The 105,034-nt window shown below is 40.7% G+C and overlaps 2 protein-coding genes across 6 annotated transcripts; one reads left to right on the top strand and one right to left on the bottom strand.

Annotated features, from left to right (window-relative positions):
• The first annotated feature begins 351 nt into the window (after window positions 1-351).
• HELZ (helicase with zinc finger) lies at window positions 352-88,546 on the top strand. 5 transcript variants are annotated; one of them, XM_058038729.1, is made up of 31 exons: window positions 352-393; window positions 17,371-17,598; window positions 19,347-19,383; window positions 22,728-22,852; window positions 24,980-25,036; window positions 25,833-25,881; window positions 26,284-26,359; window positions 29,499-29,697; window positions 30,755-30,862; window positions 31,163-31,460; window positions 35,605-35,872; window positions 40,342-40,675; window positions 44,443-44,573; window positions 46,835-47,014; window positions 48,146-48,247; window positions 54,740-54,918; window positions 56,464-56,582; window positions 57,979-58,124; window positions 60,533-60,680; window positions 62,981-63,164; window positions 64,701-64,929; window positions 68,048-68,252; window positions 72,137-72,188; window positions 73,012-73,205; window positions 75,552-75,759; window positions 76,228-76,304; window positions 76,507-77,080; window positions 77,466-77,706; window positions 78,868-79,372; window positions 82,199-82,451; window positions 85,940-88,546. In XM_058038729.1, exons 2-31 carry the CDS (start codon window positions 17,389-17,391, stop codon window positions 86,269-86,271), a joined length of 5,820 nt encoding a protein of 1,939 aa, XP_057894712.1. In that variant the 5' UTR covers window positions 352-393; window positions 17,371-17,388; the 3' UTR covers window positions 86,272-88,546. The 5 variants fall into 5 exon arrangements, with proteins under 5 accessions (XP_057894712.1, XP_057894710.1, XP_057894711.1 ...); XM_058038727.1 differs by having other exon boundaries at window positions 48,143-48,247; XM_058038728.1 differs by having other exon boundaries at window positions 26,281-26,359.
• Window positions 88,547-94,362: 5,816 nt separating this feature from the next.
• Window positions 94,363-104,738, bottom strand: CACNG1 (calcium voltage-gated channel auxiliary subunit gamma 1). The gene is made up of 4 exons (XM_058038746.1): window positions 104,498-104,738; window positions 98,318-98,392; window positions 96,075-96,212; window positions 94,363-95,352 (listed from the first exon to the last, which is right to left on the bottom strand). The coding sequence occupies exons 1-4, from the start codon at window positions 104,736-104,738 to the stop codon at window positions 95,126-95,128; spliced, it is 681 nt and encodes a 226-aa protein (XP_057894729.1). The 3' UTR covers window positions 94,363-95,125.
• Between the last annotated feature and the right edge of the window lie 296 nt (window positions 104,739-105,034).

Raw genomic sequence — 105,034 nt, 5'->3', positions numbered from 1 at the left:
AAAAAATAAAGAAAACACGGAGACCCCCCCGAAGTTGCCGGTTCTTAGCGCGGGCGGAGCGGAGGTGGCCCTGGACGCTGTTCCGTGAGGGGACCCCAGGCTGCGCTTCAGCGGCCGCCGGGCTGAGGGGACAGCGGGTCCCGGTCCCCATCCTCATCCCCTATGGCGGACCGTGACCCTGTCCCCACCGCCGTTCCGTCCCGGTCCCCATTGCTGTCCCCGTCCCAATCCCCACGCCGCTGCCGTTCCCATCCCCGCTCTCGTCCCCGTCCCGTCCCGTCCCCTCACACCGCCGCCCTCCGCCTTCCGGGCCGCGGGGAGGGCCGGCCTTTCCCACAATGCTTTGTGGGACGTTGACAAGTGGATCCAAGATGGCGTAGAAAGTAATGACAGGTAAGTCGGGACTTCCCCGACCGCCCCCGCGGGCACCGAGCGCGGCCCGCACCGGCCGCCCGCGGCCCCGCCGCGCCCTCGGGGGACCCGCGGGGCTCCGCGGCCGGCGGGGCGGGCGCTGCGGGGCGCGGGGGCCGCGCGGGGCCGGCGGGAGCGGGCCCTGTGTCCGCGGAGGGCCTGCGGCGGCCGCCGCTCGCGGGGTGTTTACGGGGCGCTCGGCCGGACCCCGGCGCCGCCGCGCTCCCCGGGGCCCGCGGGCGGGCGGAGCGGCCCCGAGCCCGGCCGGGCCCGCGGGAAGGGCCGCGGGGCCGGGGATGCCTCGCACCAGCCGGGGGTGCTCCGGGGGGGGATGCAGGGGGGGTGGGAGGCAGCTTTGTTTTTGTACCGGGCGGGGCGGGAGGGGATGGGAGAGACGGCCGGAAAATAACAATGGTGAAATAGAAGTGGAAAAAAAAAATGGGGTAGGTAGGGTTTGTGGAACGATGGAAAAATAAATTGGAAGAATTTAACAGCTGTTGTAAAATTACCCCCTCGGAGCGGTTGAAGGGTGGGCAGATGAGCTTATGTTTTTGTTTTCTGCAGGAGGCTTTGGCAGGGAGAGCGAACTGAAGCTGGGAGGTTTAAGACAGGTCCTAAGAGCAGCTTTTATACCCTGGATCAGCTCTGAAACCGAAAACAGGAGAGTTTCCAGTGCACATTGCAACACAGCCCTTCCAGCAGCCACTCACATGTGTATTTTTAGGGCACATCCCCAGGCAGGAGAAGGATCTGTGTTACCCTTCCTGCGGTGGGACGTGTCCTTTTGATAATTCCTAAAGGAGCGCAGTTGTTTTGGCTTCAGCACTTTGTTAGGCATTTGTTGTTCGATTAGGGTAACACGATTAAAGATATCATTGATGGAAATTAAGGAGTAACTGCGGGGAAACAGTTGCAGGGCTGCTTCCCAGTTAATGACAAAATGAGAAAGAGTTAACAAGATAATAGGATTTTTGCATTATCAAAGGTACAGCGAGCTTGAGAGGAAGTTTTAAAAGAATACATTTCAATTTTCATTGAAAAAACAAAAGAATTTAGTTATGAGACAGAAAAATACTCTGAAAATGGATATCCCCATTGACAGATTGAGTGTATCACCATGGCTAGTCCTGTTGAGATGGTTTGGGTTGTTGACATTGTCTAATGTTGTTGTTCTTAATAATTAGTGGAATTGAAGCAAGGCAAAGGATAAAATACACCACCTGCCATTCTTTATATAAGAAAAGACATGTTCCTTTATAAAAAATAAAAAAAAAATGCAAGTGATACTTGGCAAGTTTGCATTATTTTCCAAGACTGATAGGTAGGTCAGGGAGGATTTAAAATAATGTGTGTTAAATTGGGTTGCTTCAGTACTTTTGAACCATAGCAGATTGTGAATGAAAACTCCCTTTTTATTTTATTTTAATTTTTTTTTAATGGCAAAGCTTTTGTGATGGGGACAGTCTGGGAGTGCTGGGCAGGTCTATAGGGAGGAGCTGATTTTGAACATTCAGTTCAAACTTAAAGGAGGGGAAAGTGAGAGGGGCCACCACATTCCCTCCACCTCCTTGGGGTGCAAACCAGGGAATCAGACTTTGGTAGGATTGGCTTTTACAGTGCAGGATTGTAAGTGGAAGAAGCTGAGTTAAGCTTTTTTTTTGTTGAACTTTAATTAGCAGAGCAGTTTTTCTTTATTGGTAAGTGAAGGAACATTTTATGTGTTATTACTGATAAATTGAGTTCTCTTTGTAATTTGTTCTGAAAGCAGAAATTACTTCTTTATTTTTCCTAGCTGAAATGACATTTCCTTTATCACTCTTCACCTCTGTGATTTTTTTGGACTTATGTACAGTGTGTATTTTCCTTCTTTTAATTCATAGAGGCACTGTGCCTTTTTAGGTGAGCCAGATGAATTTTCCTGTGCTAGAGGCTTGTTAAAGTCATGGCTTGAAGACTTGAAAGGTTGTAATTGCTGATTTTGTTGGGGATTTTTGGGTCTATTCTGGGATTTTTTTTGTTTGGTTGTTTGAGGGCTTGTTTTTACCTGTTCCCATCAGACTAAAACTTAAAGGGAGATGTAGAAGCAGCATCTTATTCTCTAATTTATCCCAGTTCTGCTTCTTGATGTGCCATGGAGGATCCTTTTCCTTTGTGAAATCTCAATGGTTTCACAGAAGTTCCTCCTGGGCTTTGGGATCAGTGTGAGTAGATCTGGTTGTAGAAGGGCTGTGGTTTGCAGAGAGCTCCTGCCCAAAGCCTGGATTTGTAGAGGAATTCTCCTCTCAAAAGATGTAAGTCAGAGTGCTGGAAAGCTTCAAGAGGGGACATTCCCAGCTGGGTAAGGTACAGGTCTGGTGCTTGAGAGATGTGGAGAGCCTGATGCAAATCACTTCACCTGTTTGTGCTTCTTGTGCTTCCTTTTGGAGCAATTTAAAGTAGAGATGGTGAATCTCACTGGCTTGTGAGGAGTCCTGATGCCTGTGGATGAAAGAGCCCATGCAGGAGCTGGGCAATAACATTAATGATGTTTCCAGCTCTGTTAATTTAATAGTCTGATGAAATATTTTCTCCATTGTTTGCAATTTTTTAAATAAAATCCCCTTTGCATTTATAGCTGGATATTCTTTCTGAATTTCAGGGTATTGGTTTGTTTCTCTTTTTATTTGTTATTTACTACCATCTTATATTTGCTACTGAGCATTATTCTTGGTGTTTTCATTTTAGTAGTGGCAGAAACAATTGCTGGAGCAGTTCAGGTCATTAAAGCCCTTGAATCTCTCACCTCAGTGGCATCCCCTCCTGAGGTCAGTGGGACCTCACAGGTCTGGCAGCAGGAGTGAAATCTAAATTAACAAAGTTTTGGAATTGATTTAAATGCATCCCCTGTGTAGAGCCTGAGTAGCTGGGGAAGGTTGTGGGAGCTGGAGCAGCAGAAGGAAGGAAGGAGGGATGGTGTGCACTGCTCCAGCCCAGGGAGAGAGTGTTGGACAGCTGGAATTCCCCTGCCTGGGGCATCAGCAGGCCAAGAATCCCAACAGCCTCAGCCCTGTCCTGACGTTCCTCCTGGCACTGCTGGAGTTTCTTCCTGGAAGGAAGCAGATCCCCAGTGCTCCTGTGTGTGCAGCGCTGCCAGTGCTCATCATGGCAGGGAAAATTCCAAATTTTGTAATCCCAGCCCTCCCTCCTGCTTGTGTTTCACTTCTTGAATCTTTTCTCGCTTCTTTTGCTGAGATGCTGTGGCAAAATCTCCTTGTCAGTATGTATTTTCCCCCCATAAATGGAAGGATTGTGAGTTAGATTTTCAGAACAAACAAGACCTTCCTTTTTCATTCTTGTTTGTCTTGCTATCTCTGTGGCCTTTGGCAGCAAGGCAGCATTTGTGTTCATATGTATCAATGACATATATTTAGGGACATGGTACTTTATGTGTTGGAATTCTTCCTCCCCTTAGTGCAAACTTCTGTGGTTGCCATTCTTTTTCAACAAGGAAGAGAGAATGTTGTAAAAGAGTGGTTTTTCCAAAGTTTCCATCAGCATTGGTATGGAATTAAAAAGAAATCTCAAGGAATGTTTGATCTTCTCTTGATCTTTTGGAGATACTGACTAGGAAAATAAACATTTGTTGTCCCCAAATGTTTTGGGGTGGGAGAAAATAACTGAACTTCATAGACAGGGAGATTTGGAGTCTGCAAGGTCAGAGCTGCTCCCCAGGACCAGGCCAGCTTCTGGGGATTTCATGGTGGTGACACTGATATGTGACTCAGGTTCCTCATTCCAGGCTTGCTTACTGAGCTTTTCTCTTCACACCAATGTTTACAACAGAAGCAATCCCTCCTGTCTGAGAAACACAGAAAAATGAATTTTATTGTAGGAAAAGAAGGGATTGGCAATTGAAGCAGGGAGATTGTAATTACCCATGGGTGAGAATTTGTTTTTTTGTTGCATTTCTGTTGCGCTGCCAGTTGAAGTTAAAGGATACTTAATGGGGCTATAACGTCATACCCAAATATTCCTCCATAATTTTATATGCAAATTCATTGTTGTAAATTAGAAATGGACTGGTTATTTATCCAGTCTTTTCTCAGAGTCCTCCATAATCCCAAATTACAGCCTTATTACAGGAAAGCCAGATAAGAAATGGTAAATTTCAATCTTTTTCTCCTTAAATGTAATTTTTCTATACTGAGAGATTCCATTTTGTTACTGCAAAGTTTGAGTGGTGACTGTGGCCCCATCCTATTTCCAAATGAGTACAAACTATCAGATTTTCTGAGTGGGATGGAGTCTTTGTCAGGTGTTAGAAGGCTTGAACCTTAGCAGGAAGGTAATTTAGAATTAATAGCACTGAACTGCACAGGTTTTCCAAGAGGCAGTGGATACACAGTGCTGCTGAGCTGGGAGCAAGAAGTTTTGTAGGTGATGTTATGTGGAGATGTGTTTTGGAGATGTGACTGGGAGCTGTTTTACCATTTCTTGCTTTAGTCCTGGGAAATATCCCTTGCATGAAGAATGATGTGTCTGAGGTGAACTTTTTGAATCTTTGGCTTATGAGTGGTTTGGGGAAATAAGTTTTGTGCTCCTGTTTGTAAGCAGTAGCAAGGCTAGTGATTCTTGGAGCTGTGATGATGAAATATTGGAGGAAAAAGAACAGTAGGTTTGTGTTTGGTATGAAATTTTGAATGTTGCAGCGGCAGGAAGTGAAGGATAGAAATGTGAGCACTGTGTGGACTCTCTGAGCTGGTTTTATGGTAGTTAGGGTAAGTGTTACTTAGAAATGATCTTTCAGTCTGTGAATTTCACGGTCTGGGTTTCTTTCCCCCCATAGTTATATATAGCAAAAATACTGTATTCATCAAAACACTAAAAATTATGGTGCTTAAATATGCTTAAAAGGTCTTTCATAGCCCCTCAGACCCCACTGGCAAGAGGGAAATCTGTAACATGAGCTGTTTTTGAGATTCTTGGTTGTTAGTAATGCGGCACGAGTGTTTAATTTGCTGGAAAATGTTTAGTGGTTCAGCAAACCAAGAAGGTAACAAATCTTTGTGGCCATCATAAATGGAGAATGCCACAAATGAAAAGCGCAGTGGTTTTGGCACCACCTAAAATTAACACTTCTTCCCTGTGTTTCTTTTCACTAAATGTAAGGTAATTTCTATTTTTTTTAAGTGAAAATCTCATTTTATCCTGGGGTAATTTTGGGAGGACAGGGATGGGCAATTGGTCTCTGTTCCCAAATAATGTTCCTTCATGGGTCTCAGCTGGCTGGGATTCCCAAATAGTGTTGGACCAGCCACAATATCTGCCTTGCATCTCCTCCTCTGCTATCTTGGGAGCCAGAATTTGTTGGATTTCTCTCATTATCTACACAGGGAGGTCATTAAGGGGAATATTTTTTGCATACTTGGGAATCTGTGCTAAGGCAGCGCTGTGGGTCTTTTATTCCAGTGATGTTTTTGATTATGGCTGTTTGTGTGAATGGTTTTGAGGTAACTGTGCTCTGGCCATATCTTGAGACACTCACACATTTGGAATGGTGCAGGACATTTGTTTTGTCGTTTGAACTGACTGATATTCCTTGGCTGTAGCTTTGTTTATGTTTGTTTGGCTGGGCCAGACACCGCTCCTCTGCTTCCCAAGTTTTGTCAGGATTATGCCTAAACCACAGCAGGATCATTCCTGCTGATGCAGTTCTTTAAGTGGGGTTTCAGATACGTGACTGAATCACTAATGTTCATTTCAAAAGGGATGAGGAGGGAGAGTTCTGTTGGGAAATGTGTTCTGGATGCACGTCCTGGTGCTGCTCGTAGGGTTTGCTGTGAGGGGAGAGCTTGGGAATCCACATTCGAGTCTTGAAAGGGTCTAAAATTGGAAACTGTTGGGGCTACCATGGTCAGGCATTTGAGGAGAGGAAACAGGGATGTTATAAAAGCATTATCCATATGCAGAAAGGTTAATGTCATTAAAATACAGAGTTACAAGACAACTCCCCAAACTAGGCTTAGCTATATTATGCCAAACTATTTGAAGCATGGTCATGTAAAAATAAATTTCAGAGGTTATTTACAACAAGGATAGCAGTTTTTAGAGGTGGAAGGTTAGTTATTGCTTTGAACTTTCAAAACTGTGCCCAAAAATACCATGTACAGTTACATAATAGGCATGGTTTGGGGAAAGATGTGTTTGGAGGATCTGTGGGTGGCATGATTGTGTTATTAAATCTGTTACGGTAGGACCCTTTTGTGCTAAGCACTGGAAATGCCTAACAAAAACCTCAGTCACAGTATTATTCACTACTATAATAAATTAAAGTTCATTATAGAGCTGCAGTGAAGGCTGAGGTATATTGAAAGAAAATTTTCCTGTTTTGTGCCACAGTGTTCTGGCTGATTCTGGCTCAGTTTGTGACCTGTGCAATGTACCTGATATTCAGCATGAAGATTTTTTGCAATCTTTTTGCCTTTTGAATGCATTGAAAGAGTAATTCAGATTTTGCATGTCAACCAGCAAATAAACTTGGGGCTTTTATTTTTTCCCAATTTATCCAGCTGTAAAACTGTGATAGATACCTGTAGCATCTGCACTTGCCCTGGGGTTTAAAGCTGTATTTTCAGCTAGATTTGCTCCCAGGAGAGTGTTGCCTTGCAGTGTCAGGTCAGGGGTGGAGAAAGTTCTTGTGTGAAAGTGAAAGTTTGACATTTGAGGGAAGACTGTTTCAGCATTGCTACAATATCCTGTTAAAAAGAGAAAATGTGGATTGAACAACTGAGCTTTGGAGCTGCTGAGCTGCTGGGAGTGGGAAGAGTTTGCATGGGGTTTTTGAAAAGGGAATATGCTGTGATAAATAATTTCCTAGTTTAAAAACACTTTTATTTCTGAAATCCAAATACAGCTGTATTAGATGAAACTGTGAATTGAACATGAGACTGAGAGTTAGGAACTGCTAATTTTGATTCTGTCTGTGATTAAATTGGTAAATTTGGCAAATGAACTATGGTCAAGTGCTCTCTGCAGACGGTGCTGCGTGAGTGACAGGTTCAATGAGCACTGGAGAACTTTGTGATGTGATTTTGCATTTAAACTTCTGAAATATATTTGTAAATCTAGTGATGTGTTCTGTGTTGAAATGATGCTTGGGAATCTTCTATGAGTCCCCTTTGCATTCCTTGGGAACACAGTTTGGCACTTGCTTGGCATTTTGGAAATGAGGTGACACATGTTTAGTCACATGGACACAGATGTGACAGTATCATAGAGCAGGCATTTCTCAGAGGGGACTTCTGGCACTACCCTGTGACTCACTGGAGAATAATATCAGGAATTGCAGGACTGGGTAAGTCCTTAAGATGAGTAGTGGTCATTTTTTGGTGAAAATTATCACTAAACCCTAGTGCAGAGACAGGAACAAGGCCATGTTCTGTTACTCAAGTGCTGAGAAGAGAGGTTCTGACACAATCAAGGATAGTTTGGAAAACTGTGGATTATGATGTTTAAACCAGCTTTTAGAATATGGATATTCTTCTGTACATTTGAGTTTGAGTCTTGCAGGTTGGTGCTGCTCCATGGAGAGCTGGCTGGTTGTGCAGTGCTGATTCTTCCCTTTGTTTTTCTCTGGCAAATTTCATTAAGAGAAGCAAAGATTAAATTACTTTTCTAATGCATTTTTTTAAAGTAAGTAATTGGTGATGTTGTTATGGGGATGAAATGGTAACCATGGGACAATATTTCAATTAAAATGCCCTCATCTTGGGTAAGTGTGAGAAACTCTATTCTCAAAAAGCAATGTGAACCTGGATGTATATGGAGTACAAATTCCTGTTGTTAACCAGTTATTATGAAAGATTGTTTACGTAAAGATTTTCTATGAAGGAGCCAAAAACTTTAGGTGGGGCAGAAGCACCACCTATTATTATGTTACCTGATGCTTAGTATGACATAGTTTTTTTATTTTAATTATTTGGGTTGAAATTTCCCATGGTAGGTGTCTTTCATAATCTGACTTTTTGGGTGCTGTTGAGGAGAGAAAGGTTCTGCCAACATGATTCCATCTTTTGTGGAAATTGGGCAAAATACTTTCTTGTGTTCATGCTAAATTAGAAAAGAAATAATCTAATGACCTGTAGTGCTGCTTTGTGCAAAGTTGAGATGTGTTATTGTATAATGTTTCTGCCAAGGATGTACTTGTGATCAACCTTGTGAAAATCTTCTCAGTGCTGGTCAAATCAGCATTAAATGCAAATGTAAAGGATAATCCCTGCAGTGAATATGCTTCAGCCTCAGCTAAACAGGATTTCTGTGTAATTTGAAGGCTGGGTCTCCTGCATTCCTCCCTGGTGTGATTTTGGATAAAAAATGAGAGTGCAGAAAATTCCTTTTCTGTTCTCCCGATACCAAGTTCCTCTTTCTCCCAGCTCTACCTTCCTGCAGGAGGAAGCAGCAACTGGATTTAAACAGAAGGTGCAAAATGCGGATTTTTACAGAATTATGTACAATAAATGTAGAGATGGGGGTGGTTGAATAAGGAGAAGGAGATTGAAAAATATTAGTATTCGAAAGAAATAGAAGGGAGGCTGTGCAGTGTGGGTACATATGATTTATTTTATAATTATAATACATTGTTTGTTGGAATAGAGTTTTGCTATCTGCATGAATTAGAAAGTGTTTCTGAAATGGAGTAGAGAATAGCAAAAAAGGAGAAGGCAAATCCCAGTTAATCCCCATCTTTGCTAAACTTAATTTTCTGTATTTCTAGTGAACTTTCCCATGTTGTGATGTAGAGAAATGTTGGATACTCCTAAGTCACTTTGCAGACATGAGATGCTCTGTGTTGGTGATGTAAAAGGAGTGTACAGTACAGGCAGAGCAGAATGGAGAGAAATCATTCCCAGATCTCTTCATGTGAATATGAGAAGTTTATAGAAACTTTTGCCTTGTGTGTTCTTATCTTAATTCTCTGTAAAATGGGAGTATTGTCAGAATGATAAATATACTTTCTTAATTCTTGTGAAGTGGTTGGTCACAGTATTGTAGGCATTATTGAAAAGTTAATGACAACATTCAAATGCTGTCTTTTGAATAGGATTTGAGCAGCATGCAGTAAATAAGGCCTCAAGAGCAGTGCTGAAGTATTTCTCTGGATGTCCATTAGGCAGCAGCCTCTCGTGCCCACTCATTGTGCCAGGTAGCCCTTGGCCAGTGTGCTCTGTGACTAACACAGTTACAGGCAATCTCACAATAGTGCAGGCACACAGAAGGCCAGCAGAAGCTTGTACAGGTGCTTTTGTCCTCACACAACCTCAGAGTATCGAACTTTACAACCCAGTATTTGTTCTGTGAAGTTAATGAATGCAATATGTGTGTGTATATTTGCTTTGTTTAACAGGAACCTGTCTCTGTTGGCTGTGAGTGGCTCTCACACAGCACCAGCACAGGTCACATCCATGCTGTGCTTTGCCTTGCCAGGTATTCTGCTTGGCTTCATCAGGACAGGTGATGTTTTCAGACAGCTGTGTGAAAAAGGATCTTTTTAAAGGCAGGATGGGAAGGTATTTGGGATGTGCTGGATGGATGGGGTGGTTGCAAGTGCTGAGGCCATGAGATATTTCCAGATTTTGAGCCAAAGATAGCCAGTGTCCGTGTCTGAGTGTTGCTGCTGCTGGCTGCACAGATTGTCCTTCTGCTGCTGTTTCCAAAATGAAAATAAAAGAGATTAGTTAAGTGCTAATAATCACTTAGTAGTCTGTACAGAAGTCATAACTGGCATGCAAAAAAATGTAACTTGTTAATATCTGTGATGTATGTAAAGTGGTTTAAAGCCTGCAGAGGATCCAGCTGCAGAAGGCATTTGCTCTTAAATCTCAATTGCCTGTGTCATTATGTGAATGATAAACCACCCACAGGCTCCTGTTCCTTTCCCAAGAAACGTGGCTGTGTTTTTTCTATGCTTTAGATTTACAGGATCAGACTCAAAGCTTCATTTACGTGGCCAGAGATCATTTGCCCTCCTCATTTATGGTGCTGTCTCTGATTTTTCAGTGTGGAAGGATAATCTGAGCATTTAATGGTCGGGGGCATCATGAGCCTCTTCTTTCCCCATTTTCCCTTCCCCAAACAGGCATATCATGTTCCTCAGAGGCCTTGGAGCAGGATTCCTGCTGCTGTTCTGCTATGGAATAAAACCTTGAGATGTGCTTGCCTCATTCTGTATGCTCCATTTCAGATTTAACATCATTTTTGGAATTGAAAGTAGGGTCATTTTGCCTGGAGTTGTACAACATTAGCTAAAGTAATTCAGTTACTTCAGAAAACTGATTAGATTGTCCTCTCTCAAGGGTGGAGGCTTTTCTATTTGTTCTGTAAGGTGTGCAGTGCATTTCTGAGAACTCCTTAACTGCTATTACAGACTTCAGCCATAATGGCAATAAATGAGTGCATGAGATCTTTGCTGTTATATTTTTCTTAAAAAAAAAAAAGCCAAAACCACCTCTCATATAATTCTTTCTTTTACACCTTGTGTATAAGAGATGCACCATCCTTTTCATCTCTGTTACATAGGTACAGGGCACTGTCATTATCTACTCTCATTTTATTAAATGATTTTTTAGACTGAGATTATTTATGGTGTGTGTGTCATGGCACTAGGAAAGTGCATTTTTTTCCTGTATGTCTCCATAAGTCATTTCTGTGTTTTGTGCAGCTCTATTTTATTCCATCCTGGAGGCTTGAATAAAGGGACTTTGGGTTTTTATTATGTTTTTTGTCTCAAGGCAAAGATTGGGTTATTTTACCACAGTGGGTAAGGAAAATAAATGGATATTTAATTTTATTTTACTGATCTAAAGGTATTTTAGTGCTATTTGGTAATAATACAAAACCAATTGACATGGAGAGATGCAGGCATGCCTTGAGATGGGATCACAAGGGATGCCAAAGCTACTCTCTAATATGATTCAACAGTGGAGAGATGTGCTATTCCCTGTTTTAGTGTGTGGACTGACAAATGCAGTTTGTTTGCAGAGTTTTGAAATTTTAGTTGAATTCCAGTGTCCCATGATTTCTAACTGTAATGTTGGCATGTTCACAGTAGGTAACTTTTTAATTGTGTCATATTCAGGGTATTAATTCACATTAAACCCCAGGTGTTTCCATACCTGTGTAAAATAAAGTATCTTGTCATTTTTTTCTGGATAATTTTGAGTGAGAGGGAAACTGTTAATCACAGAGATTGTAACCATATCAACTTTGGGACTTCCCAAACATTACTTGAATATATTATGGAAATAACTAATTTTTGATGTGTGAATTGCTTACATCTCACTTTACCAATAACAACTTTGGCAAGGGATGGGATGTGCTCTCCTTGGGTCTGCAGTCTAAAAAGTTTGGGAACTCCTCTTAAACCTGGAGATTATTGGATGGATCCTGGAGCAGTTAAACTGATGAATGCAGCCTATGGCACTGACTGTTATGGGCAAGAAAAATAAATAAGACTTTTCTTTCAGTGGTGAGTGACACTTTGCTACAGCTCTTGATGGTAAATGGCAGCACGTGGCAGTAATTGATGGGGTGGCTGATGTCTTGGTATCAATAAGAGGCTGAGTTATAACTTAACCTTTCCCTGGCTCTGTTATCTGTCTTGTTACACATTTTTCATGAAAACTGCAGCATCTTCAGGACCCTTCAGACTTCTGGGAAATTCAGTTCCAATTGACTCGGAGCTCAGAAGTTACTGAGGAAGAACAGAGCAACCAGCCTCGTAAATAAATCTAAAGGTCTCTTCTTGCTCGTAAAAGGAATTGCTGGGAAGTTCTGATAAACCAGCTGTCTTTTCTTGAGTATTGCCTGAATTTATGACATGTTTAAAACTTCTCTCCAGTTTGGTGGCCAGCTTTTCCAGTCTGTGAGATGGGCTGAACAATCCCAAAGGGTTGGGAAACAGAGTGCTTGCATTTGTGTAGAGAGGAGCAGGATGAGTGGAGTTCCTGCCCTGCTCTCTCTGGCCTGCGCCAGCCTGACCACAGTGGGCAGTGGAAGGGCAAATCCATCTCCTGTTTTCCCTTCCCAGGACAGAGGGCTGCTAGCAGGAGGACACGGCTGAATGGCCTTGGCAAGGAATGTTTTGTGCTTATTTCCCTCAGCAGAACTGTTGGAAGGGCTCTGGATCGTAATGGGAGCAGCTGGAGAGGCTCTTCCCCTGCGCGCTCCCCATGGCAATGGGGCTCATTCATTTGCTTCACTCTGCCATTCCCAGGATGTGGCTCTTGAAGTAAATTCAATTGACAGTAAATCCCTACCAGTCTCACTGTAGGACTGCAAGTTGAACATTATTGCTTTAGCATAAATCTTTACAAGAGATGTTAATGTTTAGTTAAAATATGCAAATATTTACTGACTTGTCTACTGTTTGTCAGCTTGGCATGCGAGACCTTGGATCTGATCCTTCTGTCTTGGCAGACATTGGGAATTTTGCCAGTAACATTAATAGGAACAGCATTGTGCCCTCTAATCTGTTTGTTTATGAAGTACAGCGAGAGTTATCTGGCTAGATGCTTTACAGTGAATTGAAAAAGCATCTGTTTGAAATTTTTTTAGGGACTGTCACATGCTTTAACTTGTTATTATCTTAGTGTATGGACCCTTTGATTCCATGAAACACATCAGTAAGATGTGGAGCATGGAAGTGCACAGTCATGAGTTAAACTGCCATGAAACACTGGATTTTAGTTCATGATGTTCTCTCCTCCTACATTGATTTTAATTTGAAGTTGGACCCATCAGACTGTGGAGTGGTTCTTCAGAGCCTCCTGTGCACCAAGCAGGCGGAGTGTTTACTTGGATATAAATGACTGTGGATCACGTTGTTTATCACTCTTCCTCTTCAAGCTGTCCCTTCTGCCTTCCCCAGCCCCCTCTGCAGTTCTGGAGGGGAAACATGCAGCTTTATTTGGAGATTGGATTTTAGTTCCTCATTTCATGTTTGTTTACAAACCCCCTTTGGCAAGAAGGTGGAATACTCATTAGGAATATTGAGCCTGAAAATCATTAGTTGTAGGGGGAAAAAAAAGAATTGCCATGGTTAGTTGTAAAAGCCACCAAGGTTTAAGTTACACCAGTTGGAACTAACGGGTCTTTGAAGTAATATTTTGTGGAAGATAAGCTGAGTATAGACTCACAGAATTTCTAGGTTGGAAGAGACCTTTAAGATCATTGAGTGCAACTTGGCTTTCAATGAAATGCAAGTTCAGTTAGTTCTCTTCTACTTAAGGGCAGGAGGTTTTTTTGAGGTACAAAATGTGATGCCAGAATATATATTTATATATAGAATTTCCTAGATATGTCCACCTGTTTTAGATATGCAACTTTAGATAGTGGGAATATGACTCTTTACTGGTTCTTCAATATTTTGAAGATGTATTAAACTTCACTAGAGGATAAATTAGTTCTCAGAATAGAATTTAGAAGTCTTTTGGCATGTGGTTTTTAAGGTCTCTTTGAGAAAATGAATAATCCTGCTGTTTGTTCTGTTGCATGTTAGTATTTTAATTTCAGTTTAGTAGACAGAAATGAAGCTCATAAGTAATTTGCTCAGTTTTGCAAAGTGTTGGGAATATAACACAGACCTTGTGACACTTCAGCTTTCAGTTCTAATCTTAGTAAATTCTTTTAGAAATTCCAATTTTATGCCTGAAATCTTGAAAATAAAGATCTGTAGAACTGAAAATAAATTTCTTTTAACAAAATAAATTTCTTTTAACAAGTGCCTTTGCTCCTTGGCTGCTAATGATTCTATGAATGCTTTAAGGTTGGAAAAGACCTCAAATGTTGAGTCCAGCCTTTGATCAAATGCCACTGTGCCAACTAAACTGTATTGTGAAGTGCACTTGTATTTTGAGCACTTCCAGGGGTGGTGACTCCATCACTTCCCTGGGCAGCCCATTCCAATGCTTAACCACTCTTCCAGTGAAGAAATTTTTCTTCATATCCAACCCAAACCTCTCTTGGTGCAGCTTGAGGCCGTTTTTGTTTGTTCACTCGTTCCCAGGGAGCAGGGCCCGATCCCCACCTCCTTTCAGACATTGTAGGGATTGAGAAAGTCCCCCCTGAGCCTCCTTTTCTCCAGGCTGAGCCCCAGCAGCTCCTTCAGCTGCTCCTGATCCCACTGGTGCTCCAGCCCCTTCCCCAGCTCTGCTCCCTCTTTGGCCTTAATGCCCTTCTTGAAGAGGAGCCCAGAAATGGACACTGGACTTGAGGTGAGGCGTCAGCAAAACAATCACATTCCTGCTCCTGCTGGGGCTTGGGAACTGCTCTGGGTGATTTTGAATGGAGATAAGTCAGGTACTTCAACAGACCAGATTTTAGGAAATGGTGGTTGTAGTTCATGTTCACAAGTCTCAGTTGCTGATTTAGGGTACCAAAACAAGAAAAAAAGGTTTCTAAGTTGGCAGGAAAAGTCAGGTGTCTCCTGGAGCAGTGTAGAACACTTGGACTGCAGTCTGAAGTAGATGGCACGATTGCCTAATAAATGTGCATGTTTGAGTCTGCTTGTATGGCTATAGATGGGCTTGAAATGAAATCTGAGAGCCTGAGTGCATCATTTTCCATATGTTGTCCACATACTGGTTTTGTTTGTTATAATTTGATTTTTTTCCAAACAGCTTACACTGCAGGGCTCCTTATTTATCATTGTGTCCCATGTACTGTGATTTTGGTGGATTTTTCACACTGAAATATCACTGGTGTGACTCAGTTATCCAAGCCAGTTATCCAGCTTGGTCCTTACTGCTCATGTTTACACTTAATTCACAAGATTTAGCTCAGTTTAGCTTCAATTATATCCTCTGAAGTGCTCTGGAGTCTTCAAATTGACCAGAGAAGTTGTGTGGGCAGTGCTTGGTGTGTAAAATCCAGCTTCTCAAACAGCTGAGTTGTGTATTTCTCCAGCCAGTCAGCATAAGGCAATTGATAAGGAACATCTTTGTCTTTTTCATGGTGCCATGGTGGAGGAGAAGGGTTTCAAATGTGTCAGCTGTGCTGGCCAGGTCACTCAGGATGGGATCTGTGTTTAATCAGCTCTTTGGGAATAAACACACAGAAGCTCTGCTCAGCCTTTTGGTCAAAGGAATTTTGGTTATATGTCAGCCAGGAAGTGAGGAAATCAAAAGTACAGCAGAGTTCATGGAGTCCTCTATTTTCAGTCCCTTAGGAGGAAAACAGAATGTACATGAGAAAAACATCAATTAACTGTTGTGTCACTGTGGAAGCAGATCCTGGATTTGTGAAATACACAGTGGCCTAAAATGGTAGTGAAGTGGAAACCAGTGCAATTTTTAGTTGTATCTAGAAAAGATCTTTGCATACACAGCTTAAGAATACCTAACATTTATGTAATTGAAAATCTGTGCTAAGTGATCCAGCTGAATCTTTAATAGAATTACTTCATGAATGAATTTACTCATATGTATGGAAATGCAAAACCTACTTGCCTGTTCCTATTGTTTGAAAGTGCAGACTTATTTTTAGCAGAAAAAGAAATATCTGGATGAATGAGGTAATATTTTGTAAGGCTGTTATTAAGGAAGAGGCACACGTCACAGATTTGTACCAGGATAACTGCAAAATATTCAGGCTTGCATTCCTTCATTTTAGAGAAGATTTTTTATTTGTTGTAAATGAGAAATTGTATATTAGTGTTTTAAAAGGGAAGCTGGTTTAAGTCTTGAAAAATCAATATTCCTTTATGTAATTATTTTGATACTGAATGGAAATTTAAGAATAGAAGGGAACAAATAGAACACTATGTTGTACAATATATGAAAAGACTTGTTTACAGTTCTTCTGAATGTTGGCTTAGGCATGTGTTAATGGGAAAAGTGGGACAATGGATTATTTTTCATAAGAGGAAAATGCATTTGTTTGACTGAATTCTTGAAGTTACATTACCTTTGGTTGAAAATTGGAAAATACTAAGTATAAAGAAAGCTTTTAACAGTGAATTTTTAAAGTGGACTAAAAGTATTACTTGAGACAATTGTAATAGTTGGTCTCTAACCAGAAATATCGACAATATTTGCTTGCTAAAAGCAAAAATCAGAACTCTTAAGATTTTTCCTCTTTCAGTTATCAGAACCCATTTTTGTGAAGTCAGCTTTAATGTGCAGTGTCTCTAGGGATGTGTATCCTGTATTTAAGTATGTCAATATGGTCAGAGATTATAGAATTGCTTTGCTCTTCTGCTGGTGGTTCAGATGTTGATAACCATTTTCTTAGTTTATTGGCAGATAATGTCTGTCTGTGGACAGAATTTTTTCTATAACTGTCTCAATCCCCCCTAAATATTTACTTTAAAATTATTTAGGAGGTTCTGCTTAAAAGTGTTGGTGTGGCAGGGGTATTTAGACTTTCTCAGCCATAAATGTAGCCAAACCAGCAGAAGGAAGAGACAAGTGGTTGGTTTGCTGTTGACCCCATGGTTTTCCTGTCCTTCCCTGTCCATCCTTGTTGTGCTTCACCCAGAGGAAACATCTCCTCCTCCCAAGTGTAGGTGAGAAGTGCTTGGAAGAGAGAAGGTGGTGTGGAGTACATGGCTGCAGGCTCAGAGACAGCACTTAGGAATGAGTTGTGTTCCTGCCAAAGCAAAGGTCATGGTGCCACTGAAGACCCAAAAGCCTCTGCTTAAATCCATGCTGACTTGAAAATTTGAAACCCCTACTGACATTCTTAAAATCAGTCATGGGCTTTAAGTACCTTCTTGAATTAGAATCAGAATTGAGAGCTGGGAGTGATGAGAAAAGCCTGGGAAGAAATCAGTCAGTGAGGAGCTTGGTGTAGGAAATGTGACTGGCACAGCACGAGGGGGATGTGATGCAGCACCTTGAGACGGGAATGGAAGTTGGTTGGCAAGTTGTCAGTGCCATTCCACAGCTAACCAACGTTTTATCGTCCCCTCTGCCCCCGCTCTAGGATTTCTGTCCCTGAGTCATGGCAGACAGAAGACCAGAGAAGGCATGTGAACAAGCATGTGAATCCCTTAAGCAGCAGGATTATGAAGTGGCAGTGAAGCATTGCACAGAGGCTCTCCTTTCCCTCAGCCAGTACCCCCCAGCTCACCTCCCGGAGCCCTGCCAGGCAGAACTCGACCGCATCAAAATCGAGACTCTTCTGTATAGAATTGCTTCCTTTTTACAACTTGTGAGTGTGACTCTTTATAGTATCTAGTGAACTGGGAAGAAAAGTCAAATATCTTGTATTGTCAAGATTTAAATACCACTCAGAATTTTTGGCATGTTGCTCTGCCCACAGAATCCCTCTTGCTATAGCATCTGTGAGGTTTCTGTCTTGTAGCTCTCCCTGATCCATTTATTTTTCAGGATTTGAACCTCTTGATTTGGGTCTCAACCACAGTTTTCTAAACAAATAAGGAAAAATACTTAAACATTTAAAATATATATGTATATATTCCAGAAAGGCAAAATATCCGAGTTAAGGTACATATGCTGAATTACATGCCAGATTACCTTCTCTTTTAAGAGCATCAAATTAAAGTTTCTGCAAATAAAAATAACCAAAAAACAAAGTTAAGAAATGCCAGAATCTAGGTAGCTGATTCATACCTGCTTTAGCTCCATTTGCATAGGTCTAAAATTAGCCTTTTTATGCTTAATCCCAGCTTTCCAAGGCTAGGCTGGAGCATATCTGGTGGAAGATATAGCTTTTAGACTCTGGCAAATATTTAGTGGAAAGGTGAAAATGGCTCTTGTAAAGGTTTGTAAATGCAAAGCAAGAGGCATAACCCTGAATTAAAGGTGACCCCATTGCCAAAGTTGTGTCCTTCCTTTAAAACATCAGAGCTTCCTTTCTTAAAGGAAAGGACATTTCAGTGCTTAAGAATAAACCTAAAACCTGTTTTTTCTTACCTTTCTGAAATGCTATTACAGATTTCCAGCAGCCTTGTCCACTCCAAATCTTCATATGTTGAGTAGGAGCAGTTTCATCCCAAGTTTGGCCAAGTCACAAGACCTTGCTGGGCAGCCTTAAGACAAACCTTGCCCATCTGATGAAGGGAGTGTTTTTAAGCATTCTTTAAATAAATAGCTGGATTGGACTATTCAGTGTGCAAAATAAGAATTGGGAAACCTCTTAAATGAAGAAGTGACTTATCTTATGGCTCCTCAGGGGAAGAGATTCACAAATAAGTGAGGTTGGATTTTCTAGTAGAAGTTGTGTTACCACAGACTTGACCTCTCAAAATTATTTCTGTAAGCCAATGTGCAGATTGGTGCTTGGATTATTTAATACATTTCTGACATCACTCTTTGAAAATCCTCTGAGGCACCTATCTGGATGTTCATCATATTATTGCAGTGAGTCTGCAGGGACTTTGGAAAAACACTTAAAATCAAAACCTTCCTATTAAAGACTTGAATAACATGGATATGTAAAGTCTTAAAAGAGGAAAACAATCCAAATGTTCCTTCTTGTTTTATTAAACAAAGTAATCTTTAAAATCACTACTGAAAAGACAGAATAAAATAATCTTAAAGTTTAACATTACTGTTTTAGTGCAAGATTAAAAACCAAACAGTGTCTTGAAAGTTAAGTTTTATATTTTTCGTAGGTGTTATGAGCCAACCACAAACATATAACACACACACACCTTTGCCCATTCAGGCTCCTTTTTAAAATGTCCACATGCTGAGAATTTGAGAAAAAGTCAGCATTTTAACTGAGAATTTGAGAAAAAGTCAGAAATTAGTCTTCATTCTAAGAATTAATTATATTATAATTGACATATGATTTATGTTCTTTACATGTTCTACCCAGGAAAAGACAAGGTAATGGTTTCTAAAAAGTTTTTAAAAACTTGTAATTCAAGCATGTAGTTGTTTATGCTAACTGGAATAATGCTATTTTTAAACTTTTCATGTTTTACCTTTCAGAAAAAGTATGGGCAAGCAGATGAAGACTGTAGGCATGGTATGCTTATTTCTTTTTTTATTACATAGTGTTATGAATTGCAGTCAGTTGTCTGAATTTTTAAAACTGATGCCCAGATTTGTTAGTTTGCTAACAGTGGTTTTTTCCCTATTTAAAATTATGTATCTGCTTTATAATACTTTTTCTGCTTTTTTTTTTTTCCCTTTTTTTTCCCTTAAAGAGAGATGTCACCATTTTTCAGCTCTTACTCAAGTACCAGAACTCAAATACATGTCTTTGGCTCAGAGGTGCTATTTGGCTAATAGTTATTTTAGTGCACAAATGTAGGAAGAGTTGATAATGTCAGGATTCTCACAAAGACAGCTGATTGTTCTGCCTTTCTTCCCAGGGACATGGTGGATATTTTGGTTTGCATTTGGGACTTAGTTCAGAGAAAATCAAGATGATGCACATTTGTTAAAGCTTCCAAATGTGCCTATGTCACATTGAAGTCGAGCCTTTCATGTGTCACTGCCTTGCTCAGTTTGGGTGTTTTTGAAGGAATTTCAGAAATTCCTAATCCTCTGTTGTTCATTTATAATGCAAATTATTCAAAATTCACTGAGAACTCACTGGGTTTGCAGAGTGATGGAACAGAGTTTATCAGTTAGATTTGGAAAGTAAAGGTGGGTAGATCCCACTTTTTTTTAAATCTTTAACTACTCCTGAATGTTAAAGGAAATTTTTTCAGGTGACAGTTTTGTTGCACAGACTCTGATCTACTCTTCTGACATTCCTGTGCTAGCAATGATAGTCTTTAGATTGTTCCTTTCTGGGTTGGTGGGTTTTATATTGTTTTGGGTTTTATATTGTTTTGGGGTTTTTTAATGTGCTTGTCTTCACTGATAGTCAAATCCTAGTTTGGGGAATTTGTGGGGCTCTGCAGGCTACTTGTGAAGGTCCATAAAAATTGACTAAGAAAACCAAATTTGCTTTCTGTAGGTGTAAAATTGAAGTTTAACACCTTAAAAAAAGTCTGATTGTTGCTTAATCAGTATCATTCTTGAAATAGTCTGAAATGTAAAAAAAATTTCTTTTACCTTATTGATGTGTGCTATAAGGGTGTAATATTCTAACTTCAGAGTTGTCTTTCATGATGGCAAATAGAAGTGAGAGACATATGGAAAGCTGAATGATGGTTAAAGGAGGTGGGAGGGAGAATGCTGTTTTTAATGAACAGTGTTCTCATCAATGAGCTCTGATGGGTTTGTCATGGGGACAGGGGTGACTTTCATCTGTGGAACTTCTCTTGGTGTGTGTGTCAGTTGTCAGTGTCTCAAAGGAACTGTCATGGTAACTGCTTGTCATCTCTCACTGGACAGGCATAGAAGTGGGTGGAACAGGACCATTGATGTCTATCTTCTTTTTTTTAAATTAATAGAAAAAACAGCCTTTAAATGTATATTAGTTAACAAAGAAATAGCATCCAGATTTATGTTAATTTACTTCATTCGTGCCAGCATATTCTGCACATATTATTTCCCAGATCTAAAACTGAGGACAGTTTTGAACTTACTAATGCCATATTTATGTGTGTATATAAAAGTGTTGTGTATGTGTTTATATATTTATATGTACACATATACCATATTTTTATGAATATATGAATGAATGATTTGGTTGTGGTTTTCCATGATGTGTGGTTATCAATTGTAGCCCAGCACCTGACATTCAGAGTGTCTGCATTTATGATCTTAGTTTTGGTTTTGTTTGAATTATTGTTGGGAAGAAACTACCTAACATGGACTACTTGATACTCACACTCCTTGGTACTCACAGGCTTCTTATAATGGGCAAAGCTTTATTCAAGCTGCTGTTCTGCCTTTTTACAAGACCTGACATGTTGCACAGCTGTGATGGTTTTATTTGAACCTGAATGATCAGGGTTTTCTGGAATAGCTGGAGAAATACGTGTTCTTTATAGTTCTTTACATGTTCTTCTATATACTGCTTGTAGGGTTACAGGGAATGATGATAACTTAAAATCTGTTAAATTACTCCACAAATCTTTCCCCAGAGAGAGTGCTTAATGTGTTGCAACTTTTTATGTGGAACTGTATGTTTTAGCAGGGTGATATTATGCAGATAATGATATGAAATATAATAATTGGAGATTTATATCTTATATCTTTATATTTGTGGAATATATTAATTGGAGATTTAATCTTTGAGATTAAAATAGCAAGCTGTCAGGCATGTTAAAGCTATTTTTGGTGCTTCTGCTTCTGATTTGGGAAGTGAGTTCTATTTTTAGCAATGTGGTCTGTACTATCAGAGTGGTGAATTCAGACTACTCTTTGAGGCACTTTATGAAAGCAGATTTAGGTACCATTGCAGTTTGAAGAGATGCATAGTGTTTTTTATTTATTTATCGAGTCTTTCATGCAATTTCTGTTAATGATATGAACGTCTATTGAGTGAGGAGTTCTGATTTATTATTCTAAAATGTAATTCTGAAGTTGTGGTGAATGTGGAATTCCTGTTAGCACTGAGAGGGGCTGTTTGCATCTGCATGAGTAGCAGTATAAACACAGATGTTGATGTTGCTTGCAATAACAGTTATTCTATAATTCCTTAATTTTAAACAACTGTCCAGCCTTCTTTTCAATTCACACCCGTAGCTTGCTAAGCTTTTTAGTCACTCTGCATTGCATTTTCTGGACAGGTAACTCGTGTGGTTAAGTGTTGTTGCAGCTTGTCTGAAGCAGTCTGTGTGGTGAAATAAATCCTGTCCCTGCTGGAAGTTCAGAAAGTGTCTGTTTGGCACTGCTCACTGCTGGTCCCGTGCTAGGGAGCATTCAGAAAGTTTTCTGTTACAGGGAGCCTGTAAATTTCTGGGCTCAGACAATCGTTCCTATATGCCACCCTTTGCAGCATAAGTGAATAAAAGGCCTTTTAGAGGAGCAGGAATTGCCCATGAGGAGGTTGGCTATTTTTGGAAACGACAGGGCATGTGTTTTGTGAGCATGAATGGATCTTCCTGAGCATGTTTGTGTTACTGAGAGGTTGTTGGTTGCTATTTCTTTTTTACCCTTTCTGTGAGAGGAGGTCCTTTGTGTCTGTGTCAGATATTTGAGTTTACCCTTCCCATATTTAATTTATGTCTATTTTAGCATGTAAACATGACAACCTTTTTTGAGCTCATGTGCAACATTTATGAGCTGGTGGGAGACAAGCTTCAAGTTAACATTAGACAACAACACATGAAATTTAATTTACATCCACAAGCCATGGATTTAACCTGAGCTTCAGACTTTGTTTTCTTGTTGAGGGTGAAGGAAAACTGTATGTATGAGTGAAATGGGTGGTGTGCTGAGGGTAATAGTGGCTGATTTGTGTTGCAGTGCTGGGAGAGGGGCTGGCCAAGGGCGATGGATCTCTCCGGGCAGTGCTCTGCTGCATGCATCTCAAAGGGAAGCTGCAAATTGTGTCTAATGTTCTTTCCAAATCACTGATGGGGGAATCACTGGTAAGTGGGTTTGCTGCAATCTACATCATTTAAAGAAACAATTTTGTATTTCCTTCTTGTGAAAAATCTGTTTAATAACAAACTTCCGAACATATGTTTCACTGGCAGCTTGCAACAAAAATGGTTTGTGTGGAAATGATAAATATATGGGCACACATATATCACCAGGATGCCAGGTTGTTGCATAACCAGTGTTTCAGAGTTGTGATTTTGGAAAGTTATTTCATTGCTGGCCCTGAATCCTCAGGGAATGTAAAATAAATTTGCATATTTGTGTGATTGACAAGAATAATATAAATCTCAAACTTTTCCTTGCTTATTCTAAATTGTACCTGACCCCATTTTGTATGGACTTCAGGAATTCTGTCCATTAAAGCAGGAAAAATTATTGATTGGACTTTTAAATAACTGGCCCATGGTAACTTGTAAGACAGCATAAAAAGCTTTTCAGGAAAAGAAAAAAAGCTTTGCATTTCAAGATGAAGATAAAGGTTTGAGTTCAAAGCTTCTATTTTACCCTTAAACTGTTCAAACTTGTAAAGATGCTTTTAACCCCAGACATGTAAGTAACTTCAGACTTTTATGTGACTACTTATATGAGTAAATGAGGGACATATGTAAGAATCTAAAGAAGTGTCCTTTTAATTTCTGTAGTCTGGATTAAACAAGCAGTTAGTTCATCAGCATGAACTGCTGGAATTAATACACCCAGAAACGTGCTCATAGCTTAGTCAGACTGAGGGGAATGTGTGACATCAGAAACTTGCAGGAGAGCCTCTTACCTTGAGATTGGATCCTGCTGAACTGAATCAGGAGGTTGTTTTTGAGAGTTCTGTTTGTCTGTCTGGTCTGCATCCTGAATTCCCTTCCCCCCAGCCATTGGCTATTTTTACATAAAGGATTTTTTTTCTTTGTTTAGCTGTTTTCTCATGAAAAAACGTTTCATTGAAAAATTCCTGGTGAGGTTGAAGGAAACTTGCCTTCAGGAAAAATGAGTAAAATAGTCTTATTGCAGGGAATGTGGAGTGCCCCTGTTTTGAGCTGTTGTTGTGCAAATAAAGGTACCTTTGTATAGGGTTCCAGAGTGTCATCCCAAAGCAGGGTTTGAGAGGTTTTTACAAGCTTTAGGTTGTTAGACACAGTTGTTTTCAGTAGGAATATTAAAATCAGCAGCTGATTTACTGACTGTGCCATTGTCTGAAAAAAGAAGTGAAACAAAGTTTTGGAATGAATTTATTGAAGAGTTGGAATCCATCCAGTTTCCTCCCCAGTGGCTAAAGAGAATGATTCTTGGTAATGTTTTTTTGCTCTGTTACATTTAAGCTCAACAAGTTCAATTTTCAGCCTTCTGCTGAAAAAGTGAAAAATCATTTTGGAAAAAGCCTTAAGTGTGAGGATTGTTAAATGTGTAAGTTTTGAGCAAAGAGTAATTTCTCCTGCTCAGTAGCACAGTCTGAATGTGGAGAAGGCTAACAAATGTAGTAGTACTTAATTAAATTTCTGCCAGAGATTATTGAAATAAACCCCACAGGTCTGGGTTTCTTTAATCAAAGTTTTGACTTACAAGAGTGTGAAATTGTTACAAATACCTATGTATTTCACATAAATTCAGTTTTGAAAGATTTTTACTTCAATTGTACTTGACTATGCAGTTAGTCACATGGCTGATCTTTGCTTTTGAGGGAAAACTCCAAAAATTACAATCTACATCAGAGCAGGAAGAGTTATGGAGCTGCAGAAATTAGTGATCTGTAAAGTAGATCCTTAAAAATAAATGAATCCATCACTGCAACAGCAGTGAAAGATTATTATAATAATTCTTCAGAGCTGGAGTGTTGCAGTAACCATGGTATATTTTTTTCCTCAAGTTCTTCTTAATATGATGCTTTCCTGAATTCTCCTGTATTGGTACTTGCTGTAAGTCTAGTGCTGGTTTGGCCAGTGTAGAATTCCCTTTTTCACCACAATGTTTACTCAGTTTTATTTAGTGTCATTTCAAACTGGTGCCGTAAGCCAAATTCATTTTTGTTTCTCCTGGTGTTGAGGGGGAAATGAACTTGGTTGCTGTGGTTTAATGCAATAATGAAGGTTTATTTGTTCAATAATTAATATTCTTTCTGCCCCCAGAACGGGATGGTAACTAAAGATCTCACACGACTGAAAACACTTCTTGCTGAAACAGAGGTAATGATGAGGATATTGTTGGGAAAATAATGAGCAGTACCTGGAGCTTCCCATGTGTCCCAGGAGATCCAGGCTCACTGGGAACAGGCTGCTTCAAAAATTTTTATTTCTGCTGTGTTGGTCTTTACCCACCAGCCTCTTCAGGAACTTTTCATCACAGTCTTGCAGGATGTAGGAGAAAATAAAAAATGATGCTAATAGATTGTTGATTCCTTAAGTAGCAAGTAGGAAGAATTCCAAGCATTTAGATCTGCAGTATTTATTTATTTATCTATCACATTTTTCTCTGTTGGAAATTAGTCTGAAGTAATAAACATGACTTCAGAAATTTTAAAGATTATAAATACCTTCTTAACCACATTTTTTTCTTTCCTTTTTTTTTATTTTTTTGTACTGGAGGTCAAACTTATGTCTGCTGATTAAATTGTCCCCTCTCTTTTTTTTTTCTTTATGCTTAGTCATTTATTTGAGCTTTATTTTTATTGTAGATTGAAAGCTGAAAGACTTAGCAATGTAGTTTTGTTTTAGTGTTTCAGAAATTCACTGCAGTCCATGTTGAGTTGATTGTAGGGTGGAATTTGGTCTTATAAAAATCTCTAAAAGTTTTTTCTAACCAGTTGACTTAGTGTTTCTGTCAGAATCCCTGTTATCAGCAGGGTTTGTGACTGGAAGTAATTTCAACTTATTATTGATGTTTTTTGTAATAATTTTTCTAAAACCCATTTTGACAGCAGTTCTTGTTGATGAAATTGTTTTGTGTTCCTTTGTAACTGTGGGCTTTTTAATATAATTGTAGGCAGCTGGTAAAGTACCGTCAGGATATCATGTAGAAGATTTAGAAGAAGGTATGTAACTCCATTTTAAATTATAATTTCCTAGTGAGAAGACTTGGATCCTGGTGAATGCTCAGCACTGCATTGCAGGCAAAAAGCAAAAAAGGGGCTTGTCTGTTGTGATGAGTCCCAGTGAGGTAGAATTATCTCAATGTTGACTGAATTTGGAGGCAGAAGTTTCTGTTTATTGACCAGAGGCCTGCTGCCTTCTGCAGATGGTATGAAATCCACCTTCACCACCTTTGCTCTAAATGAGCTTGTCATGCATTGTAAATCAGTTTGTGGGGAGGGGTTAATTTTGCTTGTGTTTTCAGACACACCTTGGGTTGATGCTCAGAGATGTGGATCCCTGAGCAGTTGCTGTCTGACTGGAAAACTGAGAATTGAGGAATAACCACTGTTCTGTCCCAGCAGGGTCACGGGATGGTTGGCACTTCCGCCCCCCTCCCAGGGGCGTCACCAGCAGTGAGGAATACACACTTTGTAAAAGGTAAGGGCACTGAGGAGTACACACTTTGTAAAAGGTAGGAGCAGTGAGGGATACACACTTTGTAAAAGGTAAGGGCAGTGAGGGATACACACTTTGTAAAAGGTAAGGGCAGTGAGGGATACACACTTTGTAAAAGGTAAGAGCAGTGAGGAGTACACTCTCTGTAATAAGAGCTGTGAGGATTTTACACTCTGTACAAGGTAAGAGCAGTGAGGGATGCACACCCTGTAAAAGGTAAAGCAGTGAGGAATACACACTCTGTAAAAGGTAAGAGCAGTGAGGAATGCACACTCTCTAAAAGGTAAGAGCAGTGAGGATTTTACACTCTGTAGAAGGTAAGAGCAGTGAGGAGTACACACTGTAATAAGAGCAGTGAGGGATGCACACTCTGTAAAAGATAAGAGCGATGAGGGGTACACACTCTTTAAAAGCTCTTTGCTTCACCCCCTCCAAGGGAGCAGAATGGTTCCTCTTCCATTCACCTGCTGACAGAATGCTGAAGAGGCCAGTAAAGTGGAGGTGCTTGTTAGAACAGGAGTTGACCTGTTCATAGGTTTTTGGAAGGGTCAGTTTATCCAGCAGCAATTCAGTTTATGGAATGGAATCACTAACTCAATTTTCATAATACAGTGGTTTGAAGGGCATTTTTCTAGTGGCAGATCAGCATCTGTCTTTCTCCCCTTCCTTTTCTGATTTGGCTGATTTCAGAGGTGTGAAAAGTTCCTCGGGCAGCAGTGTAAGCAGACTGAAGCACTGTCAGGTTTCAGTGCTGCCTTCTGATAAATGAACTTTGTTGGTAGATGGGCTTTGTCTTTAGAAAAAAGCCCAGAATTTCCCTCAGATCTCATTATTTTCCCTTTTGCATAAAGTCAGATACACAGAGAAGATCCAATGGCTTGTATTGGTGTTTCTCCTTGTCTTTTCCAATAATCTGGTTAAAATTGCCTGTACTTTGTGTTGTTAATTGTCATTGCTCTCCATAAAACTGTATTAGTATATATGGGGAGGAATCATCATTATGCACTTGGTTCTGCCATTTATGTAACTAATGCAAATTATTTTCAAAAGCTCTGACCTGCTTTTTAAGTGGCATGACTGAACTGCTGATTTTGAGCTACTTCTGGCATGATTTTCTAGAGATGCTAAATCTTGGCAACTCTTCTTGACTCTTAATCATGTCTGGTGCTTATTCAGCAATTTTAAAAAAAGCAGATATTTACAATTTTTAGCTTGTGGTGATCTTTTGTTGAGTAACATCTATCCCATGTTTCCAACCTGAAACATTTTTCCACTGAAGCTGTAATGTAGCTCACTGTTAACCCTTCCAGTAGGAAGGATTGTGCCTTGCTCAGCAATTCCCTGTGAACAGCATCATTCTGAGCAGGGACTGAAGGTTTGAGTTCCTTAGGAGGAGGCAGTTTCAGGTACTGAATATGAATTTTTGAAGGTCTGGTTTATTTTCCCCTGTGCCATAAAGCAGTAGGAGTGCAGAATATTTATTCTAGATAACGAAGCTATGGAATTGCAGGAGGTATTAAATAAGAAAGTAAAATTGAGGGGAAAAAAAGTGTTAAAAATATGAACAATAGGATCTTGGAAAACCTAAATAATGATGACAAATTTTAAAGTAATATGCCTTCCTGTTAAATAATGAAAAGGAAGCTCACTTGATTTTAAATCTGCTATGTAGGTTATAAGAACAGGTCAGCAATTTTTTATGCTTGCACTCCATTTACTTTAGGAAGTGAAATTCATAATTGTACTTTAGCATTCTAATGCAGTGGTGAATTGGAAAATTGACAGAAAGAATACTGAAATTGACTGCCAAGTAAAAACATTTTAATTTCAAATATATTAAGAATCATAGCTTGAGAAGGCCTTTAGTGACACGTTATATATCATGTTTATTTTGTTTACAATTTGGGCATGCAAACTTTCAAGTGAATTTCTTAAAGGAAAATTTCTTTGCTAAATCAAATTAGAGCCACTGATGCAAGTGTGACCTAGATGTGCAGGTACTTGTGCTGCAAGGTTTTCAATGTCACAGGCAGAGCTGGCTTGGCTTTGTCTCACTGCTCAAAGTTCACAGTTTAATTTGCATTATATAACATATGTACTGTGGAAAACATTTATGCAAACATCACATCAAAAAATGTGATGTTTGCATAAATTTTATAGTTTCCTTTTGCAAAACAAACAAACAAACAAAACAATCTCCTGGCCAAATTTTATTCTGTATAACCAGTGCTTTCCTGGTAGCTTCGGAGCTTAAATCTCTCCCCCTATTTAATTTTCATTTTGTCATCTATTTTTTAAGTGCTTCAGTTTTGAAGAATGATGGAGCTGCAGCTGCTGCCTTGTGGTTTATAATTTTAATACAAAGTTGAATTATAAAAATAATCCCCAAATTATACAGGCATTTGCCCAGACTTGCAGTAAATTCTGAGAACTAGAATGCTTCAATTGTGTACAGGCCTTTGGAATAGCATTAATTCCATGCATCAGCACATGCCACTAAGTGGAAAATGTATTTCTTTAAGAAATTCTTTGTGTCTGCAAGAATAGATCCTTTTACACTAACACACCCTTTGCAAAGAGGAGCATTAAACCTTTTCCTAGAGGTTTCTGTGGAGCTGTATTTAGTAGAAGGGACCATGTGATGTCACTGTTGCTCCAGGAAAAACTGCTGATTGGGTATTTATCAGCTACTAATGTAATCACTGGAAGAAATTATGCTACATCTTTCCTTTGCCCTTGATTAACAGGGGGCTTTGTGCATATTAATACAGTGCCTAGTCATTTCAGGGATGCTCTGTGATCTCCTTGTGTTAATTGCTGTACAAACACTTGATTCTGTTTTCTTTAAAGCTGGAAATTTCTTAAGACTTCCATCCCCCTGTATTTCTAAGAAGTTTTGTATATTTTATATATAATTTATATATGTTGGGCTTTGCAATGAGAGATGCTGCTGCCTCTTTTAGAAAATGCTGTATAAATATAAAGATATTTCCAAAGTAATTCACATGGACTAAAACTGCCTTTAGTTCTGTGAGAGAAACTTAAAAACTCTTTCTGGCTTTACAATTAAAATTGTGATTTTTTTTTTTTTTTTAATAATGCTTTTTCCTATTTTGTGTAGATTTTTAGAGCAAGGGATCTGCAGGTATGGTGCCCAGTGTACTTCAGCACATTCCCAGGAGGAGCTGACAGAGTGGCAGAAGCGCTACGCTTCCCGCCTGATCCGCTTGAAGCAGCAGAAGGAGAACAAGCAGTGCTCAGGCACTTACATGGAAACCCTCATTGAGAAATGGATGAATTCCTTGTCTCCTGAGAAAGTGGTGAGGAAAATATCCTGCTTCTCTGTGTGATCAGAGTTAAAGCTAACAGAGCCTGGTTTTGGCTCTATCAGAGCTGGTTGAATCACTCCTCACCAAGAAATTGTCCAACCAGTTTGCTCTCCTTTCCATCCTGCCCTGGGTCTTGCAAAGAGACTTAGGCTGAGTTTTGGGTTAATCACAGCTCTTTCATTTTGCATATTCACAATTCCCAGTGTAGGATGGGTCAGCAAGTCTCATGGTATTGTTCCTGTTCCCTGACTAGATGGCAGAACTTCTTAAACTGGAGAATAAGTAGTGAAGGTTTCACAACTTAATGGGGAATACTCTGACTCTGACTCTTACTCAACTCTTACTCTGACTCTGACTCAACTCTTACTCTTCGTGGGGAATACTCTTACTTGTGTGAGGCTCCTTTCTCTGCCTGCAGCTGCAGGCCCTGGTATGAAGAGCAGCCAATCCCCCAAATATTCAGAAGTGTTTGAGTACCAAGGAGTGTGGGATATGGATATGATCAAATTTAGCAGCCCTTTGGAATTAGAAAGAACATTTTTTTGTAGCATTCAACGAGCTCTACTTAGCACTGACCCTAAGGAGTTTTTGGTCCATCTGTTGTTGATTAAAATCTGAGAAAAATGGACTTTAGCAAAATACATTGATGAGTAGAAAGCCTGATTATTTTTTCCTGTTGTCTCAATAGTCTTGATGTCAGTGAGATCAGAGATCTTCTGGGCCTCACTGTATCACATATCCTTTTTTCCAAATGAAATTCTGTTCTACTTTAGACATTTACAATTCAGTTGTTTATTGAAAATCAAATCTTGTCCCTAAATTGTTCTATTCTTCACTTACACAGTGTGGTCTGGTAGATTTAGCTTGTCTCTTTGCATTAGCACATATTTACATTAACTCCTGAGTGGGACTTGCATCAATCCTGCACAATCTGGGAAACCATTCTTTCCTCTTTCTGTTAAACAAAGTGCTACCTTTTCCTGAATGTTTGTGTTTTGATACTGCCTGTAGAAGTTTAATGTTATCTTCCTTTTTATTTTAAATCTAGCTTAGTGAATGTGTAGAAGGAGTAAGAGTAGAACATAATCCCGAGCTCTCAGTCACTGTCACCACCAAAAAGTCTCACCAGACATGGACATTTGCTCTCACATGTAAGGTAGGACTACTTATTTTTTGAAAGTTAGTAATAACTAGAATGCTACCCATAACCTTTTGCAATTAAGATTTCAATTGCATCTTCCTTAAAATAGAGAAACCTCCTAGCACCATCCCTTCTCTCTCTTTTTCTCCGGCAGCTCTGGTGATGATGTATCAACTGCCCAGATATCTGGAAATCAGACAGGACCTGTATCTGCCCTGAAAAACTGATAGTTCTTATTAACCCTTTTGATCTGATTGCAAATGAAGATATTCCTGGAATGATTTCAGTATTTCAGCCTTTGCATTTCCTTTGCAGCCTGCCAGGATGCTGTACCGAGTGGCATTGCTCTATGATGCCCATCGACCCCACTTCAGTATCGTTGCAATATCTGCTGGAGACAGCACTACCCAGGTATCACAAGAAGTTCCAGAGAACTGTCAGGAATGGATAGGAGGGAAGATGGTCCAGAATGGAATAGATCACTATATATACAAAGTCAGTATAGCCTTTAACACGGAAATCTTTGGGACTTTCCGCCAAACTGTGGTGTTTGACTTTGGATTAGAGCCAGTCCTCATGCAACGAGTGATGATTGATGCTGCTTCCACTGAAGGTAATGTACTAAAACTTTATTTTTTGTTTTGTATAGTGGAGATCTTTCATGCCATCTCTTTCCTTTTCAGTTTTGGGCAGAACAGCATCTCTGTCAGCTGCTCATGAATGTTTTGTGCTGTATGTTGTGTTCTTCATAGATGTGAATAGAAATAGTGGGCAAAAGCTTCAGAGGGTGCAAATCAGGCAGATAATTGGAATATGACTTACTTTGTGTCAGGATAGAGCTCCTAAGTATGATTAAAATGCTGGGGATTTCTAGTTTGGTGTGTGTCTGAGTGCAGCACTGGAAGTTCTGCCTTTATAAACACATGTTTATGTTTTTATAAACATTCTTATATTGATGAAGACATTAAATATGTCAGAAAATGTCATTAGAGAAATTAAGTGTTTCTGTATAAGAATACACAGGGTAATAAAACAGTCATTAAAACAGACTATCTGAGAAGTTGGTTTGTATTTTTTTCTTCTCTTGTAATACCTGCCTAGGTTTGTCAAAGGCAAGACGCTGAGTATAGGCTTTTAACTCAATAATTTGCTGCTGACATGAATTTTGAAAATGTTAAGAAAATGTAACTATATTTGTGTTTTCAGATAGAGAAATGAGCTACAAATTACTATGTTTAATCTGTTTCTTAAACTGATCTGTGTCTCTCAGTTCAAACCTGAAATAACTCCAGTATGAGAAAAATGTCAGAAAATGGAAAGATGTTTGAAGAGGTGCAAAAAAAGAAGGAAGCACTTTGATTTATGGTGTAAGAGAGCTAAATATAGGTCACTATATCACTCAGCAGTAAGCCATTGGGTGGGATACAGGATTTTAATTTTTAATGAAAATTTGAGAGATAAAAACACCAATGAAACAGAATTGTAGCACTGGGATTTAAGCAGAAAGAAGAAGAAAAGGGAAAAGGAAGGAAAAAAGATGAAGCTGAGCAGCAGTTTTCTATTCCTGGCCTTGATTTCCATGTAACAGATTAACATTTGCAGCATTCATGGAACAAAGCTGTAAATAGCAAATACCAAAGATCATGATCTTTTGAGATGCCTCCAGTGCCTGTAGGCAGGAGCAGGGGGGCAGAGCATGGTGTAACATCTCTGGGAGCTCAGGGTATGGCACTGCCAGGAGTGGGAGCCCTTCCATGATCTCCATGGAGCACGTGGGTGATCACAGATCTCCTAAACCACTGCAGAACAGTCCTTGCCTTTTAAACCTGGGCAAGAGAAGGGAACCCAGCCATGAGTTACTTGCAGAATCAGAATTCTGGTCAAACCAATCTGTGGTGTGGAGCCTTAAACCAGGTCCTAAGCACAGGATCCCAGAGCAGCCAGCTGAATTCCACATGGAGGTGATGGGTGAGGTGGAGGTAGCAGCCCCCAGCATCAAGTGCTGCTGTTTCCTTCACTTGTTTTCTGTCTGTGTGCACAGGGACACTGAAGCCTTCAGGCAGGGTACCACTAATACTTACTTCATATGGAAAGAGTGTTAGGAGCTTTACAGATAATTGTAACTACAGAATCCTGGGCTGTTTGCTGTGTGTGCAAGAGAAAAGGGATCTGCATCACTACACTGGATCTGTGCCATGATGGGTGAGGTGGAGGTAGCAACCCCTGGCATCAGGTGCTGCTGTTTCCTTCACTTGTTTTCTCTCTGTGTGCGCAGGGACACTGAAGTCTTCAGGCAGGTCCCCACTGTGAAAAGTGCATATTATATGGCTCTAGGCAGATATTCACTATATGGATTTGGATATATTGATTAGAAGTGCTGTATTAACATTTTAATAATATAGTAAATGTAGTCTAGCTAGAAGTTAACTTTTGTAGTTAAAATAAGAACTATGTAAGTGGAATATTTTTTTTAAGAAAGGAATGAGGCACTTGTACCAGATAGCAGCCACAGGACACCTGAATCTGTCAGAGAAAAAGAATTTATTGCCCTCTTATCAGAAGAAATGAACTTCTTCCCGCCTTGGAGGCGCTGTTAGGATTAAGAGGAAGAAGTTGACACAGACCAGACAGAATCTGTGTTTGAATGGAATTTATGCATCATGTATGAAGTATATGAATATGCAACAGGCTGTTGTTTTTCAGGGTTAATATTTGGTAATGTGTGTCCTTTTTTGGGCTCGTGCTGCCCAGAAAAAGGTACCTGGACGTCCATAACTCTTTTGTCTTTATTGTCTCATATTGTCCTAATTCAAATTGTCCAAATTATTATTACTCTAATTGTATTACTATTTTTGTAATCATTTTATTACTATTAAACTTTTAAAATTTTAAAAACAACTGATTGGCGTTTTTCACAACCACTAATACTTATTTCAAATGGAAAGACTCTTAAGAGCTTTACAGATAATTGTAACTACAGAACCTTGGGCTTTTTGCTGTGTGTAAAAGGTGTGTAACAGGCAAGGGAAAGGGATCACTACATTGAATCTGTGTCCAATTCCATAATTTCTTTTACTTTTTATATATATATGAATATATAAAGATAAAAGAAATATTATATATATGAATATATGAATTGAGATCTTGTGGAAATGCTTTTCTAACAAAAGATGCCTGAGGTCTCTGTGTTTGCTTGTAATTCAGGGCCCTGTTGAGATGTTTAGGCAGCAATGAAAGGTCAACATTAAAATATTTTAATAGAAGAGCATCCATTCTGCATGTAGAAATCTTTATTTACAGCAGAAGAAGGGAGCTGTAGGAAGTTTTCTGTGCACTGATTATGTACTAGCTGCTCTTTGAGAAGGTGTCCCTGTGTGTGCAGTGTGTGCCAGGAGCTGTTTGTGTCAGGCTGCCAGGGAAAGCCTCTCCAGTGCTGGGAATTAAGTGGCTGTTCCAGCAAGCAAGGAGTCAGTCCCAGCATAATCACTGAGCTTTGGGGATCTGAGGTGTGATTTGTAGCAGGGAAAGCTTCACTTATGGTGATGTTATTTCAGACACACAAACCACACAAACTTGGACTTTTTCTTTGCTGTACAACTGTAGCTACTGCTATGGTTCAGGCTTGAGGGATATATTTAAATGTGTCTTCTTAGTGAACACATGAGATCACTAAGATAAGCCATGTTCCTGTAGTCAAAGTCAAGCTGAACGAGATTTCTTTTGCTAAAATGTTGGGTTTTTTTCTTATTTAGACTAAAGACAGTCAAGATGATGTTAAGCATTTAATTTGAATTTGAAAATGTCTTTTTTGCACATTTTCAGCGTTGGTGTGATATCCTGGATACCTATGTTAAATCTTACTCAGAGATTATACATTAAGAGAGCATAGCTTGACTATAAATGCCAAATATTTTCAGCCCTGCAATTTAACTGCAATTCTGTTAACTGATTCACTGTTGTCATAGTGGTTTTGTGGTTTTAATGGATGTATTCTAGGGAGCTGTAGACAAGTGCTTGGTCTTCTGTTTCTTATCTAAGTTATGTGGTCCCTGAAATTAATAGTAGCTGAAAAATCAGTTTCCTTTGAAAGGAAAAAGATGAAAAATTAATTTCCTTTCAATTTTCTAATTTTATATCACGTTAGGTTACATTTCCCAAATTTTCTTAGTAAAGTATCTTTAGCTACTTTATGTAACTGCACCACACAGAGATTAGGGGGCTCTAGAACTTTTTAAAAGCCTTTCATGATGTTGCAAATGCAATGATTCCTTACCAGCTGATTTATCAACTTTATCATTGTTTTTTTTTTTTTTATTTATCAACTTTATCATTGTTTTTATGACCTTCTAAATTTTGTAATATACATTGTGGGGTTCCACACTATTTAATGATTTTGAAATGAGGGGATGTTGCAGTTGGGTTTTGAAGTGTATTGCAGTGCCAAGTCCTTCAAAGCTGTGCAAGTAAAAGTGCTTTTTTGTATTTATTAATTCTAATTGCTATCTATAGAATGTTTTATTTTGTGATACTTTTGGAGAGCCTGCTTGTTCTGTGTGCACACCTGAAAAGTAGAATAGTAAATACCAGCAGAGAACTTCCTAAAGGTATTGTGGGCAGAGCAGACTCTGCCTGTTTTAGGTATCTCTGAGGGGATTGGTTTTACTGGTGGGTTTTGTTTGATTGGTTTATTTTTGGAAATAAAACCATGGCAGTTTTTTGTAAAAACAAAGGTCCCCTTCCCTGCTGTGTCCATGCAGACCTTGAGTACCTGATGCACGCGCGGCAACAGCTCCTGACCACAGCCAAGCGCTGGGATTCCACCTCCAAGACCATTGTGGAGTTTGAGCCTAATGAAACTACTGAACTGGAGAAGAGCCTTCTCACCAGATACCAAATCCCTCTGTCTGCTGACCAGCTGTTCACACAATCTGTCCTGGACAAATCATTGACCAAGAGCAACTACCAGTCCCGGCTCCATGACCTCCTGTACATTGAGGAGATTGCACAGTATAAGGAAGTTAGCAAGTAAGTGATTCCTTTATGAAAATATTCCTATTAAAATCAGGGTGACAGCTTTTTTCATTAAGATACTGAGGTTTCCTGTTTCTTTTAACTGAACCTGAATGAGTCTGGGAATAGTAATATTTGGAAAAGGTCACCAGCACTTAAATGTAAATTCCTGCTAATTCATTGAAAACAAAGAGTTTGTATCAGTCTGTGCTTACAGTTGCAGGCACTTAACAGCTGTTGGATGTGGTTTTGTTAATTAATTTTGTCTGTCTATGCAAAAATAGATTAATAATAGTTATATTTTTGTTCTGTGGAAAAGTAGGTTATAGCAAAGGAATATATAAAATCTTTGTAAAAAGAGTTGAATTGTGGGTGGATCAGACTGATCTTGTGATGATGTGGCAGCTGACTTTATTTATCTCCTAAATAGGTTGATACCCAGTTTCTGAATAAAAGTTCCTAATAAAAGGCATGTAATATACATTGTTTGGTTTGTTGTGTCTTTAGGTGTTAGGTACAAATTACCCAACTGGTGTAGATGCTTGAAAATATGGATTTAGGTAAAAGATGTTAAATTCACACTTACAGACCTTCATGTGGACTTTTTTCTGTAGTTTAATATTTATGATCAAAAATCTTTCCTGTATTCATGGAGTGCTAAAGAGTTTTAGAGTTTTGTCACTACTCAGAGTGGAAAGTCTAAAAGATACAACATCATTGTAGCCTAACTGGGTAGCAAATTTAGTTTTATCAATTACTTGAAGTTCCAAATTAGGAAGTTGTTTTTAAGATGAAGAACCATTCCTGGAGCTACAGAGGTTCAGTTGAACCCACCCCCTAGAACACAGAAAGAAAATACTGTGAATAGCTGTATTTCCATTGCTTTTAAGGCAGAAAAATGGTTCAATTTCTTTTTTAAATCTCAGCTGAAGGGCAGTATTTGAGCTGTTTCCTATCTTTTATCACTGCTGCAGTCTGCTCTTGAGCTGGAGTCTAACACATGGAGCAATCATGCTTGAACACTGTTTCCAGCTTACAGAAATATTCTCCATCATACACATTTATAAACAGGTTGGCTCTTAGGCCTTTTGAAATAAAAGTGGATTTAAAGTAAATAGTATGAAATACCATTAAAACATGAGCAGTATTTTTACTGATAGAATTTTCACCTTGGGAGTTACACTCTCATGCCTCATAGGAAACCAAAGAGCAGCAAACCTGGAGAAATGAAAGAAAAATAAACGTATCCTGCATGCAATGCTTTCCCTTTTGACTATTTGGTGCAGCAGTAATTTATTGCTTGATTAAGTTAAAAGTAAGTTAATATGTTCTTGAAATCTTCTGTTTTGATAGTGTTGATGACAAACATTCTTTTGATCTTGTAGCTGACCCACTTTATTGCAAGGAGGCTGAAACCAGCAGACATTTCCACTCCTCTGTGGCTAAGATCACACACTTGGTATTCTCTAGTGAGGTGTCAGGGTTGAAAGCCTGGAAATGGCTCAGAAATCCAGATGCAAGTGGGTTGTAACACCTCTGAAGTGGTGCCACAGTGACAGTGTTGATGAGCTGTGGCACTTGCAGGGGTTTGTGAATGTACATTGTAAAAGGAGGAGGATTGGCAGCCTGGTCTTCTGACAGCACTGGAGTAACACCAGTGTCAGAGTGGAGTGGATCCTTGGCTTTGAGGAATGTTGATGGTTTCTCACTTTCTAGGACGGTGCTGGTTCAGACTTGGTGTGGAATCACCTGGGTGGAACTGGACAGTGTTGGGTGAAAGTTGCAGTGGCTCAATCATATCTTGAATTCAGTTATAAGGGAGTTCTGGACAGTCTCAGAGAACTTTACTTTAAAATTGTGTTTATTTTAATATTTTAGGAGACATTTATGCAAGTTATTCCACATGAGTATCACAAAATAGAATAGTAAGGGAATCACTGCTGTTGCATTTCCAAGTGCAAGCACACCATTTTTGAGGAAAACCAAAGCAATGTTCTAGTCTTGAAAACTCTAGTAGTTGGGTTTTGGAGAGTCTAAATATCTGTTCATGGTTTTAAAACTTTTCCTTTCTCTCTTGCATATTGAAAGAAAAGCAATATATAGTTCCTAGAGTGACTAGAACGTTTTCTTGTATGAACATTGAAGGGTGTGAGGTGACAGACAGCTCCTTCCCTGCTCCCAGAATTACAGAGCAGATTTCTCCTCAAGGCTGTGAACACGTCAAGTACTGGCTCTGATGGAAAATAAATTGGCTTTTTGGTCATTGCTGTGTGTTGCAGTGATCCCTCCCCAGGCAGGTGTCCCACTGCACACCCTGAGCCCTGCAGGTGTCTCAGCAAATGTGCTGAATGTGCTTTTGCAGAGTGGCACCTGGGGATGTGGCCAGGATGGGTTTGTTTGCCTTTGGGGAATTTATTGTTTGCACTGGTACTGATGATTAATGATTTATGAAGTCATTCTTCATAATTATTCAGTGGTTTTAAATATGAACAAAAGGTTTTCTTGTAGGTGTTTCATGAACACTGCAGGTAGCTGGCATTTGCAGTGCTTAGGAGGAAATAAAGTTTTTGATTTTTTTTTATAAACCTGACTGAAAAGCTTATTTTGTCTAACCCTGCAGAACAAGGGTGAGAAATGGATGAAAGAAGATTTTCTGATTTTTAAAAATGAAATCCTAAGAGGATTTTGTAGTTTTGTAGTTTGCCAGAAGGTGTCAGCTTGCTCAATGGAAATTGCTTGATAATCTAAACTTGAGATTCCCTTAAGCACAGCAGATGCAGTTCAGTCTTTTATGAAAACACTAACCTGTGCCTTGTCTCAGAAATGCAATAAAAGTGTTTTGCAGCACATTTTTGTGAATCTGAATTTCAGCTGATACATATTCAGCAGCAAAGGGATCAACTTTAGGGAAATTTCAACAAAATAAATTCACAATAGCAAATGATTGTATCTCAGTAAGAATTCCCAGCCCTTGTTACTCAGTTAAATGTTTTCTATAGTGTTTTAACAAGGAGCTGGGAGTTGTGTTTCAGATGTGGCTGACTTGCTGATAGCTGCTTTGGAATAGTGCAGCACTTCAATAGAAGAGAATTTGTCTTTTTGTTCTGGGGTTTTTATTGGAATTTGTGGAAATGGGAAGAATTGGGTGAATTTTTCACTGTAGCTTGTGCAGTAACCTCTGTGGTCAGTGATAACCAAACAGATCCCTCTTAGGTAAGAAAATTTCCCTTGTTTTTGGAGAGTGGAGGACTGGGAAATTCAGATCTGACAATGCCCATGTTTTGTAAAGAAAGAGCTGTTGCCACATGGGGGCAAACTTGCAGTTTTTGTGCATGATTTGTGGCTTGGCAGATCTGAAAAAGTACATCTGATTGGTTTGGTAGATGTTTAATTACCAAGCTAAAATGTTGGATTTTATTGTTAGAGGCTTATGATTATTGATACTGCAGGGCTTAAATGAGCAATTACCAGTTTGTTAGGTTAACATAGAAATTATAAGAAGAACAGATCAAATCAAACTAGTATAAGTATGAAAAGTATTATAAGAAAATAATGTATTTTTCCAAGAGGTTTTAATTAATTTGAATGGGTTTTACTTTTTTCTGTAATTTGTTGCAAATTTAGGAAAAAGTTGCTGGTGAGAAAAAAACAGAATATTGTTACTCTGGTATCAGACTTTTTTCACCTTTGTTCTTTTTAAAACCAGGTTGAAGCAATCTGTTTTAAAAACCCCAACACACTAGGAAGAGATTACTTTTTATTGGTGAGAGGTCAAAAAAGGGTGCTAATAAGTCACTTTAATGTGTTGTGCATGTGACTTCTGGAAAATGATAACTGCAAGGGATGAATTTGTTACATCTCTGATTACAGGAGGAAGCTGCTGCTGATAGGAATTCTGGGGATAGATGGTTTATAGGGCTGAGCCTGTGTTGCCATTCCCTCATTTCAAATAAAATGATATCATTTTAATGCCTACAGTCTGATTTGTTTGAAGGCATTTTGATCAATCCCTCTGAATTATAGGTATAATACCATTTACTTTTTAGGATGGAGATTGCCCTCTTTGCTGTGCAGCCTGCAAGAGGCACATAAAGAGGATAAAGAGGAATCTTGCTCTGTCCTTTGCCTGCTTGTCTCCCCCTGCATACCTACCATAAGATTACAGACTGTTTAAATAGAAATTTTACTGCTTTGGAACATGTAATTCATTCACTCTAAGCTTTTATTGGTGTCTAGTATTTGTTTCTCTCTTGTGAGGGTTCTTTTTTTAAACTTGATAGATGCTGATTCTTTTAAATATGTTCTTTATAAGCTACAAGAGAAAAAGTGTGGATATTTGATAGCTGCATACTTACAAAGGGCCAGTTTGACTGTACTTGTCCATATTTAAAAATTAATTAATGAGGTGAATCCTCACTCTGAACACCTGAAATTTCAGAATCTGAGAGCGTTTTTGGGCACTGACTCGATGCTTTCTCACTTAGGTTCAACATAAAAGTGCAATTGCAGATTGTAGCAAGCTTCATGCTCACTGGTGTTTCTGGAGGTGCAAAATATGCCCAGAATGGACAACTTTTTGGCCGCTTTAAGCTCACTGAGACCCTCTCTGAAGACACTTTGGCTGGACGGCTGGTGATGACCAAAGTCAATGCTGTTTATTTATTGCCTGTCACTAAAGAAAAGTCAGCACAGACCCAAGGAACCAAAGAGAAGGTTTATGAAGCAGCTATTGAGGAGAAAACAAAGGATTATATCTTCTTGAGGGTGTCCAGGGAATGCTGTGAGGAGCTGAATCTTCGGGCAGATTGTGAAATGCAGGTAGGTCTGCCTGGAGGTGGTTGGGCTGTCACAACTCTTTGCCTTCTGTTTGTTTTGCCTCCTTGACTGATCTGATTACCAAACAGAAATAACCTCAGATTAAGGTCACTGGAATTGCCTGGAATGAATGCATTTTCACCCAAGGTTTATCTCATCCTGTTTGTTTTGTTTTGGGGAAGCATATGCAAGAATCTTAATGTCTTAATTTAACATGGATAATTGGTCTGGGAAGATTTATGTCATTCTGAGCTCTTGGTTTTGTGTTTGTTTTCTTAAAACAATAATTAAACTTACTAATTGATTGTATTTGAAACTTGACTGGAATGCAAAATGAGCTGGGGCTTCAGGAGCTGGCTAATTTTTCCTTTAGTGTCTTAATAATCTTGGCCCAAGGCAGCAGATCTATTCTGCATTAGAAATTGGGTCCTAAAGTTGTTTGTAAAATCATTTAGTATTTTATATGTATATCACTGAACTGGTGGTCAGATTCTTTAAGTATTACCTATCTTTAAATGAATTTAAATGATGAGGAATTTTTTATGAGTATTATTAACCGAAATTTTGGAAAGGAATCCTCAGTTTAGAACTGGGGAGGTTGTAATTTGGATGTGCAGAGTTTCTGTTAAAGGTGCTGGAGGTTCTGCTGCTCTCTTCAGCAGAGCTGGTATTCCCTGTGTGATTCTTAAACACTGATAAAAGTGCTTTGATTTCTGTGGATTTTGGATAAGTTGGGTAGTTTCTTTCCTTTTTATTTTCCTTTTAACTAGTCTCAGAAACGTGGTGGTGCCTTGTTTACCTGCTGTTCTGGCTTAACTGTAATAAATACACAGTTCTGCTTTTATCAGGTAAACCCTTCATAAAGGTGGGGTGGAGTGAACTTTAAAGCACCGTGGCTGCTGCCACTCTTATTTTTGGAGTGGTTCCTCTGTTGTCTGTCCTGCTCTGTGAACCTGGCAGTGGAGTAACTTCCTTTCCCACTGATTTCTGATTGTGGAATTTATATTAAAGCAGGTTACATGCCTCTCCTTCCCAGATGGCCTCATTCACTACTCTGCAACAGCAAATAAAACCATTTGATTCCATCCCAGCAGCATTAAAAGCAAAACAAATCCCAAGCTGTTAAGAAAGTGGTGAATGCAGGTAGATAAGGGGAGGTATTTAATGCCAGGCACCTTGCTTGGACTCCCAGAAGGGGCTGTTAAAGTGTCACCCAGATGAGCATCACAGCTTTCCTACATTTAAATTACCCTTGTTAGGTTGTGTGGCTTTCTGTCAGCCTTGGGGCTGCCTGGGCAAGGATATTTTCCTTTCCTGGATCGAACCAGGAGTTTGGGAGCATTGCCATTTGAGTGGCAGTCCTTGCCACACACCTGCAGGTTGTGCTTGGGGACAAATCAGTGCTGGGGAGGGACGGGCAGGACAGAGCTGGGGAGCAGCTCCAGGTGCCCATGGGCAGGAGGAGCTCTGCTGTCCCTGCTGAGAAGTGCCAGCCCTGTGTGCAGAATGGGGCTGGGTGGCACAAATTGCACAGAGTGGAAAAATAATTCTTGAATTTTCATTAAAAAAAAAGTTTTCTTAGCAGCTCCAAACACCTCTGTGAGCTCCCTGCTTAGCGCTGTCAGATTTGTTGCTGCCCTTGTCTTCAGACTTATGGTTGTACATCTTGCTGTAAAATGTGGCAGTCAAGATGAATATTTAATGTCTCTATATCTGCCAGAGATGGAAAGTTAATGGCTGCACTCTGCAGGGATACAAGCAAACATTGTTTATTTACAGCAAAGCTAGTGTTGATTTTACATGCTACATAATGATATGAATGCTGTAATGCTGAAATAAGAGTACAAAAAAGAAAATGCTAATTTACAAAGCCTTTTGAAGGAGATGATCTGCAAGTAGTAAACATTACTGGTACAGCAGAGTGATCCCTGTGGTGGGAAAGGGGCTTTGTGGGCAGATAAAGGAGTGCAGGTACAAGAAGTAGTTAAATCTAGAAGGATAAATGATTCCTCTGTGTGGGGAATTCTCCTCTGTAGGAGAAGGTTCCTGAGAGGAGTTTATATGGCTTTGAAAGAGAAGTGATCACTTTTCCTTCCTTCTGTCCTTTCTTTTTAACTGTCAAGGACTTATTAAGGTTTTTATATAAGTTGTCAAAAAAGATAATTGTAAAAATATATTCTAGTATTGCTTTGTGTTTGTTGAACTTTCTGGTTGGTAGCACTAATTACCATGAGATTTAAGTGTGATTGAGTAAGGATGGGCCAACATCAGATCAGTGAGTTCTAGAGGAGAAAATCAATAGATCTGAGGCCAGGTTGTTGCTGTGGGCGTGGGGTGCATTGGGAATGGCTGTCACCTCCATGGCTTTTCTCTGGGGTGACCCAGGGGCTGCACCTTCAGCTGGGATGCTGCTGATGTGCCAGGTTCAGTTCATCTTTGCTCTGGCTCTGTTCTTCTCATCTCCTGTTTGCCTGGGCATAACCAGCTTCTGTCAGGTGGTCCTGGAATCTCTCTCTGCAGATGCCACAGAAATTGTTAAATAATTGATATTTCCAGGTAAATGAGGGGTGCTGTTCCAGACAGGTTGCAGTGATGTGGCTGCTGTTGGTAACGTGTTCACACTCATTGTAAATCTCAGAAAGAGAATTATTTACTCCTATTTATCAAAAATGCTTATTAGATTTGTAGCACAGTAATTACATAACTATATAGGGACACCAGTGCTTTGGAAATAAACCTCAAAATGTGTATTAGTCTCTTGGAGTTCTTCAGCAGCTTTTGGTGGTTTTATGCAGGTTTTTATTAGTGCAGATCTGTGTCAAATTTTGTCTAAAGGCTTCTGTTGTGAACGTGGAGTTCTGTGGCATAATACTGTGATCAGATTCATTTGTTTCTGGAGAGATTAATTACTGCAAATTTAAATCTGTGTAAATGATAATCTGAGTGAACTGTTTTTATGAATAATTTCCCCAGGAGCTGCTTTTATCCCTTGTTCAAATTTAGAATGTGCTTTTCTCTTTACCCTTTCAGTGTGTGTATGTGTCACCTACTTTCAGTATCCATTGTTCCATTCTGAATTGAATCAGGAATGTTAAGTGCGCTGTGTGATGTTTCTGGCTCTGCACCAGAATTTATGTTAGCAATATCTTTTATTTACTAGCATTGAAACACCTGTAATTGAGAGAACAAAACCAAGAATGTATTGGTAAGCAGCTAATTGTTAGAAATTAACTTTTGGAGAGTCCTAATAATTGAACAAAAATGACAAGTTATGCTATTCCAGAGTGTTTGACTAAAAATAATGTTTGGAGTTTATCTTTGCTGATTTATGTCATCTGTTGATATGTAAAATTTCTGGCTTGATATTTTCTTGAGGTTGTTCTTACAATAAGAGATGAAAGCTTACATTTGTAAAAACAATGTTTTAAGACAATAATATTTTTCAGGACTGTTTTTTATTATTTAAAAAAAAATTCCAAGAATGCTTTCCCTTTAATTTTTTCTGACAGTACAGTGGAATCTAATCTTAAAAGTCAAACAACAGAATTAAATTAGAGAAAATGCTGTATTTATCTTTGATTCTAAACAACAACAAAAACCCCCAAGTTAATTTTATCACAGATCTTTGGATTAAATGCTGTTTGCTGTTTTCCTCTGAGAGCCAGTGGTGTGCAGGAAGATAAAAATGTATCATGTACAGCAAAGTCTAATGGGCATTTTCTGAATGAATCCTTTTTGTTCACCTCTCTGTTTCTTGGTTTGTTGTGCAGGTTGAGCTTCAGTTCCAGTTGAACCGGTTGCCCCTGTGTGAAATGCATTATGCCTTGGACAGGATTAAGGACAACAGCATTTTGTTCCCAGATGTCAGCATGACTCCCACCATACCCTGGAGTCCCAACAGGTACACAGACACTTTGAAATCACAGGTTGGGTGGGGATGCAGCTCTGAATTTCTCAGAGCAGATGGCTGAAATCTGTCCTGAACAGAAACAAGCCGTGCTGCTCATTAGTGCTGAGGGGTTCTGAGGAGGGAGGGAAACTGAATAAAACAAGAGGAGTGATCCTCCAGGGCCAGAACACACTGAGGGATTTTCCCTGGGTTTGGAGGCATCACAGTTGTACTGTGGGTGCAGAGAACAAACCTGCTGCTGGTGATTTCTGTGCTGCCATCCTCCTCTGAAAGCATTGTAGGAATGGCAGTGTCAGTTCCAGGAGTGTCCCCAGTGTGCAGAGTCCTGGTTCCAGGGGCTGATCCATCAGTTCTTGTTGAGCTGCAGGGAGCCCAGATCTGGACATACCCACAGGGAGTGGTTATGAAAGGTGTGGCAATGACTCCTCAAGAAGCTACCCAGAGATTCTTTCTGTACACATCTCACAGTTTCCTTTATGAAATGACAAACCCTTGTGTTATATAAATACTTCTAAAGAAACTTAAGGCTGATGCAGTGAGAATAGTTTGTCTGGAAGAGGAAGCTTAGGGAGGAGAAATGTGAGGCTCAGGGAATATGGTCAGTATTCTTGCTCTTGGTAAAGAGGAATGAGCTTTCTGTGCTGGGAGAGCAGGGAAATGAGAGGAATGTGGAACTGATATTCTGCACAGCCTGGGAGGAGTCCTGTGGGGTCCTGAAGGTGAGAATTAGGAGTGTGATTGTGATGCAGGAGAAGTGAGGAGATAGCCCAGGCATTGAAAGGAAAACAATCTGTCAGAAGGCTGAGACAGTGAGTACTGTATGACAGAAAACACTGGAAAAATTGTAGTTTGTCTCTGGAGCTGCAAGAACAGGTCCAGTACAAGGGTGGGATCAATGTTCTGGGTGGGATGATCACTGTGTGCATCAGGGCTTTGACAGCACTGAGAGGAAGAAGGGAATAGGTTCTGTTTAGAGTTACACTACAGAGCTAATGGAGGTCAGTGACAATCTGTTCACTGACTTAATTAGCTTCTGAGGGAATCTTACAAGGAAATAGTGCTTAAGAATAGTTTGGAAGTAAGCAGTGATTTCAAAAAGGAGGCAAGTCAAGTAGGATAGAACTTTTATCTTCTATGTACATAGCAGTTGCATGTTGGTATAATGTTTTATATTTTTTGTATACATAAATAAAATATGTAATGATTATAGTTCAGTTGAAATCAGTTCCATCTGGTGGCTTGATTTGTCCTTCTTTAAGAATCAAGCTAACTCCAGACTGTCTTTCCTGTTTTTCTTCTATGTCTGCTTTATGTCCCTGTTCCTTTCCTGTTTCTTAGTCTCTTGCCAGCTTGTTGTTCATAGACATCTTTAAAGTTAAAATTCAGTCAATTCCCTCTTGATCTTGCTCTCTGTTCCTAACTACTTCTGAGCAGAAACTTTCCCAGTCTGTAAGAAGCGTGGTGCTTGTACCAAAGCAGATCACATTACTAAAGTATGGCCATATGTGCAGCAGTGACAGGTGTTTTTTACTATGCATGTCTACTTTTAAATCTGTCTGTGGGAATATTAAAAACTCTGTCTAGAAATCTTTAACTTCTTATGCTCATTGGAATTTTCTGAAAGCATCTTCCTCCCAGTGCTGGCATCACTGGCTGCTTACAACAAAAATCCTTTTTATAGACTGCTTTCCCATTAGAGGTATGTGCCCTGGTGATCTTAAAAAAAAAAAAGAAAAGAGAAGTCTGTCATTAATTGGTAGCCAGTATTTTTTAAATTTGATTTTAGATACCTTTTGCCAAGCCCTGGGGTTGTGTAACTGGTTAGTTTTAAATTTAACAGTGTAAATGCTGCAGGGAAAAAGCATAATGGAAATATGGAATAATGGAATTTTTATTTGCATGATAATAGTAGAAAAATCATTGTTTACCTGTTTTTGTTATCAGAGAATGGTGCAGTGTGTCCTTCTTCTAGAATGTGTGCTCTGCAGGTTAACTGTTGTTAGGTGGGATGATGTGAATTGAGAATAGGTGGAAACCCCACGCCCCAACTGATTTATTGCAAACAGCAAATTTTTATGATTACAGCATGTGATTGTTTTGCTAGATTTGTGGATTTGTTTCACGTGCCTCGGCACCACAGTCCACACAGCAGCTCTGTAAAGGCTCTAGAGTTTTTGAAATCATCCCTGGTTTAGTTGTGCCTGCTGGTGGAAGGTGGGAGCTGTTGTAACCTCGGTGGGCTCTTTGCGCAGGCAATGGGATGAGCAGTTGGACCCCCGGCTGAACGCGAAGCAGAAAGAGGCTGTTCTGGCTATCACCACCCCCCTCTCCATCCAGCTGCCTCCTGTTCTTATCATCGGTCCCTATGGGACAGGAAAAACCTTCACTCTGGCTCAGGCAGTCAAGCACATCCTCCAGCAGCAGGACACCAGGTGAGAGGGGGCACTGAGCACACAGGATGGGATTTTTTGGCTAAAATTCAAGTCAAAGGTGGAAATACAGAATTTCCACCCAGCTTAGAAACCAACAAACCCAAGCCATCCTTTATTGTTTGGGATGATAAAGTAATTTTATAATCTTGGCCTATAATCTATTTGCTATTTAGAACAAAACTAATCAAAATGGAAGTTATGTAGAATGGCTGTGATTAGCTCAGCATGGGAAGTTTTGCAGCGTGGTCGATAACAAAAGCTTTAAAATCAAGTCTAGATTAATAATTACAAAATGATTATTGAAAACCTGTTTGATAATTGATAACTGAAGGGTTTGAGCTGGGGGCAGAGGATGTGATTTTTTGGCTAAAATTCAAGTCAAAGTTGGAAATACAGAATTTCCACCCAGCTTAGAATACAACAAGCCCAGGCCATCCCTCATTGTTTGGGATGATAAAGTAATTTTATAATCTTTTATAATCGCCTGTATTTGCTATTTAGAACAAAGCTAATTGAGTGGAAGTTATGTAGAATGGCTGTGATTTGCTCAGCATGGGAACTTTTGCAGCATGGTAGATAACAATAACTGGGCTTTAAAATCAAGTCTAGATTACAAAATGATTATTGAAAACCTGTTTGATAATTGATAAATGAAGGCTTTGAGCTGAGGGCAGAGTATGTGATTTTTTGGCTAAAATTCAAGTCAGAGGTAGAAATAAAGAATTTCCACCCAGCTTAGAAACCAACAAACCCAAGCCATCCTTCATTGTTTGGAATGATAAAGTACCTTTATAATCTTGGCCTGTATTTCCATTTAGAACAAAACTAATTAAAGTGGAAGTTATGTAGAATGGCTGTGATTTGCTCAGCATGGGAAGTTTTGCACCATGGTAGATAACAAAAGCTGGGCTTTAAAATCGAGTCTAGATTAGTAATTACAAAATGATTATTGAAAACCTGTTTGATAACTTATAACTGAAGGGTTTGAGATGAATCATGGGAAGTGCAGTAGGTCCATGAAGAGGAATGTGCAGGAAGATGGCCACTGTTTCCTTTTTTTTGTATTCTACTGCTTTGAATTGTTTTCTGTTTCTTCATTGCTTTTTTATTTGCATCCATTTATTCCAGCAGGATTCTCATTTGCACCCATTCTAATAGTGCTGCTGATCTCTACATAAAGGATTATTTACATCCATATGTAGAAGCAGGCAATCCCCAGGCAAGACCTCTCAGGTATTTTTTTAAGGCTTATTATATATCTATGAAATACTATTCTTAAGAAAAGGTGTCTATAAAAAAAGGTTAAAGAACTTTTAAAATATAAAAGCATATTGGCATTACCAGCAGTGCATTTAAAAACAGGCTAAAAGGAATGTGAAATATTGTAACATAATTTTTGGTCATTTGTTAAATAAAAATAAAGACATCCTTTTTTAAGCTTCTATTATTCTGTTGATAAATGTGTCTTTCCTAATGAGCAAACTTTTGATACACTTCTCTAAAAACTACTATGATAAAATAAAATGGATTTTAGTTGTGTTTTAATTTCTGAAAAATTTGACTCACAATTACAAGGTTAATTTGGAAACTGGGATTCTCCACCTGGCTTCTTGAAGAAACATTTTGGTGTCAGAGGAGAAATGTGTGAAAGTAGTTTGACCTCTTCTGATAAATCAGTGTGAAGTGATTGTTTATGTATTGAAATGTACTTACTTAATGTGCATTGGGGAAATGGGTTTAGATAAAAAAAAAACCAAAACAGAATCTCAAGAGCAAGGAGGGCAAACTTGCATGGAAATAGTTAAGGAGGATTTATTTATGGGCATAAATCTGCTCCTGGGAACGTTTTGCCCAGTAATCACAATGTATACTTTATACTGCTAACTTAGTGTGTGTATATATATATATATATATATATTATAAATTATGGGCATCATTTTCTGAATGCCAGTGGGTGAGTTTATAATATTACTGAGAGAATGACTCTGTGTTTACTTGCTAGCTATTAAAAGCCATCCTGGACTTATATTTTATGCAATGTCAGTGAAGCCAGTGAAGTTATGTGAAAAGGCTGCATCTGCAACAGGTGTAAATTCTCTTAGGTCTGTTGGCTTTGGTTGCCATGTGACATTTTACAGACACTGAGGGTCTGGCCAAGGGAAGGAAGGCAGTGTTGTTTTGTAAAAGATGTCTTTGATCTGGTTGTGTTTTAACACAGATTCTCTTAAGGTGATTTGTAGAGCACTTTGGGATGAAAACCTTTACAGTGTCTTAATTTTCTGAAGGGAAAAAATGTGTGTAATTGACCTTTTTGGGAATATTGAAGTGTGATTTAACAGGGCAAGGAGTTAAATACAGTTTTATTGTTGCCACGTTGTTGCTGCCTTGTTTTCAACTGTGTAGTCCGGTCTCAGAATTATGAAAAACATAAAAAGTGATATTTTTCTTATGGTTAAAATTTATTTGGATATTTGCTAAGAGAATCACAGCATGTAACTTAAAAGTCACTGAGTGTTTGAATGTAAATTTAATTGTTGTAGCATTTGTTATAAAGCCTTCAGAAAGTGCTGCTGTAGATTGTCTGATGCTGTTCAAATAGTCAGAACACCTATATTAAACAAATTGAAGTTTAAGGAAATGGAGGCACCTCTGGAGTTGTGTGTGTATGTTAATAGAGCCACAAATATGTATGGTTCCAATAAAAAAATCTGAGAGATAATGTTGTTTGAGCACAAAGTGCATTAACCTGCTCTGGCAGGAGTTAAAGGTCAATTTTTCTGAATCCAAATTGGAATTGTGTGAGACTCCCGGTTCAAAATTATTTATGGATATACCTCCCTTATTGACTGTTGTAAAGGTATTTTCAAATTCAAATCATTACTGTTAGATTAAACAGGGGGATCGGAGCCTCTGCAGTATTTAAAAGGAAACATCAAGTGGAGTGGAAGCAGTTAATTATTCAAGGTAGATGTGCTGCTTGCAGAGCTCATTGTGGTTCTAAATAACTGAACACTGCTGTAGATTTTATCTCTTATTTGCTCTACAAGTGATGAGTTGGCTTAGTGGGGAGAAACACAATATTTTATAATATTTATGTTGTTTTTAAAGAAGGAAAGCTAAATTATTTAACATTTTGTACTGAAAACCATGTAGATCTTTCCATGGGTAAGATGTACATTAAATAAATTATCCTGTCAGTGATGTGACATAAAAGTTTGAAAAGCAGAGTTGTGGAGCTTGTTGTTTAAATATCAAGTTATAAATTTGTATTATCTCTTAATAAAATAACATCCTCTGCCCTTTGGAAAATACAGAGTCAGAGTGAACAGTGAGAATTTATGTTAAATCTAACTTCTGCACCTAAATGAAATACCAGCAAAGCCTGAAGGCCAAATTCTCATAGTCCTGATGCCCATAAACAAATTATTATCCAGAAAAAACCTTTGCCCCTGGGTTTGATTAGATGAGTCAACTGTATTAGGGGCACACTCCAAAATCTGCCTTTTACTGGAAAAACTTGACACTGAAACACTTTCATGTAGTTACATAAATGAATGCAGAAATGTTTCTGAAGGAATGAAACCAAACCCAAGCTACAGCTGGGAGGAGAGAGCTTGGATTAAGTGCTTCTGTTTGATGGTGAGCCACCTGATTTTTTTAAAGCCAGGCACCTTTAGATGGTGAGTCAGAGCTGTAAGAGGGAGTAATTGGCTCCTGATTTGTATTTTCTTTTACTCCTTGGATGTGCCTGTCTCCATCAGCTGCTGGAACCTTCTGGAGGTGGCTGCTGAGGCAGGAGAATTCACATTATCACCCTCTCCTAAAAACTCCAGCAAGCAGGTAGCAGCAATTCCTCTGTATTTTGCCTGGTAGTGGTTGAAATATTATTATAATAGGAATTTAGTGTTATTTTACTTGCATATTTCAGATTCAGTTGTTTTCACACACTGGAATACTAAGGGAAAAGGAAAGAGGTTGATCCAGCCTTTATCTGTATATTGAGTATTTTTATTTATTCCTAAGCATGGTCTTGCTTAGGAATAAATAAAACTAATATCTTCAGTTCAGCAGTGTCAAAAAAGAAGTTGGTTCTGTTAAAAATATCTCACTGAAACCCCTTCAGTTCATTTTTTACTACTTTGATCATAACATTCATATGTAAGTTCTGCATATATCCTGGAACCAGGTAGCTTTAGTATGTGGCTGCTAGCTAAGAATTATCCAGGTTATAAAAAATAATCCATGGGAGCCAGAGTTGAATTAGAAAAGAAAGCAAACAGTAACTCAGATCAAAAACCCCCAGCAGGTTTTAAAACACCATTGCCCCCGTTTCCAAATCAGTTCTTGTACTGAAAATGGAATTAATTCATCTTACCAAACGTTAGTTTGGAAAATAAATGACTCTTCTGCCGATGACTTTTTTGTTGAAACTCTAGCTTCCATCTTAAAGGAAAAAGGTATTAAAAAAAGGGAACTTTCAAGTTGTAGGACAGGTTTTTCACATGTTTTCTGCCTCTCAAGGAACATATTTGTTTGTGAGAATGAGCCTCTCTTTGGAGATGGATCTAAAGAAATGGAAGAAGGAAATCACAGGTGCTTTTAAAGTTTCCTTTAGGCTTCTTGGGACTTGATAGATTTATTTATTTTAGCGGTCTCTTAACAGAGACATGAAATTACCCTGCTAGATTGCTTTCCCTCTGAGTTTTTGTGCTCTTTTTGCTTGAGGGATTTCAGGTGAAAAGCACCAGCACCAAGGCTGAGGAGGTGGGATTGTATCCCAGAAAGGTTTATTGGAGTGCAGAGTCCTGGCCTTTCTGTTCTGAACTGAGAGGAGTCAAGTTCAGAACAGGGAAAAGAAGTTTTGAAAGCTGAAGTTTAGATCCCATTCACTCTGTTGTAAGGAAGAAGTCACTGTTGTAGGACAGGAGTGCAAATCAAACACCTTTTAGCCTCCCTCAGAGGTTCTGACTCCAGACTCTCCTTTATTACATTTCAGAAGTGTATTTTAAGTGGCTTAGAAGCAATCCCAGCCTGGAACTACTTGATTTGACTGACACTTAGTTGAAATAGTTGGGGAAATTTTCTTTTGTGCTGCATGCAGGGAAGATGCTGGAAGCACAGACAGGTCAGCTGCCAGCTCCTTGCATTCCTCATTGGCTGGAGATGCACAGAATTGAGATTTCTGTTGTAGGTACCCAGATGCCACACTTAGAAATAAATTTCTACAGGAAATGCAGATTCCTTGCATGTTAACCAAGCATTAAATGCAGTGGATATATTCAGTGCCTTTGTTTGCAGAAGATTGAGCCCCTAATCTATAATCTTCTGGGATTTCCATTTTGAGGCAATGCTCCATGTATGTACCAATAATTTCACTGCCTGTGATTTGGGTAAACCTTACCCTGCAAGGTTTTCATTTCTCCAGAATTAAAGCTTTGATATGAGCCATGTGATGGGAAAAAAATCTCTCTTGTAAGCTTGAGTTTGGGTTCTGTACAAGGAACAAATTGGTACAAAGTGGCTGCAGCCTTTTCCCAAATAATAATAAAATGTGTTGTGGGTACTAATGAGTTTTGATTAGTAACTACCTGATTGCTGGAGTTTAGGGACTCTGCTCATGCAGGGTTAAGACTAAACATTTTTGAAGTTTAGTCTTTTGTTTAATCACAAGTTAAGGGCATGTTGCAGGGTGAAATGTTATGATTTGTGTTAAGCTGGCAAACCCCATTTTTGTAATTGGTTCTTCCAACTTGGAGGAAAAAAACTGCCTAATAATGAAATTATGGGTGATTCTATTAGCCCAAGTTGCACCTGAGAAAGAAAGTCCTTGTTCAGTGAAGCTTAACTTCTGTCATGACATTTTCCAAGTAGTCACATCTGTCAGGTGTTTTTATGCCAGTGGTGAATAATAGCTCTGGGATACCTATTTGATCTCACATCAAAATAAAAGAAATTAATGGGTAAGCAGCAATGCAGTTTGAAATGCTGTCAGCCAATCTGTGAGTCACCCGGAGTTGAATTTTTGTAATAAAAGACAGTGCATGGTATAATAATGTCTAATAACCATAATATTTTGCATTTCAATAGCACCTTTCATCCAAGAATCTCAAAGTGCTTTACAAACATAAACTCCCAATAAACTCAGTAATGCTCACAGTACTCCTGTGAGGTGATGGGTAAGTGTAACCTCAGTTAAGGTTGGGAGAGTGAAGCACACAAAAGCTGAGGATAAAAAGCTGGGATAAGTGGAGCAGGGGTTATCTTGCTCCCTTGTTGTAGCTGTTAGGCCATGACTTTGTGCAATAACAGTTTATCAAATAAAGCTCATCCCTTTGATAGCTGAGAAGAAATAAATATGTGGGGTAACATTAGAAGCCTCTTGTTCTGAGAATGACTCAGGAGTGTGGGGGTTGTTCCTGCTCTGAACCCAGATTTACCTGGAGTTACCTTTGGTCTCCAGTGTGGGTTTGCCTTGGTTGTGTTGTCAAATCAAAAGTCATTCAGGGTACTGAGGTGCCTTTGAGTTTCATTTTGTCCAAAATTGGCAATGTATCTTCACAAACCAGATTTATTCTAGTGCTGGTACTCGTTTCTCTCACATCACATGGAGCTCAGCTGTAATTTTCAGACGTGGGTGGACATGTGATATCCAGAGTCCAGCCAGTGCAATCATGCTCTGCAATTAGGTGCATAATTACACATTTCCAAACACTTTATTAATGATTTGGGATTTGAACTATGGGTGCAGGAGAAATAAAATAATGACTAGATAAACTGAACAGCATTAAATCCTATATTTAGAACTGAAATAATTTTAATTAATTTCATCTTCGGAAATAAATTTAGGCTTTAATTTCTGTACAATAATTTCTTGTAGTTTAAAGGTTCTACTTCAGATTTATAGTTCTTGATAGAGATTTGGTGGTGAGGAGCACCTGATGGAGGTGTCACAAGGCACCTTTATCCAGCTCCTTGCAGGATGTGTTTACCCTGTGGAGTTACTTGTGCCCTGTCTTCTGTCTTTCTCTTCCATGTAGCCAAACTGGCTGTAACAGATCATCCCTTCCTGAGAAAAATTCATCACTGATCCCCTGGGATGGTGGTTAAAATGACCTGATGTGTCGTGGAAGGGTGTCTGAAATCCAGTCAATGTCCTTATATTATAGACTCCAGTCAAACTTCTGGCATTGTTTTCCCATTCTTTTATCCACAGTATCACAGTTGTGGCCCTGTATGATACAAAGATGAATCCACCTCACGTTTGGTTTGTAGAATTCAGACAACACATGGGATGGGTGGGAGGAACAGCAGGATTTGAGTGTATTTCATGTATCAGCTGCAGTGGCTGAGATGTGCAGCCACTGTCAGTCCCATACTCTGGGCTATAGTTACGTTTCAGGTCAGCAAATATTTATTAAAAATAAGTTTATTGTAAGTTTAATATTAAATAGGCATTGATGTGAGGATCACAGGACATAAATATTTGAAGAATTTACCGATGTCTATATGTGAAATAAAACCTGCTAATTGTTCATGTATGTAAAACTGCACTGCAATTACAGAAGGTGAATCCAAGACATTTTAGCATGTAATTTTGCATAGTTGTGCCATTTTGCTTCTTGAAGATATTTTTTTTTCAGAAAACAGAGTATTATTGTTTGAAATATTTGAAATATTAAGCAGTGTTCCAAGCTGAAGGAAAATAAACCCCTTTTTCTCTCCTAGGGTATATTTCCGAAATCGCTGGGTAAAGACTGTTCACCCAGTTGTGCATCAGTACTGTTTGATTTCAAGCACACATTCCACCTTTCAGATGCCACAGAAAGAAGACATTCTTAAGCAAAGAGTAGTAGTTGTTACTTTAAATACATCACAGTATCTATGTCAGCTGGATCTTGAACCAGGTAAGATCATTTCTAGACCAGAAGTGGCCATGCTTAAGAAATAACTTCCTTTTGACACTGTTGGTCCCTTACCCAATTCTTCGAACTGTTAAAAAATAAAGTAAACAATGATAATCATAAAATGCTTGTTTGTTTTTTATGAATAAATGTTTGTTACAAAGCTGTAAATTGCTGGCATTCTAATTAACCTTTTGCTTGTTTTTTTTCCTTCTTAAAAAAATAAATAAAGAAGCAGTACTATCTATGATCTGGTGTTTGTGAGATCCAAGAGGGAAAATTCTGTTTGAGATTCTGACTTTGAATATTATGCTCATTAAGGTCATTACTCAGTGGCGCATGTAAGCATAAATAACAGAGAGCTTTTTCCCCTTGTTTTGTGAATTGTTGAGCTTTGCAAGCAACTCCCACACATACAAGCCCTGTCTTTGTTAACATGATACATTTAGGGTTGTTTTCTAAACTGAAAGATATTAGACTGATTTTTTGGGGCAGAGGCTGCTTAGGGTTTATTATTTTCCTGATCTCCAAATTAAATCCATCTGCTTTTTAGAGAATATGGAATTTCTTTACATGAGTTGTTAGGATTAGTTTTTTTATGGCTACATTTAAGCATTTGTTGCAACAGAGAAAGCGAATATGGAATTTATGGTAAATATTTTTGGATCTTTAGATAGAAATAGCTGCTTTGTTTGGCAGCAGGCTGTGTACAGTCATGCCATAGCAATGTCTGTGCAGCTGTATGAAATTCATATTTTCCAAAGAAAATTGCTGCATTTTTATGTATGTAATCTGAATTGGATGGTGCACCAAGTCCTCTAATACTTTGTTTTAAACCTTAATATATCACAGACATCAATGTATAAAACCACTTCTATACCTATCCTGAGTTTAGATTCATAAAATACAAGTCTACAGTGGCCAAGTTTCTTTTCAAGTGCATGTTCTCCAGTGCATAGATTCCCACCAAACTTTTGGTCCAATATTATCATAAGATTGAATTTAAATTTTCCTTCAACTTCTGTTCCTTTTTTCCCCCCCAACATTCCTTTAAGCCCATAACCAGCAAAGTGCTCAGGTATGTGTGCAATTTTAATGGGAAATTTAGTATATAAAATAATTACTAGTACTCAAGTACATGAGGAATTCCTTGTCACTGTCCAAAGCTCTTCAAGTCTCATGGTGGCAAAATAACTTTCAGATTTGAGAAACCTCTTGAGGGATGGTCTGCCAAGAGATATTTCTTCTTGGGGTAAGGAGGGCTCAGATAAAATGTGTTTAATTTCATGTGTATCACAAGGAAGAGGCAGACCTGGGGCTCCTCCTAATGTCCCTGGCCACCAGGTGACCACTGTTGGTCATTTGGTGGGCGTGGAAATTCTGTGATTTTCAGTAGCTGCTAGAAATTAATTTGTGGAAGCCATACTTTTTAAAATTCTGTTTTTGGTTACTATCAGAATACAGAATGTTAAATTCAAGTTCTTGTTTTCAATATTCATTTTATCAAATTTCAAATTTCATTTATTTGGTGAAATTTGTGTTTTACAGGGTTTTTTACACACATTCTGTTAGATGAAGCTGCTCAAGCTATGGAGTGTGAAACGATTATGCCTCTGGCATTAGCTAATAAAAACACAAGAATTGTCTTGGCTGGAGACCATATGCAGGTAAGAGCTGTGCAATTTTTGAATATGAAGTGCATATGTATAATATTTGTATTTATTTATTTATTTATCTGCACCAAGTCATATAATAGATGGGGAAGGCAAGGAGAATTCCAGGGATGTTATTTAAGAGATGAGGATATTTATTACAGTCAGGAGTTTATGACTGGTATTCCCTGTTGATTTTTTAAAAAAATTCAAGAATATGGAGAATTAGGATTGAGAGAACTTTAAATTTTGATTAGAAACATCTAATCTGGTGAAGATTTGAACAAGTGAGAAATAAGAAGCTGAAACTAGCCAGTGCTTTTATGTTGCTACAAAGTGCCTGGGAGCTGCTTGGTTTGGAGAGTTTCAAACACTGATTCTGCCTGTCATTTTTCAGCCTGTAGGCATGAGAAAGCATGCTTGGAAAAGTCAGCTTTACTTGCTTTATTGATTTAGGCCAGATTTATTTGTTTTTTATGGATTTGCCTTTAATTCTCCCTGCATCTCACAGTAGCAGTAGGGTGGAAGTGTGCTTTGGTACAGTAACAAACTCAGAGTGGTGTTGCCACCAATAATTTAATACTGCTGGATAATTTCAGTGATATTAGTAATGCCAAGGACTGGGGTAGTGCTTTTTAAATATTACTCTCAAAATGCTTTTCAAGAGCTTGGAATTCTTACTTCAGGCTTGATCTCATCAGCCCAGCTGTGTGGATGAATTCCTCCCAGGGCCTGTGTCTCAGGCTGTTCTGTAGCTCAGGGTTTTACAGAAGATCCTCTATCAGCTGTCCAGTATTTAAATCTCAAAAACTAATATGTAGCTGAATCATATGAATTCAGAATGACAAAATAGATTGGCTTCGTTTCTACATTTGGAAATTGTATTTTAAGAATCTAATTTTCATGTTCTTTGGTTCTATTTTTCCTGCTGTAGTAAATGTTGGCTTTATTGTTAAACAAGCCCAGTAGGAGTTTAGTGTAACAGTAAATAGGTCACTGGGTTTTTGTTTTTTTCAACAACATTTCTGTTTAAGTTTTTAAATGGTACTAAAATTTCTTTGTTTTCTGTTTTGTACTATTTGTGTAATAAGTGAATTGTAGAAGTGGTTGTCAGAATAATGGTGTAAAGTGATTCTAAACACAGTAGGGAGTGTTAAACTTAAATAGAAGGGCTCTTTGCATAGTTATTGAGTATTTTATTGTTCCTTTAAGACCATGCTGGTCTTTTGTTATTTTTCTGGGAGGCAGGAGCATTTCTTTGGAATAACCACGGTTTCTGTCTTCCAACGGTGAATGTCCAGCAAGAGGGAGGTTTCATTTTTGAGTTGATGCAAATACATATGTTGGGAGCATGAAATTCCAAGTCCACCCATTTAGTTACATTTTCTTTGTGTGTGTGTGTCTATTACAGCTCAGTCCTTTTGTCTACAGTGAATTTGCCAGGGAGAGAAACCTCCATGTGTCCTTGCTGGACCGGCTCTACGAGCACTACCCTGCCGAGTTCCCGTGCAGGATCCTGCTCTGTGAGAACTATCGCTCCCATGAAGCAATCATCAAGTAGGTGTGAACTTTTTCACTCTATCCCGTGCTTCTTCTGACTGCTGACACTGGACAAAAGAGCCAAGCACAGCTGAAGTGTTGCTGGCATGAAATCTGAACTTGTTTCAGAGTTAATTAGTAATTCTGTGTGGTCATTTGGACTCCTTAGAGCAGCTGCCAGGGCTGTGGGACAGAGCCCTCATTCAGGTTGGGCTTGCACACTAAACCAAAGAAGAGCCAGCTTTCCCTTTTTAACCACCCAGCAGTTTGTTATGTAGGCTCTGTGCTCCTTTGAACCATTTCAGAATTTTAGATTTACTGGGGATGATTATCTTGGAATGGTGAGCTGTGGGCAATGTAAGGAACATATGGATATCCAACTGTGAATGGAAAAATTAGGTCAAATTTTGAGCATGTTTCTTTACTGTTGACATCTTTTATTACTTCTTTCAAGACACATTAATCAGTGGGTTTGCATTTTTATGCTATGATAAACTAATGGCTGCCAGTGTAATGAGCTCATCCATGAGCTGTGCTGGAAAGAATAAGTGCAATCATGGGGAAAAATGCTAAAGTTTAAATCCTGGCTCAAATATGTACTGAGGAATATTATGTTGGTATCCAGTCATACTAATTAGGTTATCACTGTGTTCAAAGCAAAAGCAGAAATATTTAAGTGCTCTGGGGAATCAAAAGTGAGAATGTAAAATATTTTTTTACATAGCTTGATCTATCTTCACTTTATGGATTTTGTAGTTATAGGCTGAGTATTGCTAAATTTCTTACCTATATTCTGAGTTTCTGAGTTTGAAATGAGAGAACATCTGTAAAGGAAGGGATCATTTCAGCTTTTCTTTAGACATCACTTCCATGTCATTTACCTCAGAAAGATCATGAAAATTCACTTCAGCAGCTGGAGTTCAGACAGGGAGTTCCAAGAAAGAGCCACTTTGTTGAACACTGAGGTGAAGATGCAGAAACACCACTGGGGCTGCTTGGATCTCTGGTCAAAGCCCAGTGTGCCCAGTTCCACTGGGAAGTGTTGCTGTGGGAGCTGAAACCAGCTGAACACTCCCATGGTGGTCCCTTTAGGAGATGTCTCAAGTCTCCTTTTTGTGTATTGTGGAACTTCCCCTGACAAATGGGACCATCACACTTAGGACAGAAGTGTAGGGAGATGAAGGGCTCATTAATCATCTCTACCTCACTGAAGCAGAGACACCATGAGAAATAGAGGAAAGAAGGAGCCATTAGTTCAGCCTGACTTTGGCACCGTAATTGGAAAAAAGAGCCCATACAGAAAAGTTTTGTTGTTTAATGAGATCTCATTACTGAAAGTTAATTTGCAGAAGAGATGGTTCGTTTTGCCCCCTGGCTGCTGTGGAGTGACTGCTGCAGCCTAAGCCAGAGAGGAGCCCAGTGTTCTTCAGGGTTGTCCAGGGTGAGGCAGCTCAGGTCAGGGTGGGCTGCAGTGCTTTGGTGCTGATTTGGTAGCAAAGAAGTTTCTGTGGCTTTTCCATGAGCAGCTGTTTCCATCTCAAGCTGCAGTAGCAGGAATCCTGGAAGAACTGGATGGAGCCACCAGCTGCACAGTCTCTTCCTTAGTTGTCTTCATGTCGGGCTCTGCTCAGGTTTCTGCAGCCTCTGAGCAATATCCAGAGAAAATTAAGGTTGGAGGCTGAGCACTGAAAGTGAGATGATATCAAAATTCCCTCATTACTGGAAGCCAGTGCATTAATTTAGCTCTGCTGTGCAATAATTTACAGCACTCTGCAGCCTCTCCTTGCTGCCTTTTTGTCTCATTCCATTCAGGTTGCCTTCTTTCCTCCTGCTTTTCACCATGAGGTAGTTCTTGCCTCATTGCTTTTTCAGTTCAGAGGAACTCAGTCCTGGTTGTGTTTCTGGTCTCTAGCAACACAGATCAGCCTGGAGTGGAAGCCACAGAAGAAAAGCTTGGTTGACAGCTGAACACTTGGCCTGCATCATGCTCAGTGCACACAAAATCTGTAGTAAATTTATCTTCCAAGTTCAATAACTCTTAACTGACATGAGCAAGCTCATTGTCCAGCCTGGGGAGTAACCAGTGCCAGATAGCAAGTGTTCTTTTTGCCCACTTTCCAGCCATCAGAACTTCTGAGTGAAACATCAGTGAGAATGTTCATAACTTTGTCGAGCTTTAGATGAGAGCAGAAAACAGTCTTTGTAGAAAAAGTGTTGGAGAAGCATATTTTTAGTGCCTTCTGCTGTGTCTGTGGAAGGGAAATATCAGTTCAGAGAAATCATTTGAAGATGTTGAATAGTAATCAGTGGTTCTGTTTTCCTTATGAAGTATTTTGTGGTTGCATATTTCATCAGGGAGATTTGCATATTTTATCAGTGAGCTCATGTGTAGACTCCACATTTTCCCCTGTTTTGCCTCGTTACAGTTACACATCTGAACTTTTCTATGAAGGCAAATTGATGGCAAGTGGAAAGCAGCCAGCACACAAAGATTTCTACCCTTTGACTTTCTTCACAGCACGTGGAGAAGATGTGCAAGAAAAAAATAGTACAGCTTTTTACAATAATGCAGAGGTAACTCTTCTTTGCTTTTACTGTTGATTGTTTTTTTAAAGCTCTGCTCCCCCAAATTTACTGGTTTATGCTGTGTGGGTGGAAGACATAAATTGTCCTCTACTAGGAGAGTGGAACATGGAATTTGCTAAACATGATGTAATGAAAATTGCAATTGTAGTAAACATTTCCACTAATTTACCTTCTTTTTTTTTCTCTGAAAATTATAAGCTGCATCTCATTCTCCCAGGCTCATTCTTCAGGAGAGAAGATTTGTCTTTCCTGATAATTTATGTGACATTCTGATAGATGTATCTTAGCAACTGAGAGTAACTGCAATTTGAAGTAAAACTTAGATTTCTTTGACTGTTGTAGAAATGTTCCCACTCAGATAAGAGTCCTCAGGAGTAACATTTCACATTTCCTTTAATATGTTTAGGATCAGTGTCTAACTGATAATGTGCAGATGAGATTCTTTTAGGTGAGAACTTATTCTCTATCTGTTTGTTTCATGTAGATTTATTGATATTCTTCAAAAATTGCTTTCATTCTCATTCCTTCCCTTGTGCTTTAAAGAACCAAACAACCCAAGCCCACAAAAACAAACACATGCAGCAGCACCCACCTCCCACCTTCTGCCTGATAATGCTGTTCATAGTGGAAGATGCCTTTTTCCAGTCACCTCCAGTTAGGGAGGGAGGGAAAACCAAAGAAATAGCAGTGATTTTCATAAGCTTAGGAGGAATTTCTGGATAGTGCTTGTTATGAACACTGCAAAACTGCCTGTTTCCCCTTGTTGATCATGGTGGGGTTCCTCTGCTGCACAATTTGAAACCTGTTTGTTGTTGTTGTGCTGCATTGTTAAACATTCTTTGCTGCATTAAAATATCTTCTGAAATAAGAAGCTCCAATGACTTCTGGACACCTGACTGCTTTCATTAATCTACTTGGATTGCTTTGCCATTTAAAAAAAGTTGTAAAGGACCTAAAAATATCTTCAGTGGCCAAGTAACTGTCTGAAAACTGTGAGTCATTAATGGCCACAGGCAGAAATGAAGGACAACGGCTCCTTAAACACCAGCAGGAAAAACTGGAATTAGATGATGAGGGAGATTTTTTCTGTTTGATCCTTAATGGATGTTTGCATTGGGGCATCTTGTGGTTCATTGATGCCTATATTAAGAATTATTCTGGGAAATGCACTTTCCCTTGTTGGTCTTCATTTTAAAATTTCCCTGTGTGGTATTAATTCTAAATACATACCTAGAAGCTATATCCTTTTAGAGAATCTTGCCAAACTTCCTACAATAGATCCTTATTTTTGTGCTATGGTTTTTATAGATATCAAAGTTTATTCTAATTGCCTTTGTCAGCAGAGCTGGCTTTTAAATGCAAGAATTGATGTCACAAAAACATTCAGGACTTGCTTAAAAACAGTCCCATATTTTTACTATCCTCTGAAATGGCCAAAAATAAACTATTTGTGACTTTTTAAGGATTAACTGATTTTTTTTCTTCTTTAAGAGGCTGAGCTTGCATTTGAAATGCTGTAGGAAAACAGCACCATGAATTATTGTGCTTTAAATAGCTCGAGAAATATTTATTGAATGTAATTAAAAAAAAAAGAGAAGGAATCACAAACCTTTTGTAAGGTTACTCAGAAATGCCTTGTGCAGTGCAGTACCTCTGGTGTGTTGAGATGAGCTGCTCTGGCAGGAGGTTACTTGGAGGCTGTCTCCTCACAGGGGGAGGTTTTTAGGTTTTAATACACATTAATCTTCTCAGGTAGCACATTTCATAATATTTCACAGAGAGGAACTAGCAGGTGATGAATTACCTGAAACTCCCAATGGTATCCTTTGGAATGGGAGATCACTGTGCTCTGGTACATGGATGCTGTGTCTAGAGTTATCAGACATGATAAGATGACATATATCAAATACAGAATACAAATTAAATTACAGCTATTTGGGCAGTACATTTACTTACAGAAATAACTTGAAGTATGGCAAGAAAGGTCTAAGTGCACTTGATATTTTTGTAAGAATCTAGGAATGAAAATTAAGGTTAATAATGTAATTTTCAAGTTTGTAATTTTAAGTGAGGAAACTTATTTCAAGCTAAAGAAGGGTGCTGTATAGTGAATACATTGTTTTACTCCAGGATACTTTAGAGTATCCCCGTGGGATTCAGCAGTATCAATGCTTGTGTAACACCGTGTCATGTCAGCCTTTCGAAGCCTTAAAGCTCAAACCCCTTTCCATATCAAAGAGCGCTGCTCAGTGGGACACAACTTTTGAGAATTCTGCTTTTTTGCCCAGGTGTTTGAAGTGGTGGAGCGCGTGGAGGAGCTGAGGAGGAAGTGGCCAGTGGCCTGGGGCAAGCTGGACGATGGCAGCATTGGGGTGGTGACCCCGTACGCCGACCAGGTGTTCCGCATCCGCGCCGAGCTGCGCAAGAAGCGCCTGTCGGACGTCAGCGTGGAGAGGGTGCTCAACGTGCAGGGTGAGCGCTGGCCTGGCCAAGGGGGAGTGTCTGCTGCTGGAATAACTGCAGGAAATTACCCTGGAGTTTGCTAAAATTGCCCTAAAGCTGTGGGAGCAAAAGGAGAGCTGTGGTACAGATGTTGCTCCAGCACTGTCGGTTCGATGGATGTGAGATGTGGGATTGATCTCGTTTATCTCAGTGGATATGAGATTTATCTTCTCTCAAAAAGATATCTTTATCTTTTCTCAGAATTAAGTTCAGCCTGGCTTAAAAATTGAGTGAAAATTGTAGAAACCAATAGGTATTTAACAGAATTTTAATGTTTTTAACAAACTGATTGGTTTTAGAGGTCCCAAATACAAATGGAACAGAGCTTTATGGATGGGAGATTTATCTTTTCTCAAAAAGATATCTTTATCTTTTCTCAGAATTAAGTTCAGCTTTACTTAAACATGAAGTGAAAATTGTAGAAACCAATAGGTTTTTAACAGAATTTTAATGTTTTTGACAAACTGATTGGTTTTAGAATTCCAAATACAAATGGAACAGAGCTTTATGGATGGGAGATTTATCTTCTCTCAAAAAGGCATCTTTATCTTTTCTCAGAATTAAGTTCAGCCTTGCTTAAAAATTGAGTGAAAATTGTAGAAACCAATAGGTATTTAACAAAATTTTAATGTTTTTAACAAACTGATAGGTTTTAGAGTTCCAAATACAAATGGAACAGAGCTTTATGGATGTGAGATCTATCTTCTCTCAAAAAGATATCTTTATCTTTTCTCAGAATTAAGTTCAGCCTGGCTTAAAAACTAAGTTGAGTGAAAATTGTAGAAACCAATAGGTTTTTAACAAAATTTTAATGTTTTTAACAAACTGATAGGTTTTAGAGTTCCAAATACAAATGGAACAGAGCTTTAGCCTCAAAATGTTTTACTGATTATCTTTTCCATCTGTGGAATCTTTACTGATTTCTTTTCCATCTGTGGAATAAACTGCAAGGAGTCTAAAAATTTAGGTGTTTCTTCCTGAAATCACATTGATAACAAGGATTTTGTGTAGGCATAGCCTGTTGCTAGGTTGCACTTCTAGTCAGTAATAAACAAAGGCAGATGATAAAGTAACTGAGTGACAGTGAGTGGTTTGCTCTGTTTTTTCATGGTGGATATTAATGCATTTGAGAAATTTAAAAATATGAATCAAGAATGTCCAGATTTTATTTTTAAGGTAGAATAAATAAATTCAAGATTTGTTATTGACTCATAGGCAATGCTGTAAAGATAATTACCATTTCAGAAAGTTCAGGAGTGATTAATATCAAGGTGAAAAAATAAGTTTTTTAAAGAGGAAATATTCTTGTAATGGAATATGCTATTTATAGTGCATCTTTTAAAAATTTTAAATCTTATTACTCTTGCATAAAGCTCTTCATGTGAAGGGTAGCTATGAGTTCAGAACATCTAGGTGTGAAATCTGGCTGGCAAGGGCAGTGGTCTGGCCACGGTAGGAGCAGAAATAGCAACAATTATCTCAGAGATGTTTTTTGTTTCATTTTAGGAAAACAGTTCAGAGTTCTGTTCCTCAGCACAGTACGAACACGGCACACATGCAAACATAAGCAAACTCCAATTAAAAGGAAAGAGCAGTTACTGGAGGATTCCACAGAAGACTTGGATTATGGTTTTCTGTCTAATTACAAACTTCTCAACACTGCCATCACAAGAGCACAATCCTTAGTAGCTGTGGTTGGAGATCCTATTGCTTTATGTTCCATTGGAAGATGCAGGTAATTTCTCTGTGTTCCTTGGTTAATCAGGGCTAAGGGTACTGGAAAATGTGTTTATTTGTGACTGGTGGATTTAGGAAAGTGATGGTCGCCATCATATATAACAGGGAAAAATGTGAGATACCCACACCTGGCCATGGACAAACTGTCCTTTCATATATTTATAATTGCTCAAATTTTCACTTAGCAATTGAACATGCTTGATTTTACTTTCTAGTAGAGTTTTTTGTATACTCATTACAATTTTATATACAAATAAAGGTAATGCATAATTTGGAGTTTAAAATTGTGATTTGAATGTTATGGCAGTCATAGGATGGTAGAAGACTTGAAAAACATTATTTATGTTTTGGTAGGTCTTCATGACACTAGGAAAAAACTTGTTAAGATTTGAGTGGATTTACATTTTATAGACCTAAATGAAGAAATGTGAAAAATGCTGAGATATGTAAACACTTAATGATATATTAAAGGTTCCGAGTTCTTGTTCTTCAAAGGGTTTTTTTGGATGGAAGAGCTGAAATTTTGAGATGATCAGAGATAAACCCTGCAGCTTATTCTCCAAGAGAGGAAACAGTGCACTGACTACATTATTAAAATAAAGCTAAAAATACATGTTAGTTGTTATATCTATGTTGTGTTCTACTTTCCTGAGCAATGCTTCTGCTGCTGTGTTGAGAAGGGATGTGGTTTTCAAAGATTAGAGTTGAAAAAGCCAAATGCAATTCAAACCTTTGTTTTCTGTATTTATGAAATATAACCTGAATTTCACCACTTCCCTGCTGGGGCCATGTCAGGAGTGTCTGTACATGAATACAATGATCTGCTTTAAATGGCTGCTAACATCTTACTGACAGAGAAATAATTGTTGTGGGTTTAATTCACTTTTCCCTTACCTGGCTGGGTTTTTTAGGCAAGGGGTAGTTTATGTAATGAGCTGATGAGAAGGAGCCCCTGTGCCTCCCAAGAGCTTCTTCAAAGTATGTGAAATAGAGTGTGCAAAAACTTAATAAAATAAAAATACAAGCTGTCAGCATGGTAATAAATTACAGTGCTGGCAGTTGAGGATTTGGTTTGCATTTTGAAGACCAGCAGCTGTTTATAGATGTAGAGCTGCTCCAAATTATAAAACTGAAAGATAATTAAGAAGCAAGGAGCACTGGAACTTTATTAAGATGTATCTCGAGCTTTCCCTTTAATACACCATTGTCTTGTTTCACTGAATAATTGAACATTCACTCTTTGAAAATAGTGCTGGAGGGGCTCAGGGAGGCTGCTGGGAAGATGGTTCTTTTTTAGTCCAACAGGAGTAGGGAAGTCTGAAAGAAGTGACATTTCGTTAGGAAAAACAGACCTCAAAAAAGTTTCGAGTGTACTTGAATTTTATAAATATTCTAATACCTGTCAAAATGAGTCAAGACTGTAATGATAGTTGTAGAGAGCTTTGTGAAGTATGCCCAGGGTAATCATTACATTCCTGTGTGCTCCAGCTGGACTAGACAGAGCTGTTTTGGCAGACACCCCCTTTAAACTCCCGAGCACACTCAGAGGCAGCAGGGTTTTATTCTCTGTTCTTCCACCCCAGAACAAGTGTTCCATGTGTAGAGAGACTGCTTGGGGCATTCTCAGCAAAAGTAGATGGGTCTCAGTGGATTTGGGCTACTTGGCAGTAGGTTTGGTGACTGAATTGATTAATCAGAGGGAATTCCATCATTAAAGCATCCCGGTGATGCTTTTAATTTTGGTTTTTAATTCTCATTTAAAACCTTGCAGGATCTATTTGCCTTAGAGCAAAATGCAGAAAAAGGGCCAACTTGCATCCTGAATTTTAAAAGAGCATTTCTTGCCTGTATGAAATCACAACAGAAATGGGCTTTTAGGGAAAACAATTCTGAATTCCTAAAAACATCACAAGCAGCACAGTATTCTTGCAAGACAGACATTTGTTCTTTCTCACAAAGTCAGCTACTCAGCAGAATGTGACACTGCTGGTACAATTAGTCTGCTGCAGTTCCTCATTTTGCAGGTTTTGGGGAAAGAACAGAGTTTGCTGATAGGCCAGACCTTATTACTGAAGGGTGAACAAGCAGGAGTTATAGTCAAGCACACCTTTACCCTTGATATTTTTGAAAGAGACAGCACAGTCAGGTTTGTTGGGTTTTTTTTAAAGTGACATCTTCAGACCTTATTAAATAACTTTTAAGCTTCAGTCACTTCAACCAAAAAGTTCCTTTGAGGTGAAAAAAAAATCATAAGTGTAAAATTTTGTTTAGATCCTGCTATGGATGTTAACAAAAAAAAAGACTTTTCTTTTATAAAGCAGTAGAAAGATATGTCATGAGAAAGCAGAAGACAAGGAGGAATGTTCTTTATTGCATGGTTTGAAAAGCCCCTCCATCCTCCAAATAGTTGGAAACAGAATTTTCATAGAGAAGTTATGCATCATCTGATGGTTGTTTTCCTAGCTCAAAAATACTTCTGTATGTTATAGAAAAATCTGACATGCACTAAAGTTCATGCTTTTGTTTGTTTTCCACTAGAGGATCTCAAAGAATCTCTAGAAACTCCCCAAAATACTAATTTTCACATGCCTCTGAAGTGTTTCACAAGAGTGGTTCTGAGGGCATATCTCAAAACCCTTTGTTTTTTGTTAGCTTTGGTATTTGTTACACTGAAGGATCTGCCTAAATTCAGAGAATGTTCTTGACAATTTCTGGGACTGAGAATCTGTGTAATTCCTGTCACTGTTTGAGCTTCAATAAATGCCTTTAATCATACATTCCAGAATTTTAAGCATGGAGTTTGCTGGTTTTGGTTTTCTAGGAAAAAGTTCTGAGTTGAGCTGTCCATGGCATTGATACCAAACGTGGTGCCCAGCCAGGGCTGTGAGCTGGTGCCCATGGGCAGAGCTGTGTGTGCATTTGGAGTGTGCACAATTGGGGAGCTCTGCACTGTGCTGTGGGGCTCAGCTGCAGGGAGCAGGCTCAGGGGAGATGGATTGGTGTGTAAAATGAGCACCCACAAACAATAAAAGTGTCCCACAGTTACGTTAAATCTGTTTTCATTTTAATAACAGCCATTGAGCTTTCCTCACTGTTTGTAAAAATCATTTCCATAGGAAATTCTGGGAAAGGTTCATTGCCCTGTGCCACGAGAATGAAAGTCTGCATGGCATCACGTTTGAGCAGATCAAAGCTCAGCTGGAAGCTCTGGAGTTAAAGAAAACCTACGTGCTGAACCCCCTGGCCCCCGAGTTCATCCCGCGCGCGCTGCGGCACCAGCACTCAGCCAACCCCAGCAAGCAGCAGCAGTCACCTCCAAAGGTACAGAGTGCTGGGGATGCCTTCTGCCTGCAGCTGGGAGGGAACCTGCACAAATAGCATGAAAGGTTTATGGAACAAGCTGTTTGTTTTAAAATTGCATCAGTGCAATCAGATATGAATGCAAATTCCAGAGGGATCCTCGGCTCTAGACTTGTGTTGTTGTGAAGTTTTTAGCAATATAGCTTGGGGTTGTCCAAGCCTTGTTTCCTTCCTGCAGCATACCTTGGCTCACTCTAGCCTGTTCATTGGCAGTTTTGCAGTGACCCTGGAGAGCTTCAGCCCTGGAAATTCAAGATTTAGATAAACCAGATTAAACCCTCTGAGCAAGAGCCAGTCCCTGTCCCAAGCTGTACCCCAAGAAACAACAGGTTGATACAGACAGTGACAAGGAGTAAAAAAAGCCAACAAAATAATAGCCAAAAGGGATTTGGTTTGGTCTAAATATCACATTTAAAATTCAAGGACTTAAGTTATGTAAGATAATTTTTGATGTAATTAAAAATATGTTGTAAACTGGTTTATTGCATAGATTAGCTCAGTGATAATGTCCTTCAGAAGACCAGATTTCATTAGCATCAAGAGGACAGAAAGATAAAATTACCTCTGAGTGGTAATTTCATCAGCTCTTTTTATAAAAGCAGGTGAAGAAGTGATGAAAATACATAGCTTCCTTAGGATGATAAAGAACACAAAATTTTAGAGCTTTCTTGGGGGGGTGATATATTAGTAATGAATTCTGTTTTAATAATTCTTTGTAGTTTATATCAAAATCATTTGGGTTGTAATTTAATTAAATTGTGTTTAGAGATAGAACTGAAATACAGATTGTCAGCTTTGTGATGAACTCAGTGTACAGGAAGGAAGAACTGCACATATTTCCCATAGCTTTGCATTTTTGTTCCAGGCTGTATCATTGAAATGAAATTTTTACGACAGGTTTTTTTAATACAAAGAGGAAAGCCTTCCCTTTGGCAGTCCTTCCCTAAAGGGAGCTTGTAAGGGAGAACATTTGGTTTCTTCATCAAGATGCATGCATTACTTTCTGAAACAAACACCAGATTTCTAAAGCTTCTAGTCATGTGTCAAAACACTGGGCCTACAGAAAACCAGAAATTACAAAATTGTCTTTAAAAGCCACTGCTGCACTCTCATTTTTCATGAGCTCTTCAGTCTTTTCCTTAATAACAGAATGTCATTATTAATACTTTTAGTTTCCTAAATGAAAAAAAAAAAAAGTACTTGAAAATGCAGGTATAATACATTTAGGAAAAAAAGGGGAGTGAGTGTTGGGGAGAGTGAGAGTCTTGTAAGTAGACAGCTCTGTTTATTTTGCTTTAGTTTGTTGGTAAACTAAGCCCTTGTGCTGTTCCAACTGCCAACACTATTTTCATCTTAAGATCTGAAGTGTTTCAACCACCTGTACCACAATTCTAAATAAAATCTTTCCTCTGAATGCCACTGATAGGTAGTGAGTGTGTGCAGTAACAGCACAGGTAATAATCAGATACTCTGAGAATACAGCTGGGATCAGGGATGCATTTCCCTTTCCTCAAGTTTTAAAAGCAGATGGGTGGCTTTGCTTATTTTAGACTTAGACTTAGACTTAGACTAAGCAATGTATTTAACATTAAAAATGAGGGATTAAAACCTAGTGCTGGTAGGAAAATGTTGTAGCAAAAAAAAAAAAAACCAACAGTTTTCAGTCATGTTTTGCGGTGAGTTTATGGACATTGTGCAAGTCAGGGCTTGTCTTGGTTTTGTACAAGCAGCACTTCTTATTCAGCAGAATTGCTCCTGGATTTATGTAGGGGCATTAAAAACCTCTTTGCTGTTTAGATTTTAAAGAAAGGGAAATGTTTGAGTCTTGTCTGAGAGGCGAGCAGGCAGCTTGGAGCTGTGAGTGCCTTGTGCCCTGTTCCTGTGGCCAGGCATGGCAGGGAAGGAGGGCTGGAGCTGCATGGGGACAGCCTTTATTGAAGGTGATGATGTGGAAAGGGAAAGTTTCCAGAATCCAGAGTTTCCCTTGGGGTAGTTCACATACAGCAAATTGAGCTCTGAGTTTACAACTTTCCTACCTCCCACTCGCTGCCTGCCAGCTTTTGGTCTGGGTTCAGGCACTTAAAGCAGGGTGCAGCATCACCCCAGAGATTTCCTGCAGTCAGGGAGGATCACAGGTCAGGATAAATCTCTGGAGAACTCCCTCTACTCCTGTTTGTTGACTGAAGGGGCATCCAAAGAATGACAAGGCTGTTAACACCTGCACTCACCTAAATCTTGGTCTGGGCTTCCTCTGAGAGCCTTTATGTAATGTGGATTTTTATATTCCAAAGGTGGAGCCAGTTTTTAGAGGAAACTGAGGGTATTTGTGCTCCAGTGTTGTCAGTCACCATCAGTTCTAGGGTGGGTTTAGGTATCCTGGAGATGGGTGAGGACATGAACCTTGGTGTGAAAATCTTTGAGAAATGATAACAATTGAGTTTCATAAGAGACTGTTATGAAATAGTAAAGCCTTCAAGACTGTGAGGAGAAAAAGAGAAAGGAAAGGCAGCAGCTCCCTTCCCCAGCTTCCTGGTGGCCCCAGTTGACTTTTATTCACCAATCTGATCCTGAAGCTGCCATTGATCAGGACAGCTCCTCTTACAAACTTAGGTCATTATTTTCTTATAAACTTATGTAAGTAGGTGGTATTTCAATTTGAAAAATATGGCACCTATAAAATCCAGGTCTGACAGGTTAGAGCAGAGCTTTGTCAGACCTCTGCACATGCTGCTTGCCTCTGACATTGTAACAGATACAGAAATGCTCTGTGCTGGCCATGAGTGATTAAGGCTACAGCTCCTCCACGTTTTCAGATTGAATCTTTCTCTGCTGAATAAACAGGCTTCCTTTGTTTAAGTGCTGCAATGAAAAGCAATTATTATTTTATTTTTCCATAATTCATTTTTCAAATGAGAGGAGAATTTGGAGACCGGTTCTTTAATCTGGTTTATGCATGAGTCAACATTGTCAAACAACCTGTCTTTGTAGCCTGACTAATTTGCTCAGAGTGCTGGAAAACTGCCTAGACTTATCTCCTGGGCAAGAAAAGTTTTGCAGCATCAAAGCGTTTCTAGATTTATTTTAAATTTCTGAACGTACTTAGGTCCAGATTAAGTAAAGTATTTCTGTGCTGCAAAGGACTTGAGAGCATGCTGGCAGTGCTCACAGTTTATGAATATTAACTAATTAGTTGATGCTGCAAACTCATGAGAAAAGTAGGAGGGATAACTCAGGTTTGTTAAAATCCTTTTCTAATGTTTCACCAAGGAAGGACAGTTCCCCCAGCACTGGGGTTCTTTCCTCTCCTGTATTGCATTTTTGGGGAGCAGTCACAGAGGAGCCACAGCCCAGAAGCTGATAAATGAGATGGGGCAGGGAGAGCACCTGAGTAAAACTGGGGCAGCTCCTTTGTCTCCAGCATTCCTGAGCTGGAACCTGGAGCAGAAAATGGATTTTGCTTCCACTGAAGCTGCTGTGGCAGAGGAGTAATGAGGGTTGCAGTGGTGCTGCTCCTGAAAGATGTGGGACAGGGGGAAATAAAATGGTGAGAAAAGAAACTGAGGATACCTGCTGTAAATCTTTGCATCTGAAAACAGGCCTTGGAGAGGGTTTTCCCAGAGGGAGCTGTAATGACCCACTGGTTAATTGAATTAGTGGTGTTTTGTGTCCAGCTTTGTGAATTCATAGGCAGGTGGTGGAACTGGATGGTTGAATGTGTAAGAATAAATTGTTGGGCTGACTCCTTTAAAACTGTTTTATGTTTAATTATCACGTTCACTTGAAATAAAAAGCTTTGGTTTATGTAAGAAGGTAAAGATCACTATTATTGGTTTTTTCCTTTAAAGGGCAAGGTCCATCATCATAACCAGAATGACCATTTCCCACCTGATGGAATTGGTGAGTGCCTCTGCAGTTCCTGGGGATTTCCTGAGCCCTCTGCAGCTGACAGCAGTGTGACATGCATTGAGAATCTGGTCTCTTCTCTGTTTGAAAGCCATTTACTTGTTGTTTGCATGTGGGAATCAGATCATAGACTGTTAAATGGACATTTTATATTTCTGAGGCTCACCCTTTATATGTGTTGTGTGCACTTGTTTTAAAGTTTTAACACAAGCACAGTTGTTGACCTGTAAAAACAATATCTGTGTTTGAAATTCATCATGTACAGCCCTGTACCAGGGTGTTTGCACTAGAAGGGTTTGGACATCATTTTGCATGCGCTGCTTTCTGAGGCACTTAGAAGTTAAATTGTGTTGTCATACATCCAGATATTACTGATCATACCTTTGCAAGGTAGCATGCAACAGCTGAATAATTTTGTTATTAATTTGGAAAAGCATTAGTTTAGAGCTTGTCTTCCCTGCTAAAGAAAGGAGGGTTATTTTAATTTTTGATCAGTGCTTACAGCCACCCTGACTGTCAGCATATTTAATTGGTTTGGGACATTCTTTCATTAATGCACTTACCAGCTACCTGTTTCTCTGTATCTCAACTCCTGTTTTCTGCCTCTTCAAATTTTTGAAATGGAATACAGGATTTGATTAAGGCTTTCTGTTGGTGTATCAGACCCGTGCTGTTAGACAGTTGCACGCTTACTTTATCAAGATAGATACTGTTAGGATGAAAAAACAAAGAAATTGTCATCTTCATGTTCTTTTTGTGTATAAATCTTCTTTTTTTGGTATATATATATATCTTTTATTTTTATCTTTATTTTCAGTTCAGCCCAATCCTTCTGTTCTAATTGGAAATCCTATCCGAGCATACACTCCTCCCCCTCCTCCTCTGGGACCTCACCCCAACCTGGGGAAATCTCCAAGTCCTGTTCAAAGGATAGATCCACACACTGGGACAAGTATTCTCTATGTACCTGCTGTCTATGGAGGAAATATGGTCATGTCTGTGCCTTTGCCTGTAAGAATTCATTTTCTGTTTCTCCCCCCTCCCCACCTCAGTTATTGTGGGCACATGAATGCATGGCATAATCAGATAGTGAATTTCTTGCAGGGTTTTTTCAGCACTCCCAATCTCTTGACTTTGCTGGCTTTAGGAGTGGCAGTGCAGAGGACAAGCAGAATATAAAGACCTGAAAGCTTTGCTCCCCCAAACAACTCCAGGCAGGCTAAAAGCAATTTCATGTTCATGTAATTTGTGTGTTTTAGGCACACCAGTGGAATCTGTCTCATCTGACTTGAGACACCTGCCTCGGAATTATTTGCCTGGTTCAGTTCTTAATCATTGGAGAGACCTCAGTGATTCACACCAAGTTTGTTTCTCTTTATTGGCATCACACAGCCTAAATTACAAGTTTTGGATGTCTGCAGTGCAAGGTGTCTGAAGTGAAGTGATAAGAAAAATAAGCATAATGGGATGTTTTTCCCTTCCAGAACCTCATAGTGAACCAGTTTCCTCTCCAATCCCTTCCCTTAATGACATTTGGGAACAGAATGAAGATCTCTAAGCACGTCTTTTAGGCTGCATTTATGCATGAAATTTTGGATTATAAATAAAACTGTCCCACCAAAATTTGCACACGTTAAAGAAGCAGCCTCTGCTTTATTTTTACCCTTCACAGTCAACATATTCCAGGAGGAAAATGCAAGGAAAGAACAAAGGCTGCAGAAGCTTGTGGAGTAACATGTCTGTGTTGTACACAGCTCCTGAGGACCGTGCAAAGGATGTGGAACCCACACATGCAGATGTGTTTAATTCCATTCATAGTGCTAAATGTTGGAATACAGCTAATTTGTTTTTTTTCCAATAATTATGAGTCCTCTGCTGTAATTTGGGTTATGGATGCTGAACAGGGGACTTGCTGTAGTTTCAGTTTTGTGTCTTAGATCAGCTGCCGCTGTAAATTGGTTTTCTTTGCTAGGCCAAGGAATTTTCCTTTTTCCAAGCTTACTAGAAATCTGCATTTGATGGATAAATTTAAATGCAATGAGAAGGCCAGCAGCTGTACCTTTGTCATGCTTGCTCACATTATATTAATATCAAACCAAGGTAATTTAAAAACTCTGTCTTATTGTTCCAAGGTTAATATATTTTTTATGTGTTTCCAATCAAAAGAAATGTAATAAAAACAAGTATTTTGGACTCACCTTCCCTGAGGATGGATTTTTAAATAATTAAGTGGGAAGACTGAGGTACTAATGAGACTTCTACTTTTGAAAAGAGACTTGGAGGTGATTTGGGGTTGTACAGATGCAATAGTAGCCTAAAGTTGAAGTTCAAAGTGCACATTTCAAGGGCAAATAGTAATTTTAAAAAAGAATTGGATGAAAGTTGTTACACTTGAAAGAAGCAGGGACTGAAGTAAAATGTGTTTATGTTGGTGGAAGATAAAATGATGTCTTTGTTTAATGGAGTTTCCATAGCCAAGGTAAAAGCTGGAGGAGGTTTTCTGCTGCCATCACTAAAGGATGCTGTGGCAGCCTCAGTGTTGGGGATGACTCCCTGCACTCTCCTCTTGTTCATAGATTTCCCTTCTTTTAATAAATTCCCTACAGGACGAGTTTGAACTCATTTGATGCAGAGCTGCCTTCCTTAGCATTCCTTTTAGGAATAAACTCGAAGCCATTGTAAAAATCCTGATTTTGTGGCTGCTTTCAGGAGGTGGATTTTGCTTTGCCTCTGCAGCACACATGTCCTGTAGCACAGACACTTGGGACTGTGATTCCCTTGGGCACTCTCTGGGTTCCACCAATGCTCCTGGGAGCTTCACTGAGTGCCCTGGGGTGCAGAGCTGCAGAATCCCAGCCCTGGGTGCTGCAAGCTCTGCTCCTCACCTTTGAGGCTCCTGTCTTTGTTCCCTCTGATCCACAGCCCAATATCTTGTAGCTACCAGGAGAAAGGGCTTTGGATTTGCTTGAATTTCACAATTTCTATTTACTAGAGAAGGGTTTAATCTGAAATTTATTAAACTATAATTTATCCATCAGTCTTTTCTCTCTGAACTTCAAAACCACTGAAACAAGAATGGGTTTTGAAAAAATTTAGAAAAATTTTTGCCCAAGGTTCTCCTCAAAAATCTGTGTCCTTGTTTTGCCTGCCCTTAGAGCTCTCCCCTCCCAGCACCAGCTGTAGTTGTGTGTAAGTGTGTCAGGTCATCTAATGCTTGAAAAACTCTTGCCACTGACCTAACACCAGCATGCTTGTTATCACTGCCTTTAATTTATGTACCTTAACAGATCACATCTCTCTCTTTTTTTTTTTTTTTTTAAATCTTAATTTTTGCTTTAATGTTTGTTTACCCCACAGGTACCGTGGACGGGGTATCAGGGTAGGTTTGCCGTCGACCCTCGCCTCATTACTCACCAAGCAGCCATGGCATATAACATGAACCTGTTACAGGCACACGGGCGAGGGTCCCCGATCCCCTACGGCCTGGGCCACCACTCCCCCGTTAGCATAGGACAGCAGCAGCTCCCCCACCAGGACAAGGAGCAGCACGAGCAAACTCGAAATGGTCAGTGCTTGGCGTGGCTCTGCAAGCTGCTCTGCTTTGGGGGGCACTTTCTGCTTGAAACGGGATCGTGGGAAGGATTTTCCTTCCTCCGTCCTTTCTGTGCTTCGCCCTTTCCTCCCTAATCGAGGGATCCACAGATGGGATTTGCCATTGCAAATGGAATAACTGGGATGTTGTGAGATTCAGAGGGAATGGGAGGTGGGAAGGGCTGTTGAGGGTGTAATTGTTCCATCTCCCTTCCACAGTACTGCTGATGTTATTTGCAATTAAGCTGGGAGAACTACTTAGTGGTTATTAATGAACAAAGTGTAGAGATTAAAGGGAAAGTGTTATTTAGGTAGATGATACTAAATGTCTGTGGTGCTGTAAATGCCTTACTAATAAGTTAATTTTCTTGTGTCTGAGGGAAAAAAATCCCAAAAAAATAATTTGCCTATGGAAACAAAATAATTTTGTAAATATTTTCAGGTAAAAGTGAAAACACTGCTGGACCTGAAATCAATAAAATTCGAACACCTGAGAAGAAACCTCTGGAATCCAAGCAGGTGGGTTTCCCTTGTCTGGGTATTTGGTTTTGTTTGTTTGTTTATTTTTTACGAATTTGCGTATTTTTGTTTGTTTGTTATTTCATACTTCCTCTTAATGAATTTCATCATTATGTTTAGTCATTCATTTAGTCAAACCGAAATGTCTTTATTTCAATTTCTTAAATGCAAATTCTCAAAGCCTTTCACTCTCCTTTTGCAGGTTGATTTAGAAGCAGCCCCTCAGCAGAGAAGCCCAGAGTCCCGTTCCAGTGTGGGTTACCCCAATGCTAAATTCCATCGCAAAGACAACCCTGCCCCCAGGCAGCTGAACCTGCACCTGACCCCGCCCCACTCCCAGTTCGCGGTGCCCAGCCGCCACTTCCAGCACCTCTCCCAGGTCCCGAGGCAGCCCTACCCTCTGCAGCAGCAGCAGCAGCAAAACCTCTTAAACCAACAGCAAAATCACTTGCCTGAACAGCCCAACCAAATGCCACCCCAGCAGAGCCAGGTAGTTCAGCAGCATAATCACTTGAATCAGCAGCCTCCACCACCTTCGCAGCTTTCCCCTGCTTTCCAGGCAGGCCCCAGCCAGTCCTTTTTTAATAATCCCATTCCCCACCGACCACATTCTCCTGCTGTAGATGCTGTGATTTCAGAGCAACACCCCCCACCTCTGTTACAAGAAGTCAATAATCCTTTGAGGCCTATTGCACAGCACAACCCAGTTCTGCCAACCCACTTGAACAACTTCATTGAAGAGAATCCATCAGGAATGCCCTTAGGGGACACTTTAGGTAGGTGACTTTTCTTTATTTAAATTCAGAGTGTGCAATTATAACTACATTGAAGTGAATATGAAGGAGGTATTTACCTTTTTCAGGCATATTGCTCTGAATTGGGTCATTGTTGGGTTAGTTTCCATAAGTAATGTCATTGAGCATAATTTGCTGCTTGAGGCATGTTTGAATATTCAGCACTTTATTAGAAGATTCATGTTTATATGATTTTCCATATGATTTAAATAACCAGGTTATGCACTGCAATGCAGTTAGTGTATAATAGACCCTGGAATAAACTGTATAAAAAGTATTCTTTCTTTTTTTTTTTTTTTTTTTTCTGACATAAAGATCTTTAAAAAGGGGCATTAGATAAAATTTTTTTTTAAAACTATTTTTATAGATCGTATGCATGGAAATGTAGCTTTGGAAACAATAAGGCAGCAACAACAAGCCAGGTTACAGCAATGGAATGAACATAATGCCTATCTCAGTCAAGGCACTATTCCATATCAACACCATCACCATCCTCATCTACCACATCTTCCTCAGCAACCAATTGGATTACATCAACAGCAGCAAGTTAGGGCAAACTGGAAACTTGCCAGTAATACAGAAGATGAAACAGAGGCAACATATTCAAGGTATTTGTTTACTGAGTCATCAGAGCTTGTGTAAAATTGAGCAGTGGGCACCTATCTGTAACACTGTGATCAAGTGCAAGGCACTTAAAGGTATTGCTTTTTGCTGCTGTTATTATGAAGGTTAAAATAGTTGGCAGGCTGACTTACAACTATGCTTTTATTATGTGTTATGCTTTATTCTGTTAGTATATTGGGTAGTAAAGCTGTAGTGGAAAAATATTTTTATGGAGCTTTTCAGTGCTGTATTTATGGAATGAGGAATGGATAGAGAGTAACAACCTTGTGTTTTTATGAAAGAGGTGACTGAGTGTAGTTAAGGCCTATTTAAGTTGTAAATTCTTCAATTTGAAGTAGCAGTCTGAGATTTGTGTGCTTAAAAAGAAACAAAACAGCCCCTCCCTAAACACTGCTCCCCAGTGAAACCTGAACTTTTCTTCCTTTTCAAAAAACCTTTGCTTTAAAAGCAGATTTTAAAAAATATGCTTGTATTTGAGATGGAGCTTTAGGGGGCAAGAAAGGAAGCTGTTGAGAATCAACAGAAAAATGGTTCCAGTGGTCATCAACTTTAATCATGTATATTGTAAAGGCTGGATTTTTAAATTGCCTCTGTTTACTGTCATCTCCCACTATGCTTTCTTTTCCATCTGGTTTGTTATAGCCATGGTAAAGCATCTAAATGACCTCTTAGCTGACTCTTTGAAGTGCTGAATTGAATTGACCTTTTGAAGAAGTTTAGAAATATATTGTGAAAGTGAGGGGAGTCCCTGATTGTTCTGGCTTTTGCCTTGAAAGGGGTTAAAATTGTCTTTAACTATGTGAACTTTTTGCTTTGTGTAGTAAAGCAGGAAATCCTTACCTTTAGTTGTCTCTTAAGAGATAACAAAAAATTGATTCTTCTGACTGGAAAGGAAATCTCAAGAGTTATTAAAACTTTGAGATGATTCAGGTGGGTATTTCATCCAATTAATCCTCTTGTGCCTAATTTCTGATTGCTCAGTCGCATCCTTTGAAGTTAGGGTCAGCAAGTGCAAAGATGAGAATATTTAAATTCAGTGTTCTGTTCTCTGAGTTTTCTGTATTTCAAAGAGTGAGATTTCAGCAAAACTTCTTTTTTTTTTTTTTTTTTCCTCTTTCCCTGCTGCATTTGTTGTGTTGGTGCAGATTCCAGGACTTGCTCCGGGAGCTGTCGCAGCGCGATCCCAGCGAGAGCCGGGACGGCGCCGAAATGCCGCCCCCGCAGTCGAGACTGTTGCAATACAGACAAGTGCAGCCCCGGAGCCCACCAGCACTCCCTTCTCCTTCCTGCAACTCCAACCACTTCCCCAACTTCACTGAGAACAGCAGAGACATTGAACTGCCCACTAACCCAGCATTTCAGCAGCATTTACCCCAAATGTACAACCCCCCTTTCTCAATGCCATCCGAACACATAACCCCGTCTCCCTTGAAATACCTGCAACCTGATGGGTCCTGGACTTATGCTAACCTGCAGCAGAATCACCTCCTGGGGCAGGGCTTTCACTATGGAATACCTCCACTGCCCCACAGGTCGCAGCAAAGCCCTTTTATACAAATCCAGAATCATCAGCACGCAGTCGGTCAGGAGCCATTTCATCCACTCGCATCTCGAGCAGTTTCTGCTTCTTCGCTCCACAGCTTAGAAGAGGTGGGTGTTCTGTCTGCCTTGCACTTGTCCTGTCCTTGTAATATCAAATTGTGTTGTGAAGTGGTCAGGAATGCAAAACACCTCACGCAGTGAAAGCTCACAGTGGGAATTTCTGTGAGGTGGAATCGTTCTCTGCCTCTCTGCTGTTCTCCCTGAGCAGATTTGGGGTTCCTGTTGCTGTAGGTGTAATGTTTTCTCTGCTCAATGGAAAGCCTTGGCTTTTGGAATGTTGCTCTGGGTTTTCATGCAGTCATTGCTCTGTGTCTATGTGTCATTTATCTGCAGTGAAAATCAACCACAGCCCAGGTGGAAGCTCTGGTCAGTCAGCTGGGATCACCCAGCCAGTTAACTCAGTGTTGAGCTGTGGATGTGCTTGAGTTCCCTCTCATACGAGACCAGAGCTGTAGAGTTGTTCCAACATGGTCCAAAACCTGATTTCATACTCCCACCCTGCCTGCACTGATTTGTTACAAAGCCATCCCATGTACTTTGAGGGCTGTGTGTTGGAAATCAGAGCCATCCAGCTGTGCTGCCTGAGGCTGGCTCCAGCACACCCCGCCGCACACAGCTGGCTCTGTCCCTCTCCATCTCCTCTTGTCCTGGGCTCTGAGGGGGTGTGCCAGCACTCACAGCTAGGACAGGTCACATTTGAGCAGGAGGTTTTAATCTCTGTTGGAATCTGAGGTGCTGAGGAGTGTATGATGTGCAAACACAGAGTATCCTAGAGCCAGCTTGCATTCCAGGAATGTGAGAATTAATATTCTCACTGAGTGCATGTAATCCAATATTTGTACATAAGTGGCTTGTTCTGTGATGCATTTCTGTTAAGGTTTTTACAGAGGCTGGGGGGGGAGCCGTGCTCATCGCTGTCTCACACAATACATATTTAATTTGTTTATCAACTTCTGAAAACAGAAAATATTTAGTTTATGAGCCTGAATAAAATAAATAAAATTGAATTTCAGTGCATTTTACAAATTTCTGTCTTACACAGATCCAGAGAGGTTAATGGAATCCTCAGGCCCAGCCAGAGCTGTAGTAAGGTTTGAGTTTATAGACATTTAGAAATTTGCTGTCTCACTCCATTAAGTCATAGCACCCTGTATAAAATCTAATACTTTGTGACAACAGTTAATGCTGTCAGTACAGCGGGATGTAGGAACAATGGCTTTTCAGCAGTAATAAACCAATAAATATTCCTATAGAGCTTGTGACAGTTCCTGCTATCTGAAGACAAATAGAGTGAGCCTTTATGTAATTAGTGTAAATTCGGTTTAGTTCTTATTTCTTCTTCCTTTCAAAATATGTGACAGAAATGCCAAATGCAGTAAAAGTGTTACAAGACAGAGACTTGCTTATAACTTTCCAAAACTGCTTCTTCGGCTGATGGGTAGGACTGAATGCACAAAGAAATCAAAATGGGGTTTTAGGTGTGTTTTTGACAGACAAGGCACTTGTCAGGGCAGATTTCTTGACTTTTGCTATCCTTACTAAACTGTTTCCTCAATCTCTACTTAGAAAGCTGTTAATTGACTTGATACTTGAAAGCTTTTGCATGTGTTTACTCAAACCAGATCTGAACTGCACATCAGAGGGAATACTGGAGTTATTCTGTGTGGTTCTGTACTTGCAAGTGTCCAGAACTTTGATAAATTCCTGATTGCTTACCAAAATAGCCCTTTTAAACTCAATGAATGTATACTTTTTGGGTTGATTTGAGCAGTAATTTATGTATTTTTTTGTTTGTTTGTTTTGTTGTTGACAAATTTCCTTAGGGGAGTGGATTGACAGGATATCCAAGTGTTGATCCCTTAATTGTGGCAACAGATTTAAGATATGTAATAAGAAGTTTCCTTTCATTCACTTTTTTCTCTTGTTTTTTGTGGATGCTATAGTAACAATAGTTGGACTCTGCAAGCAAGTTATTTGATATTTGTTTTGCTAATTTCTTGTGACATTTCATTAGGATTTTTTTCCCCTTTACCAAGTCTCGATTTACCTCTGTGGGTTTTCTGTTATGGGTGCTCTTGTTAGTCAGTGCAGATGGGTGTAAATACTGTATTTATTGTTAAAAATAAACTGTAATACAAGAGACTTGCTTTGAATCTTGAGAAAGCTTAGAGGGCCCTTAAATCTGAACTCTTGAAGCCCACAGGTTAATTGATGGAGCTCCTGCCGTTTACATCTGCATGATCTACAGGGTTTATGGAAGCAAGTAATTTCTGTGGTTTCAGATAAAATTCTCTGCATTATTTCTCCTGAGGGCACTTGCTTCTCCAGAGCATTTGTTTTGTATGTACAAAATCCAGTATATAAATGTGTCCTACCTACCCAGATCCTGGTGTACAAGTCACCAATTTATGCTTTGGAAAAAGAAAAGCCATTTTTTTCCTGACTGCATTGTAAGAACATTTTTTTCCTTGCTCTTTTGTGCTTCCTTTGCTTCATCTGTAAATGCTGGGTATCTTCCTCCTCACTGTGTGATCCAACACCCACGGTAGGAGTGTGAGATATAAAGGTTGATAAGAATTAAGAAATCCCAGTTGATGTTCTTTGCACTTCCTTTAAAATTCTGTATTTTGTGTGATCAAAATACGTGATCAGTGACTGCTGTATGCACATATAACTTGAAATGTGTTAGTATTTTGGAAATGCAAAGGGGTTTTTGGTAAGGCATTTCAGGGAAATTATTGAATGGGGAAATGGTGTTTGATACATGCAGTTTCCCATTATTGAATGGGAAAATGGTGTTTGATACATGCAGTTGAATCAAAAGAGCATAATGCTATTTTACGGTTTGGTTTTTTTTTTCCCTTTTGTTCACAGTATGAACCAAGAGGACCAGGCAGGCCGTTGTACCAAAGAAGAATTTCCTCTAGTTCAGTCCAGGCTTGTTCTGAAGAATTGAGCACTCCTCAAGACAGTCTTGGTCAGTGTAAAGAGCTTCAGGACCACAGCAACCAGTCCTCATTCAACTACTCCTCCCCTGAGCTGTGGGTGAACTCCTCCTCGTCTGCCCCGTACCCGAACATTCCATGCAACGGAGCCAGCAGAGCCGTTCCCCCCCGGGAGCTGCTAGGTGGGTACAGCTCGGCTGCCTCCTGCCCACAGCCAATCCAAGCTAGGATTCTGGAATTACTTCTTGTTTCAGTTGTTGTAGGTTTGCTTGGAATGATCCCGTTTCCTGGTGACATCCTGTGTCACTGACATGTTTTATGGAAAATCCTTTCCTTAGGATTTTTCCTCTTGAGAAGCTGAGAGGCCTCAGGAACAAAATGTAAACATTGATTATCTGCTGCTGTGGAATGCAACAGGTGCATCTGGGATTGGTCTCATGGGGTTGTTTCTAATTAATGGCCAATCACAGTCAGTTGGCTCAGGCCCTCTGTCCGAGCCACAAACCTTCGCTGTCATTCTTTCTTTTTCTATTCTTAGCCAGCCTTCTGATGAAATCCTTTCTTCTATTCGTTTAGTATAGTTTTAATATAATATATATCATAAAATAATAAATCAAGCCTTCTGAAACATGGAGTCAGATCCTCATCTCTTCCCTCATCCTTGGACCCCTGTGAACACGGTCACAATCCTGCTCTTCAGCTAAAAAAGCATTACTCCTTCTTAGGCTTCTCCAAAATCTCCACTAAACCCAGAAAGTCTCTTACAGTGGCTTCAAGTGCAGCTGAATTTGTGCTGGAGAGAGCTAAGGTGACTGGTGGGATTTATTTGCAAGATAGATTGATTGTTTCCAGAATCAGTGATATTTTGTGTTGGTATTACAGTCTGAGGGAGCAACACATAAACTGAATTAGTGCTCTCAGCGTTTCTCTAGTAAATTCTGGTACTTCATCAAAGGAGTGACGAGTTTAAATTCTCCCTCACCGTGGAAGAATCTCAGTGGAATGTGGCTTCCCTGGTGGTAGCAGCAGTGTTGATTGATTGAGCAGACAGAAACTAAATTAACTTTTCAGAGATGAAAAAAAAAAAGCTGCAAGGAGAGAGCTGGAGCAGTTCTTCTGTTTTCTCTATTTCTTGTGTTTATGAAAAACAATATTACCAGGATAGTACAGTTTCTTCCCTGTGAATTTGCTTTAAGGATCTCCAGTGGTAATTTAAAAACAAAATTAATAAAAATGCAAACAGTATTCCAGTGTGGATATTAAAACCACCTAATAATGTGGAAAAATATTTATAAGCTGGTTTTATTGGCCTTAAAAGATTTAATTGCTTTTCACCAAACTTTATAAACGTAAAACATCTTGTAATTTCATAGTAATTCTGAAGTAGGAACATGCAGAGTAGAATGAATGAGAAAAGCTCTTTATATCAGCGACAGCACTCAAGAATTAAATTCCTAATGTGCCTTTTAATTTCCAAAATGTGAAAATGTTATTTTGCAAACCCGTATTTATGGCAGCATCTTTCATGCTAAGTTCAAAGCTTCAAGCTCAGGGCACCTCCTTCAATCTGTTTCTATTTTTACTGAAAATCAAGGAGCTGAATGCACAGCATTATGTGGCATTCATCACTGAATTGCTCACACAGAGTTGCTCTCCAAACTCTGTGGTTATCTAAGAGGAACTCAGGAACCCTGGCACATTTGGGTTGGGATCAGCCAGTCCCACATTGCTTTGCTTTAATGAAAAGCTTGAGAACCTGTTTGTGAGTAAAGTCCTCAGAGGACAGATGTGTATGTAAGAAGTACCATATACACACATTTGCTGTCAAATACTAAATTCTAAGTGAAAATACCAAGTTCTCACTGATAACTGCATTTGCAATTAAATGATTTTAATTGTAGTTAAGCATGGTTTCTGTTTTGTCAATAAATGTATATGAAACCCTGAGCCCTGTATCTAATGGTTCATGCAAACACATCTCCATTTAATGGCTGCTGTGGCTTTCCACATTTACAGCTCACTGCCTGTGATCATATTTACAGCCCAAATGTGTTTTATAGAGCTAAGGGTTAATGACCAGCAACTGCTCTGTTCTCGTTGCTGTTGGTTTTTAGCCCTGAAATAAAACCCCATGAGGATGTGATGCTGTGAAAGTCCACTCCCTGCCTGAGAGGGAGTGACCCCGGACTGATCTCTCCTGCACACCCAACCCAGTGTTGGGTTGGGTCAGGAGGGATTCATGGAGCACAGGGAGAGCTGCTGTCAATTCCTCTGCCTTGTTCTGTGCAGGCACTTCCCCCAGAATTGCAATTTGAGAGTTTGATATGCATTGCTTTTTCTGTTCATGGAAAGAAAATTATTTAAGTTCTCATTCAAGATGTGTATTTCATATTTTTCCTTCTCTTAGACACCTCTACCACACACAGCTTTCACCTCTGGCCCTGCTTGTCATTACTTGTTTTCTCTTGAGTGCTGTGGTTATTTTGGGAGGTTTTTTGCTCATGTTCTGGGTTGTTTGTTTTTTGTTGAATCATAGCAACCCTAGCAAAATTGCTTTGCTTGTGTTCTTTCCATATCCATTCTTCTATGGGTTGGTTTTAGGGTTGTTGGGTTTTTTTTGCTGTTGTTTTTTTTGTTTGTTTGTTTGTTTTTTTGAGTGCTCTATAAAAAGCAGAAGCCTGTGTGTGACCCTTCCAGTGAGAAACTTTATGTTTTTCTACTTTTGCACTCATTTGGTGGTACATTTTTGTAGATGCACTTAAAAAAAAACATTCTATGATTAAAGACTGAAATAATTACAGAATATATCTGTTGCCCAGTTCCTAGACTGTTGCAGATAGAACATGGACCTGTGTTTCTGTGTAGTGTCTCTCTGGCTGTGCAAGACAGCAGAATTCTCCAGACAAAAGTAAGGGACCTCATTAGGATTCAGGAAATTCATTTGAAAGCAGTTTTATACCTATGGTTTAAAGCACCATTTTTCCTGATAGTTACAGGAGTTGTTAAATGTGGAGCAAGAACATATCAATTAGCAAGAATGCATTCAGCCTGAAATACCAATAATTAGTTGGTTGGCATTCAGGACTCTGAATTGCTGTTGGAGAATGAATTATATATGGTGCTGTAAATTTTAATTTTAGCCTATTAAGCTGTAAAGCAAGAAGAATGAAATACTCTTTGTGCTGTCTCAGTGGATAAAGTGCTTAAATTAGAGTGGATCCCATTGGGAAGCAGCTTCCCCTCAGTGCACCCGGAGAATCCGCTGTGCGGAATTGCAGGTTTGGGGTTGCAGCTGCAGGGTACAAACACACGGGGGATGGGCTTAGTAATGGCAGCCTTGTGCTGCTGCTGCTTGCTCCAGGAGTTGGGATTGAATTTAGAAACTTCCAGGCTGGGCTGGATGGGGCTTGGAGCAAGCAGCCCTGGTGGAAGGTGCCTGTGGCCAGGGATGGAGCAGGATGAGCTTTAAGATCCCTTCCAGCCCAGCCCATGCTGGGATGGTGTCATTGTGTGAACTCCATTTTCAGAGTGACTAAACACAGCAGATGGGCGCTGTGGGAGGAGGTTACCAGAGGGGTGGGGTGGTGGCAGCTCTGCCTTTGGGCTTGCTGCAGGTGGATTGGCTGAGTCAGAGCCGCTCTTTGCTCCAACTGCGCTTTCTCCTTCGCAGCTCCCCCGAAGGCGGCCAAGCCCCCGGAGGAACACCTGAAGGCTGAGAACATCCAGCTCTCCAACTCCTTCAACTACAACGTGCTCCAGCATCTGGGCCAGTTCCCCCCTCTGATGCCCAACAAGCAGCTGGTGGAGTCCAACAGCAGCAGCCCCCAGCCCGCGGGCGGCACCAAACCCGCCATGTCCTACGCCAGCGCCCTGCGGGCTCCCCCCAAGCCCAAACCTCCTCCTGAGCAGACAAAAAAGAACAGCGACCCCCTGTCCTTGTTTCAGGAACTTAGCCTAGGTAGTTCATCAGGTAGCAATGGCTTTTACTCCTATTTTAAATAATCAGATTATTTTTTTTAGAGAGAATTTAATTTTTATTTGTGTCGGTAGATCTAAGATAGTTGGGGCTTCACCTGTAGTTGCAAATATTCCCTTTGTTTATATTGGTAAATATATCCTCACTTAATTGCTTTGCTGCTAGACTTGCAACTAATTTTTTTTTTTTAATTATATTCCATTATTTTGCATTTTTTGATGTGGGTCGGGTTTTTGGAAGCTTTTCTGTAGGAAGACACACACGTGTTATTTTTTAATTTGTGTAATGTTAATGATATGTTGCATTAAACTAGCAGCTGAGAGATTACCTGTACAACTTGAAAAAAGGAAAAAAAAAAAGGAAAAAGAAAAAAAAAGAAAAAAAAAAGTTTGTCTAAATTGTATTTAAGAAGATTGTAAGTAGCATTTACATTTATTCAATAACATTAGCATACTATGCTGGGTTTCTGTACCAGAAATGGCCAGTTAATGTAAAAATGTATGTTATTTCTGCTTAAATTCATTTAATTTTTTTTTTTAATAAAGGTGCAGCATCTTCTAAATAATTTCAGTTTTATCAGCTTTTTTGTGAAGGGATGCTGCATTCTCAGACTTTTATAGTTTTAGATTCTGTATGATGTGGTATTGTATTTTCCATCCACTGTAGGGTAAAGTAAAGGCGTTCTTTGCAGACACCTATGCCATTGTTTGGAAACATTCAGATAAAAGTATTGGTATACTTTGAAAAAATAATAAAAAAATAGAAAAAAGAAGAAAAAAAATTAACAAAAAACCCAAAAAAATCTACATTTTATTTTTGGACAAGCTAATAATATAAGCTTGTTTGAAAAGTTAATTTGATAGGTTTTTTAAATGAATCATGAAGCTGAAAATAAATTTTTAGGTATGTTGGTGCTTAGTAGATTTAATAACTATTTTAAAAAAAATGCGTGAATTTAGTAAAATACTTTTTTGTTTGTTTGTTTAATTTTTTTTCCACTATGCATGTGTAAATGTTTGTAATCTGGCTTTTTCCTCCCCTCTTCTCCAGTGGTATAAAGAATTGTGCCGCTTTAATTTTTTTTTTTTTTCCGGTAAAACTTTTGGTACATTATTTGATGTTTACATTAAAATGTGACATTATACAAGGAAATTCAGATATTTTGCTAACTGTTTTGTTTGAGGAACATCATTAAAGAAGAGATTTAATGTTTGTCAAAGCTGTATCCAAATTAATCAAAATCTTCTGGGGATCAGAGTGGTTACCAGGTTATTTATCTCCGTGAACCTGGCCCTTAAGGAATCCAGTCTGAAAAATTAATTATGGGATATAAAAAAAAATTAAAGAAACAAATGTGAATGAAAATTCAGAAGATAAAATCTTTGTGGATAAAGATTTCTGGTCTTGCACACTGTCCCTGCTTTGTGGCTGGGGAGCTCCAGAGGGGGGTTGTAGAGTTTCTCCTTTATTTCTCCTTAATCCTCCTTTTTACACTTGAAGTAACTTTAAATCTGGGAACTGGTTTACAGGGATGAGCTGGGTGTAGTTCAGAATTCCTCCACTTATTACCTGTGAGAATTGAAATTTTAGAGCTGTGAGGAGGTGATTTCAGATTTTTATAGCTGTCCATGGGACACCTTGCTGGGGAGCAGTGGCTCTGCTCTGTTCAATAAGATTTTTGCTCTAATTACAATCAATCAGGTTCATTTTTTTTTGTATTTGACTTCCTGTGTTAAGACAAGGGTCATTATGTAATGGGGTTGATTTAAACTCAGTACACTGCAGAGGTTTGCATATAAATTTTTTATTATAAATCTTTGCTGGGTTATGATTCAGAAACTTATCTGAAAACTTTCTTCCTTCTTTTTGCTGTGAAGCAAAGCTCGTGTAACTCCTTAATTTATTTCCTAATGTTATACCAAACAAACAATGCTGGGGAGGGGACAGCCCCTGCCAAGTTCTGCTCAGCACTTCAGCACAGGGCACGGAACCCAGACGACCCAAAAACGAGGAGAGGCCAAATTCTGCAACCTTGAATCAAGCAAAGCTGCTGTTAAATGGGTTTTTGCCAAGCTGCTGGCTGCAGGAATGGGAAATTCACTGGCAGAGCTGAGGTGGGATCCAGTGGAGGGAGGAACAGGACTGGCAGAGCAGAGATGGATCCAAAGCACTTCACGTCCCCAAGTCAGCATTTTGGAATTTCAGGGGTTTCAAAGTCACTCAGTTCTATGGAGCAGCCTTTTGATTCTGTTCACCATTTAATATTGAATATTAAACTAATAAACATCACTTGTTAATTTACTGTTATCTGTCAATCAGTTAAGGGGGAGATGGTTGCATCTCACCACATTTTATTCTGTTTTACACTGGTATTTTATCTACACTGAAAATATAACAGATAAAATCCTATTTTCTCTCTGATTTAGAATTTCAGTTCTTTGACTTTATGGAGACCCCAGCTGGTTTTGGTGCTAAATTTTCATAAGTGCTCTCACCCAGGAATTTGAGGATGATATGATAGAGATGATCTGACTTAACAGCTTTGGCATGAATCATTTGGATTTCTTAGAGTTAGTTTTTTTCCAAAAGATTATATTTTTTTGAAATGTCTTGTCTGGCCATTGTATGTCACATATACAGCCCTGAGTGAGATCTTTGATTTTTGGAGCAAGTTATCCAATATTGATTGAAGTCATGTTTAGAAAATCCCAAAACTGTATTTTCAACTCTCCTAGAGCTTCAGTCAAACTCCTATTAAAGTGAAATTAAGCCTTACAGATGGCTCCAGTGGGCAGTGCTCAGGCTGCACTGTAAATATGGACCTGTTACAATTACAGGGAAAATTCAAAATTGAATTTGTGTAAATTATCTTAATTTAGGGGAAATTATTGGAGGCTGAGGCATATGCACCTACTGGGTATTTGGCTCCTTGACTTTTTTTATGCTTCTGTTAGTGCCAAATCCCATGCTCCTTGCCCAGGAATAAACCCCCCATTGTTGTCTGTGGAAAATTTAAATGACAAATCTAAATTTACTAAGCTTGTATTTGATACCAAGAATAATTCCTGGTTTTATTTTCTATAATTCCAGTTTTTGATGAGAAAAACCTGAATGCCTTATGGGAGGTTGTCAGTGTAATAAGAACTAATGAAGAATGAAGGGAAAGATTTTTTAAAAAATGAATTATTTTGATTTTAAGAAAAATATTTTTTTTTTTTTTACAATTCAGATCCCAGAGGGGGTCACAGGGACAATTCCCCTCCATCCCCCTTTGTGCTCATGTGGCAGCTTTGTGTTTCCACAAGGCATCTCATAAATTGCTGTTTGGCATAAAGCTGGCTGCTTAGAACCAAGGCTCCAGCATCCATATTTTCTCCTGGAGGTTGTCATCTGATACAGTTTGTCCTGGATTTTTAATTGTGTGGGCTGTGGTGTTGCTGACCCTTTGCAGGATGTGAGTCCTGCCACTGACTGCGAACCCTGCCAGTGCCATTCCCTGTTTGATTAATTAATGTTTTGTTCCCAGATTTGTCAACTTCAGCTGGTTTTTTTGCAGAGATCGTGCTCCATAAGCAATTCTTTTGCTATGTGTGTAGCACCAAGAGCAGTGTTTGACCACTCCAGATTTTCTTTTTAGGCTGAGCTGAGGCATATCAGAACCTGCACATTTCCAGGGCAGTGAGCCCACATGCTCTGCCCATATCATCCTTCAACTCATTTGTTTTGTTAGTTTTTAAGGGTTCTAGTTTTCCTAGAAAAACTGCAGACAATTAACTTGTCAAGACAGATGGTGATGATCTATGGTGCCTATAAAAATTTGCACATCGTATTCCTTGACATGAAGGATGGGCTATTTCTGTTGGTGTAGCAATACTTGCGCCAGTCTCTGTGTCAGGAGCAAGGGCTGAATCCTTCTAAATTTGTTTTTTCTTTCATTCAAGAGAAGTAAAAGGATTTGCAGCAGCAGCAGCAATGGAAATGTCAGTTCGGTGTGGGGGTTTTTTGGCAACTTTAGCTGAGAAATGTTGAGGAGTTTTTCCCTCATTAAGGATTAATAGATGCTTCTGACAAATTACAGAACGCTCAGCGATATGAATTATCCAAGACTGGTTAAAAGATGTTGTCAGTCCCTTTTCCAGAAGACTTGGCTTCCTGCTGGAGGGTAAATACCTCAACCAGACCAGCTGTAAAGCCACTGAGGTGCTCCCAGTGAGACTGGTGATACTGGGCATGAGGCTGAGCCACAGCCTGCGGTGCAGCCTTGCCAAACAGAATTGTGCTGCTGCTTCTGTTACGTAGAAAATAGTCCAGAAATCTGAGTTTATTCCCTTCTCTGCCTTCCTTTGAAGAAAGCAGCAGAGCAGCTCAGTGTCTGATGCAGAGTGGGCATGTGTGATGTCTGCATGCCTTGAATTTATGTTCAGTAGCTTCAGTGGAGCCCGAGCATCGCTCAAGTGTCACAAAGCAACGACAATCTCATCCTCTACTTCAGTCAAAACAAAGTTGTGACGCTCTTTTCTTGTCCCTTGGTGACAATGGAAAGGGGAAATAATTGGAATGGATGCTTTTAGAGCAGGTCCCACTGCTGTGTGTGCTTTATGGTACAGAGCAGCCTGATGCTCCTGTAGTTAAGTCATAAAGTAATGCAGTGTTCCGAGGGGCACTGTCCCACTGTGGGCAGAGGAAGCTCGTTTTAAATTAAGTTTAGGCTGAGGTTGATTCTCTGACAGTTCCTGGCTGTGGTCAGGTTCCTGGCATGTGACTGCCCAGCTGCAGCTCTGGACAGAGCCCAGGGCCTCCATGTGAACCCCCAGGGCTGGCAGTGCTGCAGGTTTCTGACACTCCTGTCTCAGGTGTGCTCCTCAAGAGCTGGCAGGCCCAGGTGAGAAAGTGTTCCTCTGCAGCAGGGCCAGGGGTCTCCTTGGAGGGAGGGAAATTCCCAGATCTTTGGGGCTTCCTGGAAATAATTTCTGAGTGAGGAGAAAAAGGTGATGGCCACAAGAAAGTCACAGAGTGGAAATGCCTCAGTGAAAAACCAAAGTAAATTCCTGTGCCTTTGCAAATAGTTTGATCAGGGTGATCAAACACCTGAGCATCCTGCATGCGCTGGCTCTCTCTAGGTGTGGACTAAAGGAGAAATAGAGGTGTGTGCCAGGATTTCTGGGTGAAATCCTCTCTCATGCTCCCATCTGTGCTGCCTTGTGTGCTGAGCTTTTCTCCCCCACCCGCTGGTGCTGGGCTGTGCCTGCAGAACCTTGTTGCAGATGAAGGGTGTTCAAGAGCTCAGCTTGCTGCTAAACAGGCAGTTTTCTTCTTCGGGGTTGCTTGTCTGACACCTTTTCTGCACATTAAATTCACACAGCACAGCATTTAAAAACAAGGGAAGCAGATTCTCTCCACGCCTCACAGCAAATCTTACATAAACAAAAACCTTCACGTCTTCTGTTGTGATTTAACACTTGGGCTTTGGCAGACTGGAGCAGCCCAGATCTCAGCACTGTGGCTTGGGCAGTGCCCTGGGGCACCTCTTGGGGCTCTGAGGAGGGGACAGGCACTGGTCTTGGATTAGGGAATGGCAACTGCCCTGAAGGTGTCCCTGGCTCTGGTAGTGGCAGGGCCAACGCTCAATATTTTGTGGTGGCTGGTGGTTGTTCCTTGTTCTGCAAATTGATTTGCCTGCCTCTTTCTCTGGTGCCTGTTTCCCACCTGGTTCTTTGGCTGTGTCCCAAACCCAGGAGTGCTCCTGTTGGATGTGTAGCAGCTGGGTTCCCATCCCTCTTTGGCTCTGGTGACTCCCTGCTGGTGAGGACGTTTCCTTCACATTTTCATGGTCCATCCCTGAGGTTCTGGTGGCTCTTCCCTGCTGTTTGCTCAGCTGAGAGAATGAAAACTGAAACTGGTTACAGCTCCCCCTCCAACATTATATTCCTTTTCCTTTATGAAGGCCAATTACTTTTATTAACTCTCTTAAAACACATTATCAGCTCTGGCAGAACAAACCTGCTGCAGGAGCAGAGCCCTTCCCACCGTGAATACCAATGACTGATTTAATGGATGGGTCCCTCTTCAGCAGTTCTTAATATCTGGAAGAAGAAAATGAAGTTATCCATGTGCTTCTCAGTCTAGCAGGGACCATAGAGAGCAGGGAATGATCACAAAGCCTCAGCCTGGAGCAGAAAGAGAATAAAACTCAGTGAGTCTTAAGGGCTTTAGGAGGCATCTGGCTGAGCTGCCTGAGCTCTGGCTGTGGGTGTAGGATCTCGATGCCATGAGCTGTGTGTTTTCTCTGCCTCGTGAGTAAAGTGATCCCAGGGAGGCTGTAAAACCTTGGATCCAGGCCAAAGCCCAGCACTTACCAGGAATCTTTCCACTGCCCTCCCTGGGGCTTGGCTCAGGCAGATCAGGAGATGGGTGAGACCTTCCAGAGTGTGTTTATGTGAAATGTGCATGTCTTGCTCTTGAATATCAGGAAGGGGACTGAGTGGCACCTTGGCTGGGTAAAAGTTGGCCCATCAGGATGAGAACCCACCTAGGAATTGCTGTCTCCAAGCAGAGGTATTGAAGGACAGGGATGGCACTTCAGAAAAGGTGTGGGTGACTGAAGGGCTTCCCCAGGACACAGCACCTGCCACTGCTGTGTGGGGTGATAACTCAGACCCTGTCCCCAAACCTTGCTTATCTCAACCCATGGCATGGCTGAGGTGATGATGAGGATGATGATGATGATGGCTGAGCTGGGAATGCTGTTGTTCCTGCCAGCTGCTCTGCTTGGATTAATCTTTGCTGTGTGATCTGGATGTCCCAACCCAAGGTCAGCCACCCTGGTGGTCACACTGACCACTTTCCTTTCTGTTGTTGCTTGTAAAGGTTCTCCCTAGGAACTAGCCTCTGTTTTCTTGAACAATGAAAATGCAAATTCAGGATGTCAGCTCTGTACCCAAAAATAAGATTTCAAAACCATTTAGCATTTCAGAGTGGTTCTGTGACAACATGAAGACTTGCAGTTGTCTCTCATGATGAGAGACAGGCAGAGCTCCTCAGTTCACACTCAGATCTGAGCACCAGTGAGTGCTTCATCCCAAAACTTTATAATATATGTGTTATTTGTACTGCTTTTCAACTTCAAAGAGCTTGGAAAACATTAATGCAATTTCACAAAAGGCTTCTGTTCTTGCTGCCACTCTGCTGATGGGGAAAATGGAGATGAGCCTGAGTCTGGCTGGGGCTGCTGGGGCTGAGCCCACCCCAATGGTGGGGCCCAGGGCAGCCCCTCCAGCCAGCACAGAACTGCTGGGGAATTTCTCCACATGCCGAACATGCCATGATTTCAGACCTCTTCATATTGACCAGAGATTTTTCTGTTAGGAATTCTGGTTTTCTTTAGGATTGTGAACAGCTAAACACAGAGCACTTCAGTTCCCCTTTGTCCTTGATTTTTAAATTACCGGGTAAAAAGAGCACACTGTAAGTCACATATGTTTTACTGCTTGGGGGGAAATGCTGAGCAGATTCTGAAAATTGAACTGTAAAAAAAAAAAAAAAAAAGAAAAAAAGAAGATACACCCCACCTTTTGGTGCTGGGGTACCATGAGGGAGAAGAGGGCTTGGCTGGAGAGGCTGGGTGAGGGTGTGGGGCTGGGGGACCCCCAGTGCTGGAGGGGCTGGGTGAGCGTGTGGGGCTGGGGGACCCCCAGTGCTGCTGATGGTTGGATTGGGGGACCCCCAGCCCCCAGAGCGCCTCAGGCAGCTGTGGCAGAGCCCTGCAGGCTCTCAGCAGCAAAGCAGCGCCCGCAGCATCCCCTGCCCTGCCCGGCTCTGATCCTGCAGCAGCAGCAGCAGCAGCTCCCGAGGCACCGGCGGGGCCCTCCCAGCGCTGCCGCTCCTCCAGGCAGGATCCTCTCCCTCCCAGCAGCTGCTCTGGAGGGTTTTTCCTGAGATGGAGCTGTGTGTACACTCACATGTGCACCGAGCAGAGCAGGCTGTTTTTACAAAGCTCATTCACGGGGAAGGAACGAGAGCTCCGTCCAGCAAACAGCACCCAGCACAGCACCCAGACCTGGCAGAGTCTGATGGGCCAAGTGATTCATCCATCAAAATAATTTCCCAGAAAATCATGCTACCAGAAGATTATGCTTTTTATTAAAGGAAAATATCACTCTTCATGTTCAGTACTTCTTGGCTTTGCCACTGAAGTTTAAGCAGAACACAAGACTCTGTTTTGTGGGTTTTACAGTTGATTTACAAGAATGGAACTGCAGGGTGTAAATTTGGTGGGGAGATTTTTATCCCAATGCTATGCAAAGTTCTGTTTTGTTTTTTATCAAATGTTAACATTTTAATAGAAAGCATAAGGATCTCCCGCTTACCCTGGGGGAACAAGCTAACCCTTCTGAGGGAAGGAGTGTGGCATAAATGGGGACATTGACTCCCCACAGTGTCTCTCTCTGACCAAGTAAGGTATAAAAACCTCATATCCCTCATGGATCTATGCCCAACTACACCAAACATCTTCTTCATAACAAAGCTGTCTCCTCTGTGGCCCAAGCTGTCTCAGACACACATTTCCCCTCAACTGCATCAGCACAGCGCAGCCCCAAATTGGCACAGAGCAGTGCCATTCTCACACACCCATGATGGTGTTAAGTGGTCTGCTTTCTTAAAAAAAGAAAAAGAAAAAACAGAATCAAAAAAGAGAGAAAAAAAGAAAGAAAAAAAAAAGAGAGGAAAAGAAAAAAAAGCAACAATTGCAATCGAACATCCCTGGGTTCAGTAATGACTCATTTGGTGGAGAGCACATTGTGTAGTGAGACCCAGGCATTTTAAAAAATACAAATATTTTCAGAACACTTTCTGGATATTTTTTCATGGGTGCAGGCACCATCAGTGCTCGGGTTCTGCGTCCATGCAGGTCTCCCAGGGGTTCTGGGGGAAGCGGGGCAGCGCGATGAGGAGGAGCGCGATGCCGCAGACGAAGAGCAGCACGAAGGCGGAGCAGGCACAGGCGAAGGACCAGGAGTAGCTGTACTTGATCCAGGCTGTCTCCTTGCTGTCAATCATCCTCTTCACGGATTGTCTCATGACTTCTACAGAGATGATGATGCAGAGACCTGAAGGAAGAGAGGAGCAGTGGGTTGAATAACCAGCTGTCAATTTTTCATCCTTAATTAACCGCCTCATCTGTTGTTTTGCATACAGGAACTGCAGTGAGATTCACAGGTGAGTCACTGACTTCAGTGTTTGAAGGAACCAGTGCTCAGAGCTGCCAGGAGCTCTGCCATACCTGAGGTCAGCCACTGACTTGTTGAGTGTGATCTTTTAGGCAGGCTTGGATGGGAAATTCAAAGTGGGGGAGGAATAATTGCATTCCCTGGGGAGCTTTTTCAGAGGTTGAGGAAGATTTTAGATTGAGGTGACAATTTGCACCTCAGTCTTTCACTCATTGTGGCATGTCAGAGTATTCCTGGCTCATGTACAAGTGCAGTCTTCGTGTGCTTGGGAGACAATTGTGTATTTTGGGCCTGGATCAGCTGTTTTGTTGGTTTGAATTTTAATAAATGAGATAAAATATTGTGTGTCCCTGGTTCAGACTGGGACAGACAGTGAATATACTTGAAGCTAGTGAATATACTTTTAAAGGGGGTTGGAGAAAACACAGAGCAGCTGCTGAACAGGACATTCTCACACCACACAGGGACCTGTAGGCTGTGGCCAGGAAGAAAATGCCTTCAGGGCATTTTTAGAAGTGTCTCTGTCCCCTCAGGATCTATCTTAAATTTCTCTGTGTTGTCCTATGAACCAAGCCCAGAAATGTGAGCAGCTGTCCCCATACCTGCAAAGGTGTAGAACATGGATGCTGGCTTCAGCAGATAATCCCTCTTCTTCCTGAAGGACAGGAGCACACAGATCGTCCCCATGATGGCAAAGCCAACGCTGAAGATGGCAATGGCTGCAGCTGAGATGCTGTATTCTGCCAAAGGGAAAAGAACACCAAAAATGACATAGTGCACATTTTGAGCCTGCTGCCATCAGCTGTGGGGATGTTACAGCAGCTCACTCTGAGAAATCCTGGCTTTGGTGAATTGTTTTCTTCAAGTGATAATGGGGACAAGTATTGGCCATGTATCTTTGGAATGTGAAAAAAGCAGAGTATAAAAGAAAAAAACAGGTATAAAAGCAGAGCAGGAAGGGGAAAGCACTTTCTGAACACCCCTGAGATAGCCCAGGGCACCTTTGCTCACCATCCCACCTGTATGGGGCTGCTGGAGCTGCTTTGGCTCTGCTGTGGAAATGTTCTTGTCAAAGCCTTGCTGAGCTCCATGCTCTGGTTCCCTCCCATCACCCCACACCCTGCTCCCAGAGTAAATAGACTAGCTCAATAGCTAGAATAGCTCTTTCTGCTTTTATTCTGTGCTTTCTGCAGAGCCCTGGCCCTGCACTCTGCTGGTGCTGTCCCAATATCCCATGGGCTCAGCACCTGGGTGGGCACGGCAGGCCAGGGTGAAGTGTTTGCACAGCTCATTTTTATTCCTTTGCCTTTACAACAGAGATTTCCAGCTCTGTACAAACCCAGCTTCTTCAGGACATGGGATTCAACCCTCCCCAAAAGTCCTTACAAAAGGTTTTTGTAAGCCATGTGCTGGACACTTCCCCCAGCCCAGCACTGCTCAGTGCCTGGGTGGAGGGGGGGAGCTGCTACTTGAGTAATTCAAACCTTCATTTGCATATTGAGTTCGTTTTCAGATTAGTTTAATGTTTAACACATGTAGCCATGCATGAACATCACACTGCCTGATGATATTTGCCTTTCAAGCCATTTAAATAAAATATCTCCCAGGCAAAATCATGAAGAATTTTTTTGCCTGTTACTAATTAGCTCACATCCAAATGAGCTATTTCTGCAAAGGGGAACAGCAGATTACTCTTTGTTCTCACTGCTTTTCATATCACTGTTTTATTATCATTTTCTAAATGTTTCTCTTTTCTCTGTGCTGGAACTGCCTGAAAGTGTTCGTTTCATTGTAAAATCTTTTGCTGGGCTTAAGATTTTCTTTTTTGCCCCAAAGAAAAGAAGTTCTTCCTGACATTTTTTTCCCTGAAGAAGAAATTATTCCTGATTTTTTTCTGCATTGCCTTGAAGGCATTGGGTGCATTTTGAAGATCAGGTGGCTGGATCAGATAGCAGATAACTGAGCAAAAGCAGGTGACTCAGATATATACTTTTCTATCTAGTTAAAATTCCTGTCTTTCCTGTCTTAGGAAGCTACTTTTTTAGGGAACCTATCTTCAGGGTTTTCCACCATTACATTTTCCACTAGAAGCAAAGCAGATTAATACATGCGATGTATCCAATGGCTCCCATTTCCCACAGTAAATATGTTGTGTTGCAAACTGTGAGGGAGTTTGTCCCCAAAGACAGGATGAGGAAGAGAGAGGAGCATGTTAGGAGAGCCCTCAAAATATTTGGACTTACTAAATATGTGAAATTTGTCCATGGAAGACAATTTTGCTGTAAACACTGACAGTTCATGTCTTTGCAGGATCCCTGTTCCTTCCATTCATCAATTGCTCTATTTTTTACATGACTTTCATATAAAATCAATATGAACCATAAAATTCCTAATGGTCCTCAGAGAGCCTCTGCACTTCTTTTCAGGGTCAAGACTCTGCTTGGGGTATGATTTATTCATTTAGGTTTTATTAATATCTTCCCCTTCAATGGCAAAGGCTGAGTGTCACGGATAGTGCCAATGTTGTAAAGTCATTTTTATCCTGGAAGCACTTTTTGCAGTTTTCCTGGCTATTGACATTGTTATATATTTGTGGGACAACTTATGTAAAATCATGTTTATGGGTGTGATCATATATAAAAATAATTGTCCCCAGGAAGCTGGGATTTGACCTTGTCCAGGGCATTTTCCACATTTTTCTCAGCTGATGGTGCCTGTTAGAAATTCTGCTGCTTTCAGCAGAACCAGGGCAGAACCCTCATTTTGGGGACCCCTTTCCATTAGGTCTTGTGTGCCCATCACTTCTTACAACATTAGGAAAATATTCTTTTGGAATCATTCCTACCTTTCTGGGTGGTTACTTCAAATATCTCTGAGGTCTCTCCTGGAGTGAAGTGCTTGAAGTAGGAGCAGTTGTGGTCTAAAAGAGAAAAGAAAATTCAATTTTGTGCTCTTGGAAACCTGTGATAAAATGTAGTAAGACTGAATTAGCTTTTTATTGATGTACCAAGCTTGCAGTGGTTTGGAGGCTCCCTACCCTTGGTGATGCTGAAGAACTGGGGTTGGATCTGATTTCCCTGGGAGCAGATGAGGACACCAGACTCCAGCATGGACAAGGCTGAAACCCCTCTGATACCTTTTGTATCCCTGTCAGAGCTGATTGCTCTCCTGCTTAAAATGTCAATTACAGATGATTTTTCTCATTGTGTTTTTGGCCATCACACGTTTCTGCCTCTCAGAGCTGCAGCATTTCCTGGGGCTGGGATCTGCTGTGCCCACAGCTGAGCTGGCAGCTCCCTTCCCTCCCCAACCCACTCCATGGTGACCTTGGGGTGCAGGCAGGGAGGATGGAGGGTCCTCACCCACCTTTCCCTTCTGCTCTTCCCTCCTGCAGCTCACAGAGCCCTGTGTGCCATTGGGGGGAATTTGCTGATCTGGGGGTCCCAGAGATGAGACTGCTGCAATGCAGCACAGCACAGCACATGGTGTTTGACTAAAATAGAGATGCTAAGAGCTTTTTTTTTTTTTTTTTTTTTTTTGTGGCTGTCAGTAAAAAAAGAACAAAGCAAAAAAGACCAAAGCTTTTTGAAGCCCAAGCAGTTGCCCAGGGAAGGGAAGGCTGTGTGAGCCAAGGGCAAAGAGGCTCTCATGGCAGGCATTATCCAAGTTTGATCCCATCAGAGCAGCATTATCCAAGTTTGATCCCATCAGAGCAGCCTGTTAAGTTAATTTGATAGGGCAGCAGAGTTAGATGGAGGGAGCTTTATGAAGTTCCTGTGTCTGGACTTCACATGAGCACAGTGCCAGGTTCGAGGTGTTTGTAGGGGGGTCAGGAAGCAAGCAGGGATCAGGATTGTGGGGCAGGGGGTGTGGGGATGCTATTTCTGCCATACTCATCATCCCACTAAGAAATTTTATTAGCTGTGACACTGAAAGGAAACTTGATGGAGGACACCCATCATTAGCAAGTGGCATTTCTATTCCTATGGAGAATCCTCTGATTCTCTATATTCTCCAAGACTACTTGAATAAACATGTAAGTTTTTCTGTGCAAATAGGAAAATGCTTTCATGGTGTTTTGTGTGATTTGAACTGCAGTATATGCTGGGATTAGCCTCCAGCTCATGCTCTGTACCACATTTGTACCAGCTTGCTTCTCTTTTTTAGCTTTAGTACATTAGGGAAGGTGTTAGCTCTCTCCATGGCCAGGATCCTTGTTGCTCCTCAGCCGGTGAGGGTCAGTGAGGGCAGCAATGGCACTGGGGCCTCAGCGGGATGGGGAGGCTCTGCTGGGGAGGAGCTGCTGACTCGGGCCTTGGCAGCAGCAGGGTGAGGGTGGAGGGTGTTCTGCTATTTATAACTGATTTAATTGAGGCTTTGCAGGGGTGTGGAGCAGTTGCTGGCCAGGAATTTGGCTGGACGGGTGGCACTGGAGGGGACGTGCTGAGCGGCGCCAGCCCCGACTGCGCTGTGTCCTGCTGGGCCGGGCTGGGCTGGACTGGGCTGGGCTGGGCTGGGCTGGTTTGGTTTGGTTTGGTTTGGTTTGGTTTGGTTTGGTTTGGTTTGGTTTGGTTTGGTTTGGTTTGGTTTGGTTTGGTTTGGTTTGGTTTGGTTTGATTTGGTTTGGTTTGGTTTGGTTTGGGCTGGGCCAGGCCGAGCTGAGCTAAACTAAGCTAAGCTGGGCTGGGCTGGGCTGGGCTGGGCTGGGCTGGGCTGGGCTGGGCCGGGCCGGGCTGGGCTGAGGGGACACACTCAGCACCTGCCCAGCACCCCTGCAGCACCCAGGGGCTCCCAGTGGCCCAGGCTGCCTGAAACTCAAAAATAGGGCCCCTTTCCTGAGGGGCTTCCCTTCTGTTAAATAACAAATTTAGCACCAGCTTCCAGAAGGTTCTGGGGGGAAGCCTGAGAGAAGCTGTGGCACTGTCCCCACCCAGGCCGGGAAAGGCACAGGGTGAAGCCTGAGCCAGGCTGGGTGCAGGACATGCAGGGACTGCTGAGGGTTTCTGCCTGGGAGCATTTCAGTGCCTCCTTACAGCACTAATTTCTCTGGCAGAGAGGTCCCTGTGCTCTACCTGTTGGTTCTTGTGGGTTTTTCTGTCATGTAAATGGTGGCTGCTGGAGTTAGTGACTCAGAGAGGATTTATTTTCCCTCTCCCAGGAGATGGGTAATTGCAAAGCAGCGTTTTTGGGCCTGTTAGGGGAAGATTCCTTGGAGACACTCTTATCTACTTAAGTTTATAAGCTGACTTTTATTTCATCTGCAGATTCTCCTTGCTGGAGACAAGGTTAATGTTTAGCTCTGGAATCTCCTGACCTGTTCTTTATTATCCTTGCAAATGACTGGAAGAAATACATTTGAACTCAGCCCTCTGTGACTCTAATTGTGAGTTTTGAGCCTCAAAGCAGTGGTTGTGTACCTCCACCAGCAACTCAGTGGTGTCAGAGGCTGAGCACTGTGTCTGGGACACTTTATTTTGGGATTGCTTGGTTTAGCTTTTCATTAATTCTCTAAAAAGCCTGAACTCAAAGGAGCCCTCAGGAGTGCAGTGCAAAGGTGGAGCCATCCAGACTTGGTGTGGTGTGAGCACAGCACAGCTCTGTGTCCACTGCAGGGGAGCCAAACCAGCCCAGCCCACCCTCCATCCCCATAAACCTTTCAGAGGTGGATTTGTCTGCAGGAGATGGAGCTGCCTCTGTCCTTTATGGCCCTTAGCAAAGCTCTGCCAGTGTATGATAAAAGGGCCATCACACAAGTGGGTTGGTGGTTTTGGAAAATACACTTGTTGTGAGAAAATAGAGCTAGATCTGTTTTGGTGAAATGCTGAATTGTTTTCAGTTTGAAGGTGCTCCCATGCTCTCTCTGTTGAGCTGGGGATATCTGTTCCAACAAGTCTGGTATTCAGCAGAGCTGGGGCACTGCAATGGCTGTGGTGCCACCATGAATAAGAGAAAAGCCCATTTATGCCACAGCACATTTACATATCAGACAGGATTTCCACTGGGGTTGATGATGGATGGACACTGTGTGGCAATCTTCCTTTCTCCCCACCCCAATTCCATCATCTCTGCCACGAGGCCACCCCAGGGTGCTGATGGGGACAGTCCAGGGCTCTGTGGTCACACAAACTTCAAGGTTGTAGTTTGGTTTATCACAGAGTGTCCTCACCCCTCACAGCCTTCCTGCTCCCTGCCCCTCAGATCCATCAGTCCTGGATGAAGCCATGGGATGCAGGAGAAGTGCAATCCCATGGAACTCTGGTTGAACCTTGGGGAGCTGCAACTTGGAGACTTTGTGAGGGGAAGAAAGGCTGGAAAGACCATGAGATGTTCAGGCCATGAAGAGTTTTGGGTGGCAGCTGTCCCCTGCAAGCACTGGAGTGACAGGCTGGGAAATGGCTGGAGCCCGCCTTGCTCTGGAACCTGAGATGGACAGAGCATGAGGAGTTTGTGGCAGGGTGGATGCTTGGAAAATCCTGGGTTTTAGTGTGAGGTTTCCACTTGTGCTGAGTTTGGGAGAGTTGTGCTGAGTTTGGCAGGCCCTTAGAGGCTGTGTTAAGGTGAGGGCTGAGCCATGGAGGGGCCAGGCCTTGGGCTCTGACCTGGCCAACAAGGCCTTTGACACTTTGACACACACAGAGCTTTGGAGATGGTCTCTCCAAGCAGTTTCATTTCACACCTGTCTTGCAGGGTGAGTCTCCTGTAGCAGGGAACAGAGCCCTGCTGACAGCCCATTTGCTCCAGCACTTCTCTCCAGCTGCCTGTGCTCAGGTTCCTGCATTCACAAGGACCTGTTTAAGCTGTTGAACTCCCCTGCTGCTGCCCAGATTACAGGAGCCGCTTTTCAGCACAGCACCAGCACCAGAGTTACGGGCAGTGACACTGAACTGCATTTACAGCTGGCAGTAAAATGCCCCGGTGCCCACCGACCACAGTTAAAAATGTCTCAGTATTAATCTGAATTTGCCTGGTTTTAACAACCATCTCCCTGATCTTTTTATTTGTTACAGCAGCATGCTGAACCCTTTTCAATTTGTCAACACCCTCGGATGGGTGCTGTAAAATTTTAAACCTCTGCCTAAATCACAGCCCTGCTTTGTGGACTGCGAGCCAAGTCATCCTCCCCACTCTGCGCTGTGCTGAGCTCAAAACCCAATAAATAACGTTAATCATGCCATCCATTTCCTCCACAGGGAGCGACTGGTAAATGGTTATTAATTCAGTGATAAATTCTGATGCCTCTTTCCCAGTCCTGGCAGTAATGTCTGGTTATATCTCATGATTTTCAGGAAAAGCAGCGCCTGCATCTGCTCTTTTACTGCGCGTTTGTTCATTCACATTTTCTTGGCTGCTGCAGGTTTCACAACCCTGGTGTTTCCCTGCCGACATCCCTTCCCAGAAGTGTGAAATCAATCGAGCAGGAGCCGTGCGGCCGCAGCCTCACTCAGCAGCCCCAGCCCCGGGGCTCCTCTCCCCTCCCTGGCTCTGATCCTCTCCCGGCTCAAACAGGGATGAAGGTATTTATGTTATAAATGAGGTGCGAATTTCACCCTCTGGAACGTGATTACGACGCAGGCTGTCATCCCAATTCCCAAATATCTTTTAAAAAGTGGATGAAGCAGCTCTGGTGTGGGGGCCAGCCCAGCCCCTCCATAATTCCCAGCTCCCCTGTGCCTGGCGGAATGCGGCGCTGGGATGTGATTCAACGTCTGTGCGAGCACATGCTGATGTCTGTCAAAGATAGCGGCTGCTTTCCTGTGCCCTGCCTGCGAATCTGCTTTGTGCAGACAGCTGGATATTTATGAGTTTTATATTTACCCCACGGTCGTGCAGTTTTGCTGTTTATCCACCAATTTCCATTGTTTTTCCTTTAGTGGGAGTTCTCAGTGCGTGGGGGAAGGCGTGCAGCGAGGAATACGTCTCTAGGCACGTAAGTACCTTCCTGAGAGACATTAAGCATATGGATGACACACTCCCAAGTTTGGTTAGAGGCAGATCCACATGCTGAGGCTCGGCTCTTCTCTTCACAACATGTAATTTGGCCAAAGAGATAAAGAATTGCAGTAATACAGGCAATATACAGTCAGCCCAAGCAGGAAGATTTTTCACAGGAAATTTCCAAATATGTGTTAACATATATTTCATTTCAAGCAATGAGTCTAACACGAAGGCAATCCTGTTATTTCTGTTCTGGAAAGCATCCAGTACCCTATAAGCCTTCTAAAAAAGCAGCGTGGCTCAGTCACAGAGGGAGTGTATTAGTGCAAGCGGCGCGGATGTTGCTGACTTGGCAATCAGCAAAAACATAATGAGCTCCTTTAACCAGGGAATGGAGCAGCCTTCCCGGAAAGCTGCCGTGCCCACTGCCCTCCCCATCCACTGAGCTGCAGGTGGAGACGTGTGTGGGAGCTGGTGCCTCTGGTGAGAGGTGAGGAGGCTCCCTAAGTCCTTGAGAAATTGATTCAAACTCCATTTATGACTCTTTTTTTCTGGAAGTTGACAAACCATCCTGCTGGTCCCTCTCCCTCCCTGCCTTGTGGAATGGCTGTTATTGAACAGCTCAGACATAATCCACCATGGATGGCTGCTCCTCTGGGATTATATGGATCTGGAAATCCTAAAGATCCAGCTGGGTTTGGTGGACCCATAAATCCTCACTCTTGGCTGCTGCTGTCAACATGCCTGGAGGACCCTTGGCTGGGGTTCAGCAAGATTCCCTCCATCCCAATCTCCCTTTGTGATTCCCACTGTGCCCAGTCCTCCTCCCCTTCTCCCCACCACTGTCGCTGCTGCACGGGAGACACAAATATGGTCACAATCAGACCAAGGCAACACAGCAAAGCAACCCCAGCAGGAGTTGGCAACTCATGGAGGTGTGTTTGCACACCACCATGAAAACGACCCCATGCACCCCATCCCAAACTCAGTGCCCATTTTCCTTCTGCCACGGGGGACACGGAGCCTTGTTCCTTTGCTGTGTCCTCCAACCTCCCAAGCAAAGCCTGCTGTGATCCTGGTGCTCACGTACCTCCTGGCAGGCTGATGGGCCCGCAGCTCTTCTCTTTGGGACTTGGCTCCTGCATGAAAATCCGCTTGGTGCAGAGTCTCCAGAGCCCGAAATGCGCCGCCTCGCAGCTGGTGGTGTTTTCCTCCAGGCTGGGGCTGAGCACGGCCCAGTGGTCGGTGACCACGGCGGCGAAGAGCAGCGAGATGCCCACCAGGATCACGGAGAACGTCAGCCGCACCTTCAGGGGTTTGCTCTCGTCCATCTCGCTGGGCACCGGCGCTCCCGGCCGAGCGCGGCGGGGGATTCGCCAGGGCTCCCGAAACCCTGGCGCATCTGAGAGCCTGCAAATGTCAGCCCCGGGCCTCAGGCAGCTGCTGGGCTGTGTCAGGAGGCTCCCTGTGCACAGCTCAGCTTTCGGCCCCGTCCCACCCGGGTTGTTTTGGATTCCCACGCCCGGCCGGGCGGGCGCTGCGGCCGCCGCGCAGGGGCTGAGATCTCTTCACTTGCTGCATGCCCAGAAATAGGCATTAATAGGATGATTAACTTTTCAGCGAGGTT

This window comes from Melospiza georgiana, chromosome 21 (genome assembly GCF_028018845.1).
Source record: "Melospiza georgiana isolate bMelGeo1 chromosome 21, bMelGeo1.pri, whole genome shotgun sequence".
Lineage (NCBI taxonomy): Eukaryota > Metazoa > Chordata > Aves > Passeriformes > Passerellidae > Melospiza > Melospiza georgiana.
Note: the sequence above shows the minus strand (reverse complement) of the source record. Positions and strands in the feature narration are given on the sequence as shown.

Coding starts and splice junctions, on each gene's coding strand:
- CACNG1 (XM_058038746.1), bottom strand. CDS start 104,738: ATGGACGAGAGCAAACCCCTGAAGGTGCGGCTGACGTTCTCCGTGATC. Junction 96,213..98,317: donor TGAAGTAACCACCCAGAAAG/GTAGGAATGATT, acceptor TCCCTTTGGCAG/AATACAGCATCTCAGCTGCA. Junction 95,353..96,074: donor CATGTTCTACACCTTTGCAG/GTATGGGGACAG, acceptor CTCTTCCTTCAG/GTCTCTGCATCATCATCTCT.
- HELZ (XM_058038726.1), top strand. CDS start 17,389: ATGGCAGACAGAAGACCAGAGAAGGCATGTGAACAAGCATGTGAATCC. Junction 17,599..19,346: donor TTGCTTCCTTTTTACAACTT/GTGAGTGTGACT, acceptor TTTACCTTTCAG/AAAAAGTATGGGCAAGCAGA. Junction 68,253..72,136: donor AGCAGCAGTCACCTCCAAAG/GTACAGAGTGCT, acceptor TTTCCTTTAAAG/GGCAAGGTCCATCATCATAA.